The sequence below is a fragment of the Cryptomeria japonica genome, chromosome 8 (genome assembly GCF_030272615.1).
Source record: "Cryptomeria japonica chromosome 8, Sugi_1.0, whole genome shotgun sequence".
Taxonomy (NCBI): domain Eukaryota; kingdom Viridiplantae; phylum Streptophyta; class Pinopsida; order Cupressales; family Cupressaceae; genus Cryptomeria; species Cryptomeria japonica.
The window spans coordinates 673,071,524-673,215,702 of record NC_081412.1 but is presented as its reverse complement, the minus strand read 5'-3'; positions in this window follow the sequence as shown (position 1 = coordinate 673,215,702).

Here is a 144,179-nt window from a genome sequence, read left to right as displayed (position 1 = left end):
TCAATTAGTTGAAAAAGGATTTCAGTTACAATTCAAAATTGGAAAATGCAAAATCATGAACAAAACTGGTTTGGAAATTGCAACTGGAAATAAAACTAGAGGTAATATCTCTCATTTGAATAACAGTGAAAAGACATGCTTGATTGCACATATTGATGAAAGTTGGCTATGGCATAAGAGACTCTATCATGTAAACTTTGATTGCATGGTAAAAATTAGTACTACTAAGGTAGTTAGAGATTTACCTAAAATTATCAAACCTCACAATATAGTATGTAAGGAATGTCAATTTGGGAAACGAGTTAGAGTCACTTTTAAAAGTATTCCAGGAAAATCAAATAATGCTCTTGACTTAATCCATACTGATTTATGTGGTCCGGCTAGAACTAAAAGTTTGCAAGGTGATGGATATTTCAAGCTAATCATTGATGACTACTCTAGAATGTGTTGGGTTACTTTTCTCAAAGAAAAATCAGAAGCACTTGGAAAGTTCAAACTATTCAAAGCAATGGTAAAAAATGAAACTGGTAAGAAAATCTAATGTCTGAGATCAGATCAAGGAGGAGAATTTACATCTAAGGAATTTAATGCATTCTGTGAAGTGAATGGAATCAGAAGACAACTATCAACACCTTGGACACCATAGCAGAATGGAGTTGTTGAAAGGAAAAAAAAAACTATCTTGAATGCAGCAAGAAGTATGTTATCAGAAGCAAATCTACCACATGTGTATTGGAGAGAGGTAGTAAGTACAACGGTCTATACATTCAACAAAGTTCACATCAAAGGTGAAACCGATAAGACCCCTCATGAACTATGGTTTCGTATTACTCCTACTCTTAAATATTTCAAAATATTTGGAAGTAAATGCTATATTAGAAGAGATGAGTATATTGGGAAATTTGATTGTAGAAGTGATGAAGGAATATTTCTTGGTTATTCATGTAAGAGTAAGGCATATAGATGTTTTAACAAAAGATTGCAGAAAATTGTTGAGAGTACAAATGTGAAGATTAATGAACAATTCAGAGGAACTTCAAGGTATATAGATTTTGAACCGGCAATAAAAATTATGACAAATGAACCTACACTCAACCCACCGATATAGAATGAAGTTCCAGTTACACCGGTATCATCTGAAAATTCTAGTCTAACTGAGGAACAATAGAACACAAAGTCACCTTGGTATGTAAGACTGAATCACTCTGAAGATTAGATAATTGGAAACAAGTATAAAGGAGTGATGACAAGAAGAATATTGGAAAATGAAGACGTATATCTTATTTCTCAAATTGAACCATCATCAACTAATGAGACATGTGAAGATAAACACTGGATTAAAGCTATGGAAGAAGAATTAGAGCAAATTGAGAAGAATAACACTTGGACATTAGTTCCCCAACCTAAGCATAAAAATGTAATGGGAACCAAATGGGTATTCAGAAACAAACTTAATGAAGATGGTAAGGTTATTAGAAATAAAGAAAGACTAGTGTGTAAGGGATATTCTCAAAAAGAGGGAATTGATTATAATGAGACCTTTGCACCGATAGCTATAATTGAGGCAGTCAGATTATTTTTGGCTTTTGCAGCACATAAGGACTACAAAGTATATCAAATGGATATTAAATGTGCATTTCTGAATGGAGATCTTGAAGAAGAATTTTACATTGAACAACCTGATGGATTTTCTTTGACAGATAACAAAGATATGGTTTGCAGGTTAAGGAAAGCTTTGTAAGGGTTGAAGAAAGCTCCAAGAGCTTAGTATGCAAGATTGGATAAGTATCTTTTGAAGATTGGTTTTTCTAAAGTTAATGTTGATAGCAACTTATATTATAAAGTGACTAATGATGACATCTTGGTTATAGAAGTTTTTGTTGATGATATAATCTTTGGAGGAGAAGATGGAATATGTAAAGAATTTTCTATTGAAATGTAGCAAGAATTTGAAATGTCTATGATTGGAGAAATAAAATTCTTTTTAGGATTGCAGATTTCACATACTGATTAAGGTATATTCTTGAGTCAATCCAAGTACTTGAAGGAGTTATTAAATAAATTTGGGATGGACAACTCTAAACCAGTAAGCACACCTATGACTACAAATGACAAATTATCACAAAGGGATGAATCTACACTTGTTAATCTGACTAGATACAAACCTATGATAGGAGGTTTACTGTATTTGACACAAACAAGACCTGATACCATGAATGCAGTATGTATTGTTTCAAGATTTCAGAGTAATCCTAGAGAAAATCATGATTTAGTAGTAAAAAGGATTTTCCGGTACTTTCAAGGCATAACAAATCTTGGATTATGGTAACCTAGAGATGAAAACTTTGAATTATGTGCATACACAGATGCAAATTGGATAGGAGATGTGGATGATAGAAAAAGCACCACCAGTGGAGCATTTTTTCTTGGAAGCAGACTAGTTTCTTGGCTGAGTAAGAAACAAAGTTGTACATCCTTATCAACAATAGAATCAGAATATGTTGCAGCAACAACTAACTGTACATAGGTACTATGGCTTAAACAAATGTTGAAAGACATAAAAGTAAAATGCAAGGAACCTATAACTATCTATTGTGATAACACTGTAGCAATTGATATATCTAAGAATCCGGTACTACATTCTAAAACCAAACATGTTTCTATCAAACTAAATATTCTAAGGGAGAATGTGTTATCATTGTTTAAAAAATGGGTATTCTTGTCCCATAATTGGCTAAGTCTATGAAAATTCTGAGTCTGGTATGGCCTTGTTACCTCTAGACGCTTTAGGTCCAAAGAGGGTTTAGGGTTTAAGTTTTAATCACTTCAATGTCTGAGAAAAAAAACCCTTTATTTCTAATTCTACATTACTTTTTTCACTTAAAAGAAGGGTCCATTTGTCATGAGAAGTGTCTCCCCCCTTCTTATTTCTTCCTAGGCATAGAAGTGATGAAGGAATATTTCTTGGTTATTATTTTTCTAAGCTTTTCCGAAAGTTTTTAATGTTTAATCGGGTTTCCTAACCAGTGAGCAGGTTCCTTTCGGTCTAGAGGCGCGCATGATTTCGTAGCCTTAAGATGCCCGTGAGTTACCATTCGCGAAGTGGCGAAAGGCAGAAGTGGTTCCGGCATGGAAGGTTTTCACTAAAATAAAGATCAATCAAGTTCCATTTGATCGGACGACCTGCGCAGTTTTGCAAGATAAAGGTGATCGAGATTTAACCTTCGCAAAATGGCAAAAAGGAAATTAGCTTCGGCATCTAGGCAAAGACTCAGCATAAAAACCGATCAAGTTCCTTTTGATCAGATGGTGTGCGCTATTTTGCAAGCCAAAGATGCACAGGTTTTACACTCTATGAAATGGCAAAAAGAAAAATGGGTTCACGAGGCAGGAAAGACTAAAGTTAAAGGCCGATCAAGTTCCTTTTGATCAAACAGTGCACGTTATTTCGAAGCTCAAAGATGCCTGAGATTTAATCTTCGCGAAGTGATAAAGTGAAATGGCTGCCACTTGGTTTGTGTCGTGGTAGAATAGGTGGATCAGACCACGGGTGAAGAGACAAGTTGTTAGATGCACGTGGTGGATCTGAAGTGGATCCCGTGGAAGTTGTTTGATGAGTAAGCAAGTGACTCATTGGTTTATTTTGCCAGCCAGTTGCTAGGGTGGATGGTGCTGAGTCAGAGAGACCACTTCATACTGGTTAAGTTAGTTAAAGGGCAGGCATCTCAAGGAAGATCCTACGGTGGGTGTCGTTTCACATCCCGAAGATGCAAGGTAATTACCGTTTGTGAAGCAGCGAAGACTGCTAGCATTAAGCGCTTGGTGCACGGTTATTGGGGTTAACCGCCAGTCACTTGATAGAATAAAGATTGACCAAGTTCCTTTTGATCGGACGGCCCACGCGGTTTCACTAGGTGAATGTGCACGATGTTTAGCTTTCACAAAAAGGTGAAAGAGATCTGAGCCCATCGTCAAATGAAGAATAGTCAGTAAAGTAAAAACTATGCAAGTTTCACTGGATCTAATGGTTGGCGTGATTTTTCTTGAGGAAGAAGCACGAATTTTAGGCTTCGCAAAATGGTGAAACAGGAAAGTGATGGAAACACAGACATGTTATGATCCGTTGGAGTGAAATTTTTGAATTCATTCATGAATTCAATTCTGAGGTGATGGTCGAAGCATGTGGTATCAATGTCGCAATTAAGAGCCCGATTGCCGTATATACGCTCACATCAATTGAATGTAGGCATCATTTCGAAGAGTTGTTGCAAAAAAGTTGGTGCAGAGTAGAGTTCCTCAGGCCGAGAACAAGTTTTCTTGTATCTTGTTTACCAATTACTTGAAAGTTTTTATTGAATTATGGTTTTATTTTGTTAAAAGAATTGTTGTGAGTAGTAATTGAATTACTTGCATATCATTGAGATGGCACCCAGAAGAGACTTCACAGTGAAAGTTAATTACCAGGAAAGAGAAATTTGTGATGATTTCCTAGAATAGTTGTCTATGTCCACAAACGTAGCAGCTAAGGTTAAGGAATTAGTGCCCAAGGCTCCTCGCTTGAGAATAGGGGAAGGATTGTATGACAAAGGTAATTGGCTTAGAGATCCATAGATAGGGTTGTCTGGTTTGGATCTATTCAAGGTTGGATTCAGTATGAGATAGTCCCCAGCCCCAATGAACAGTATTTGGGTGTTAGATGTAGGTAAATTGGTCGTCCCTGGAGTGTTCATGGATGTGGATCTCCTAACTCATATTGTACACAACTATGACCCCATTACTAAAAGTGTTAGGGATATAAATGGATAAACCCTCATTGAAATAAATGATGATGAGTTCAAAAATGTATTTGGGCTCAGTGAGGTGTCTAATTATTTGGAGCCCATTAATTTTAAATCATTTGCTCGGGTCTACAATGCACAGAGGAATCACCTTAGAAATGGGCCTCTTAAAGAATTCTTTGTTAAAATAGGTGGATTGACTATTGTAAGACCTAATACCATGGAGCCTTTCTCTATAAATTTGTTCACTCTTAGAGAAAAAGGATTATATTGGTCACTCTGCTATATTTTTGGAGAGGATGTTGAAGTAAACATGCCAACTCATTACATGTTAATGATTTTCTCAAATTTTAAATCCTTCTTTGGCAGTTACATTTGATTATGCCCCCTATATTACTGATGCAATCCATGAAGGATTGATAGGGATAAAGAATGGTAAGGTGTATAGGCCTTTTGGATGGTATTCCCTTCTTATGCATTTGTTTCTATTCAAGGGTGGTGATTACTTTGCCAATGGAATGAACCTGGTGAAAGAAAAGGATGGGGAGAAAATGCCAGTTCAGCTATGGAGCACAGTGTTATCATGGGACAGAGAAGATTCTATCTACTTGAAGTTTGATAAGTGCTTTGCATCCAAGATCAGAATTCTCTTATGTTCAGAGAATCTAAGGGTCCCCAAAGATCTTTCGGAGTTCCTTAGGCCAAAGGAGTTTGCTAAAGGAATCAAAATTATTCACAATTGGGGTGACATGTACTTGTACCCTATTTCCAAAGTTTTCAGAGTGTATGGTTTCAGAGGCACTCCATTTTTGCTGCCATATCAAGTCCCACTAAAAGTAGGAATTGCAGAAATCCTTAGGTAGATTGGGAGTGTGCAAGAGGCAGAGCTATCTAACAGAGGAAAAGGGACCATTTTCCCTATAGTAATAATAGCACACCAGTTTGTGATTACCAAAGGAGGATGGAAGTTCTTTGAGGATTTCTTTCAACCCTACCATTTGTCCAATGTAGTGTCAAGATCTTCTGACCCTGAGCATTTCTTTAATAATATATTTAGGAAGAGGGCAGTATGCGAAGGCAAACCTCACTAATTCCAATTCCCTAAAGACCTCATTAGAAATGATTTTGATTTGGATGAGTAGGAGCTGAGGAAAGAGAAATGGGTAGCCTATAAGAAGGCTCTAGATTTTGTGCATCAATTTGACACTATCTATGACCCTTTGTCCAGTTTTCACCCTTTTGAGGAAAAGACAAAATTCTTAATTCTTTGTTTTGAAGATGTAATGCAAACATTGAAAGAAAAGAGGGAAGCAGTGATTAAAAATAACCCTAAGAAGGCAAGACTAGTTTTATCTATGTCTACATCTGCTAAAGTAATCCCTCTAGGTGATTATGTTTTACATAAGAAGTCCAAGTACAGCCTGCTAGTGCTAACAACAGGGGAGCCTTCTACTTCAAAAGGGAAGAGAAAAATACAAGATGTCATTGACATTCAAGACTCCCCAAAGAAGCAAAGGGTGGGAAAGGAAGGGCAATCTAACGAGCCCTTGTATTCCCCATCTCAATCCCCTATTCATATAGGAGATGAATAGGTAGCAGCTGAGCAATTATTACAGTTAGGAAGTCTTGGAGAGATAGCTTATACTTATGATGAAATAGAGGATGGAAAGCCTCAAGAGCCAAAAGATGTTGAGATGAACATAACCACCAATGAGTTCAAAGGCCAGGAACTGGATCTTGCCATTAAACCAGCCAGCGAGGAATTCTTAGCTGATAGCAATTTTGTCACCTCAGGAGCTTTCATGCAGTTTGTGTGGAAGTAGAATATTGATAAGTTTAATGCCACATGTGAGAAGAGGTAAGGTGAGAAGCCCCACAAGGATGCATTTGTGGTAGAGGAAGAAATAAAGCAAGAAATGGTCACTGAGTTTAAGACCATCACTTCTGAGCAAGGAAGGGAGATGGTAGCAAAGGTTGGTGTACTCATCCTCCCTGAATGGGATATAGCAGATGCCTTGGTTCTAGAGGCAGTCAGGAAAGAAACCAAGCCTATGGAAGGAGTAACCTTCAGTAAGGATAATGCTGCTTTGGTCATGTGGTCTCTAAAAAGAGATGAAAATAAAAGGAAAAAGGATACCCCAGGGTCAAGCTACCTTGGAGGTATGATAGTGAAGAGAGTGCAAAATACTAGAGTGGTGGAGGCTGCTAGCATAGTCTTAGAGACTGCAAAGTTGAATGTTGCAGTGGCAGAGAAAGAAGCAATGGAAAAGGTAGTTCTCCAAACTAAGTTAGAGACTATCCTGAAAGCTTACAATGATGCCAAAGGAGAGGTAATGAGCTGAGACACTATTATTGCTAATTTGAAAAGCCAATTGGCAGGTCAATACCATCGAGGTGAGTCCTCAAAATTGATGATTGCTTCTTCTCCTACACAGCCTCCCTCTACTAGCCCTATCATTGAATTTCCACCTTCTCCTGCACCTTCTAGTTCCCAATCAGTTGAGATCACTCCTCGGGAGTTGGAGAAGCTAAAATAGGCTCAAACCCTGTTTGCAAATAAATATGAAGAGAGAATGAGAGCCACAATTTTGAGTTTTGCTGACACTATAGGATCATCATTGGTGTATAATAATATGAGTAAAGTTTTGGATATGTGGAATGAGCTAAATGGAGACAAGGTTGTTCTAATGCCTATTTTGGATAAGTGGAAGCCTAGAGAGGAGGACGTAGAACTCATATGTATATCTTATGATGAGGTAGGGGTTGACCCCATTATCAAATCCACTTGTGATGTGACAAAGGACCTAGAAAAGTTAGCAGAAGCAATGGATAATGCAGAAAGGAAGATCAACTTGTACAAGAAAGAGTATACTGAGCAGGTGTTTGAATTATTTCCTAGAGGTTTTGCTAGTCCAGCTCAATTGAAGGACAAACAAGTGTGGCTTAATGAATTAGAAGCCATCCTATTATTAAGAATAAAAGGAATCATTAGCATAGATGATACCTCCCTATTTTTTAGAACAATTGAGGAGATAGAAAAGATTAAATCACACTATGGTTTCCTAAATACAGAGGTAAATAAAATGAGGAACTCTTGGAAGAGATTAGCCAAGACAAAAGGGAAAGTTTTTAACTTCTCCTGGCCTACTGATGACGTGTAATAGGAGTGGAAAAGAAAATATACTATGCTGGATGTAGAGGTTCAAGAGGAAGCTGCAAAATGACAACCGCAGGAAAGGGGCTATTCGAAAGTGGAAAAGATTTGATACTTCTTGTTCAAACAAGAAGTTTGTTGTAACAAACCTTTTGAAAAGGTTTGAAGCTTGTGTGCATCCATGCTATTATAAATGGATACCAGGACTAGTAAAAAATGATCGCAAGAATTTGTAATTAAACTCTGCAGAAATATATCTGGGATTTTCTAGTTTCACAGAGAATATTCTGAGTTTTGTAATCCTTTTCAAAAATTTAATATCAATATACAGACCATGAACTTTCAAGCTTAGAATTTGTGTTGTCTTCTAGTTTTCTTTTAATAATTTACTGGTTTCAACTTGGGTAATCTATGGTTATTCACTTGAACATGGATTGTAATGCAGTCTTTAATAGATGTGTTTCTTATCTTTTCTCTTCAGGAGGGAAATTAAATACGCAAGAAATATCTCTAATAGTAAGTTACTTTGTTGGAGGTTTTGAATTTGATGAACACTGTCTAGTCCAATAAGGAAAAACTCTTATATATGTCAGGCATGTATGGGTTTGATAGAAGTTGAGGTGATTAGATGTATGCAGATGTTTAATTGTGAAATCCTTGTTTAACTTAGATGAATTTGTAGCCTGGACAAGGCACTGGTATCAGTTGTAGCTATCTTTCTACATTTCTTGTAGATCAATACTGAACATGAGCATAAGCTTTATTTCATTATTTTAGTTTGTGTTAAGGTGATAGGATTCATTGGTTTTGGACTGGTTTACTGTGGATCTATTTTAAAAGTGTAAATTCATTCACAAGAGGTATACCCGCCTGAACTTTGGATAAGTTCAAAGTGTAGAAGGTTCTTAAAACCTTGTCATATGTTGCTCTAAGGTACTTTTTCCTTGATCTCTCTATTTGCAGACAGAGTTATTAATTTCTTATAGGGGATAAAAAGGGAATCAAAATTTGAGAACAACAATTGTTCACCAAATCTGGTTAACCCAACTACACCTGCAATCCTTCTATGAAATGGCCAATTTCAGTCTATGAAATACATCAGGGCTTGGACAACATAACATAGGACCCTAATTGATCCTCCTGCACTTCAGGTTCTGCTAGACCTAGGGGGGCACACCCTTTTAATGCATGAATTTAACTCATTTACTCAACATGACAACAATAATGAAGTAGATAAACCATTCCACAAGCTCACCCAATTTAGAAACACACTACAGATTGGCTAAATTTGTATAAACCATAAACGAAAATAGAGCTTAGAATGAAAACAACACAAACCCCCAAACATAAAGGCAAATAGATTTGTCTTTAATTTGAATTAATCTAAAACTATCCCCAAATCTGCAAGACTAGTGCCTTGTTCATTGGGCAATAAAGTCACACACAGAACTGTAAATGTGCATCCTAGTTAGAAATTGGTTCTCCTTAAATGATATTCCTGCATTAATACCTTATACTAATGCATTACTCAATCCATTCAAAAGATCACCAGATCCGAGACACATTCCATTATTCATGACTGATCATAGAGTTTAAAACCTTCATTGAAAGATACCCACAAGCAATCACACAACCTCCTTGAAATTGGCAAATTGCATCCTCCTTGAGGATTGAATTCATAATAATGAAATGCATATACAAAGACAATAATGTGAGAAGTTACTCATGCCTGACATAACTGAGGTCTGCAACTAGAAAACCATCTACTATCCTGCAATGTAATCTCTATACCCTGAAAAGATCCATAGAATTCTACACATTTGGGTCAAGATGTTCAGAAAATGGAAGCCATGAAAATTGGAGCCCTTCCTCATAGAATTTTGGAACCCTTACAATGAGACCAAAATTGGAATAAGAAGGAAGAGGGAAAAGATTAGGTCTGCAACCGAAACTGCCAAGTGTCTCCTTTGTTCCTAACTGCAAAAATATCTTCTTCATTCCTGTAGAAACTTCTCTCAAAATATACCATATTTGTTGAACCTAACTCCATCACTAGATTCCTCATTCCGAGAGCTTTCCGGTGATATATTTTACTTGGTATTTTGGTCAAAAATAAGCCTCTGAGTGAATTAATCACTCATGTGCCTCCAATCATTTAAATTTTTGAATTTTTAATATAGTTGAAACTATATATATAACTTGATTTTAACTTTGATTTTTGGCCTGATTATGCCCTGGCGCCCTGCGATGTGGCAACCTCTGATTGGTCGATGGGGTCCACTGGTCACCACTTGAGATGATAGATCATCTTTTTCCATGTGTCCACCCTATCATTGCCACTGGGTTGCTTGCTCATCGCCACATGTGTGCCACCTAAGTGCTACGTCAGCACCACTGGAGAGGACTCATGAGCTGCACCGCCACGTGTATGCCACCTAACCAGGACCTAGACTGCAATATGTCTTTTGCCATTTTGTAGATCTTATTCGGCATGCATCTTTCCTTCGCGAAGTCGTGCTGACCATCAGATCATCTCGAACATGCAAGGTCTTTAACCTTCATTTTCAGCCTTGTTCTTTTCGCCATTTTGTGATGGCTAACCAGTGTGCATCTTCAGCTTGTGAAATCATGCCGACTATCAATCTTCTCACTCTTTAAGCCACCTTTTGTCTACAAAATTTTGTTTGCCTCGGGATCCGTGCCTTTATGGGTCTAGCTGGTTGCCTCTCAGTCACCCTCCTCAATCACCTTGGGATCCGCATCCATGCCCATGGGGTCCACCTTGGGCACCCTTAGCACCTTGCATCAAAAGCCCTTAAGGCTCTGACACTATGAATGAGTGTGCCTTTGCTTATAAATATCAAAAATGTCTACTCCCCAACCAATGTGGGATAATGCATTTTACTTAAAACTGCAAGTTTTGAAGCAATTTCTGAGACCTTTCATGGTACCTACCACATTTCTCCTGCTAAATGCATTTGCATGAAGTTTATAATGCCTTCCACATCTCCAAAGGTTAGAGACACATGACAAGGAGGAGGGAGGCCAATGCATTCATAAAAACTTTTAACTGGCAATCACCACCACGTTGCCTGTTGCTGTGAGGATTTTTGCATTTTGCTGAAGCTTCAACGCATTGGTCAACCACCACCGCCAGCAGAGAAGGATAAGGAGAAACTTGAGGGGATTTTGAATGGCATCTTTTGTTTGATTTTACTTTGCATTTAACATGTTGTTGCCCCTTTTCCACCTCGTGACATCACATTTTCTATTTCCAGCCCCTTCAAGCACACCACATGAAGCATTAGAGATGTGGAGGTCCTCTGCAACATGTTAAATGCATTCTTACTACCCCCTTCTTCATCACATTCCATCCTGGAGGCGTTCTACAGCCTCTTCTTCATCACGTGAGGATTGGCAATTGAATTTGTTAATGGTTTCTTTGCTACACACTTTTAACCAGCAACCAACACGTGAGGATTGGCAATAGCATTTGTTAATGGTTTCTTTGCTGCACACTTTCAACCAACAAACAGTAGGAAAATGCTTTGAAAACCGGCCAATTTTCTATTTACCTAAAAAATATATTGCTTTTCTGTTTCATGGTGCACCACAGGAGGAAGAGTAGCAATCTACATCTGTCAGTTTGTATTTGTTTGAAACTCTTTTTTTTTGTAGTTGCAGTCAATATTAAAAGTTGCATTGCCGGTATCTGCTTCAATTATTTATTGACCCTAAGCTTGATATGTCTCCATCATTTCAACATCTTCTTAATACTTAAATCATATAACATATGATTTAAAATAACAATTTAAACTTTGCTTGAAAAATGCATGAAGTGGCAAGTTAGGTCGGGCCCCAACGTAGGTCCGACTAAAAAAAAATTATTTTCATGCAACTAACCTTTGAAATGCCTCACGAACCTTAAACATACCTTTGGAATTGATCGGCATCATTTTCAGATCATCAAACTGAGTTTCACAACTTTCAGGCACTTGTGCCACATTTTCGCATTTAATCGCGAAGACCTATTTTTCAAGCCGGTCAAAACACCTTTTTGGACCTCACCATCTGACAGGTGTGTACTCTGATATACAAGGATGAACTCTACCAAGTATTTTTCCAAGATGAATCCCGAGCAAAGAGATATTAATTGCCGAAAATGACCAACTAGCTTTGTCGATACTGCGGACCTGATGAAGTCAATGTTTTGGCAACACATGATGCCTTTCTCAAAAATATCAAATGACCTCTGTAGACCCTCAAATTTGAAACACAGGTACCTTGAAGTACATATTAACTCTTTGAATTATCAGTTTGATCAAAAGTCTAACTGGGTGTAAATGGTGCGCTCATGAAAATAGCCACAATCTACTGATATAGCAATGAAAGTGCGGAAGACTGAAAACGATGGCTAAATGAACCCTTTTGAAAACCGACTACATGGATTGGTAGGAGCCTAAAACTGCAAACATAGCTTTCCATTTATACCAATCATGTCTCAGAATAAACATTCTGGCATAACACTCAATGAAGCAACTTTTACACTTATGCGAAACAGGGCTCCGACTAGGCGCTGAAACAGAGACTTGTCAAAACATACAAAGTGCAAATAGTTTGAGCTTGGAAAAATGAGCAAATGGATTCATGAAGACTTGAAATTTTGCATGTTGACTCACATTTATGCATAAAATTTAATCCACTTTGAAATTCTTCATGATGATCAATAGGGAAAAAGATATAAACACTCAAAGTAGGCTACTCAATAAAATCCCTAAAATGCACTTTCGACTCACCCCTCGAAATGGGTACCTGGTAAAATGATCCAAACTGAATTATGAAAGTTGCACATCACTGCATAGGCCAAATGAAAGGTGTACAACAATTTTCCAAGCCTTACCCTTCGAAAATCAACTGGCTCCATTTTGCCCTCTCTCTAACTAGGCCATTCAAACTGACTCATTTGGAAATGCAAAGAAAAATTTGAATTGGGCCTCAACACTTGACTTAATTTTAATGAGCCCCAATAGTGGCTCTAACTAGGGATGGTTGATTGCAAGATCAACACAAGAATCAAGAATCTATGGTTAAGCTAACCACCCAAAAACGGAATACATCTCTTCTCTTCTCAAAAATAGGGCATCCTTATTCTACCCAAACAGTAGGGCACTTTATTGAAAACCACACAACTAAAAGAAAAGTGACTGTACAAGAGATACAAACATACTTACAACTGATTATAACTACTCCACTTTCCTTAACATTTACCTCTATCAAAAATTTGATTTTCATCTCTTGATATCATGATCCAAACAAAGGCACCTTCCAGTAACAACTGAGCATAATCATTATAATCAAACCTTACCATCATACTGCTGAAACAACTAGTGTATATGCCTTTTGTCTGATTTTGAACTTTATAGTCACACATTACTTCAACAAAAGTAAAATCATGAGACAAAGCACTATTGAGGCCTTCCCACAAGCTGCCATACCTTTCACCATCCCAATCAATTCTATCTTTTGGAAGGACATCATCATGTTGAACTTCAAAAGTAAAACATTCATTCTCAACACTGTAATTCTCATCAGCACATGCCTTATTACCATTTAAATTTATAGAATGAGGGGCATTACTTACTAATTGATGCAAACAAGGAAAATAAATGTTACAATCCGGATGTGATACTTCACTATGCTGATCAGGCTCCTTACTATCCTTGCTCATCAAGCTCAAAACCTCTGCATTCTCAATACCCCATTCATGGAAAAGGAGGCATACCTCTGGCTGAAGCAAATCCTCAGCTAATTTTTTCTCATTCAGACTTATATCCACCTATAAAACTTCCATTTGTGGTCTGAAGTAATCATCACACAACCCATGCCTCTTATCTTCATCATGAAACATGTCACTGCTACATGGAATGGTATCAGCATTGTGGACTGGTTCATCATTCACAACATTTGGCTGATGAATTATGTCTTCATACAAAGGGTTAGAAACCAAATGGAAAATCCCCTTATGAACATTATGACAATGAAGTGGTTGGTCCGTGTCTATGTCAACATTAAATAGAACATTACAAAAATTGCTAAAAATACCATCCGCCATATCATCATAATCATCTTCATTAGACAAAGAAGAAATTGAAACTAGGCTGGAACTATCCTCAATGTTCTATGTTTCACAACCACAAATTTTCATCCTATGACCATCATTCTGAAAATCAAGATAATCTTACTTATCTTGCCACAATTGATCTTCTTTACCAATAGAACACTCATCATCAGCCAAAGAACAAAGATGAATATGGCTGCCATTTACTTCATCTAATGAGTTTTCAACATGTTCACTAAAATTTTCTGTCATAAAACCATCTGCTAGATCAGCATGTTGTTCATAAAGTGTACAAGCATTCAGTTCACAGTCATTTTCTGAAGAATCCTCTTCACCATATTGCAGAAGGTCTTCATTAACAACTCTAAGGCTCTCCAACATTTGAACTTTCTTATCCACAACTTCAAGAGCTTGCCTAAGTTTTGCAATCTTCTAGAATTGCATTTCACTTTGTTGTTCCATATGACATTGTTTAAAAATTTGTTCATCAATGTGTGCTACATTTTCATTGCAATCATACATACCATTACAATTTTCTGAATTAACTTTGTGCATAACTTTCAAATTAGAAAGATCATCAACATGATTATAAGAAGTGAAATCTGAAAGAACTTTTACTTCATCCTCAACACAATTGACATTATCAATATTTAAGTGAGGATCAACCATTGTTTGCATGAAACAACTCTGATTTTCATTAGGAATGAAATTGTTGTGGTTGCCAGCACAAGTATGAACACCAAAACTCTGAGCATTACTTCTCAATTCACACTTAGTTGTAGCATTACAAACACTATGACAGTAGACACTGGTGGATACAAGTCTTTTAGGAATGCCATATTTCAAATTTTTCTCTATGTGCATGGCTGTCACAAATGCTTGATGCAATGTTTTTGGCTCTTTACCCTTCAACCTGTAACTCATCTTACTTCCAAAGGCATCCAAATAAATCACTAAAGATACTTTGTCCTTTAGTTTATACCCTTGTGGGATCTCAGCCAATGCTTTGGAGAATCTGACATTGAAGGCTGGCACTAATTCACCTTCCTCAACTCTGATCTCCATCAATTTCCTTAGTGCATCATTAAAGTTTATTCTCTCAGAAAATTGCTCAAGAAAAGATGCAACTAATTCTTCCCATGAGGGAATAGAATCTACTGGCAAAAAGGAAAACCAATCCCTTGCATCCTCTTTCAATGATTGAACAAGTAACTTCATACATACACCTTCTTGACAGATTTCAAATTCTCCCATCAAATCTAAAAATATTTTCAAATGTTGACATGCTAATTCAGATCTCTTCCCACAAAATACTAGCAAATACTTTCTAATTTTTGTGGGTATGGGATTTGGGTAACCCGGACTACCTTCAAAGTTCAGAGCAACATAATACTTCGTATTGAAACTTTTCCTATTACACGGTTGTGACACTTCACTAGGCATGGTCATATGTGAAAATACAAAAGGCTGAAAAACTTCAATAGTCATTTCTTCTTGCTTCTACAAATAATTATACAACCTTGCATTTAATAATAAAATACTTCAAGCACATATCCTTATTTAAATCTTTTCATAACATTGCTTGACACAAAGCTTTTCAAATTTGCATACTATGGAAGAATATATATGTTGTAACTTCAGTAAAATATATATGCAAATAAGTTTGTAAATCCTCTTTCCCTCTTTACTAGTGTTGTTCACTTAATGGGAATACTATTTTACTCATTTAGATTTTCAGGACAAATATCTTGCATTGAAACTTCTGAAAATACCTGGGTGTTTACAGCTATAAGACTTGTAGATTTGAGCATTTATTTCAACTTTTAGTACGGTCTTTTACATCAGAGTCACCACCTCTTGCATAGAGGAAATTTTGAACAGCAGAATACCATTCAATGCATATTCAAATTCTTTATTATCTTCTTCAATCTCACTACAATAAACACTCTTCCAAGCCATAAACATATAGATCTGGGAAAATCAACACCAAATCTATGTATATCTTGATACTGCACCTTTTACAAAACTCTTATGATGAAGAACTTATCTGAGCATACAACTAATTTAATCATCTACATCTTAATATGACTCATTAGATTATCTACTAATCTTGCAAAAATCTTGGAATAAAAACTTCCTACAAGTACTGGTATAGAGACTAGAGTCGCCACCCAATTATGACAATGGGGAGAATTCATAAACAACTATAAGAACATCTTACAACTCTCAACAATGTATATTTTCTCTAATTCTTCACAAGAAATTTTCTCTGATAGCAGACAATACCATTACAACCTTAGAACATAATACTAAATCCCTCAACCATAAAAGACATTTTCAACTTTGTGCATTCTCAATGGAGTGACTAACTGGATGAAATTATGCAATTTCTATTCAGGTCCCCAGCAGAGTCGCCATTTTTATTGTTCACAAAATCTGGTTAACCCAAGTACACCTGCAATCCTTCTATGAAATGGCTAATTTCAATCTATGAAACACATGAAGGCTTGGACAACATAACATAGGACCCTAATTGATCCTCCTGTACTTCAGGTTCTGCTAGACCTAGGGGGGACACCCTTTTGATGCATGAATTTAACTCATTTAATCACCATGACAACATCAATGAAGTAGATAAACCATTCCACAAGCTCACCAAATTTAGAAACACATTATAGATTGGCTAAATCTATATAAACCATAAATGAAAATAGAGCTTGGAATGAAAAGAACACACACCCCTAAACATAAAGGGAAATAGATTTGTCTTTAATTTGAATTAATCTGAAACTATCCCCAAATCCGCAAGACCAGTGCCTTGATCATTGGGCAATGGAGTCACACACACAACTATAAATGTGCATCGTAGTCAGAAATTGGTTCTCCTTAAATGATATTCCTGCATTAATACCTTATACTAATGCATTACTCAATCCATTCACAAGATCATCAGATCTAGGACACATTCCATTATTCATGACTAATCATAGAGTTTAAAACCTTCATTAATGGATACCCACAAGCAATCACACAACCTCCTTGAAATTGACAAATTGCATCCTCCTTGAGGATTGAACTCATAATAAGGAAATACATATACAAAGACAATAATGTGAGAAGTTACTTATGCCTGGCACAAGTGAGGTCTGCAACTAGAAAACCATCTACTATCCTACAATGTAATCTCTATACCCTGAAAAGATCCATAGAATTCTACACATTTGGGTCAAGATGTTCAGAAAATGGAATCCATGAAAATTGGAGCCCTTCCTCATAGAATTTTGGAACCCTTACAATGAGACCAAAATTGGAATAAGAAGGAAGAGGGAAAAGATTAGGTCTGCAACCGAAACTGCCAAGTGTCTCCTTTGTCCCTAACTGCAAAAATATCTTCTTAATTCCCATTGAATATTCTCTCAAAATATCCCATATATGTTGAAACTAATTCCATCACTGGATTCCTTATTCCAAGGGCTTTCTGACGATATATTATACTTGGTATTCTGGCTAGAAATAAGCCTCTGAGTGAATTAATCACTCATGTGCCTCCAATCATTTAAATTTTTGAATTTTAATATAGTTGAAACTATATATATAACTTGATTTTAACTTTTACTTTTGGCCTGATTATGCCCTGGCACCTTGCCACGTGGCAACCTCTAATTGGTCAATGGGGTCCACTAGGCACCACCTGGGATGATAGATCATCTTTCACCACGTGTCCACCTCATCATTGCCACTGGGTTGCTTGCTTATCACCATGTGTCTGCCACCTGTGCTCCACCTCAGCGCTACGTCAGTGCCACTGGACAGGACCCATGAGCTAGACTGCCATGTACATGCCACCTCAGCGGGACCCAAACTAAAATTTGTCTTTTACCATTTCGCAGACCTTATTCGGCATGCATCTTTCCTTTACGAAGTCACGCTGACCATCAGATCATCTCGAACATGCAAGGTCTTTAACCTTCATTTTCGGCCTTCTTCTTTTTGCCATTTCACGATGACTAACCAGTGTGCATCTTCAGTTTGGAAAATCATGCTGACCATTGATCTTCTCGAAACTTGCTCACTCTTTAAGCCACCCTTTGTCTACAAAATTTCACCTGGCTCAGGATCCGTGCCTCTATGGGTCCAGCTGGTCACCACTCAGTCACCGTGCTCGGTCACCTTGGGATCTGCATCCATGCACGTGGGGTCCACCTTGGGTGCCCTTAGCACCTTGCGTAAAAATCTCTTAAGGCTTTGACACTATGAATGAGTGTGCCTTTGCATATAAATATCAAAAATGTCTGCTCCCCAGCCAATGTGGGATAATGCGTTTTGCTTAAAACTGCAAGTTTTGAAGCAATTTTTGAGACCTTTCATACCGACCACATTTCGCCTACTAAATGCATTTGCATGAAGTTTATAATGCCTTCCACATCTCCACAGGTCAGAGACACACGACAAGGAGGAGGGAGGCCAATGCATTCAAAAAGACTTTTAACTAGCAATCACCACCATGTTGCCTGCTACTGTGAGGATTTTTGCATTCTATTGAAGCTTCAATGCCTTGGTCAACCACCACCACTAGCAGAGAAGGATAAGGAGAAATGTGAGGGGATTTTGAATGGCATATTTTGTTTGATTTTACTTTGCATTTAACATGTTGCTGCCCCTTTGCCACCTCGTGACATTGCATTTTTTGTTTCCAGCCCCTTCAAGCACACCACGTGAAGCATTAGAGATGTGGAGGTCCTCTGCAGCATGTTAAATGCATTCTTACTACCCCCTTCTTCATTACGTTCCAACTTGGAGGCCTTCTGCAGCCTCTTCTTCATCACATGAGGATTGGCAATTGCATTTGTTAATGGTTTCTTTGCTGTACACTTTCAACCAACAACCAGCACGTGAGGATTGGCAATAGCATTTCTTAATGGTTTCTTTGCTACACACTTTCAACCAGCAACCAGTAGGAAAATGCTTTGAAAATAGGCCAATTTTCTATTTACTTAAAAAATATATTGCTTTTCTATTCCATGGTGGACCACAGGAGGAAGACTGGCAATCTACATCTGTCAGTTTGCATTTGTTTGAAACTCTTTTTTTTTTGTAGTCACAGTCAATATTAAAAGTTACATTGCCGGTATTTGCTTCAATTAGTTATTGACCCTAATCTTGATATGTCTCCATCATTTCAACATCTTCTTAATACTTAAATCATATAACATATGATTTAAAATAACAATTTAAACTTTGCCTAAAAAATGCATGAAGTGGCTAGTCAGGTCGGGCCCCAAAGTGGGTCCGACTGAAAAAAAAAATTGTTTTCATGCAACTGACCTTTGAAATTCCTTGCAAACCTTAAACATACCTCTGGAATCGATTGGCATCATTTTCGGATCATCAAACTGAGTTTCGCAACTTTCAAGCACTTGCACCACATTTTCGCATTTAATCGCGAAGAGCTATTTTTCAAGCCAATCAAAACACCTTTTTGGACCTCACCATCTGACAGGTGTGTACTCTGATATACAAGGATGAACTATGCTAAGTGGTTTTCCAAGATGAATCCTGAGCAATGAGATATTAATTGCCGAAAATGACCAACTGGCTTTGTTGACACTGCGGACCTGATGAAGTCAATGTTCTGGCAACACATGATGCCTTTCTAAAAAATATAGCAATGAAAGTGCGGAAGACTGAAAACGATGGCTCAATGAACCCTTCTGAAAACTGACTAAATGGATTGGTATGAGCCTAAAACTAGAAACATAGCTTTCTATTTATACCAATCATGGCCCAAAACAAACATTCCGGCATAACACTCAGTGAAGCAACTTTTACACTTATGTGAAACAGGTCTCTGACTAGGCGCTGAAACAAGGACTTGCCAAAACATACAAAGTGCAAACAGTTCGAGCTTGGAAAATTGAGTAAATGGATTCATGAAGACTTGAAATTTTGCATGCTGACTCACATTTATGCATAAAACTCAATCCACTTTTAAATTATTCATGACGGTCAACAGGGAAAAATATATAAACACTCAAAGTAGGCTACTCAATAAAATTTGCATTTGTGCCTAAAATGCACTTTCAACTCACCCCTCGAAATGGGTACCTGGTAAAATGATCCAAACTAAATTCTGAACATTGCACATCACTGCATAGGCCAAATAAAAGGCATACAACAATTTTCCAAGCCTTACCCTTCGAAAATCATCTGGCTCCATTTTGCCCTCTCTCTAACTAGGCCATTCAAACTGACTCATTTGGAAATGCAGAGCAAAAATTTGAATTGGGCCTCAAAACTTGACTCAATTTTAATGAGTCCCAATAGAATGTTGAAGCAAAAGAAATAAAACTAGTTTATGTGAATACTAAAGAACAGATTGCAGATATTTTCACTAAACCTCTGCCTAAGGAGACTTTTGAATATCTCATAGATCAGCTTGGGGTCATACCCCCACCGGTAGAGACTTAGGAAGTTGATGTTTGTCATCAACCGATAGAATTAACAGAGAAATCTTTTACTCTGACTTTGATGAGGAAGGTACTTCTCAGGGGGAGTAGTTGGTAAACTGAATTGGTTGGTATTTTGTATCTGAAAAATGTTTTTACTTTGGCAATTGATGTTAAAGGGGGAGATATTGGGATGGAAAAACACAAGGAAACACATGTCACTCTCAGGGGGAGAGATTGTTACTTTGGGAGAGATTATTTATATCTGAATTTTTGATTTCTTATTATGATCTCTTTTGGGAAATTGTTGGTTTTTGTTGGCTTTTGGTATTTGGCATTTTGGTTTTGGCACTTTGATGGTTTTTCCATCTTGTGTTGCCATCAATGCCAAAGGGGGAGATTATTGGTATTTTTGTATGGTTTTTTCAATGATGTCAACACCTACTAAACCTTATCAACTCTGGCACTTTGGAGAATCAGCAACATTCACTGACAAACAAATGACATATGTACAGTCACTGGTATCTGGTACACCGGCAGGATATAATGATCACCAGCACTTGGAATGGTATGGAAAAAACTTGGTTATGTCAAAGACATCATTTGGACACTTTGTCTTGGAGATTTGTTTATTGGCATATTCGTATTAGCATATTTGTCATTACTGGCAAATAGGTCTAGGTTATACACCGGCAAGATTATCTTTTCCAGATCAGCATGGCACGCTATGGAGAAGATTTATTATTGTTATAAATGCATCAAGCCGATATGTTGAATTGGTATTGCATCAAATATTGTTTTAATTGTAAATTGATTTTATTGTAATATCTTTTAGAGCTAACCTACTAAAATTGGTCCTAGGTTATGATATAAATGTAAGATCTTATTTGTAAGATCGGATGGGTAATGCAAAGAAGAATTGTGTGAAGGTATATGCGAGAATAAGTAGAGCTATACATGCAGACATCATTTGAAGGTGAAGCAAGGTTTTTGTGAAAGCATATCAGAACTACACTGGTACTGAATCCAGCATATGAAGATGCTATTTTGAGCAGTACATCCTTATTGGATTTAACCATCTAATTCTAGCCAGTGTGACTCCTATTTTGTGTTTGAGCAGTTAGCTCTGAGCGCTTGACCTTTCTGCATGTGCAGACCCCATTTGTGTACACTTACTATCTACAGTAGTATCATCTGATTGTGGGTAAAGTTTCCCACCATAGTTTTTCCCCTTACAAGGTTTCTATGTACAAATATTGGTGTTATGTGTTGTGGATGACTTTGTCTTTTTGTTTCATGCATTAATCTTTATCGGTATTGCAATTAACTGATAAAACTGTCAATTGGTATAAATGACTGGTTTACCGGTATTTAGCATTAAGTTGTTTAAGTTGTTTTTGGTTTGAATTTATTTGACAACTGACTCACCCCCTGCCCCCCCCCCATCTCAGTTGTCTCTGGGACCAAACAATTGGTATTAGAGCCTAGTCCTCTTTTGTAGAAGTTTAATAGCTTGAGCAGATCCAGTGTCTACTAACTATTTTAGGAAGGACAGTCCTAAACTTGATGGAACTAACTATGGCATATGGAAGATCAGAATGGAGACACAGCTGAATTGTATTGGAAAGGACATCTGGGAAGTTACAAAGAATGGCTATACTACTCCTACTCATGGTTAGCCTAATCCACCTACCTTGGGAAAAGATGAAGAAAATGATTGCAAAGCAAGAGAAGCACTTTTGAGTGCATTAACAGATCAACAAATCATGGGATTACTAAATAGATCCACTACTAAAGCTATTTGGGATCATTTGGAAACATTGAATGAAGGAGATTCCATTGTCAAAATTGCAAAACTTGAAAGCTTCCGGGTTGGGTATGAAAATCTTAAAATGCAAGAAGATGAAAGGATTTCTGCTTTTATGGAAAGAGTTAATGAAATTGTTTTGGGTATTAAATGTTGTGGAGAAACCTTAAGTGAAGATGAAATTGTTTCAAAAGTTTTAAGAGAATTGCCACCAACATATAAAATGAAGGCTACTGTTATAAATGAGTTAAGAACAATGCCTAATACGTCAGTAACTAGGGATACATTGATTGGAAAACTCTCAGCTTTTGAAATTGAGAAATTTGGTCCTATTGCTACTATAAAGACAGATTTAGCTTTTAAGGCATCAACATCATCTACACCATCATTTGACAAATCTGATTGGAAAGCCTTTCATGCAAGAGAACTTGAAGAAAGCAGGAAAGAAAATGAAGAACTTGAAGAACTTGAAGCACTATTTGCAAGAAAAATGCCTAAAGGTCCAGTTGGAAGTAAGTATGAAGGTAAAGCACCCTTTAAATGCTTTAACTGTAATAAGATCAGTAATATGGCTTCTAGATGCCCTGATAGACATGCTAGACTAAGAGAAGAAGTTAGAAGAACATACAAGCTTAACCCTAAATATCAGAGCTACAGATTTAATAAGAATAAAGACAAATCTTGCTATCTTGTTGATGAAGGAGTGACTAATGATTCTGATGAGGATCCAACACATAATGGATGGGTTTTTATTGCTGTAATAGAAGACCAATCGGCACCTACCATTCAACCGGTAGAGCAGGCCCTAGCAGCTAAATTGAAGTAAAGGATGAATGGATCATTGATTCAGGATGATCACATCATATGATTGGAGATAAAAGTAAATTCTTGAACTTTCAAGAATATAATGGAGGCTTAGTGAGATTTGGAGATGATAAAGCTTGTCTGATCAAAGGTAAAGGTACAATATCTCTTGATGGTAAGCATAATACTGACAATGTTTACTATGTTGAAGGTTTAAAGCATAATCTTTTAAGTGTTGGTCAATTAGTTGAAAAAGGATTTCAATTACAATTCAAAAATGGAAAATGCAAAATCATGAACAAAACTGGTTTGGAAATTGCAACCGGAAATCAAACTAGAGGTAATATCTTTCATTTGAATAACAGTGAAAAGACATGCTTGATTGCACATATTGATGAAAGATGGCTATGGCATAAGAGACTCTATCATGTAAACTTTGATTGCATGGTAAAAATTAGTACTACTAAGGCAGTTAGAGATTTACCTAAAATTGTCAAACCTCATAATACAGTATGTAAGGAATGTCAATTTGGAAAACAAGTTAGAGCTACTTTTAAAAGTATTCTAGAAAAATCAAATAATGCTCTTGACTTAATCCATACTTATTTATGTGGTCCAGCTAGAACTAAAAGTTTGCAAGGTGATAGATATTTCATGCTAATCATTGATGACTACTCTAAAATGTGTTGGGTTACTTTTCTCAGAGAAAAATCAGAAGCACTTGGAAAGTTCAAACTGTTCAAAGCAATGGTAGAAAATGAAACCGGTAAAAAAATCAAATGTCTTAGATCAGATCAAGGAGGAGAATTTACATCTATGAAATTTAATGCATTCTGTGAAGTGAATGGAATCAGAAGACAGCTATCAGCACCTGAGACACCACAGAAGAATGAAGTTGTTGAAAGGAAAAATAGAACTATCTTGGATGTAGCAGGAAATATGCTATCTAAAGCAAATCTACCACGTGTATTGGAGAGAGGTAGTAAGTACACCAATCTATACATTAAACAAAGTTCACATCAAAGGTGAAACCGACAAGACCCCTCATGAACTATGGTTTGGTATTACTCCTACTCTTAAATATTTCAAAATATTTGGAAGTAAATGCTATATTAGAAGAGATGAGTATATTGCAAAATTTGATCTTAGAAGTGATGAAGGAATATTTCTTGGTTATTCATCTAAGAGTAAGGCATATAGATATTTTAGCAAAAGATTGCAGAAAATTGTTGAGAGTACAAATGTGAAGATTGATGAACAATTTAGAGGAACTTTAAGGTATATAGATTCTCAACTGGCAACAAAAATTCTAATAAATGAACCTACACTGAACCCACCGATACAAAATGAAGATCCAGTTACATCGGTATCATTTGAAAATTCCACTGTAACTGAGGAACAACAGCAAACAACGACACCTCGGTATGTAAGACTAAATCACTCTGAAGATCAGATAATTAGAAAGAAGTATAAAGGAGTTATGATAAGAGGAATATTGTAAAATGAAGAGGTATATATTATTTCTCAAATTGAACCATCATCAATTAATGAGGCATGTGAAGATAAACACTCGATTAAAGATATGGAAGAAAAATTAGAGCAAATTGAGAAGAATAACACTTGGACATTAGTTCCCCGGCGTAAAGATAAAAATATATTTGGAACCAAATGGGTATTCAGAAACAAACTTAATGAAGATGGTAAGGTTATCAGAAATAAAGAAAGACTAGTGTGTAAGGGATATTCTCAGAAAGAGGGAATTGATTATAATGAGACCTTTGCACCAGTCGCTATAATTTAGGCAGTCAGATTATTTTTGGCTTTTGCAGCACATAAGAACTACAAAGTATATCAGATGGATATTAAATGTGCATTTTTGAATGGAGATCTTGAAGAAGAATTTTACATTGAACAACCTAATGGATTTTGTTTGACAGATAACAAAGATATGGTTTACAGGTTAAGGAAAGCTTTGTATGGGTTGAAGCAAGCTCCAAGAGCTTGGTATACAAGATTGGATAAGTATCTTTTGAAGATTGGTTTTTCTAAAGGTAATGCTGACAATAACTTATATTATAAAGTGACTAATGATGACATCTTGGCTATAGAAGTTTTTGTTGATGATATAATCTTTGGAGGAGAAAATGGATTATGTAAAGACTTTTCTATTGAAATGCAACAAGAATTTGAAATGTCTATGATTGGAGAAATAAAATTCTTTTTAGGATTGTAGATTTCACAGACCAATAAAGGTATATTCTTGAGTCAATCCAAGTAGTTCAAGGAGTTATTAAAGAAATTTGGGATGGAGAGCTCTAAACTAGTAAGCATGCCTATGACTACAAATGACAAATTATCACAAAGGGATGAATCTACACCTATTAATCTGACTAGATACAAATCTATGATAGGAGGTTTATTGTATTTGACACAAACAAGACTTGATATCATGAATGCATTATGCATTGTTTCAAGATTTCAGAGTAATCCTAGAGAAAATCATGAATCAACAGTAAAAAGGATTTTCCGGTACTTGCAAGGTACAACAAATCTTGGATTATGGTATCTTAGAGATGAAAAGTTTGAATTATGTGCATACATAGATGCAAATTGGGCAAGAGATGTGCATGATTGAAAAAGCACCACCGACAGAGCATTTTTTTCTTGGAAGCAGACTAGTTTCTTGGCTGAGTAAGAAACAAACTTGTACATCCTTATCAGCAGCAGAATCAGAATATGTTGCAGAAGCAACTAACTATACAGACGTACTATGGCTTAAACAAATGTTGAAAGACATAAAGGCAAAATTCAAGGAACCTATAACTATCTATTGTGATAACACTCCAGCAAATCATATATCTAAAAATATAGTACTACATTCTAAAAGCAAACATGTTTCTATCAGATTGAATTTTCTAAGGGAGAATGTTGATGCAAAAGAAATAAAACTAGTTTATGTGAATACTAAAGAACAGATTGCAGATATTTTCACTAAACCTCTACCTAAGGAGACTTTTGAATATCTCAAAAATCAGCTTGGGGTCATACCCTCACTGGTAGAGACTTAGGAAGTTGATGTTTGTCATCAACCGACAGAATTAATAGAGAAATCTTTTACTCTAACTTTGATGAGGAAGGTACTTCTCAAGGGGAGTAGTTGGTATACTGAATTGGTTGGTATTTTGTATCTGAAAAATGTTTTTACTTTGGCAATTGATGTCAAAGGGGGAGATATTGGTATGGAAAAACACAAGGAAACACATGTCACTCTCAGAGGGAGAGATTGTTACTTTGGGAGAGATTATTTATATCTGAATTTTTGATTTCCTGTTATGATCTCTTTTGGGAGATTGTTGGCTTTTGGCATTTGGCATTTCTGTTTTGGCACTTTGATGATTTTTCCATCTTGTGTTGCCATCAATACTAAAGGGGGATATTGTTGGTATTTTGGTATGGTTTTTTCATTGATGTCAACACCTACTAAACCTTATCAACTCTAGCACTTTGGAGAATCAGCAACATTCACCGGCAAACAAATGACTTATGTACAGTCACCGGTATCTGGTACACTGGTAGGATATAATGATCACCAACACATGGAATGGCATGGAAAACACTAGGTTATGTCGAAGACATCATTTGGACACTTTGTCTTGGAGATTTGTTTATTGGTATATTCGTATTATCATATTTGTTGTTACCGACAAATAGGTCCACGTTATAGACCGACAAGATTATCTTTTCCATATTACCATGGCACACTATGGAGATGATTTATTATTGTTGTAAATGCATCAAGACGACACGTTGAATAGGTATTGCATCGGATATTATTTTAATTGTAAATTGATTTTATTGTAATATCTTTTAGAGCCGACCTACTAAAATTGGTCCTAGGTTATGATATAAATATAAGATCTTATTTGTAAGATCGGATGGGTAATGCGAAGAAGAATTGTGTGAAGGTATATGTGAGAATAAGCAGAGCTATACACAAACATCATTTGAAGGTGAAGCAAGATTTTTGTGCAAGCATATCACAACTACACTGGTACTGAATCCAACATATAAAGATGCTATTTTGAACAGTATATCGTTATTAGATTTAACCATACAATTGTAGTCAGTGTGACTCTTATTTTGTGTTTGAGCAGTGAGCTCTAGGCACTTGGCCTTTCTGCATGTGTAGACCCCATTTGTATCAACTTACTATCTGCAGTAGTATCATCTGATTGTGGGTAAGGCTTCCCACCGTGGTTTTTCCTCTTATAGGGTTTCCACGTACAAATATTGGTGTTATGTGTTGTGGATGACTTTGTCTTTTTGTTTCATGCATTAATCTTTTCCGGTATTGCAATTAACTGATAAAACTATCAACTGGTATAAATGACTGGTTTATTGGTATTCAGCATTAAGTTGGTTAAGTTGTTTTTGGTTTGAATTTATTTAACAAATGATTCACCACCCCAATCTCAGTTCTCTCTGGGACCTAAAAATTGGTATGAGAGCCTAGTCCTCTTTTGTAGAAGTTTAACAACTTGAGGAGATCCAATGTCTACTAACTATTTTAGGAAGGACTGTCCTAAACTTGACGGAACCAACTATGGCATATGGAAGATCAGAATGGAGACACATCTGGATTGTATTGGAAAGGACATCTGGGAAGTTACAAAGAATGGCTATACTGCTCCTACTCCTGGTCAGCCTAATCCACCTACCTTGGGAAATGATGAAGAAAATGATTGCAAAGCAAGAGAAGCACTTTGGAATGCATTAACAGATCAACAAATCATGGGATTATCAGATAGATCCACTGCTAAGGCTACTTGGGATCATTTGGAAACACTGAATTAAGGAGATTCCATAGTCAAAAGTGCAAAACTTGAAAGCTTCCGGGTCAGGTATGAATATTTGAAAATGGAAGAAGATGAAAGGATTTCTGCTTTTATGGAAAGAGTTAATGAAATTGTTTTGGGTATTAAATGTTGTGGAGGAGCCTTAAGTGAAGATGAAATTGTTTCAAAAGTTTTAAGAGGATTTCCACCGGCATATAAAATGAAGGTTACTGCTATAAATGAGTTACGAACAATGCCTAATACATCAGTAACTAGGGATACATTGATTGGAAAACTCTCAGCTTTTGAAATTGAGGAATTTGATCCTGTTGCTACTATAAAGACAGATTTAGCTTTTAAGGCATCAACATCATCTACACCATCATTGGAAAAATCTGATTGGAAAGCCTTTTATGCAAGAGAACTTGAAGAAAGCGGGAAAGAAAATGAAGAACTTGAAGAACTTGAAGCACTATTTGCAAGAAAAATGCTTAAAGGTCCAGTTGGAAGTAAGTATGAAGGTAAAGCACCCTTTAAATGCTTTAATTGTAATAAGATCGGTCATATGGCTTCTAGATGCCCTGATAGACATGCTAGACTAAGAGAAGAAGCTAGAAGAACATAAAAGCCTCATCCTGAAGATCAGAGATATAGATTTAAGAAGAATAAAGACAAATCTTGTTATCTTGCTGATGAAGGAGTGACTGATGATTCTGATGAGGATCCAACAGAGAATGGATGGGTTTTTGTTGCTATAACAGAAGACCAACCGACACCTACCATTCAACTGGTAGAGCAAGCCTTGGCAGCTAAAGTTGAAGCAAAGAATGAATGGATCATTGATTCAGGATGCTCACATCATATGACTGGAGATAAAAGTAAATTATTGAACTTTCAAGAATATAATGGAGGCTTAGTGAGATTTGGAGATGATAAAGCGTGTCTGATCAAAGGTAAAGGTACAATATCTCTTGATGGTAAGCATAATACTGAGAATGTTTACTATGTTGAAGATTTAAAGCATAATCTTTTAAGTGTTGGTCAATTAGTTGAGAAAGGATTTCAGTTACAATTCAAAAATGGAAAATGCAAAATCATGAACAAAACTGGTTTGGAAATTGCAACCGAAAATCAAACTAGAGGTAATATCTTTCATTTGAATAATAGCGAAAAGACATGCTTGATTGCACATATTGATGAAAGCTGGCTATGCCATAAGAGACTCTATCATGTAAACTTTGATTGCATGGTAAAAATCAGTACTACTAAGGTAGTTAGAGATTTACCTAAAATTGTCAAACCTCACAATACAGTATGTAAGGAATGTCAATTTGGAAAACAAGTTAGAGCTACTTTTAAAAGTATTCTAGAAAAATCAAATAATGCTTTTGACTTAATCCATACTTATTTATGTGGTCCAGCTAGAACTAAAAGTTTGCAAGGTGATAGATATTTCATGCTAATCATTGATGACTATTCTAGAATGTGTTGGGTTACTTTTCTCAGAGAAAAATAAGAAGCACTTGGAAAGTTCAAACTATTCAAAGCAATGGTAGAAAATGAAACTGGTAAGAAAATCAAATGTCTAAGATCATATCAAGGAGGAGAATTTACATCTAAGAAATTTAATGCATTCTGTGAAGTGAATGGAATCAGAAGGCAACTATCAGCACCTTGGACACCATAGCAGAATGGAGTTGTTGAAAGGAAAAATAGAACTATCTTGGATGCAGCAAGAAGTATGTTATCAGAAGCAAATCTACCACATGTGTATTGGAGAGAGGTAGTAAGTACAATAGTCTATACATTCAACAAAGTTCACATCAAAGGTGAAACCGATAAGACCCCTAATGAACTATGGTTTCGTATTACTCCTACTCTTAAATATTTCAGAATATTTGGAGGTAAACGCTATATTAGAAGAGATGAGTATATTGGGAAATTTGATCCTAGAAGTGATGAAGGAATATTTATTGGTTATTCATCTAAGAGTAAGGCATATCGATGTTTTAACAAAAGATTGCAGAAAATTGTTGAGAGTACAAATGCGAAGATTGATGAACAATTCAGAGGAACTTCAAGGTATATAGATTCTGAACCGGCAAGAGAAATTCTAACAAATGAACCTACACTAAAACCACCGGTATATAATGAAGGTCCAGTTACACCAGTATCATCTAAAAATTCCACTGTAATTGAGGAACAACAACAAACAAACACACCTCGATGTGTAAGACTGAATCACTCTAAAGATCAGATAATTGGAAACAAGTATAAAGGAGTTATGACAAGAGGAAGATTGGAAAATGAAGAGGTATGTCTTATTTCTCAAATTGAACCATCATCAATTAATGAGGCATGTGAAGATAAACCTGGATTAAAGCTATGGAAGAAGAATTAGAGCAAATTGAGAATAATAACACTTGGACATTAGTTTCCTAGCCTAAAGATAAAAATGTAATTGGAACCAAATGGGTATTCAGAAACAAACTTAATGAAGATGGTAAGGTTATAAGTCTTAGGATTCCCACAAATACTGAGAGGGGGGGGGTGAATCAGTATCTAACCACTTGTAATATTTTCTTGACTTAAAACATTTAAAGCATATTAATACTGTATACAGGTAAACAAGAAATAATGCAGTAAACAAAGATAACAACAACCACATGAGAAACACACCATAACACTGTAGTTTAACGAGGAAACCCATTGTGGGAAAAACCTCAGTGGGATTTGTAACCCACAATATTCACTTACTGGCCAAATCGTGAATGTTACTATTACAAGAGGGTCCTGCACATGCAAGAAGGCCAAGTTCCTAGAGCTCACTACTCAATTACAAAATGGGAAGTCTCACTGACTTACAAAGTGGATTATATAAATCCAATGTCTTGTACTTCTTCAAAATAGCATCTATTATGCCAAATCCAGTACCGGTTTATAGCTCTACTTCTTACATAAACCCTTAATCTATAATTCGCATAATAGGTTTGCCTTATTTTGTCTAATTACATTCCTCCATATTTACCTAATTGTTCTACTATGATCTTTTATATATATGAGTCATTTTACAATTTGCCAAGTCAGCTTACAATGATTTTACAATATTAAACAAAATAAATTACAAACAAAATTCCTATCAGCTTCTGTGCCGGTATGCTTGCTTTCACTGTCGGTGCCGGTGGTCTGTGTGCCGGTGTAGAATCTAACTTTGCTAGTGTTGGTGGATTGTCTTGTCGGTGTCATAGGATTGTAAGGTTGCCATCAATGAGAAAACCTTCAATCACCTACAATGTCTCATTGGAGTGTGCATTTGCCAACAATCAAAAATAAAGCAAGACTAGTGTGTAAGGGGTATTCTCAAAAAGAGGGAATTCATTATAATGAGACCTTTGCACCGGTAGCTAGAATTAAGGCAGTTAGATTATTTTTGGCTTTTGCAGCACATAAGAACTATAAAGTATATCAAATGGATATTAAATGTGCATTTCTGAATGGAGATCTTGAAGAAGAAGTTTACATTGAACAACCTGATGGATTTTGTTTGACAGATAACAAAGATATGGTTTGCAAGTTAAGGAAAGCTTTGTGTGGGTTGAAGCAAGCTCCAAGAGCTTGGTATGGAAGATTGGATAAGTATCTTTTTAAGATTGGTTTTTCTAAAGGTAATGCTGACAACAACTTATATTATAAAGTGACTAATGATGACATCTTCGTTATAGAAGTTTTTGTTGATGATATAATCTTTGGAGGAGAAGATGGGTTATGTAAAGAATTTTCTATTGAAATGCAACCAGAATTTGAAATGTCTATGATTGGAGAAATAAAATTCTCTTTAGGATTGCAGATTTCACAGACTGATAAAGGTATATTCTTGAGTCAATCCAAGTACTTGAAGGAGTTATTAAAGAAATTTGGGATGGAGAACTATAAACCGGTAAGCACACCTATGACTACAAATGACAAATTATCACAAAGGGATGAATCTACACCTGTTAATCTAACTAGATACAAAAATATGATAGGAGGTTTACTATATTTGACACAAACAAGACTTGATATCATGAATGCAGTATGTATTGTTTCAAGATTTCAGAGTAATCCTAGAGAAAATCATGAATTAGCAATAAAAAGGATTTTTTGGTACTTGCAAGGCACAACAAATATTGGATTATGGTATCCTAGAGATGAAAACTTTGAATTATGTGCATACATAGATGAAAATTGGGCAGGAGATGTGGATGATGGAAAAAGCACCACCGACAGAGCAATTTTTCTTGGAAGTAGACTAGTTTCTTGGTTGAGTAAGAAACAAAGTTGTACATCCTTATCAACAACAGAATCAAAATATGTTGCAGTAGCAACTACCTATACAAATGTACTATGGATTAAACAAATGTTGAAAGACATATCGATAAAATGCAAGGAACCTATAACTATCTATTGTGATAACAGTGCAATAATTGATATATCTAAGAATTTGGTACTACATTCTAAAACCAAACATGTTTCTATCAAACCGAATTTTCTAAGAGAGAATGTTCAAGCAAAAGAAATCAAAGATTAGCTTGGGGTCATACTCCCACCGGTAGAGACTTAGGAAGTTGATGTTTTTCATCAACCGATAGAATTAACAGAGAAATCTTTTACTTCAGCTTTGATGAAGAAGCTACTTCTCAGGGGGAGTAGTTGGTATACTGAATTGGTTGGTATTTTGTATCTGAAAAATGTTTTTACTTTGGCAATTGATGTCAAAGGGGGAGATATTGGTATGGAACAACACAAGGAACCACATGTCACTCTTAGGGGGAGAGATTGTTACTTTGGGAGAGATTATTTATATCTGAATTTTTTATTTCCTGTGATGATCTCTTTTGGGAGATTGTTGGCTTTTGGTATTTACCATTTCTGTTTTGGCACTTTGATGGTTTTTCCATCTTGTGTTGCCATCAATGCCAAATGGGGAGATTGTTGGTATTTTGGTATGGTTTTGTCATTGATGTCAACACCTACTAAACCTTATCAACTCTAGCACTTTGGAGAATCAGCAACATTCACCGACAAACAAATGACTTATGTACAGTCACCAGTATCTGGTACACCGACAAGATATAATGATCACCAGCACTTGGAATGGCTTGGAAAACACTTGGTTATGTTTAAGACATCGTTTGGACACTTTGTCTTGGAGATTTGTTTATTGGGATATTCGTATTAGCATATTTGTTGTTACCGGCAAATAGGTCCAGGTTATACACTGATAGGATTATCTTTTCCAGATCAGCATGGCATACTATGGAGATGATTTATTATTGTTGTAAATGCATCAAGCTGACATGTTGAATTGGTATTGCATCAGATATTGTTTTAATTGTTAATTGATTTTATTGTAATATCTTTTAGAGCCAACCTACTAAAATTGGTCCTAGGTTATGATATAAATGTAAGATCTTATTTGTAAGATCAAATGGGTAATGCGAAGAAGAATTGTTTGAAGGTATATGTGAGAATAAGCAGAGCTATACATGCAAACATCATTTGAAGGTGAAGCAAGGTTTTTGTGAAAGCATATCAAAACTACATCAGTACTAAATCCAGCATATGAAGTTGCTATTTTGAGAAATACATCCTTATTGGATTTAACCATCCAATTGTAGTCAGTGTGACTTCTATTTTGTGTTTGAGTAGTGAGCCCTAGGTGCTTGGCCTTTCTGCATGTGTAGACCCCATTTGTATAGACTTACTATCTACAGTAGTAGCATCTGATTGTTGGTAAGGTTTCCCATCATGGTTTTTCCCCTTACAAGGTTTCCACGTACAAATATTGGTGTTATGTGTTGTGGATGACTTTGTCTTTTTGTTTCATGCATTAATCTTTATCGGTATTGCAATTAACTGATAAAACTGTCAACCGATATAAATGACTTGTTTACCAGTATTCAACATTAAGTTGGTTAAGTTTTTTCTGGTTTGAATTTATTTGACAACTGATTCACCCCCCCCTCTTATTTGTCTCTATGACCTAACATTGTTAGGGGTCATATTGTGTCCTAAGGGGTCATATGGTGTCCTATGACTCCTTAGGATACATAGGATAACAAAGAACCCCTTAGGACACCATATAGTCTTGTTAGGTGTTGTATGGTGTCTTGAGGGGTCATATGGCATCCTCCTGCTTCTTAGGACATAATATGAGCCCTTAGGACACCATATAGTGTCGTTAGGGGTTGTATGGTGTCCTAAAGGGTCACATGGTGTCTTATGAAACCTTAGGTGTTGTTAGGGGTCATATTATGTCCTGACGGGTCATGTGGTGTAATATGATTACTTAAGACACCATATGACCCCTTAGGATATCATATGTGGTTGTTAGGGGCTGTATGGTGTCCTAAGAGGTCATGTGGTGTCCTATGACCCCTTACAACACCATATAACCCCTTAGGTGTCACTAGGGGTCGTATGGTGTCGTAAGGGGTCATATGGTGTCCTATGACCCCTTAGGACACCATATGACCCCTAAAGACACCATATGACCCCTTGGGTATTGTTAGGAGTCATATTGTGTCCTAACAGGTCATATGGTGTCCTATGACACCTTAGGAAACCATATGACCCCTTAGAACACCATACATTTTTGTTAGGGGTCTTATGGTCTCCTGAGAGGTCATGTGGTGTCCTATGACCCCTTAGGTTTTGTTAGGGGTTGTATATTCTCATAAAGGGGCCATATGGTGTCCTATGATCCATAAGGACACCATATGACCCCTAACGAGATAACATGTCCCCTTAGGTGTCGTTAGGGGTCATATTATGTTCTAAGGGGTCATATGGTACCATGTGACCCCTTAAGACACCACATGAGCCCTTAAGACACCATATGTTGTTGTTAGGAATTGTATGATATCCTAAGTGGTCATATGGTGTCCTCTGACCTCTTAGGATACCATATGATCCCTTAGGTGTTGTTAGGGGTCATATTATATCTTAAGGGGTCATATGGTGTCTCGTGACAACTTAGGATATCATATGACCTCTTAGACACCATATAGTCTCATTAGGTGTTGTAAGGTGTACTAAGGGGTCATATAGTGTCCTATGACCCCTTATGACACTATATGAGCCCTTAGGACACCATATGGTGTCTATAGGGTTGTATGATGTACTAAGGGGTCATATGGTGTCCTATGACCCCTTAAGACACCATATGACCCCTACTGACAATATATAACCCCTCAAGTGTTGTTAGGGGCCGTGTGGTGTCCTATGACCCATTAGGACAACATATGACACCTTCAGACACCATACATTATTGTTAGGGGTCTTATGGTGGCCTAAGAGATCATGTGGTGTTCTATGACTCCTTAGGACACCATATCACCCTTAGATGTCATTAGAGGTTTTATGATGTCCTAACAGGCCATATGATGTCTTATGATCTCTTAGGAAACCATATGACCCCTTAGGTGTCGTTAGGGGTTGTATGGTGTCCTAGGGGGTCATATATTGTCCAATGACCCCTTTGAACACCATATGAACCCTAACAACACCATATGAGCCTTTATGTATAGTGAGGGCTCATTTTGTGACCTATGGGGTCATATGATGTCTTGATATCCCTTAAGACATCATATGAGCCCTTAAGACACCATATGGTGTCATTAGGGGTCGTATGATGTCCTAAGGGGTCATATGGTGTACTCTAACCCCTTACAACACTATATGACTACAAATGACACCATATGACCCCTTAGGTGTTGTTAGAGGTTATATTGTGTCCTAAGGGGATATATGGTGTCTTAGGGGTTCATATGGTGTCCTATGAATCCTTATGATGCCATAGGACACGATATGACCCCTTACAACACCATATGGTCTTGTTAGGTGTCATATTGTGTCTTACAAGGTCATATGGTGTCCTATGAACCCTTAAGATATTATATGAGCCCTTAGGACACCATATGGTGTCGTTAGGAGTCACATAGTGTCCTAAGGCATCAAATGGTGTCCTATGACTCCCTAGAACACCATATGTCCGCTAACAACACCATAGGATTGATGGTATGATGAAAGAATAAGTATCTAGTCAATTACTAAGAGGGGGGTTAAATCAATAAATAGAAAAAATGATACAAACTTCACCAATCTCAAAATAAATCTCTCGAAGTAAACTTATCAATGAAATACCACTATCAAGATAAAATCTCATAAGATAAACTGGTTGACTGCTAGAAAAAATTAACAGTAAACAACTTCAAACTCATAAACATCCAAATGCTTTATCATATGTCAACAAACTTCATTTCTCAATGCTTCCGTTTATCATGACTTATCATAATAGCTAAGTAGTTAATCAAATCAACCATAAGATCATAACCACAAAAATATTTGCCACTCGACACAAATATTTTTGACATGGAAAACTAAATAGGAAAAACCATGATGAATTGAGACTCACAAGATAACTATCTCAACTCTTTTGAAGTTCGCCCTGTTAGGAGTCAAGCCTATTAAAGCTTTACAAAAATCCTGTTAAGAAATGATCCTGTTATGAACCACCCGGTTAAGGGATTGACTACAAATACCTTGTTAGAAGCAATACCCTATAAGGAGTAACCTCGATAGAGGATTTGAAAATCCAAGCTAATGGATCACCTTGTTAGAGGATTTCAATAGTCACCAAGCTTGTTAGAGCTTACCCAATTAGGGGATTTTAATTCTGCTGTAATTATTAGAAAATAGCATGAGTTTGTTGATATATCTGAATAGCACTACACTTGATTGATCAGATCCTTTTCATGCTCCTATGTGCCTTTTCTCAAACTGCAGATACATCATCCGGTTCGGCAACCACACACTCAACTGATCTTTGGCAATTCTAAAACTAAACAACTTCATCAACCTTATAAACAAATCAATTAGGTTGGTAACACAACATAAATCTAATTCTCATACAGATTACAAACGAGTTGGTTCAAGTATGACCATTGGATTACATAGCAATCTTTGCACATCAATCAAGAAAGCCTCGACCTCTCCTTGATCACCACTTCATCGATCTCAGTAACTCATCACACGCTTTGCATTATATGGAATAAACTTTCTCATTCCCTAGACCAAAAATTATTACTTCAATGCACCAAAATCACTTGAAATTGTCTTCATACAATAATCATATGTGTCATAATCAATACCACTCATTATCAGATCATTAACCAATATAAACAATTCACCAAATTTAATCAGTTAGGGTTTAACAAAAACAACAGGTAGGGTTTTACCAGTCACCGGTTCAACTCACAAACTTACATACTAGTTTACAGTTTCCTTCCCTTAGCTCTTTCCACTGATTACAAAATAATATTACAACAATATCAACAATATCATTACTGGTTAATTGATATCAATGACAACATAACATATCATTAATGCAATCTTCATGCAAATGCCAATAATAACCCCTTAGGTGTTCTTAGGGGTCATATTGTGTCCTAACGGGTCATACGGTGTCATATGACCACTTAGGACACCATATGACCCCTTAGGACATCATATGTTATCGTTAGGGGTTGTATGGTGTCCTAAGAGGTCATACGGTGTCTTACAACCCCTTAGGACACCATATGACCCCTTAAGTGTCGTAAGGGGTTGTATCGTGTCCTAAGGGGTCATATGGTGTCCTATGACACCTTAGGACACCATATGACCCTAACAACATCATATGACCCCTTAGGTATCGTTAAGGGTCATATTTTGTCCTAATAGATCATGTGGTGCCTCATGACCCCTTAGGACACCATATGACCCCTTAATTGTTGTTAGGGGTTGTATGGTGTTCTAAGGGGTCATATGGTGTCTAATGACCCTTTAGGACACAATATTATCCCTAATGACATAATATGACCCCTTAGGTGTCGTTAGGGGTCATATTGTGTCCTAACATGCCATATGGTGTTCAATAACCCCTTAGAACACCACATGTTGTCGTGAGGGCTCGTATGATGTCCTAAGAAGTCATGTGGTGTCCTATGACCCCTTAGGACACCATATGACCCTTTAGGTGTCGTTAGGGTTTGTACAATGTCCTAAGGGGTCATATGGTGTTCTATGACCATTTAAGACACCATATGACCCATTACAACACCATATAACCACTTAGGTGTCATTAGGGGTCATCTTGTGTCCTAAGGGGTCATACGGTGTCTGGTGACCCCTTAGAACACTATATGAGCCGTTAGGACACCATATGGTGTCGTTAGGGGTTGTATCATGTTTTAAAGGGTCATATGGTGTCTTCTTACCCTTTAGGATACTATATGAGCCCTTAGGACACCATATGGTGTCATTTAGGGTCATATGGTGTCCTAAGGGGTCATATGGTGTTCTATGGCCCCTTAGGACACCATATAACCCATAACAACAACATATGATCCCTTAGGTATCGTTAGAGGTCATATTGTGTCCTAAGGGGTCATATGGTGTCTTATGACCCCTTAGGACACCATATGAGCCCCTAGGACACCATATGGTGTCATTTGGGGTTGTATGGTGTCTTAAGGGGTCATAAGACACCATATGACCCCTTAGGGCATCATATGACCATATGCTGTGATTTGGGGTTGCATGGTGTCCTAAGGGGTTATATGGTGTCTGATGAACGCTTAGGACACCATATGATCCCTAATGACACAATATGACCCCTTAGGTGTTGTTAGGGTTCATATTTTGTCCTAATGGGTCATATAGTGTCCAATAACCCCTTAGGACACCACATGTTGTCATGAGGGGTTGTATGGTGTCCTAAGAGGTCATGTGGTGTCCTATGACCCCTTAGAAGACCATAGGTGGTTTTAGGGGTCATATGGTGTCTTATGACCCCTTAGGACACAATATGACTCCTAATAGTACCATATGACCTCTTAGGTGTCATTAGGGGTCATCTTGTGTCTTAAGGGGTCTTATGGTGTCTCATGACAACTTAGGATACTATATGAGCCCTTAGGACACCATATGGTGTCGTTACGGGTCGTATAGTGTCCTAAGGGGTCATATGGAGTCTTATGCCCCCTTAGGACACCATATGACCCCTTAGGTGTCATCATGGGTCATATTGTGTCTTAAGGGGTCATATGGTGTCCTATGGCCCCATAGGACACCATACGACCCCTTATGTGTCGTTAGGGGTCATATTGTGTCTTAAGGGGTCATATGGTGTCCTAAGGGGTCATCTGGTACCCTATGACCCCTTAGGATGTGATATAATCCATTAGGTGTCATTAGGGGTTTTATGGTGTCCTAAGGGGTCATATGTGGTCCTATGATCCCTTAAGACACTATATGACCCCTTAAGACATGATATGGTGTCGTTATGAGTCGTATGGTGTCCTAAGGAATCATTTGTTTTCCATTGACCACTTAGGACACCATATGATCCCTTAGGACACCATATGTTGTCATTAGGGGTCCCATAGTGTGCTAAGGCATCATATGATTCCCTATGACCCCTTACGACACCATATGACTCTTAAGGTGTTGTTAACGGCCATATTGTGTCCTGAGGTTTCATGCGGTTTCCTATAACCCCTTAGAACACCATACAATGTCGTTGGGGGTTTTAATGTGTCCTATGCAGTCATATGGTGTCCTATGACCCTTTAGGACACCATATGAGTGCTTAAGACACTATATGACCCTTTAGGTGTTGTTAGGGATCATATTGTGTCATAATGGGTCATACGACCCCTTAAGACACCATATGATTTTGTTAGGGTCATATGCTATGGTCAGGGGTCATATTATGTTTTAAGGGTTCATAGGACATCATATGACCCTCTAGGACACCATATGACCCCTCAGGTGCCATTAGGTGTCATATTGTGTCCTAAGGGGTCATATGGTGTCCAATGACCTATTCAGACACCATATGACCCTTTAAGACACCATATGGTGTCGTTATGGGTCATATTATGTCCTAAGGGGTCATATGGTGTTATATGACCCCTTAGGCCACCATATGACCCCTTAGGACAACATATTGTGTCATAAGGGGTCATATTGTGTCTTGTGACCCCTTAGGACACCATATGGTGTCGTTAGGAGTCATATTGTGTGGTAAGGGGTCATATGGTGTCCTTAGCTATCAAATGGTGTCTTAAGGAGTTGTATGGTGTCCTATGACCCCTTAGGACACCATATGACCCCTTTTAACATCCTAGTGCATGACATCACGCTTTAGGATTATATGATGTTTGTATGGTGTCTTATGGGGTCATATGCTATTCTAACACATGCATTACCCCTTATGATCCCATATGACACATAATGACACCATGTGAACCCTTAGAATGCCATATGACCACTAATGAAAAATATTAGTAATATATTTTAATATATACATTTATATATTATAGTAATAATATATAACATTTTTTATTATATATTAATATATTTTATATTAATATAATAATATTCAATATATTAATCAATTTTATATTAATATAATTTTAATATTCAATATATTGTAATTAACATATTAACATATTATATCTTAATATATTAATATTTTATTAATATATTAATATTTTATTAATATATTAATATTATAGTAATATATTAATGTATTAATATTGTATTAAAATATTAATATCATAACTTGATAAAATCGGATATTAGATTATATTGGATATTTGATATTATCCGATATTCGATTCTTTTGACATAATGGGAATGCTTTGGGATTTGGCTTGGAAATGACGAGCCTAGAAAGTCAACAAAAAAAACATGTTTTTGAGTATTCTTTGATTTTCTAGATTTTGCACTAGTGATTGACAACCTTTTTTTTAGCCAAAATTGACAAAATGAAAAGGGTTTTTAAGGATGTTCTCAAATTTCCAACAATATAAGGTTTGTCTAATTTTGACTTTAATAAATAATTGTTATTTATTTTCTAATTGAATTATGACTAAAGTCCTGATTGATAAGGTGATTGAAAAACACACATAACTTTCAAATGTTATCACACTTTTTGAATCTGAAATATGCGTCACATTCTATGCTTCATCTACTATAGAAAAAAAATTGAATTTCATAAAGTTTAGACCAAATTAAGGTGGTCAGATGTAGGAGTTTTTGAATTTCTAAAAAGTTGTACTAAAAAATTCATAATTAATTATTTACTTCATAAAAAATAATAAAAAAATGTGTCACATTCAGACATGAGTCTACTACTTATATTATAAATATTGTAAAAAATATTATTATTTGATTGTGATATGGGTGGTTAGACATACACCTACTTCTTATTTTTTTCTTGAAATTTTAGTACCACTGCATTGAAATTTAAAATTTTATTTAAATATATATATAATTTTTTCAAAAAATAATTAGTATCTAAGAAACTGCATTCAATTTTCTATAGATTTTCTTCTTATATATTTTTAAAATAATGTTCATAACTTAATCAAATTTTCATGTCAAGCTGCATACTTTTGATTTTCTGACATTTCATTGCCATTTAAGGTCCTATTTTGGCCCACCATGATCCTGCACATACCCCATAGCAAACAATGAAGACACACTATCCAAAAGTATTTTTGTCCAAATTTTTTGTGTATATTCAAAATATTTCCACTGCTATATCACAAATTGAATACACTTGAAGACATGCACAACCTAGGCTAGAAAGAGAAACCATTCAATGGGGCTCCCATGACATAGTAATACCTCAAACAAGCAAACCACTAGAGATTCTGGTAGCACTGGATCGCCAACCACAATAATCACTTCTTGGGCATACCATATTTTCTTTCCTCAAAAGACCAAAGATCAAATGAGGGATTCATATCTCAACATGAAATGGTACATGAGGGGTATCTACAGGGTACAATCTGTACTCCTTGAACCATCAATTGTAGGGATTTTTGGCCTCTAAAATAAAAAGTGTTTAGTGGGGGAACTTCAATGATTATTGGTGTTTACCCATCTGACGATGATTCATTTAAGAATGCACTCCTAATCCCCAAAGAGGATTTTCAATGCATCCAACACAAGTGTGGATAATAGGGAGAACCTTCTATGTTGATACATGTCACCAAGTTGTTGTGGCTTTCACCTAATGTATTAATTTATATAGCAGGAAGAAGAAAGTATTGCTTAGGTCATGCTCTCTCACTTTTCCTTATGGGCTATCCGTGAGTCAGGCCCTCCTACCTAAAAAGAAGATGATAACAATTTCTCTTACGCCCAAGGTCCAATGGAAGGCAAGCGGAGAGGATACTTTTCTTATTAACTCTAGGGTTATAAACATAAAATCTGCAAAGCACACCAAACACTTCAAACAAGTTATTTAACCCCAAAATGAAAAATATGTGACCCTAATTAGACTAGAAATACAAAGAGACACACCTAGATTATCCATGTAACAAAATGATTAGTAGTTTTGATAAACTACCCCCACCTGCCACTTGTTAAGTTAATTTTAGAATATTTAAATCCAAATGTGTCAAGGGGGCCTTCGAAAATACATTTTTTCCTTTTAAAGAGCTGCACCACTTTGTTAATCCAAGCAAGGCATTAAGATAAAATCAAATCTAAAATGATAACAAAAATTAGATGCAGAAACATCACAGATGTGGATTCTACAATAGGCATAGAAAGAAAAGTCACAAAAGAGATTAATTAGAAGATCCTTCAAACAGATCAAAATAGAAAACATAGACGTAAAAAGAAATGACCCAAATGCAATTTTAAAGCACATATGATAAATGAATAGCTGTAGATGCAAAAATCCAAACCCGAACCTACAAAACCAAATAAAAAATACAAATGCAAAAATATAGATCACACACATGGAATCTAGACATAGATGTAAAAATACATTTCGTGGATGCAAAATCCGAAACCTGAACAAGATGCAAAATGAAACAGATAACATAGACACTGAAAGCTATGCCGCAGATACAAAATCCAAACATAGATGCAAAAAGAAAAGTCTTAGAAATGAAATCTAAAACCTGAACCTGCAACTTGACAACATAAACTAAAGAAAACAACAAAATGATGTTAAAATGGGACAAGAGTCCCACCAAGCATGCCAAAATGTATTAGGTGAAAAATGATGATGACAAAGTATTACAAAACCACAAAGTTCTAACCACAAACAATCCTAGTTCTACAATAAAACATTCACCATACACCAATTAAGAAACCTAAGAACATACAAATTAACAAATTGAAACAATAATACCATTCACATTCCAAGTAGGTTTTGATCTCCATTGATCTTGTTTGATATATTTGTGCTCAGATTTTGTAGGTTCATAAGAGCTCAATAAAGAAAGAATTGTGGTTGTGAAGTCACTTGATTGCAAGAAGGATAATTGATCACTTAAATTGTTAGGGTTGTGAAAGAATGAGAGTTGTAGTTATAATAGAGTTATAATAGAGTTGTAGTTGTTTGTCAGTCTGAAATTAAATAAATAAACATTTATTTAATTAATAAATGAAGTGGAACCAATTAAGTTAATAAAATATTTATTTAATTCACAAAAAAGATAATTTAAATAAATAAAAAATATTTATTTAAATAAGGAAAGGCTAGAAGAGGATAAATTAATTAAATAAATAAAATATTTATCTAAGATTCTAATTAATCTAGAACAACTTTAGGTGTCTACACTAGGAAAACCCCTATCCACAACACCCTTTTTGTCCTCTTGTGTGCAGTTACAGGTACCTAGTGGAGCTAGGAAGATCAAAAAGTGACCAAGACCTAGAAGCAAAGTAGTTAGCACATTTTAATAAGAAAGTGTCTGGACTAGGGTGCTTGGGACACCATGGTCCTAGACTAGGGTATTTTGGATGCCATGTTCCTCCCAAAACTAGTCCAAGTTTAGCTAGGAGCATTCATAGCATCTCAAAGATCCATTTTCAAACCCATGTTCATAAATTTTGTTGTTTGGATAGGGATATTCCTAAAGAACCATGACTACAACAATATCAACTCAAATTTCAGGAAAAGGTGTACTTTTTTGTTTACTTTTCAGTCCTATACATATTCTACAATCTCCATTTTAATATCAGACAACATACTCAATCCAGGTTAATTGCTCATGCATGTACTTTCTCATCATTAGTTTAGCATTGAATGTATGTATTTTCAATTGAATCTTCAACTCAAATAAAAGAGATTAGAACCCAATTTTCATTCAACCCTCTTCCTAATAGAATGAAGGTTGGATCTACTAATTCACTCTCCCTTTTAATGTAATGTGTGTGAATGTTAGGTCATTTCCTAGTTTATATAACTTAACTTGAGAAACCCTAAATTTTCATCTATTACACTATCTTGTAGCCTGATATGTGGTGTTTCCCATCTATCTACTAACTCCTCTAATCTCTTCTTTTCTAGCTTCTTCTCTTCATACTTCAAAAACTTGTCTTCCAACTTGGAAGCATGTTCCTTAAAGTCCTTAAGTAGTAACTATAGATGCTTCTCACTAGATAAACTCTCATCCAAAATAAGTTCTAGAAGTCCTTCATAAAGGAATTTCACTGCATCATTGATAATTTCTAAGCCTTGTATTTTTTGCCTAATGTATCTCTTGTGTGCATTGTTAGAATCAATGGCAGTCCCAAAGACAGTGAACAGGGCGGGGGGGGGGGGGTGAATCAGTTTATAACTAGTTAACAAAATATTTAAACTTATTTAGAACTTTGCATCCCAAAATAATGTACCAGTAAATAAGAATTAATGCAACAAATAAGAATAACATAGACAACATAGAGAACACACCATAACACAAGATATTTAATAAGGAAACCCGGTGTGGGAAAAACCTCGGTAGGATTTGTGACCCACAATATTCACTCAGTGGCCAATGAATAGATATTACTTACAAAGAGGGGCCTGCACATGCAAGAAGGCTAGCAGCCTAGAACTCACTACTCAATCACAAAACAAAAGTCTCACTGACTTACAAAATGGATTTTTAAAATCCAATACAATGTACTGCTTTAGATCAACATCAACTATGCAAGGTTTAGTACCGGTTTAAGCTCAGTCTATTACAAATACCTTCATTGTCAGCTATATCACCTTATACAAAATGCATCATTATATCCACTCTCATAATCTTCTCTCTTTTCTTTTTTTCAATGACCTATAAGATCTCATACATATATATGAGTCTTTTACAATATTCCATGTCGACTTTTACAAAAGATAATTACAATATAAAACAACAAGAAAGAGTTTATTCCATGTTGGCTTTGAGTCTCAGTATGCATTATTGCCACTGCCGGTGAAGTGCCTATTGGTGAATGTATAAGTCTATTGCCAGTGCCAGTAACTATCGATGGGTTGACAGATGATTTCCAGTTGGTTACCAGTTGGTTTCCATCAATGACGACATCAACTATTCTCATAAGAGTGTAGAATGCCAACAATCTCCCCCTTTGGCATTGATGGCAACACTCATGAGAAATCCAAAACTATTCCAAAAACTGAAGTCCAAATTTTTTTACAAAAAGATATGCTCCCCCTGAGCAAATGATCTCCTCTAAGTAACCATAACTATTTTTCTCTCTACTACACCCCCTTTGACATCAATGACAAAGGTTGTCAAAAATTGTCAAATGAGTGCAAACATTTTACCTCAAAGTCTGTAACCAATTGGTTACAATCTGAAAGATATCTGCTAAAACTAAATTAAGACTTTGCATAAACCTTTTGCTGTCATTCAAGGTTGCCTCAGTCTATTGGATCATGCCGGTCAGATGATGCATGTGATCTTTTGGTGATCATTCTCCTTGAAGTAATGCCTTGGATATTTCAATTCTCTGAGATATAAGATTGTCCAACTTGGGACCAAGTTTAGTTTTGAGTTACTTGACATTAGACCTTATTCTTGTCTTTTCTTTCTCAAGTAGTTTTTCTTCAAAGCCTTCCATTTCTTGCTCAAAAAATGATATGTAGCTGGATGATCCAATTATGTTGTCAACTATGTCGTCAATTTCCTTTTGTATTTTACTGATCTCCTTGTCTATGTCCTCTATCAGAATGTGTGGTTTGTTTGTTTCTCTATACAACTCTTTGTACTAAAAAATTGTAGCGTTCAGTGTCAGTAATAATGTATTCAGGTGTTCAATGCACTTCTATATGGTGTCATCAAAGAATTTGTCCTTCTCTTTTTCAACTCTCTCCTTTATTGTATCCTCATTCACTTTGTCAACCATTATTATGTTGGAAGCAATAAATTAGGACAATGTGTCTAATTTACCTAAAGAATCCTTAATATGATCTATGTTAAATTTTGGTGCAATCAATTTAAGAATTGGTATAGTGTCATCAATTGCCTCATAGGCCAAGGCATTGAAATCTGTTATCTTTTTTACTGAATCTAGAAGTACCTATGTTACATTATTAGGCATGAATTCACTTGTTGATGTGCCAGATGTCTAACCAATTGCCTTTATTACCTTTGTACTTCCATCAGTTGTAACCATTTTTCTTGTGTTTGCATCTCAACTAGCAAGGGTTTCTTAGATTGCTTTGATGTCATAGTGATTGTCGGTTTCTCTTCCATACTATGTAGCTTTGCCTCAGTAGGTTTCTTAGTAAGTTCAACTACCGGTAACTCAGTCTTAAGTGGCCTTGTGCCAACATCTATTCATTCAGTAGGTTTCTCTGCTTCTAATGGTTGCTCTGTTTGGATTGGGATCTCAACCTTAACTATCTCTACTAGTTTCTCAGACATGTTGCCACTATCAACATTGTCTACCTTTACCTTCGTATTTCCCTTATCTACAATAATATTCACTTCCTGAGTGTTCACATTTATGGTGAATAGTATCTCAAATTCAGGATTAGTGTCATCATGTGTAACACCTTCAGTGTCAATAACCGGTGGATCATTTGTATGTACCGGTGTAGTATCCAAAGGTGGTGGTAGATTGTCAGTGATCTTGATGTTTGGAATACCACCAACTTTACCTTTTCCCTTGTCCTTATCCTTTTTATATACTTTAAATATCTTCTCCGGTCAGTTCATTTGCTCTTGTTTTTCGTTCTCCACAAAAAATATATCCTAGTTATCAATAGTTTAATTTTTAATCTCTTTTACTCTTCCTACCATTAAACTTACTTGCCGGTGACCACTAGAAAAAATAGATCAGTTAGCCTCAAAGATTAATTCATCAATTTCTTCTTTTTAATTTACAAGATGTACACCTAGAAGTTTTTCAACTTTCAGTTTCTTATCTAATTCCATCACTACAATCCTTTTTGCTTCCAATCTCGTATACAGATCATTGGGTAAGTCATCCACAACTTCAATTAAAACATTTTTGTATATGTCCAAATGTAAAATAATACTGTTTTCAATACTTTCTCTATTAGAGTCATTAAATGTGTTACAGAGTTTGTGTACATTAGCCAAGTTTCCATCATCTGTTATTTCACTCAATAAATCATTCAAAGAAAGAGTAATAGGTTGTTGTTTCTTCTTTGGAGTCAGTTTCTTTTGTGGTTCCCTTATTGCCTGTTGTTTCTTCCTCAAGGTCCTTATTCTCTTAGGTGAAGGAGAGGGTACCAGTGAAGGTTTTCTCTTCCTCCTTTCCACTCTTTTAAACTGAGTTGCCTTGTCACTGTTAGAAGATGTGCCAACCAGTGAAATGTGTGCCTCTGGTTGCAGTCCTTCAAGTTTACTAGCCGATATGCCATTGATGTTCATGACATTTTCCTTGATTTCCTATACTTTCTTGGATGCATCCCTAATATATTTTTCTCTTTTCTTTCTTTGCTTCAATACTTTTACATCACTTTCAATAGTCTCAGCACTACCAAAAACTTGTTATATTGGTTCTCTCGGTGCATCTAATAAAGCTTTTGCATAAGTCTCAAGAGTGTTAAGATCCACCTCATATCCCATTTCAGTCACCCATATAGTCCTAGGGAGTACAAATTCCATCCATGTCTCATCTTTCTTGATAACAAAACAGATTTCTTTGTCATATTTGTCCACTATACTCTGTGGTAGTATTTCTCTAGTTTTCATTTTAGCTTGGAAAGATTTAAAGTATTCAATTGTTTTGTTATCTCTAGTAGTTCCCATGCCATTAAAAGCTTCCTGTAATTGTTTCCCTACCGGTATGTCATATCTAAAGTCTTTAGGTCCTATACCAGAAATTTCCTTAGAGAAGTACAACATTAAACATACCAAAATATTTCCAAAGCGGAATGTCCATTTCTTATCTCCTTTAATCTTTTTCAAATTGTCAATGAGTTCATCTTTCAACCATTCACACACAACTATCATTGCATTGTTGTTAACCATCTCATAAGCACTGTTAATACAGAGACTAGAAACTAAATTTAGCCCGTTTGCATGTGTAGTCTTGTAACCTAGCACCATACTTACAAATCTCACATTGATGCCTTTGATACCATTCACTCATAGTGATCTATTATCAGATGTTGCTCCTGTTAGGGTCATTACTTTATTGTTAGGAATCTTCTTTGATTTATCATGTCTACTGCTAGTTAAGGGTAAACCAGTTACTTCCCTAATTGCGTGTCGGGTTATTTTACAGACATAATCCAACCATAGAAATTATCCATGTGTTCTACTTAAAACAATTCTCACTACTTCCTCTAGAAATTGAGGAATGTTTAGTATCTCCACAAAACCTAGAGTTTCTACAATCTTGTGTTCGGGATTAACCATGCCATGTTCATCACAAATTACCTTGGTAAACATTTTCATCGACTCTTCAAAACCTAGTTCTTATATATTGCAATGTATATAAATCCTAGGGTCTTCTGCAAATACTACACCTTTAGGAATTTTTAAAAATGCCCCTACAGAGTCATCTTGTTTAGAAATCTTGAGAATTATCTTAAATATGGGCCTAGGGAGTTTCATGTTTTCCACAATAGTAGGGTTCAAAATAAACTCAGGAGCAAAAGAAGAAGCCATTGAAAAATACCTTTAGCTGCCTAAAAATATTCTGAATGCTTGAAAAGATCACTTCACACCTTCGACTTGAAAACCTTTGCTCTTTTTCACTCTCTTTGCTAATTTGAATGCTTGGTGAATCAAAAATGAGGGAAATTTGATGATTTATAATGACATTTCTCTTACCAACCACATTAAATGCTTGTCGGTTAAGTGAAAAATTAACACATCTGCTGGTAAAGAAGAAATCTATCTTCTCACCATCGACCGAGGGTAATCTGCATGATTTTCAACTTGCTGCAATACCCCCAAAGGGTTACTTCTCAGTTGGATGAATAATCTCCTATCAGTGGAGGATTACTTTGTTCTACCAGTATAGAGATTGTAGATGTATAAAAATGACCATATTCCTAAATGAATATTTTATGTTCATTTTCCTATTTGATTAAATCCAATTTAATTAAATTACCCGCATTCCTCTATTTTATTAAGTAAATTACTCAATTTATTTAAATAAAATTCACTATACCATTTAATGAATAAATCATTTTATTCAATTAAATCCCCCTAGCCACTTTTAATTAAATTCAAATTTAATTAAATAGTTATCCTAAATTGAATAAATCTAATTTATTTAATTTCCCCAAATTGCAACCAAATTGAATTAAATCATTTAAATAAATTAAATCCTATTATCCCCCCATCCACTTACAAAATCCCAAACCCTTTTCTAATCCCTTCTAGAATCTTCTAATTGCTGCTAATTAACCTAACCCCTCCTCTAAAATTTGTCAGATCCCTAAGCAAAGGGAAGTCACTTCTCAAAACCTCAAAGTCTTTGATAACCATTAAAGGCTTTCAACCTTCAACCACTAAATGTCTCAAAGTCTTTGATAACCTTTGAAAGCTTCCAACCTTCAACCACTTAATCCACAAAGTCTCCAATAACCATTAATGGTTAACCCAAACCCTTCTACATGGTTAAAACATTTGTTTTGACTCAACCTCTACCCAACCCAAGGGTCTCATCAGGCCTTTATTGCTTTGACCATGATTATCTCTTAATCATTTGCACAAAGGTTTATCCTTGGATTAACTCCTAATCCAGTGGGTAATCCTAACTTAGACTTGACCCTTAGCCTCTAGATAACCATGAGGTCTTCTCAGGCATTCAATGTCTCCAACCCCTTTTTTAACCCAATCTTATGTTGACATTTGTCACCATTTCATTGGTGCAATTTGCAAACATGGATCCCCAACTTTCAAATTCAACCCTTGATTAAACCATTCAATCTTGACCATCCATTGCCCTATTTTGACTATAAATAGAGCTCCCATTCCTCCATTTTCATAGATAGAATCCTCCAAATTTGAAGTATTACACTTATGCTCAAATTCTTTCAAGCTTTCATATCATCTTTATGCTCATCATTTAGCCTCTTTTAGATCAGAATTAGACTAAATATGCATGTTTAGAGTAATTTCTTTATCATTTTAGCTCAATCATAGACTAAATATAGTATGCTAGGATAGTATTCATACTAACCTTGTCATCTTATCATCTAGTTTATTGCATTTCTAAGATCATACATAGCTTAGCATCCATTTCATACTAAAATTTATCAAAGCATCTCTCGTTCTCATATTTGCCATCCCTAAACCATTTTGCTCAGTAATCTAAGAGCAAAAACGTTGGTTTGAGGGACATTGTGAGATAGAGAACCATGGGACCCTCCTTGGGAAGATGAGTAATATTACGTTACTCCATAGCTTACACCAAGAAGTCCTGTGTATGTGTGTGGACTAGTAATTTAATCATATTTTCACATTTTAAGCTTTATCATACCACACTTTTCCCGCATACATTTTTGGCAGCCACCGTGGGGCTCGACCCCAAATATCATATCGGTTTTTGAAACTAACCTCTTTTGCAGGCATGCGGAAAAAATGAATTAGCGTGTTCAAATCACTGTTTAGCGCATCAAGTAAACAGTGTAGCACATCTAGTCCACTTTTTAGTGCGTGGGCTCTATACTCTAGCATGTGAAGACCTTTCTTTAGCGCATAACCCCACTAATGTTTTCCTGTAGGTATCAACGTGGGAGAAAAATAGAGTAGCACATCCGGTTAATAGTCTAGCGCATCCCGCTTACTATACTCTAGCGCGTGAAGACCTTTCTTTAGTGCATGACTTCCACTAATATTTTCCTGTAGGTCTCAACGCGGGAGAAAAATAGAATAGCGCATCAGAAAAATAGCTTAGTGCATTGGGGGCACATAATAGTGTGTAGGTGCTTTTTCTTAGCGCATAGACATCATTTCTTAGCGCATAGAGTTGGCAGAGCCAAAATGTTATGACAGAGTCAAATATTAGGCTTGTGGGAGGCATAATATATATGGAATATAACATTTAAGTATAAGTGACATTTCCTCTTCTCTTTTCTCTTTCTTATACTTTAAGTTATATTCCATATATATTGTCAGGATGTTTGAGAGGGGTTTCAGACCTCTAGGAGTTGTAATGCAAAATCTAGTTTTTGGAAGATCTTCCAAATTTCAGACTTAGTCAAATTTTAGGGCATTTCAAGATCAGGATTGTAAAATTTGTAACCAGGATCAAAATTTAGGCTTGTGTAAGCCCACACTAACATTTGATCACTGACTGTGTGCAGGTTCTAATATTTTTTGTGTAGGGGAAGGAGTTAGTTTAGAAGCTTCAAGTTTGTTTTTTTACTTTCTTTCAACAAAAGTTGGTTAAAAAGAACTCACTCTCCTTTTTGCAAAAGTTAAAATAAACCTCATCATTTCATTTGGATGCATAAAATGAACTTCATGCCTTCCTTTTTGGTGTTTTAAAAGAAAATTCATCTTTCTTTATTGCATGGTAAAAAGAACAATAAAGCAAACCTTTCATTCCTACAAGTTAGGAAAAACACTTCATTTTTGGAAGCTCTAAAAAGAACCAACAATCTTTACTTTGACAAAATTTTTAAAAAAAGAACCTCACCATCCTTTGGTGTTTAAAAGGATTCACTTCATTTTGCAAAGTAAAAGAACCTCATCTTCATTTTGTGCAAGGCAAAGAGGGAAAACTTTCCCCTATCGACTTTAAATTTTGTTGACCAAACATCACAATTTACTTTGTTGACCAGACTTGTTTTACAAAAGTTTTGGAAATACACACTTTGCTATAAAGGGTTAAAAAGAACATCATGCTTTTTGGAGCAACATCTCCAAATAGAAGTTAGCAAATCATTGTCTTGAAGGTTAAAAAGAACAACTTGATTGCCTTGTCTCGCAAGTGGAAGGTATATGCTCTCCCCATAACTGGGTGACCAAAAAGCCAAACCACTCTTAAGCTTTCTGTACTTCAAGCATTTACATCCTTTAGTAGGCCTGCCTTCTCAAGGGGTTGAAAAAATCTTAAAGTCATTCTTTGGCCGGTGTGAAGGGAACGGCTTAAGTGGGGAACAACTTTGACACCAAGTATTCCAACCCACTATAATCAAAAGTGACGAAAGTCCTTTTCAACGGTTACGTGCAACGATTAGCCTTCCCCAAGTATCTTTACGATACGTAAAGCCTTTATTCTAAAAGTTGGGAAGCCTCCTGAGAGAGTTTATCACTGATGGCTAAACAAGAAGCCTGATTAAGAACCTTAGCATTAGAAACTTTGAGCCGAGTCAGTAACTAGACATTTGTAACATCATAGTGCAAGGGTGGAGAAGAATCCGCCCCCAAGATTACTCAACATATATCTCCCAAGATAACTACTCAATTGTGAAGCAATTCACTTTGAGTTAATTTCTGGCAAAAGGCAAAAAAACGGGCACCCTCTAGGGGGTGACATGGCTGCTTGAGCTAACGGAGTATCGAGACTAGTGGGCTATGATGTTATTTATGACCCTTGACTAAAAAGTCTTTCTGAAGTGTATTACTTGTATCCGAACCTGTTAAAACATTGGGGATTTGAACACATCCTTGCAGAACATACACTTTTTGTTAGATTAGACAAAAATGGTTGTACTTTTTGTGCCATGCTTGCATTTATTACTTCAAAAAATCATCCATCACACTTGAAATTTCACAACAAAATTCAAAATCCGCAAAAATCAACCAAAGGGAACAAAATCAGTGCAGTTTAGCGCATAAGAGCAACATCTTAGCACGTGGAATACCTCTGTTAGCGCATCCAAACCTCTAATTAGCGCGTTGGTTCAAAACAGTAGCGTTTCCATCACAAGGCAAAACAATGCAAAGTCCTTTAGTGCATCCAAACAATATTCTAGCGCGTATAAGCAACATTTTAGCACGTAGGAACCAACAATTAGCGCATAAAGTCTAAAGGTTAGCGCGTGACAGGCCCAGTATAGCGCGTAGCTTTTTTAACAAATTTGACAACAATTTTCAACAGTCTGAAATTTAGCATGTAGCAGCAACAGCTTAGCGCGTAGGAATCAAACATTAGCGCATCCAGTCGAACAGTTAACACTTAGAAAGCCCAGGATAGCGCATAAACTTTTTCAACTGTTAGACCACAATTTTCTGAAAGTCCAAACTTTAGCACATATCTAGGGGCAGCTTAGCACGTGTGCTTATTCTTTTAGCGCATCTAGTAAATTCAGTAGCGCATGTAGGCTCTATTCTAGCACGTGATCCAAAACAGAAAAATAGAGAGCAAAATCGGAAAAAATTTTGAAATTTCAAAAACACTTTTGGAAAACTTTTTCATCAAAAATCATTTTTTATCAAACCAGAGTGACAAAACAAACCATAAACCTATTTCTTGAGCAAAATTTGTGTTAAACAAAGTTGTCAGAATCCGAAACGAATCATGCAATAGAGGATGTCTCTCCTATCATAATCTAGAAAATTTTCATCATCAGTATCAATAGAATCCTTTACCATCTTACAGATTTTTATCTCAAAACACTTGTTTAGAACTTTCAAATTGTCAAACCCAGTTTCCAGATCAGGAAACTTTTATCCATATCATTTGACACACTTTGTCGTGAAGGGACATCTAAACCTTCATTCAGATAAAGTAAGATTTGAAGTTTTTCAAACAAGAATCAACTAAATCCAAACAAATCAAAGGAAACCATTGATCACTCATGCATGACTAATCCCCTTATTCTGAGAAGAAAGAACCTCTATCGTAACATCACGTTGAAGAAACAACAACCTAGTTTTGCCAAATTCATCAAGAGAAATAAGTTTTTATACATCAATCATCAACTCTTCAAATCTCATCGGGTATTTCTTCATCACGTCAAATGTTATATCCAAAACAAATCTAGTGAATTTGACAAAGAACCCCTGAAGACAAGAGCATACTGTCAAAAGTCTGTTTTTAATCAAAAGATAAACCACGGAGGAAATATCAATCCAGCATTCTTGCCTGACAAGTGCATCACGTATAACACATCTTGACCAGAACCACCAACACCCGAGCAACACATCAATGAGGCTTTTGTCCCTTTCATCACTGAAAGTTTTTTCTAAAATGCCTGTTACTCGCTCTCAAAAGAACCAACAAAGCGAGACACGCCAAATCAAGTATGAATCGCAGATTGTCAAACCCTTTTGAAATTCCACACTCAGAAGAGCCTGAAATTACTGACGCAATTCTTTAGGAATGTCAAGAAAATCTTTCATTCCAAAAACTCATAAAAAAAATTATGGAAAATGACAAAGAAAAGTATCTGCTCATGGTTACGAGTAAAGGCATTAAACTTCCTGAAGATTTCAATGCAAATGTCTTTCAAATCGGGTCTCAACAATATACATATCATGAACAACAAAGAGAAGAAGAAGCTCGCATTCCAGAACAACACATACCAGAAATGCGTATACCTGAGCTCGAAACTCCAGAACAACACATACCGTTTACCACACCTTTTCAGTTAAGAACAAATACGAGGGAAGAATTCATCCCTCGACAAGATAATGCGCCCTTGGTTGCTCTTACTCAACAAATGCAAATATTGCAAAGACAAATACAAGATATGCAACAAGGGACAACAGTGCGGTACTCTACAAATGAAATCTGTCCTTATCCATTTGACAGAAGATTAAACATGGTACCTTTTCCTCTAAACTCAGATGTTCCCAAATTTGATAAATATGATGGGAAAAGTGATCCTCGGGATCATGTTCGCGAATTTTGCACCATGAGTCTTGAATTTTCTCATGATGACACTTATCTGATGAGGTTATTCCCAAGAAGCCTGGGAGGACAAACAATAGAATGGTTATCCAAGATTACACCACTTGTCAGATCATTTGATGAATTGGTTAACAAATTCATAACCCACTATTCCTACAACATCCAACATGCCATAACCATGCTAAATGTCTGCAATACCAAACAAAAGAACAATGAAACATTCATGATATTTCTTCAACGTTAGCGACGCATGGTATCACGATATCCTTGAGATATTCCTGAAAAGGAGAAAATGGAAATCTTCATCGATAACTTAAATGCCGAAATGAGTTACAGACTCAAACTTCAATGCATACCATCTTTCGCCAAATTAATTGAAAATGGCATTCAAGTAGAGGAAGCTTGTGTCAAAAAGGGAACACTCAAGTTCTACAAGGAAGGAACCAACTCATCAAATTACAATAATCAAAACAACGCCAACCTTGACAAATCTTGATTTTGGACTCGAAACAAAAATGAAGGCAACAATGAACTATATGATCCCAAATCTAAGCAACCAGTGCTTACATTATCCGGCAATCCTCAAAATCCGAAAAATCTTAAAAATGCTACTCCCAGTGCTAACACATATGCACCAAACAATGCTCAAGGACAACTCAACACAAACAACGCCAACGATAATCAAAGCAAAAAAATGAATCCAGGGCCTAACAACAATTCACACAACAACGTGAACAATTTCCAAAAGCGTATCTTCACACCATTGGGACAATCATTAGAATCCGCATTCCGAGAACTTTTGGCAAACAAGATTCTTTCTTTGCCTCCAATCAACAATTATGAACCCCCAATCAAACCACCTTGGTGGAATGATTCACATTATTGTGATTTCCATCGCAACAAGGGTCATAGAACAAACGAGTGCATGAGATTAAAACACATAGTACAGGACATGATTGATTGAGGTGACTTAACAGTGGATGGTCTCAAAACAAATAGTGATCATGGAGCCTTCAAAAATCCACTCCCAAATTACAACAAAGATGGCACATCAACTTCAGATGATACACACAGAGCTTGTATTAATCACATCTACAACAACACAATCAACCACATATCAGCTGAAGACCATCAAGTGAATGTCATAACCATTCGAGATCGGCATGATCATGAATCTATCAATGTAACAACCCGAACTCAGAAATATGTCTTGAAAGGCCATATTGTACCTACAACTGTCACACCAAAACTCCAATATGACTTGGTTAACCAACTACGCAAGACTCCAGCTCAGATATCTATCCTAGAATTATTAAAACTATCACCGAAGCACAAAGACATATTGGAGCAAGCACTATTGGAAACAAATGTACCTCAAAATTTGGATACAGACAGATTTCAAACCATGGTCGCCCATATGATAGAACCTCATAACCTCACCTTCTCAGAACATGATAATACTTCATTGAGTCATTTGCATAATACTCCTCTCCATATTGAAGTCATTGTTTGCAAACACTGAGTAAAAAGAGTCTTAATAGATAGAGGAGCCGGACTTAATATATGTACTTTAAAGCTTATCCATGCATTAGGCTTCTCAGAAGAATCTATTGATCCTTGCAAAAAGATTATCATAAAAGAATATGATGATGAGGAAAGGTCCTCTAAAGGAATAGTGATATTACCTATTCAAGTAGGATCAGTACAAAAGGATACTATATGTCAGGTCTTAGATATTGATCTCACCTACAATATCTTGTTAGGATGACCCTGGATACATGAAATGCAAGTAGTGCCTTCTACCTATCACCAGTGTGTCAAGTTCCCTTATGATGGACAAGAAATCTCCATATCAGCATATCATAATCCATTCCAGCATTGCAACACAATGGGGGCAGCCCAAGATAGTTTAGTTCCTCATAATAGAGAAAAGCAGTGATCCTTGACATCAGGTCTACAAACAGCAAAGCCTAACTCCTTATGGGGAGACTTCAAGCAGAAAATGCAAATCAAAGACCAGGGCATGGAGGAATATTCTCTGGAGCCTTTATGTTTGGCCAAATTGCCAACATCACCTAGATCACATGGTTTACCTACTACATCAACACAACTGGCTACTCAGCCCATCACTAAATTTGATGGTACCTTCATCCAATTGGGTACTCTAGCACATGAATCAGAAGACAAGGATGTTCTTAGCTAGTTATACAAAGATGAAGAAGAGGATAATAGAGCAGCCGCTCTAGACCTTGTTCTACCAATGCATCTGTATGAAAAAGGCTACTTAATCATGAAGCAAATGGGATATGGTGGTAAAAGACCTATTGGGAAGCACAAGGAAGGAGTCACAGAACCTATAGATCTTCCTTCACAACCTAGTAGAAATAAAGCAGGATTAGGTTTTAAACTCACATTCCTATTAAAATGACCACCACACACAACTGCAAAACCTCAATGGAAGGAAAAGAAGAAGTACAAAGAAGAATCCTGGCAGGAAGCACTCTTTGAATTAGCAGAAACAATCCGCAAGGCACGAGAGCGTCAAGATCAGAAGTTACATCAGGAAAAACTTCTAAGTCATAAGAAGGCCCTGTTTGTAGCTGTAGCCCATATTCAAACACCAATGTGTCAAGAACAAATCCTGTCATCTCCAGATACCATTATTCCTCCTCGAAGAAGCACAGTCTATGAACAAATCCAGCAAGTGGAAGATGGATCGGATACAGAATCAACACAAAATATCAAAATAGTATCCATCATCAAAGATTTGTTTTCACCATACAACATACCTGTTTGTAGCATAGATAGAATCTGGGATGATGCCTATGAGACAGATTCCAATGAATATGAATGGGGTACCTACTCCGATGCTACTACAAATATCCCAGATGATACTGATTCCATATCCATTTCTCAAGAAGAACATAATGCAGAAGATAGACCTCTTGAATTTGGACCACAAAATATCTATGACGCTAAGGAAAGTGAACAGAAACATTATGAACAAGTCTATGTGGAAGATAATACCATCGAAGACCTCGATGAAACCCTGGGCTACTCTAAAACCAAGACCCATCACGATGAAAACTCTATCCTAACACTTACGGTAGCAGAACTTGATCCACCCAATGATTCTTTACCACTTGTCTTTCCTGACCTCATCAACTAGAATGAACCTGAAACCCATGATATACCCATTTTCCCAGATGATGAATCTATTATCCATTACCTATGTACCATAAATCCAGAAACAGGCTCTACCAGTGAACAAAATAATGATGTCTATCAATCAGGGAGTGCCAAGTCTCTCAGTCGCAAAAATACCTCAAATAAAGGATCTGATGCTAACAACCAGTCAATGGCAGCTCTAGATCCCAAAAAAGTAAAAATAAAGGATGCATTTGAAGGTGAAAACCTTTTTAAGGCACCTAACGATAGGAGACTTGACACTCTTCTTGAAAATTTTCATGAACGATCACCCATATTGATTGAGCCCACTCAATCAATCAACATCGGTACCACAGAAGCAGCCAGAAACATACATCTTGCAGAATCTCTAACAGAGGAAGAAAGATCGGCATTCATCATCTTCTTTAAAGGACAACAAATTAACTTTGCTTGGTCATATGCTGATATGCCTAGAGTGGACCCACACTTAATCATGCATCACTTGTCCATCTCTACAGGAGTCAAGCTAGTCAAGCAAAAGCTACGAAAGATGAATCCACAGGTGGCACTCATGGTTAAAACTGAACTGAAGAAACTACTAGATGTCGGATTCATCCGACCCATTGACTATGCAGAATGGATTTCCAACATCGTTCTAGTATCAAAACCAGATGGTAGTATTAGAATATGCACTGACTTCAGGGACGTCAACAAAGCTTGTCCAAAAGATGATTTTCCTCTGCCCAGTATCGATATAATTGTAGATCTCACAGCAGGCCATGCAATTCTCTCACTAATGGATGGTTTCTCAGGCTATAATCAAATCAAAATAGCTCCTGAAGATCAAGACAAAACAGCATTCACCTGTCCTTGGGGAACGTACTGTTGGAATGTTATGCCTTTTGGCTTAAAGAATGCAGGAGCCACTTATCGAAGAGCAATGACAACAATATTCCATGATATGATGCACACATTTATGGTAGACTATGTGGATGATTTACTAGCTAAATCCTTCACCAGAGCTGAACATCTCGACATCCTAACGAAGATCTTTGATTGATTGCAGAAATTCCAAGTACGACTCAGCCCTAAGAAATGTGTCTTTAGGGTTACATCAGGCAAGTTACTGGGCTACATAGTCTCAGCTAAAGGTATTGAAGTTGATCCAGTAAAGGTACAAGCTATTATGGACATGCCACCACCAAAGAATATCAGTCAACTCAGACCTTTATAAGGACGACTTCAATCAATCAGACGATTCATCGCTCAACTAGCAGATAAAAGTCTGCCATTTAACCATTTGCTACACAAAAATGTACCGTTCAGATGGGAGGCCAAGTGTGCAGAAACTTTTTACCAAATTAAACAGTACCTGATGAATCCACCAGTTCTAGTACCACTAGTTGTAGGAAAGCCTCTTATACTATATATCTCAACAACAGATATATCACTAGGGGCACTTTTGGCACAAGAAGATCAACAAGGAAAGGAACAAGCTATATACTACATCAGTCGGACATTGAATGGCTATGAACTCAACTATACATTCATTGAGAAGGCTTGCCTAACAGTGGTCTTTGCATCTCAGAAGTTCTGACATTATATGCTAACACACACCATTAAGCTAGTAGCTAAAATTGATCCTCTCAAGTATCTACTCAGCAAGGCAACTCTTACAGGCCGATTGGCTAAATGGGTCATGATTCTCAGTGAATTCGACATCCACTAGACAGAAAGATGAGCCATCAAAGGACAAGCAATTGTAGATCAGCTGGCTGAAGCACCACTACCAGGAAAACAAACCATGGAGATTGAATTTCCAGACAGGGACATTCTTGGTCTTTCTCCTAAACAATGGACCCTATACTTTGATGGATCCTATACACAACATGGTTCAGGGGCCGGCATTCTATTCATCACTCCTGAAGGACACACTATGCCAAGATCATATAGGCTTATATTTCCCTGCACAAATAATGTGGCAGAATATGAAGCATTAGTTATAGGCATCAAAGTGGCTGTTGAATGGAAAATCTTAGAGTTAAAAGTCTATGGAGACTCACAACTAGTTGTTAATCAAATCAACAACAACTATACGACAAAGGATGATAAGTTACTACCCTACAAACGGATGGTGGATGACTTCAAATAGTATTTTGTGCATATTACCTTCGAACGAATACCAAGATTGAACAACAAAGCAGTCGATGCAATGGCTACTATCGCTTCACTACTATAAATTCTAGAACAACGAAGTTGTTATGAGTTCCTGGTAGAGCAACTGTTCTCCCCCACCTATGACCACTCTGAATCCCAAGTTATCTATGCCTTGACTAGTTCAGATTCTCCGTTATATGGACCAATATATGACTACCTCAAACATAATATCTTACCCATTGACCAATCCCGTAACCAAAAACGTAACTTTATCTGACAAGCTGCTCATTATACCCTTACCGCTGATACCTTATATTGTCAAGGTCTAGATGGTACTCTTCTTCGTTGTCTTGATCGTAATGATTCTGATTCTTCTTTACATGAGCTTCATGAAGGTATTTGTGGCACACATTCAAGTGGCACTACTCTTGCTAAAAATCTTCTCAGGATGGGATACTACTAGCCTACAATGGAGAAAGACTCATATCATTTCACCAAGAAATATCCTAAATGCCAGATCCATGGCAATTTGATACATGCACCCGCACAGGAACTACAACCATTTACAACATCCTAGCCCTTTTGTCAGTGGAGACTAGACCTGGTTGGCAAAATTCATCCTTCATCTTCAAATGGACACAAGTTCATCATAACTGCAACAGAATACTTTACCAAATGGATAGAAGCAATTCCCATGACCACAGTAACCGGGAAACAAATTGCCTCTTTTATCCTCAATTATCTGATCTGTAGATATGGTATTCCAAGTTCCATCATCACAAATAATGGATGACCTTTCAAAAACCAAGATGTATAGGAACTATGTGAAAAATTCAAAATCCAACATCGGTTTTCTACACCATACTACCCACAGGGCAATGGACAAGCAGAAGCATCTAACAAGACAATCTTGAAAATCCTAAAGAAAACCGTGAATGATGCAGGCAAAGATTGGCACGTACAACTCAATCCAGCACTTTGGGCATATAGGACCAGCATCCGCACACCTACAGAAGCAACACCATACTCATTTGTATATGGATCAGAGGCTATTTTACCCCTGGAAGTAGAAATTCCATCTCTCAGAGTCTCTTTGAAAGGTTTAATCCCCGATGAAGAGTATCGAGTTAACCGACTGCAAGAACTTGAACTATTAGATGAAAGATGTCAGCATGCTTATACTCATCTCAAAGCATATCAGTAGTGCATGTGCAGGAGCTATAATCATAAAGTCATCCCTCGCAACTTCAAGGTTGGTGACCTAGTTCTTAAAGAAAACCCAAGAAATCAGCAAGATCGAGAAAAGAAGGGGAAATTTGAACCTAACTGGTTGGGTCCCTATGTCATCATATCAGCCTATGGATCAGGTGCCTATCAACTTACAACTTCAGAAGGAGATGTGCTCGACGACCCAACTAACAGCATTCATCTGAAGAAGTATTATACTTAAGTAGCCTAGTGCACGAAAAAAGACAAAAACAATCAAAAAAATAAAAAATAAAAAACATCCAGAAAAAGCAAAAACAAAGTACAATAAAAACAAATGGTGAAAACCTGGTAAACAAGCGCCCTTGTGAAAGAACGGCTCCTCTATCTATTTCCATGTCATTTTATCCATCAAAACCCTATCAGCCATTGCCCGACACTTAGCATATATTCATTCAGGACATACTTAGCGTAGTCACTATCCTGGGTAATCCATTTGTATCTATCCTCTTACTGCATTCCACCATGGCTTGGAAATCACTGTACATATTCACATAAGGAGGCACACTCAGCTAGGGGCATTAACTTGTTCAAACACTTGCAAAATATTCAAGACATTCCAACTATTGCAAAACACAGAAGCATGACATCCAACAAACAAAACTACACTGCATCGCCAAATCAAAACAATAACAATTCACAAAAATATCAAGGATGGATGATTTTCTAAAGTACTAAATGTTGCATTATCGCATAAAAGTCTTGACTATTTTGCATTTTAAACTTTTTAATTATTGGAATCTTCTCCTTATCTCGTAAGATGCTTCAAAGCTAGAGATCATGGGGAACTTCCAATATTTTCTTAGTCTTCTGTCTGGGCAGTGATCACTTGTACTATGTGAATATTTGCCTCGAGATGTGATACATTATATATCACTGAAGGCCTGATTCCATTTCATGCATATAAATGATCTAATCTTGTCTGTTTATGCAATGCGCACTCAGGTCGTCCTGGTTCAATTATACCTTGACGCTTGTGCTATCTTACAAAATTAAATATCATGAAAATTTTACTCAGGTCATTATGGTTCAATTATACCATTATGCTTGTATAAATTTTCAACATATCCTAAAAAAAAATCAATGCTCAGTGATGATATCTATAAAGAAAGCAAACATATGGTTCTATCGGATGACAAATATAGAATGAGGGATGCTCCAAAAACAATTAGTTGCATCTCATTTTACAAATAGTTGTAGATCATTTTACCAGTAGTTACATATCATTTAAACATCATTACATATCATTTAAGCATGTTTGCATATCATTTTACCATCATTACATATCGTATTACATTAAGTGGCATATCAAATCATACATCTCATTTTCAAGATACATCTCACAGCATATACAAGCATACATCCTGCATCACACATTATATCATCTATGTAAACATTGCATCATCATATAGAAAGGAAGTAGTTCACATAACATGCATCCATATACACATCACATGATCAAAAATGGGGCCATCTATATATATATATATATCTCAAAAATGATCCAAATGTACAAAATGTGTCAAAACTGTGTCCAGTACAATGAATACAATGCTAAAAAAAATACAACAGAGATCATGTCTCTCAAGTATGACTATCCCTTGATGGAGATGGTCTTGCTCTAGATACACCTGCCCCTGGATCTCCAGGAGGGTCCTGTCTCAGTGGCCCCGTCACCCCTCAGCTCTCCAACCATGATCCAGTAGCTCGAGATCGGCTGGATCTCGACTGTGCAAAAATCTGCACTCGTCGATCCCTGGGTACTACCACCTCATAATGCCGCCTATAATACTCCACCTCCTGTGCTCTCAGCGCCAACTCTCTAAGGGTGTCTCTCATGGGACCACCCGCTGCTGCTCTCTGCATACTAGTCACCACCTCCTCCGCTCGTCCCCGTTGCTCTATCTTGGTATCTCTCTCAGTGGTCAATTGAGAAATCTGTTGCTGATAGGTCAAAATCTATGCCTGTAGCTGCTAAATGGTAATCTGCAAGGTCCGGATTTGGGCATCCTTCATATGTCCCGGAACTCGAACCCGTAGTGGTACCTGTGCTGGAGGAACCCCACCCACTCAGCTTGTCCTCGGTGCTGGAGGTAGGAGCACATCTGTCCTCCTCCTCTGAGTTGGTCGCATGGCCTCCTCTACACCATCCACGGCAGCTAACACCTCCCCCACTCTCCCCTCTCCACCGGCTCCGATAGCCAATCCTCCTCTCCCCCTGTCTATCCTCCCCTGTCTAACAGCTCTATCCACACCTCTCCTCCCTCTATCTCCCCGCCTCCCTTTGGCTCCCCTACCTCCTCCTCCTCCATCATCCCCATCATCTCCATCATCTCCCCCGTCTCCCTCCTCCTCCTCTGAATCAAATGTTGGCCTCATCTCCTCCGACTCAAAGATCCTGGCCACCGCTCGTGCAACAAACAAACGGGCAAACTCATCTGTCATGCCTGCATCCTGGATCTCTGGGGCATAGTCCCATATCTGCCCAGCCAACCCTGTAAACTCCTCTATCACCACCACACTATCAATGGTCGGCCCCCAATCTGCTATATCCTGCTGCCACCATGCATAAAGGCATGCTCCCTGAGGTATACCCTGCTGGCGCCTGAACTGTCTCAAAACTCGGGTCACCAGGAATCTCTCTATAACGAACGGGGTCCTCCCAATCAGGTACCTCGTCATAAATACAAAGGGCATCTCCAGCCCATCCTCTGCCCATACCTCACAGCCTGTATACGGTCGCCAGGTGACCATATCAATATCGTAAAAAACCCTCCTCCAATGCTCTAATTTGCCCAGCTTACGTTGGACAACTAGACCTCTGTATCTGTAGGCATATGCTGTACCTACGGGCCTATCCCTATCTGCTAATGGCCTCACTGTTGGAATATGCTCCCAACACCATACCTATAATAGGGTCACGCCAGCTGACAAATTGCTGTAATTGAGGTATACTACCTCATGCAGACTCTTGTATAGATGAGCCAGCATCGCTGACCCCCATGAAAATCTCCTGCCCTGTGTCACCATCTGCTCCAAAACTAGCCCCCATCCCACTGAAAATCTCTTTGACCTACGATCAGGACAAAGGAATCCCCCAATGAATCCTGCCAGTACAGATGGCAGTGGTGCATAGTCTAGATCCAAAAACTCCTACCAAGGGATCTCATACCCACAAACTGTGTCATCCTGGAAAATGCGACGCAGTGCCTTTGTGCCACCCTCCTCTGACTGCTCATAGGGTAGTAGTGCCCCTACCACAGGAATGTGCAAAATTTGGTAACAGTCCTCTGGTGTAACTGTCATCTCTCCTGTAGCAAAATGGAAGGTGTTCGTGTCACTATGCCACCTCTCTGCCAATGCTGTCAACAGCCCCCAATTCATAGTGAACCGAAGCATATCCAAGAGAGAGGTCAATCGACATCTCTTAATAATATCCAAATCCGCCTGTGACAATCGTGGTATCAATGTCCACAGTCTGGGAAATCTCTCCCTCAACTGTACCATGCCCAATCGCTCCTGTCAACAAGCAAAACAAATCCAATATCAGTTTCCACATCAAAACAAAGATATCAAAATCAAACTTACATCAACAAAATGAAACATTTTTCTCATCTCTATCAAAGTTCAAAAACCTATCATTTCATATCAAACTTGTAAAACAACTCAAGTTTTCAAAAACCATATCAAAACTTGTAAAACAACTCAAGTACCAAAATCACATAAACTTGTAAAACAACTCAAGTTTCCCACCCATATCAGCTTGTAAAACAACTCAAGTTTTCAACCCATATCGGCTTGTAATACAACTCAGGCTTTCATACACATTGAACTTGAAACAGACCATGCAAATACATCATATTCTGATCAATACAACAGATTGATATCTATACATAACTTGGAAACTCACAAATCAAAACAAGTTATACAAACACTCATATTGGATAAATTCATTAAAACACGACAGGCAAACAAAACAAATTTTCAAATCGGCCAATTCTGCAAAATTTTTCAGATGAACTAAAACAGTTATTCCATGCGCTAAAAAACACCCACGCGCTAGGCTATCTCTCCTACACGCTATTCTATCTATCTTGTGCGCTAGAATGGCTCTACGCGCTAATATTTTCTGCCCATGCACCATCTAACCTACCTTATGCACTAGAATACCTCTACACGCTAATCTATCCCCCCGATGCGCTACCCATTTGGCCCTATGTGCTAGGTTAACCCTACGCGCTACATCCCTTTTCCTATGCGAACCCCTACGCCCCCTATGCACTAAGTCACCCCTACGCGCTAACTTGCTGAGTGAACGTGCTACCCGACACTTTCCATGCGCTATTCTACCTGCACACACTAACCTAGTCATTTTATGTGCTAACCTATCTTTCGGACACAACACCTAAATTTGAACTCGATACGCTACTCTAAACATCGTATGCGCTACTATAGACCCTAGACGCGCTAAACCGAAAAACCCAACCTTTGAAATTCAAAAAATGACTAAAAACGACAAAATGAAAAGTCAAAAACGGGTCAAAAACATTGACTTACTGGTGGTCCACGCGCTACAGGTCTCCGGTACCTCCGAACGCGTTTGAATTGGTGTCTGTGATAGGGAATTGACATTTTCTCTCCAGAGCAAATTCTCTTTCTTCAAAGTCAACAAAGCACAAATGAACCTAATTTGAGCCCTTTTCCCCTTTTATAAGAGGAAAATGAAATTAGGGTTAGCCAAATGGACCTGTAATATGGTCACGGTCTCACCTATACCAAAACATTTGTAACTTATCAGGAGATGAATCAATTTGCCCACTTTTCACATGCACGAAATCATACACATCATACGAACCTCATCAAATTAAATCCAAAATTTTCTAAAATATTGATTCATCTCCCGAAGGGGCATCACCATCAAATATCGAATCTAGGGCATCACATCAAATCAAATGTGGGGCACGACTGGCAAATCATAAGAGTGACACAAAAATTGCATTTGATCAAAAATCACAAAACACATCATTTTCTTTAAAATAACATGTGCACACACGTCACTTCAAAGAGGGGCAAAATGTAGATGTATAAAAATGACCATATTCCTAAATGAATATTTTATGTTCATTTCTCTATTTGATTAAATCCAATTTAATTAAATTATCCACATTCTTCTATTTTATTAAGTAAATTACTCAATTTATTTAAATAAAATTCACTATAACCATTTAATGAATAAATCATTTTATTCAATTAAATTCCCCCTACCCACTTTTAATTAAATTCAAATTTAATTAAATAGCTATCCTAAATTGAATAAATCTAATTTATTTAATTTCCCTAAATTGCAACCAAATTGAATTAAATCATTTAAATCAATTAAATCCTATTATCCCCCCCATCCACTTCCAGAATCCCAAACCCCTTTCTAATCCCTTCTAGAATCTTCTAATCGCTTCTAATTAACCTAACCCTTCCTCTAAACTTTGTCACATCCCTAAACAAAGGGAAGTCACATCTCAAAACCTCAAAGTCTTTGATAACCATTAAAGGCTTTCAACCTTCAACCACTAAATGTCTCAAAGTCTTTGATAACCTTTGAAAGCTTCCAACCTTCAACCACTTAATCCACAAAGTCTCCAATAACCATTAATGGTTAACCCAAACCCTTTTACATGGTTAAAACATTTGTTTTGACTCAACCTCTACCCAACCCAAGGGTCTCATTAGGCCTTTATTACTTTGACCATGATTATCTCTTAATCATTTGCACAAAGGTTTATCCTTGGATTAACTCCTAATCCAGTGGGTAATCCTAACTTACACTTGACCCTTAGCCTCTAGATAACCATGAGGTCTTCTCAAGCATTCAATGTCTCCAACCCCTTTTTTTTAACCCAGTCTTATGTTGACATTTGTCACCATTTCATTGGTGCAATTTGCAAACATGGATCCCCAAATTTCAAATTCAACCCTTGATTAAACCATTCAATCCTGACCATCCATTGCCCTATTTTGACTATAAATAGAGCTCCCATTCCTCCATTTTCATATAGAATCCTCCAAATTTGAAGCATTACACTTATGATCAAATTCTTTCAAGCTTTCATATCATCTTTATGCTCATCATTTAGCCTCTTTTAGATCAGAATTAGACTAAATATGCATGTTTAGAGTAATTTCTTTATCATTTTTGCTCAATCATAGACTAAATATAGTATGCTAGGATAGTATTCATACTAACCTTGTCATCTTATCATCTAGTTTATTGCATTTCTAAGATCATACATAGCTTAGCATCCATTTCATACTAAAATTTATCAAAGCATCTCTCGTTCTCATATTTGCCATCCCTAAACCATTTTGCTCAGTAATCTGAGAGCAAAAAAGTTGGTTTGAGGGACATTGTGAGATAGAGAACCATGGGACCCTCCTTGGGAAACTAAGTAATATTATGTTACTCCATAGCTTACACCAAGAAGTCTTGTGTGTGTGTGTGGACTAGTAATTTAATCATATTTTCACATTTTAAGTTTTATCAGCCCACTTTTCCACCATACATTTCTGGCGCCCACCGTGGGGCTCAAACCCACGACCACAAGGCAAACAAAAGAAATTTTCCAATCGGCCAATTCTGCAAAATTATTCAGATGCGCTAAAACAGTTATTCAATGCACTAAAAACCTACCACGCGCTAGGCTGCTTTTCCTACGCGCTAATCTATCTATCCTATGTGCTAGACTGGCTCTACGGGCTAATCTTTTCCCCTCATGCGCCACCTAACCTACCCTATGCACTAGAATACCTCTACGCGCTAATCTATCCCCCCAACACGCTACCCGTTTGGCCCTATGCGCTAGGTTAACCCTACATGCTAAACCTCCTTTCCTATGTGAACCCCTGCGCCCCCTATGCACTAGGTCACCCCTATGCGCTAACCTGCTGAGTGAACGCGCTACCCGACACTTTCCATGCGCTATTCTACCTGCACGTGCTAACCTAGTAATTTTATGCGCTAACCTATCTTTTCGGATGCGACCCCTAAATTTGAACTCGATGCGCTACTCTAAACATCGTATGTGCTACTGTAGACCCTAGATGCGCTAAATCGAAAAACCCGACCTTTGAAATTAAAAAAATGACTAAAAATGACAAAATCAAAAATCAAAAAAGGGTCAAAAATGGTGACTTACTAGTGGACCACGCGCTACAGGTCTCCGGTACCTCCGAATGCGCTCGAATCGGTGTCTGTGATAGGGAATCGGCATTTTCTCTCCAGAGAAAATTCTCTTTCTCCAAAGTCAACAAAGCACAAATGAACCTAATTTGAGCCCTTTTCCCCTTTTATAGGAGGAAAATGAGATTAGGGTTAGCCAACTGGACCTGTAATATAGTCGCAGTCTCCCCTATACCAAAACATTTGTAACTTATCGGGAGATGAATCAATTTGCACACTTTTCACATGCACGAAATCATACACATCATACACAACTCCTCAAATTAAATCAAAAATTTTCAACTAAAATATTGATTTATCTCCCGAGGGGGCACCACCATCAAATATCAAATCTGGGGCATGACTTACAAATCACAAGAGCGACACAAAAATTGCATTTGATCAAAAATCACAAAAACACATCATTTTCTTTGAAATAACATGTGCACACACGTCACTTCAAAGAGGGGCAAAATGTAGACGTATAAAAATGACCATATTCCTAAATGAATATTTTATGTTCATTTTCCTATTTGATTAAATCCAATTTAATTAAATTACCCGCATTCCTCTATTTTATTAAGTAAATTACTCAATTTATTTAAATAAAATTCACTATATCATTTAATGAATAAATCATTTTATTCAATTAAATCCCCCTAGCCACTTTTAATTAAATTCAAATTTAATTAAATAGTTATCCTAAATTGAATAAATCTAATTTATTTAATTTCCCCAAATTGCAACCAAATTGAATTAAATCATTTAAATCAATTAAATCCTATTATCCCCCCATCCACTTGCAAAATCCCAAACCCTTTTCTAATCCCTTCTAGAATCTTCTAATCACTTCTAATTAACCTAACCCCTCCTCTAAAATTTGTCACATCCCTAAGCAAAGGGAAGTCACTTCTCAAAGCTTCAAAGTCTTTGATAACCATTAAAGGCTTTCAACCTTCAACCACTAAATGTTTCAAAGTTTTTGATAACCTTTGAAAGCTTCCAACCTTCAACCACTTAATCCACAAAGTCTCCAATAACCATTAATGGTTAACCCAAACCCTTCTACATGGTTAAAACATTTGTTTTGACTCAACCTCTACCCAACCCAAGGGTCTCATTAGGCCTTTATTGCTTTGACCATGATTATCTCTTAATCATTTGCACAAAGGTTTATCCTTGGATTAACTCTTAATCCAGTGGGTAATCCTAACTTCGACTTGACCCTTAGCCTCTAGATAACCATGAGGTCTTCTTAGGCATTCAATGTCTCCAACCCCTTTTTTAACCCAATCTTATGTTGACATTTGTCACCATTTTATTGGTGCAATTTGCAAACATGGATCCCCAACTTTCAAATTCAACCCTTGATTAAACCATTCAATCCTGACCATCCATTGCCCTATTTTGACTATAAATAGAGCTCCCATTCCTCCATTTTCATAGATAGAATCCTCCAAATTTGAAGTATTACACTTATGCTCAAATTCTTTCAAGCTTTCATATCATCTTTATGCTCATCATTTAGCCTCTTTTAGATCAGAATTAGACTAAATATGCATGTTTAAAGTAATTTCTTTATCATTTTAGCTCAATCATAGACTAAATATAGTATGCTAGGATAGTATTCATACTAACCTTGTCATCTTATCATCTAGTTTATTGCATTTCTAAGATCATACATAGCTTAGCATCCATTTCATACTAAAATTTATCAAAGCATCTCTCGTTCTCATATTTGCCATCCCTAAACCATTTTGCTCAGTAATCTGAGAGCAAAAACGTTGGTTTGAGGGACATTGTGAGATAGAGAACCATGGGACCCTCCTTGGGAAGCTGAGTAATATTATGTTACTCCATAGCTTACACCAAGAAGTCTTGTGTGTGTGTGTGGACTAGTAATTTAATCATATTTTCACATTTTAAGTTTTATCATACCACACTTTTCCCACATACAGAGATAATCTCATCAACATTGTGATCTCTCTTCCTAATCCTTTGTTTTTAAAATTCTTGCTTTACCTCATCTACGTTTTTTTTGCCTTTCAAAATGGATCCTTTATTATTTGTCAGTGAAGTCTTGCTTCCTCAAAATTTTGCAATATGTCCAATTTTGTTACAAGCATAACAAGTCACATTATTCCTCTGAATAGATTTTTCATATCCTATGCCGATTTGTGTTCTGCATTGATTAGATAAGTGTCCATATCTTCCACAAACATAACATTTCATATTCATTCTGTAGTTTTCTATATTATGACCAACTTTGTTGCATTTGGAACATTGACCGGTGGGTGCATTGATATTCTAATTGTTTCTAAATCTACACTGCTTGTCTCTATGACCATATTTGTTGCAATTGAAACATTCACCATTAAATTTATAAGCATTAGTTTGTCTTACCGGTTTGTTCTAATCTAGATTGTTTGTAGTACCGAAACATTATCCAACATCAAATCCAAGTCCATTAGTATCTCCATTAAGTTTTTGACTTTTCAGCATGTTATCAAGCTCCTCTGAACTTTTCTTGAATTTCTCTTTGTGTTGATTTGCAGTAGCCAACTCATTTTCCAAAATTCCCTTTTGTCTCATGAGCTATGCTTTATCATGTTGAATGTGAATCAATTTTGTCTTCAACATATCATTTTCATGACTAAGTCTCAGATTTTCATTTCTAGCATCATTGAGTCTCCTAGTCAGGTCTTCTTCATTTTTGTTTCTATCTTCAATGTCTTTACAAAATCTCATAGTCATATCTTGCATTTCATTCTTCATAGTACTTGTAGACACATAAAAATAATTATTTTAATTATTTTTTATTCCTCGCATAATTAATTAATTAATTATGTTAATTCAAATTCCTCTCAATATTTATAATTAATATTGTCACTATAGCATGTGATTGATTTATTTAATAAATCAATCCCTTTCTTTATTCTTCTAAAAAATCAAACCCTAACAAATCTTCCTCTTAGATAATTAATTTCAATTAATTAGTTAATCTACATGGTTCCTACAAATCATCTTCTTAATTCATCATTAACATAATAAATTCTTCTAGAAACTCCCTAAACTCACTTAACATTATTCTTCTAATTTTTTATTCCCTCCACTCATTCTCTCTCCTAGTCAAATTCTCCTACAAATATTAATCCCACCTAACATTTCCTCTAATCCCCCTCCTAATGAGTCGTTAATGGTTAATCATCATGATTAGCCACAAAGTCAACTCTTTGTCCTTTTCATCCAGCCACTAGTTTTAAATGCTCTTTTCCTAGGTGAATGTAAGATTTTCAAAATCACACATTCCTCTAGGCATCCCCTCTCCCAAGGAATTTTTAATTCCTTTTTATTCCTCTAATCCCCATGATATCCTTTTTTGGAGAATTTTTAATTCCTCCAATGCATCTTGTAGAGTGTGGAGATACAAAATGCCTTTAAGGCATATTTATTGGTCTCCACACCCTCTCTTGGAGCTTGTGTGAGGTCACAAGTAACTCTTAGCCCTTCATCTTGAATTCATCCTAGCCATTCGCTTTCCTCTCCTCTTCCTATAAAATAGGGCTCCATCCCTTCATTCTACACATCTTGAAATCCAGTAAGCTTATGCTGCCCTTTTGAGCCCAGGAAATCATCTTAGCAACTTGATCATCTCATCCTTATCATTTTTTAAATCCATTCCACTTGTGCACAACATTGGAGAGCCATCCACATCCAACATCCAAAGGAGCACATCAAGTGGAGCATTATCAAGGGGCACCTTCACTTCATCAAGCTCAATCCAAAGGAGAAGGTAAAATAGCAAGGTGAAATGGTCTTTTAATGATATTTTAGCATTCTGCATGTTTATTTCGTTATGTTTTGATCATTTGACCTTCAAATCTATTTTCCCCTCTTCAGTACTGTTTTCTTGTCTCAACTTGTTTGCAAGTTCTCTAAGAGTTTCTTTTCATCATCCTCATTATGCATCTACATATGAAGTTCTTTTCTTTTGTTCTTTGCAATAACCAGGTTATTTTGTAGTGCCAAAATGAATTCTTGAGAAGTTTTAAGTTCATCCTCCAATCTGATGTTCTTCACCTTTTCTGTATCATAGTCTACAAGAGCTCCTTCCAATTATTTCCTTAAGTTCTCCATCTATAACGGTGTCAGAATCCTCCTCAAGCTGTTAGACTTTTGAAAGTAGAGGACCAAGCTCTGATACCAATTGTTAGAATCAATGACAATACCAAAGACACTTTGAGGGGAGGGGGGGGTGAATCAGTGTCTAACCGGTTAAAAAAATATTTAAACTTATTTAGAACTTTGTATCCCAAAATAGTGTATCGGTAAATAAGAATTAATGCAACAAATAAGAATAACAAAGTCAACATAGAGAACACACCATAACAAGATATTTAATGAGGAAACCTAGTGTGGGAAAAACCTTAGTGGGATTTGTGACCCACAATATTCACTCACTAGCCAATGAATAAATATTACTTACAATGAGGGGCCTACACATGCAAGAAGGCTAGCATCCCAGAGCTCACTGCTCAATCACAAAACAAAAGTCTCACTGACTTACAAAATGGATTTTCAAAATCCAATATAATGTACTGCTTCAGATCAACATCAAATATGCCTGGTTCAGTACCGGTTTAAGCTCAGTCTATTACAAATACCTTCGTTATCAACTATATCACCTTATACAAAATGTATCATTATATCCACTCTCATAATCTTCTCTCTTTTCTATTTTTCAATGACCTATAAGATCTCATACATATATATGAGTCTTTTACAATATGCCATGTCGGCTTTTACAAAAGATAATTACAATATAAAAAAATAAGCAAGATTTTATTCCATGTCGGCTTTGAGTCTCGGTATGCATTATTGTTGTTTCCGGTGAAGTGCCTGTTGGTGAATGTAGAAGTCTATTTCCAATGCTAGTAACTACCTGTGGGTTGACAGATGATTTCAAGTTGGTTGCTAGTTGGTTGCCATCAATGACAACATGAACTATTCTCATAAGACTGCAAAATGCCAACATGCATAATGGTGAAATATATTACCCAAGTGAAGTATGTTTATGGGAGACCACCAATTAAGGTCCATCTTACCTTGAGATATAGGTACCTAGAGTACCTCAGATGTGATTACTATTTCAAACTACATCTATAGGCTCAAAAAATCTAAAACTTAATTGTTGTAAGGTCTGAACAATTCTCCACTAGGTTCCATAGCCTTCTCTTCCTTTGTCACCATATCCTTTTCTTGTTCTTTCTCTAGACAGTTCTCCTTCTCTAGAATATTCTCTACAACTATCTCCACACCCTTTTCTACCTCCATTAGATTGTGTGAACTTGTTTTTGAACCTGCATTATCATCATTCTACTCATCAATCTTCTTCTTTGAATCATCTTTAGCATTACCACCACTAGGAGCACCAAATTTAGTGACCACCAGTCTAGTACTATTATTTGTCTTCTTTAGAGGATAAGACACACTCTTCTTCAACTCTTTCACAACTTTTTTTCTACCTCTTAGATCTATCTAACTACCCTCTGATAGTCATCTGAATCCTCATCCATGAGGATGTTGACTCTCTATTTAGTTTTGAGCATTGCATTAAGAGTTTGAATGATATTTGTCCCATCGTCCTAAGATAAGGGATGGTGTACCATATCCAAGGCATGAATCTAGATGTTGAAAATGTTCCTTACTACTTCCTTCTTTTCTCTGTCAAGACCTCTAACAATTCCACTGACAATTTATCTACAATATCAATAACATTCATGTTGAATATGATCAAATACCATAAAATAATACGATCAATTATTACTTTGTCTACAAAAGGAGAATCTTTATACAAACTTGTAGACACCTCCAAAGAATCATGCTAATAAATTGTATTCTCCAAGCTCTTAAGATAAAGAAGCTAGTATTTAGGATCAACCAAAGTGATAGTAGGCTTCTTCCTTCTCTTTATTATCTTCTTTTCTTTCTTCTTCTCTACAACTATTACCTTATTCTTCTTAGCTACTTGTTTTATATCGAGGAGACCAATGTTCTTTTTCTTTAAATAAGAGGAACATCATCCTTATAAATTTACCTTCTATCTTCTTGGACCCATTTCTTATTACAAACTTCTCCTAGTCTTTTTCCTCATCTATACTATTACTACCCAATTCCTTAACTATGGTCTATGGACTAGATTTCTCTCTTATTACCTTCCACATATGCCTTTAACTCTTCTTTTAAATTGTTACAAATTTCACAAGATCTCCAAAGGATCTAATATGTACTAAAGGAGAGTTATATGTAGACCTAGTTATCCTAATAGCTTGCTTCACAAAAGATTCAACCATAGTGGGTAGGTTAATCTTCTTGTAGAGGTTATCCATTATCTTTGTATGAGTCTTTTGATAATTTTTTAGGATCATTTTGATTAGTGTTTCAGCTATAGTCCCATATCTTTCTACACTTAGATCTATTCACAACTACAATAAGGTCTCTATATTATTTTCCACATACTCCTTTGATATTTTATAAGGTAGCTCTAGAAGCCAAGTAATCCTTTTCTCAACATCATTAGTATAACAATGGTCCCTATTGACCAAAAAGGTAATCTCATTCTTATACTTCCTCACCAATCTGGAAGGAATCCTCTCTCTTTCTTGCGTCTTGTCCTAAAAATTCCTAAACCACACCCAATATAGGATTTTCTATGCTTCTGTCTTTATTTAAACTCTTAATTTTCTATTTAATTTGAATCCCAATATTATAAAACTTGTCTCATACCTTACTTATTATACCCATAATCTCATTCATAAACATAAATTCCAAACATACGATCAGGGAACCATACTTAAATAAATACTTTGAGTTCTTCATCTTCTCTAGGTTATCTAGTAGCTATAGTCTCAAAAGCTCACATATATAAAAATTATCACCTTAAACTAAAATCCAATAGTTATTATAGATTGCAGTAATAGTGGAAAAATCCTCCTAGCTTTTAAAGTATATCCTATACACCACACTTGTAGTCACATACTAGACACCCAAATCAATTATTTCCTCCATAGTCACAACCCTCTTATATCAAACATTGAACTAGTTAGTTTAGTGGTTGCCTCATTCTTCACCATCTTCAACACAGGGATAATGTTGAAGGAGTACTATCTTGTCAAATCCCTAATGGAATCCTTCCTAATATTGTTTGGCCAATCCAAATGCATCACATCATCATGAACGTGATATAAAATATTCTTATCCATGCATACTCACAGCTGAAATCAGGAAAACCCTTCCTATCTTGTCAAATCCCTAATGGAATCCTTCATGGAGAGCTAATGTACTGAGAGGGGAGGGGTGAATCAGTACTTCAAATCCTTTCTTAAACAATATCTTCACTATTATGCATAAACCAAAAACTGTTGTAACATAACATATAGGTAAAACAAATAAATAACAATCATACATGATTCACTCCATAACACATATATTTTGGTTACATAGAAACTCTTGGTTAGAGAGAAAAACTGTGGTGGGGATGGCACCCACAACTTCACTACTGCAATAATAAAGAGTGCTCGATTAGAGCTACATGTTCAGCTATTTCTAATAGCTTACCTTGTTAGGAGTATCAAGATCATTAGATCTACCTTGCTAAAGGATTTTACAACACTTATTTTAAATGCTGCACCTGGTTAAAGGCTTTACAATTTATAGACTTTGTTAGAGTCTTTTACCCTGTTAAAGGTTTCACTTACAACTTCAAAATATTACAATAAAATCTTTAAAAATATCTGCAACTTTACATCTGGAATGTTATAGCAGATTCTTTGTGCTCAAAATGAGATTACCTTGCTTATAGCATACCTCGATAACCCATGAAGTAACTTGGTAAACCCTTTTGTTTACTCTGTTCTTTGACTGTTCTCTGAAATCCTTCTCGGTGACCTCTGTGTCTCTGTAATAGTCATAACACTCAATGCTTTCTTATGTATCACACATGTCTTGCTTCACAGACCTCTATATCTCTCTCTATCTGTCACATTTTTATCCTTAATCCATGGTGTATAAATAGATCTCTTATGTTGGTGACCTGGTTCATTGCATCCATCTTACAAACATGATTTATCGAATGAATAACCATACGAAATATTTCATTGGTTAGATGACCTCAAAATCATACACAATCCTTAAGTACAATTTCCAATGTGATAATGGTTCTTTTGCTCCTCGATCTTGTAGCACATTTCCACGTGTGTGTCTAGGTTCAATGAATCTGGTAAAACATTTCACTCGGTGTATATCAACTCGGTGTATCATTATTGCTACTCGGTAGACATGGAATGTTACTCAGTAGATAGCTCGGTGAATACTGGGCTCTGTGACTACTTTCTTCTTTAACCGACTATTCTATGCATACCGACTGAATGTTTCAGTAGTAGTAACCGACTAGAGTATATAGAATGACTTTGGATATAAAACTAATGGCAACTATAATAAGTAGTAACAATCTCCCCTTTTGACATTAATTGAGATGTTTGACAAAACTACTTTCAAAGTCATAACTCAAAAATCTATATACTTACAAAATTTGACTAAACAGATAGTATATACATTAGTCAATGAAATAGTATATTTAGATATACTCCCCTTATCAATATATTGTACAAAACTCTGATTTTGCATGCTCAATGATCAATGTTCTATGTTAACTGCTCAATTCACTGCTCTGTTCTCTATTCCCTATCAAAACTGACTCTGCATTTGAATACTCTATTCTGCTTGATATATACTCCCCCTGTATACTACATTTCCCTGTATACTTTGATGCTATACTCACTCCCCCTTTTTTACAAACATCAAAACTTAGTTACCATTTGGTGGTGGCAACTGGTCAAAAATGGATTTGTACTTTGTCTTTGCATCAGTAAGGGCAGCAGAGAGGGCATCCTTAACACTGTCCATAAGTGAATTCTGAGCTGTAATGCCAGCTAACAGTGAGATTAGTCCATCTAAGGTGCTTCCCTCTTTTTGAGTGGATAGGAATGTAGCTTTGTTGAGCTGCTCTTGGATGGATGAAAGATGAGGAAGGAATAATGTTTTAAGTGTCCTTATGTCCATCCTTATCTTGTGTTCTTCATTCCTTAGTTCCAATTTTTGAGCCATGAGTTGTTGTAACTTGGTATAAAAATTCTGAATGGAATGTGGCTCAATGGTCAACTTATTAGAGAGATCAGTGATATCTTTCTCAATTACTTCTGTTTTATTTTTTATGTCCTTAATGAATAGAGAAAATGTACAGAGTTTCTGAAATAAATAAAGAATGTGCTTGAGTTGAGGGGTCAACTCAGTAATAAATTTGACAAGTTTAACTTTGCCAATGACAATAGCTTTCTGTACCTCTTCAATCATTTTAGCAGTGAGCTCCTTGTCTTTTAACTTGCTCAAATATTTGGATGCATCTACTCTAGATGTCACTATCTGGGTTAGGAGTTCATCTAGTTGAATGTGGATGGCTGCATCTTTGGTTACTGTAGCTTCAGGTAGCATATCGGTTAAGAGTGCTTTCACCTTCTGAAGTTCTTTATTTTTCTTTTGAATATCCATTTGCTTCTCCTGTTTGGCTTTGACTTTGCATAGTTCATTGAATTCAATGAGTGCTTGCCCTTTGAATTTGGAAATATCAACATTGGGCAACACTATTGGTTTTGACAAATCTAATTTGAAACTATGCTTTTTCATCTTCTTTTCTTTACCTTTCATCGGTTGAACTAGAACAATGGCTTGTGAGGCTTGTTGACCCTCAGTAGGTTGCTCAGTAGAGGCAACACTTTGGTTGATTCCTTTAGCCTCTGATGTATCCTTTGTTGTGTCCTTCAGTGCTTCAGTGCTTGGGGTCTCATATGTAACATTTTCAGTGCTAGAAGGAGCTTGTGAAGACTGTTCCTGGGTGGCTTGAGAAGCAGTTTCTCCTTCTGTAGATTTGTGACCTTCTATCCCTTGTTCAGTATCCTAAGGTGCCTCAGTTGAAGTAGACTAAGTGACCAGAGGATAGGGCTGAACTTGCTCCAAAACTGACTCACTAGATACCAGTTTGGCATATGCATTGCCTTCGATCATTTCCTGTTCAGGTGCCTTGGTGCCCATGATATCCTCATCTACTTGTATAGTGTCAATAGGGTCTTGCTTGGTGATATTAGGATCTTTCTCAGTGACATCAACTATTTCAACTTTAGTTTGTTCACCAGCATTCTTGATGTGAAAGATTTCCTACCATTTTTCCTTGGTCTCATTCTCTACATCCAAGTAAAGGCCATTCATCAATTTCAAGGCTCTTTGCTTGACTAGGAATTTTGTGTGGAAGTTTTTTAGATGTTCGGTGATCTCATCTACCAACATGTCTGGGAAAATATGTACCAAACTTCTTTCTCTCATCTGTTTCTCTAAGTCCATGGCATACTTCCACCTGTTGTCAATATGCAAATATAATTCATTTGGAAGTGACTTAGATAATTCTAATGGGGCCAATCGGAATTTCAATAGTGTGCAGATGACAGCTTCTTCTATTTGTCTCTTTTCATCATCATATCTGGATTCATATTTAACATATCTGAATGCTCCAATTAAACCATATTGCTTTAGATTAGCACAAAAGTTTTCAACACTATGTACATTTACCTTTTTGCTCTTGACAATCTGAAATTTACTTGCATCTTCAGATTTGGTGTCACTAGACTCTTTAGCCAAAATGAGTCTCCGAGTAGATTTCTTGTAAGTTTTTGTTACCTTAGGTGTGGCAACACTCTTTGTTTTCTTACTCAGTGATGCTGCAGATGCTCTTGTGTTAGGTCACTTTACTGGAGGAGTCGGTGATACTTGGGATGTATCCTGTTTCTTTCTTTTCAACACTTTTCCCTTAGGCAATTCGGTGCTCACTGTTATAGCTACCTCTTGGGCTTTAGATTCCTCTTCGGTGATTACTATAGTGCCCTTGATAGGTTTGGAGGAAGAACCTTCTCCAAATTTCTCCGTTAATGTCTTAATCATCTTTGTTTCCTTCCTTGTAACCTTGGGTACTACAATGCTCATTTTTACTTTTTCCTTCACTTCTTCATATGTTCTATACCTCAGCTCAGTAGCATGCCTTGGTAATGTCAGAAAAGCATCTATCTACTATTGTGTGATATCAAAATCAATTTCGTAACCCATAGGTGGCAAATATTGAGTTCTCAGTTCCACAACATTAACATAGAAATAATCAGTGTCCACTTCAAAACATATGTCATCCCTGTATTTCTCCACTAGCTTGGGTGGAATTCAGTACCTGTTATGCATCCTTTCTTGAAACTTGCTAAAGTAATCATCCATAATATCATTAAAATTATCATGTAGCTTCTTGATGAAGTGATTGATTTGATGGGTGATTTGTTGGTGTAGCTCCCAAACAACTTTACCGACTGATGGAAAGAACTTCTCAAAATAGAAAAACATGCATATTAACAGTGATCCAAACTTTAGTGTATTAGCCGAATTGTTCTTCTTTGGATTCCTTATGGTATTGAGATTCTCAAATAGGTTTTTCAACAATACCTCACATAAATCAATTTTCATGCCTTTCTTTACAATTTTATATGCTAAGTCTACTGCTGCATAGGGTACACTGTTTTCCCTTGCTGATTGGAAGAAACAATAACCTATTACTCTAATGGAAAACTTTAGCTCTGCATCTGTGACATTGTTCAGTTTTAGTCCCCTGTAATCAGATTCTACTCTGGTTAAACTGATCAGTTCCTTCTGTGATATCATTTTCTAAGCTCAGGCATGATCATAAATAGGGTAACTGATGATCAAATGAATGATTTCCTTGGTGATCTTAAACAGTTGCTCTTCTAGCCACATGAAGTCATCATGATCTCTACTTAGAATAAACTTGACCCATTGGGGTTTGAATACATGGGGATAGGTTAGGGCTTTAGTTAATCCCTTTATTTTGATGTGTTCATATTTGCTATCCATTTTACCATCAGTGCACAATTCATCATATGTGTCTTTGATTTCAACATGACCTAGTTCTTCAACTCAACACTTAGTGAAGAATCTCACATCCTCAACTAATAAAAATCTATTCGGAATGAGTGAAAATGCAGTTTTGTCATCTAGTTCAGATGTAATTTTGGGAGTTAAAGATTATTTCAGTGAGGGCTTTTCGATGTTCTCAACAACAACGAGATTCTGGATCTTAGGTCCCATGGCAGATTTTAGATAAATACTTAACAAAAGATCCTTAGGTTTTGAAGACTTTCAAATGATAGACACTTCCTACTTAGCAAATAATAATAACTTGATATGATTGGTAAACTATCTTGATAATGTGTTGTGATTGATGTAAATACCTTTGAATTTGCTCGGGAGGTGGTTTGATCGCCTTTGAATCGGTTTGCTCTGCTTTCTAAAAACTTGGTGAGTGAAAAATGATAGCGCGATATCTTTAAGTACACAATATACCTTATTGGACTTTGTGCAGTTAGGTCAAAAGACATTAAATGCACTTGGTTCCCTAAAACCAATTTTTGCTTTTACCGAGTAGCAAGACTTCCTGCATTTACCAACTAGATAGACTTCCTATTTTTACCGACTTGACTATTGCTCAAAAAGACTTGATAAAACCTCAAATTTTCTAATGCATCTTTAATTATGCAGATTTTGTATTAAATACAAGAGGAAATAGGAACTGTTGAGATTTGACCTTTGAAAGAATGTAGTCCCTTCATACCTTTACTGATTAATTTGGAATAGGTGCACCTAACTTGGTAGGTAAGGTGTTTTCATCATTTGACACAATTTCCTTCTTTTTCCAAATCATCTATAATTTGCCTTTTATTTCTTCAATATCTCCTCTAGGTTGATCTCTTCAATCTCTAGCCAAGTGTCCAACTTTGTGACAATGAAAATATGCCATACTAGGATTTCTCCATGATCTTTGGTTGTTCATTCCAAACCTTATAAAGTAGTTGGCACTTATATGTCCATATCTTCCACAACATTCACACCATATCCTTGTATCGTAATCCCATGGTACTGTAGAATATTGTTGGTAAGGATCTGTGTGAGTTTGATAACCTCTAGCATTTGCTCGGTGTGCAGACCACATATAGTTCTTTTTCTTAAACCAACACTTCTCGGTACTATGTCCATATCTATTGCAGTTTTTACAAAACCCTTTGAATTTTGCCTTCTGATAATTGTTAACAAACTTTGTCCTACATTGGTTAGGTGTGTGACCATATTTCTTGCAATTGTAACAATAACCATTATACTTAGTGACATTCAATTGCTTACCTTTTATGATTTGGCACAAGTTAGCAGTATGACCTTGATTTCCATAGTAGTTGCAAATAGGCTTCTTTGCTTTGATATTCTTCTTATTTTCAGCTTGCTTTGATGATTCTCCTCTCTTAGTTGTATGAATTCCCTTCTCGGTAGAGTCTTTTCCTTTATAACCAAGTCCTGCATCTTTGTTGGGTCTTCTTGTATTCAGTTGTTCATCCAACATCTTTGATGCTTCATAACTCCTTTTTAGTGTTTCCTTGGATTTCTTTTCTGTTTCAAGTTCATTGGTCAACCTTGATACTTCAAGTTTCAATGCTTGATTCTCATCATCTTTCAAATTTTCTTCATGATGTGCACAGCCCAATTGATCTGACAGATTACTTTGAATTCTAGTCAACCTTGTGATTTCTTCATTCTTTTCAGATATTGATTCTTCAAGCAGTTATTTTTCTCTTTCTAGATCTCTTATTTTATCCTCGGTTGTCCTCAATGCATCAAGATTTTCAGTCATCTGTGTGCTGAAATGTTCATGCCCTCTTTTCATTGCTTTAAGCTAATTAGTCATTTCTTTTTTCTTTTCTTTTAGTTGTACAATCATCTCTTCAGTCTCTTCAAATATACTATTCTCAGATGATGTTTCAATTTGTTCCACTAGCTCTTGAGAGTCCTGTAAATCATCAGATAATCTTCTTCTCACTTTCAATGATTTTTGCATTTGTCTTTGCATGTCTACAATCACTTGATTAGCATGATCCAACTCTTCTTATAGATACACAATTCTCCAAGATTGTTTATAGCCTTCCATTGATAAGATCTTTCTCTTTAGGTTGTTAAACCCTTCTCCAAGATTCAAGCTCTGATACCAATTGTTAGTCCCAATATCGAAAGCTAATGTATTGAGAGGGGAGGGGTGAATCAGTACTTCAAATCCTTTCTTAAACAACATCTTCACTATTATGCATAAACCAAAAACTGCTGTAACATAACATAAAGCTAAAACAAATAAATAACAATCATACATGATTCACTCCATAGCACATATATTTTGGTTACGCAGAAACTCTTGGTTAGAAAGAAAAATTGTGGTGGGGATGTCACCCACAACTTCACTACTGCAATAATAAAGAGTGCTTAGTTAGAGCTACATGTTCAACTATTTCTGATAGCTTACCTTGTTTGGAGTACCAAGATCATTAGATCTACCTTGCTAAAGGATTTTATAACACTTATTCTAAATGTTTCACTTGGTTAAAGGCTTTACAATTTATAGACTTTGTTAGAATCTTTTACCGTATTAAAGGTTTCACTTGCAACTTCAAAATATTACAATAAATTCTTTACAAATATCTGCAACTTTACATCTAGAATGTTATAGCAGATTCTATGTGCTCAAAATGAGATTACCTTGCTTATAGCATACCTTGGTAACCCATGAAGTAACTTGGTAAACCCTTCTGTTTACTCTGTTCTTTGACTGTTCTCTGAAATCCTTCTCAGTGACCTCTGTGTCTCTATAACAATCATAACACTCAGTGCTTTCTTATGTATCACACATGTCTTGCTTCACACACCTCTATATCTCTCTCTATCTGTCACATTTTTATCCTTAATCCATGCTATATAAATAGATATCTTATGTCAGTGACCTGGTTCATTGCATCGCTTACAAACATGATTTATCGAATGAATAACCATACAAAATATTTCATTGGTTAGATGACCTCAACATCATACACAATCCTTAAGTACAATTTCCAATGTGATAAGGGTTCTTTTGCTCCTTGATCTTGTAACACGTTTCCACATGTGTGTCTAGGTTCAATGAATCTGGTAAAACATTTCACTCGGTGTATATCAACTCAGTGTATCATTATTGCTGCTCAGTAAACATGGAATGTTACTCGGTAGACAGCTCAGTTAATATTGGGCTCTGTGACTACTTTGTTCTTTAACCGACAATTCTGTGCATACTGACTAAATGTTTCGGTAGTAGTAACCGACTAGAGTATATAGAATGACTTTGGATATAAAACTAATGGAAACTATAATAAGTAGTAACACCAAATACATCACATCAATATGAATGTGATATAAAATATTCTTATCCATGCATACTCATAGTTGAAATCAAGAAAACCCTTCTATATGTTCATACCCATTCCATAATGTGCTTATACTATTGTTTAAATATCATCAAGTGATCTTCTACTAGTGATATTCACAAATCATTAAAATTTACATAACTAACCTCTATTAAGGGCACATGGATGTAAGCATTAACATCCTCTATATACACTACATCTATCAACACCTTCAATAAAGAATCTTCTATATCTTTATCCATTGCATAAATGGATAGGATTTGAAATGAATTTGTAGCTTTAGAGACATGTTGATAACAATTGGCTTAGCCATCTTGGTCAAACAAACTAAACAACACAAACTCTAAAAAATACTTCTATCGCACAGTCAGTAGGGTTTGCACCAGAAATATTTTTAGCGCACTATAGCTCTAAAATTTACAAGATCACAAGTGATCAAAATGAAAAAAATAAGCTATATATGGATTACTTTCATCTACTTTAGTTTTTTTTATCCTTAAATGCATTTTATTACAATACTAAAAAAGTTGATATTTTATTTTGCCAAAAATGTCACACACCTCTATGGATTACTACAAACATCCATAATGCTCTGAAAATCACTAGAAGGTACTGACCCATCCATAGCCTTTCCTTCAATATTCTCATCATATTTCTTAAATCGTGTCTTCTACATCTCATTTTCTTCATTTACATTAATCTTCTTTATTGGACTAGATGACACATCTCATTCTTTCCTCTGGTGAACCTAGAGATATGTCCTAATGTATTCCAGTTATAACAAGTTATAACTTGTTGTAGACCATATTTATTCTTTCTAACATTAGAATTTCACTGAATATCCTTGTTCCCAATTATTTTGCATGTATACCAATATCTATTGAGAGACTTAACATTTCAACCATGGTTTGTATTCACATATCCATTCCTTACCATTTTATTTCTACAATCATTTTCCTTATGTCCAAACTTATTGAAATTTTAGCATTGATCCATAAATGGTTGAGATCTGATTTGACTTCTACATTCACTCATTCTCCAAGTTTATTGCATGAAAATAGTTACCATTAAATGATGATGAGTACCTAGTTTAATCAGGAGGAGGCTTCATAAAATTCTTCTTGTTTCAAACTAGATTGAAACCTTTGTCAAAACTAATTATACCTTTGTCCAGGATGGTTTCTACTTGCTTAACATCTCATTAAGCATATTGTTGCAGAATATGATCTTCAGGTTCTTATCACTTTGTTCTTTTGCCTATTTAGATGGAAAACATGTTCTTTTGCCTTCTTGAGATTTTTCTTGATAATCATCGAGATCTTATAGAGCTAGCCTTAATTATCATCAGGATATACAACTACTTTAATATCCCAATCATGTAATTGTAAAGAATCCAAATCTTTAGATTCAAACATTATGTTCAAATACCAGATATACCTTAATTGTTAGAATATTTCTTCAATAATTTTACTCTAATACAAATTATTGAACACTTTTGGATCCTAAGAGGAGCAGGAGGTGAACATATCTTAAAATTAACTAACTTTAAGCATTCATTACAATTACAACATGTTACAAAGAAAAGAACTAAAATACAAAAGAGAAATCACACATGAACACCAAGATTTAATGTGGAAACCCCAATTAGAGAAAAAATACAGAGATAAATATCCCACAATATGGAAAGAGGTTACAAAATTTTAGGCTCAAGGCAAAGGAAAATCACTACTCTTGAATTGGGCTTCCAAGACTAAGGTGCACAACCTTATGGAAATATACAATGCAATTGGAACCATTGAAGATTACTTATTCATTGCAAGATACAAAATATCTAAATATAATAAATCAAAATAATTGATCTATGGAGAAACACATCATCTAATATTTTGAATACAATCCATTGTTGTTACAAATTTGAAACAAACTTCACCATTGCTTAACTACATTTGTGAAGCTTCACAGATACAAGATACACCATACACAACTTTGAATCTCACTCATACAACATGTATAATCCTCCAAATATATTTCATCATTATATACCATTTGTAACCAAGAAATATCAATTACATCAACCTAATTAGAAGTGACATGTAGGATATAAATAGTCATCCCAAAAACAATCTGCAATGCAATAAAGAAAGGAAAAATGGAACATGTGAAGAATTACAACACCTTCCTATCCATCCCTGATTAATTCTTACAACTCTTCATGCTACCACATAGACCATAACTACATAGGTCGGCTCCAAAGGATGGAACAATTTAAAACACACCAACCAAACTCACTCAATACATGATGTGGACAACCAAAGCTCTTGCAGATGCATAACATAACATTAGCTAACATCAACATAGACAAATAATTGAGATGAAAACCCAAAATAATTAAAGGCAAATGAAAGCAATGCATTCTTGCAAACTGTCATATTGTCACTTGCAAACTAATTCTTAGACCATGACATATTAATTTGTAGATCAAATGAGAACATACAAACTAGGATATTATTACCCCATTATTTATTTTGAACAAAATAATGTGTATTTAATTTTGTTTCCCTCATTTGGTTTGATCCATCTTTAATAATGTACCTTTTGTTCCTTTATGTTTCACCTTTTCTGCTCCAATGAACCCATTAGTTGAACTTGCAGATAGTTTAAAGGTTCAAGGTTCAACTGGTGCCTTTGTGTGAGTCACGGCTTTGTTATGTTGTTAAGAGAGCGAACGTGAATGTGTTAAGTCGGTCTTGAACTTTAACTTTAAACCATTTCTAAATAGGTTCAAGGTTCAAGGTTCAAAGTCTTCCTTTATGTTTGTTAAGGGTCTTCGCTCATTCCCAGTGTTGTTGAGCCACAAGTTGAGAGTTCTTTTGTTTTCTCTGGATTGAAATTGAACCATTGAACTCCTTGCAAGGTGGGTCAAAGTTCAAAGGTTCATTCCAAGTTTGGCCTTGAGGACATTAATAACACTAAAGGTGGCGTGGAAAAAGGAATATTCTTGGTATCTTATGATTTAAAATTCTAAATTTAAAAATAAATCATGAAAATGTAAACCATTTGTGTAGAATTGATGTGTAATTAATAAATTTTTTAGGTTCTAATCATATCATTGGTTATCTCACACTTTTGAATGAATCATTATGAGGTGTGTGTAGATGTTACTCAGTTTTTCTGCTTCTTAACATGTGAATTCTCAAATTGTGAAAGTTGTAGCTGTTATTGTTGAAGGAGCGAAAGATGTCAAAGGTAATTTCAACTTCATACTTCTGAGGATTTCATAGATTTCATGGTGGTAACAGGTGATTTTTGATAATTTGCCTCTACTTTGTTACTAGCTCAGAAGGTCGGTCAGTGTAGGAAATTTTTTTGTTTTGGAATATAATTCTGTCCTGTTTAGGAACTATTTAATAAATGCAAAAGCACCCATTATGAGGTCAAATCTTCCAAAGCTTGGTCAGACATCATGCCTAGTTAGTATACTTCTAGAGTTGGGTGACATGTCTTTGGCCCAAGCTGACTTAGGAGATTTCTTTGAAAAAGCTAAAAACCCTAGGGCAGATTCAATGATGGAAAGAATAGTTAGAAGTGGCCTGATTGAAGCTATTTTTTTCCCAAGTGCCACTCCTTGTCTAGATTTAGTAATAGCATGTATGAACAGATATGGTGCTAATAGAAGGTGCATTAGGACCAACATTGGTGAACTGTTAGTGGAAATTAACAAAGAAATAATGATGGCTGTAATGGGAATCCCTCATAAAGAGTCATACGAAGACTGGTTAATTGGAACCTCATATACATTTTTCTCTGAGAAGAAAAACACACACAAAAATGTCATTGCAAGGAATTGGCTTCTAAAGGTTCAGAAAGGGGGCTCTCGGTTACCCAAGCCTCTTACTAGAGAACATTTCATCATGGAGGTGCAAGATATTGTAATTTTGCTACACAGACTCAAAGGGAATTCACACTCTTTCTATTGGGAGGATTGGATGTACTTCCATATTCAGGTGTTGTTACCTGGTGAGAAATACCTTGTCTGGGCGTAGGTTATTGTCAAAAGACTCCATAAGGGTTTGAGAAACTTTGTTGGAATGTCTAGTTTTTACATGTCCTCATATTTATTTTATATATTGCCTTGTACCAGAGAATGGTCAAGGTTGCATAATGAGCTTTGGGAGGATGACATGAAGGTCTATAATTATTACCCTTACTTGGAACAATAGAGACATGCAGAAAACTTCACAAGGTGGAATGATGTCTTTGTAGGAAGGTTTGCCTTTGAATTACAGGGAGACATAAATAAAATAATATCAGCCGAGGCCATGGAGCTGGTTAGTATATATGGAAGCTACTTTATCCAGTTTCCTAGGTTTACTTACATTAGAGTGGGGGGATCTGAAGGTGAACCATTCAAATTGCCTAGGTATGCCTTTGACAATTATCTTCTTATTGAGGTTTGTAGACAATTAGCTCACATTGACAAAAGGTTAGGGACAAAGGGAAAATTCGGGGTTGTCTTCTCAATTGAACCTAGTTACTATAGTTGTAAATCTATATCTAATGCCTTGAACCTAGAATTAGAGTTCAAGAAAATGAATTTGTAGCCCTACATTGCCAAACAAAAATTTGATAGTAGGAGATATGTTGTAGAACATCTAAATGTTGATGACCATTTCTCCCATGAACCTCAATTAGAAGATTACTAGGAAAATTGTTGTGATGAGTTTGAAGTAAGGAGGAGATTGTGGTCAAGATTTACACTGCAATAGGTGGTTAAAAAGAGGTTGTCCATTAATGTGTCTAGAGTACAAGAAGAGGAAGGGGAAGATGTATTAGATCCTGATTATAATGAAAGGGTCTAAGGGAAACCTATTCCTAAAATTGACTAGGATAGAAGAGAAGAAGAAAATATTCAAGCCATATCCTTCAATGTCATAAGAAGAACGGAGAAGTGGTTAAGAGACCAAAAATTTAGAAAGGAGTCGATTGTCACTCCTCATGAATTAACAGTTGGTCCACTGGCTACAACACAAATTCCCACTTCTTCCTCTAACAAAATTGTTGATGTTGCAGGTGATACAAGGTCTATTATTGGAGAGGTTCAAACTAGAAGATCAAAGAAGTCCCCACTGAGTTCTTCAACAGTTTAAGTTATTCTCTCAAGGAGCAAAAAGAAGAACAAAGAACCAGTGATGAATCAAATTGTTGTGGACTTGGATTCAGGCAAAGAAACCCAGGTGATCATGGATCAAAAAGTGTTAAGTAACCCTTCAGGGCAAGATATGGATGCATGGAAAAAACTTGAAGAAGATCCAAAACTGATGAGAACTATGACTGTTGTCAACCTACCAGTTGAGAAAACACCACCACCAAAAGAAACTTCCAATACATCTCATTGGCTTGGAGCTTCAATTGGAAAGAAATGCAGTATTGTCCCTATTATAATTCCCATGGAGGATATGGTAAGCAAGTGCCTTGGGAAAATATCTAAACCCAAGAAGCTCAAGACATAGGCAATGATGGTAGTCGATGATGAAATAGGTCATTGGGTAGCAGAATTATCTAAGCCCATATAAGATAGAGATCCATAAAAAGCCACTGAGAATGATTTTATGGTTGAGAAGATCAACCTAGGAGTTTCTTCAAGGGTTGTAGATGCCAAAAATTTAGAATCCTCTACAAAGAGAATGATATGCAAGACTTGGAAAGATGAGAAGGATAAAGGGGAGTTAAAACAAGTTGTTACCCAGATGGTAGAGTATATTAACGCAATACATGACCTGAGTCCTCAACCCCTAACACATATGACATTGTCCTTTGATCCCAAATCACCAGTGAATCAAAAAATGTTAGATAAAGTTATGAGAAGCTGCATGAGAGTTGAAGTATTTGATGAGTGGTTTGATTCTATAGTGCAATAGGGCACATACTATATTTCTAGCCTGATCAAGGTATATGATAATGCCATAACTGTGAGTAAAGAGCTGGAACTGGAAGCTACTGCATGGGAAAAAGAAAGAACTAAATGGGTAGCAGTCTTGGTGCAGATGAATGATGTGGAGAAATTTGGCGTAATGAAATTCCTAACTAAGAAGCCAATGGAAAACCTGGATGACAACGTGTTGTATGTTTCAAGGAAGAATGTCAAATGGAGAAATTCTATCACTAAACAGGGTCATGAAGAATATGTCAATCTATGAAAAGGATTAAAACAAGTTATTGATACGATGCAGAAAGATATGAAATGCATTGACATTCAAATCTTGAAGGAGGATGGACATACGATTGAACCAATGATGGATATGGTCAAAACCTTTAAAGAAAGGGTGTAGCTTATAAAAGAGATGAAGTCTCTAACTACAAATGACTTTTCCAAAATGGCAAGGATAGAATCCATGTTAGTAGTCTACTTTTGATCACTTGGAAGTGCATAAAATGAAATTTATGTAGGTGACCATGGACAAAGAAGTTTGGAAACAACACATCCTACACATTGGACTTCCTCACTATCAGGTTATCCCAAATTCTCAACAACACATTTGGAGTGGCAAAATGTGTGTTCTGCCATGACAAAACATGACAAATCAATAGTATCTTCTTCCACGATGGAGTCTTGATCAACTTATGGATGAGCTATCATCCTGTCTAGGGTTGTTGTAAATTTAAGTTTTATCTAGTTCAAAGCAAACAATTTCTTTTTAACTCTAGGTTAGAGTTTAAGAGTTAAGGGTTATTTTCAAACAAACTATTGGCCTGGAGGCTATAAATGTAATTAAGAAAGCTTTGTTTAAGGTCCAAAAAAACTTTGATTTAAAGGAACAAACTAAATTTTCTTTGAATTTTAGTGTAGACATTTCTGGTACATGAATGGAATGATATTTTGATTCGATCTTCAAATCTCTGTTGGGATGTATACTTATGTGCAGAATATTTTATTTCATTACCAGATCTTTATAAGTCTATGAATTTAGTGATCTTTTTTTATTCTTAAAGTGCTACATTGTTGTTTAAATGATTCTAATCCCCCTTGTCCTATGAGGTATGAGCGAGTATCAATCAACATTTATGCTACATTGAGTATTCTTAGTGGAATAAGTTTTTATACTGAATGGATATGTGTAGGAGTAAAGTCTGTGAGCTTTACATTTATTGACAATCATCTTGTAGCATTCTTTTATGTTGACAAATGAATGTGAAAGCCTTTCTTTCTTTTTGGTGAAAGCTGTGTTTCTTTCTAAGTTATTTGCATAAAAATTCATTGAATATTTTATGAGGAGTTGCACTCTTATGCAGAGGGTAAAACAAAACTTGGTTCACCCAACTATTGGTTCATTTTATTTTTCATGAAGGGTACACATGAGTCATCATTTTAAAATATATAAATATTAAAGGAAAGGCAAATCTATTAACCAACAGATATCAAGTGCCACACTTCTATGTACTTTATACTCGATAGATTAGGAACTATCTTGTGAGACAATATATGTCTCAAATGAGAATTTACGTAGTTTGAGTATCCAGATGATGCCCATATAGGTTGTTTCCATGTCTGATCTTCATTTTTATGTAGCAAGTAATTCATCGATCATTCTTCATCAACTTTAGTACTTGGATTTGCCACACTTTGACATTCTTGGTGTAAGATTGGCTCCATTTCTTCCTAATGGGGAGGATTGTTGTTCAGCATCTTAGAGCATCATTGTAGACAATTCTACATTAAGAGGGGCTTCATTGTCTCTCTTCTTCTCTCTTATGGAGGAATTTTTTCTCAAATGAAGTTTTCTTCTCCTCATTCTTCATTGATAGCGTTGTGTGTTTTCTTCTCTCTTTTGGGGGGAGTTATTTCCAACTAGTTTTTTTTCTCTCTTTCACCATTTATGAGAGATTGTATTGTATTAACATGGGTGCCTATAATAGCCTAGTAGCTAGGACCCATCTTGCATCGTTAGTTTGAGTATACATTCCCTTAAGTTGCACTTTGGGGGGGTATGTTGGAAATTTGGAGGAATTGATTATGTGTTGCATCGATGTTTGTTATTGATGTCAACACTAGATGTTTTAATGTCTACCAGCTTCCAGTAGAGTGGATGGATTATGATGTTAATCTAGAGACTCTTCTCTGGTATGCTCTGCTTTGTGGAATTGGTTTGGATTGGTCATTCATGTGTTCCTGATGCATATCACATTGAATTGGTTCAGGACTTGATGATCTAGAAGCTATTATTTATTCTAGTAAGCATTTTGGTTAACGGTAAGGGTTCTATCGACAGTGCTTTGTTGAAGATATTTTTATGCACTTGATAAATGGTGATGGTGCAGATTTTAGATGGTTCATGGGATGCTATTGATTATCTTTTTCATGTTCTAGCTGATTGGTGGTGTTGGATTTGGTTTATGGTGACCTATTTTAGATCTAGTCTTATTCTCCTAGCTTATGGACTAGTTTGTGTAACATGTTGGTTGATGCTCCCGATGAGTTACTAGTTGGATTTATTGATTTGATTCATGTTGTTTCGGTCTTAGGCTGACTTGGATTTCGAGTTTATGTAATAAATTTATTATATCATCTTTTAGGTTGCTGACCCAATTGTTTAGGTCCCGGGTTGGTATATATATGTTGTAAGATCTCTTTCTAGATCATGGTTATGAATGGTAATGGGATTATCTGTGTGTGAATAAGGTTGTAATCATATGCAAAGGTTTTGGTTGATCATTGGTGATTGAATTGGGTTTGTGAAAGAGGTTTTAGACCTCTTGTGTTGAGCTTAACTAGAACTGTATTCAAGCACAGAAGATGCTACTTTTGCAGTTCACTCATCTTTCTGTATTGTAGTCAGTGAGGCTCCTTTTATGATGAGAAGTACGCTCTAGGTTGTTGGCCTTCCTACATGTACATGCCCATCTTATTGTATTCACATACTTACTGCAGAAGTATTATCTGACTGTGGGTAGGCTTCCCACTATGTTTTTTCCCTTTATCAGGTTTTCCACATACAAATCTTGGTGTTATGTATTGTGGATGGATGGTAATTTTTATTTTATTTATGTTTATGCTTAATTTCTATATCTACTAATTTGGCATTTGGTTTATACATTCTGGTAAAAGGTTTTGTGTGCTTAAATTTTCATAATCTATTGACAACTGATTCACCCCCCTATCTCAGTTGTCCACCAATTATTCTAACAATTGGTATCAGAGCATGGCCCTCTTTGTAGAAGCTTAACCAATTGAGGAAGATCCTATGGCATCTAATAGTTCATCTGTAATTGTTTTTCTAAGAGAAACTCCTAAGCTTGATTTGACAAATTACAGAGTATGGAAGATTCTAATGGAGACTCATTTGAGATGTATTGGGAAAGAGATTTGGGATATAACTAAGAAATGATATACTCCTTATGATCTGGCATCTGGAAATCTTAATCTGGAAAACTTGGATAAGAACATTGAAAATGATTGTAGAGCTAGAGAAGCCCTCTTGAGTACACTTTCTGATCAACAAATAATGGGATTAACTGACAAATCATCTGCAAAGGCTATATGAGATAAGTTGGAGACTTTGAATGAAGGTGACCATACAATTAAAATTTCTAAACTTGATGGTTACCGAGTGAGTTATGAGAACCTGAGAAATGGAGGAAGATGAAAGGATTACTACTTTTATGGAAAGAGAATGAAATTATTATGGGAATTCAGTGTTGTGGTGGATCTCTAAGTGAAGATGAGATTGTTTATAAAGTATTAATAACTTTGCCCCTGACTTATAAGATGAAGGCTACTACAATTAATGACTTAAGAACAATGTCTAACACATTTGTTAATAGGGATACCTTGTTTGGAAAGTTATCTACCTTTGATCTTGAAAAAATTGGTCCTCAAGGAGTTGCAAAGACTGAATATGATTTTCATGCATCTACATCATCAACCGATAAGAGCGATTGGAAATATTTATATGTGAAGGAACTGGAGGAAGTGAGGAAAGAAGATGAAGAGTTTGAGAAACTTGAAGCCTTATTTTCTATAAGAGTACCTAAAGGTCTAGCAAGGAGTAAGTATGAAGGAAAATTTGTTGGCAATTAACACTCAATTGGTTGGTTTCACTATGTTGTCATTAATGGCAACATGGCAATTTATTCAGGCTTCATATTTTGGGTTAGTTGTGTACCGAAAGACACTTCACTGACACTGACACTGGTAGGTTGAATGGAATTATCTGGTTACTGGCAATGCAAATCGACATGGTTTAGAATCAGGTTATCGGTATTGGAGGTTGAGATCTTTTGGATTTGACATCTGCAATTGTCTTTGATATTCATGTATTTATGTTATCTATCTGACATGTATATTGACATTGTAATTATATTTGTTAGCTAACATAAGGCATGATGAATTGTAAAGGGTATATAGGTCAGTTGGTTAGATCATTTTGTAATATAATAGGATTTGATATGTAATGGTATGGATGCGAATATGGATGGATAGGTAATGCAAAATATATCAGAGAGATCATGTATGTCAGGATATTTATGTAAGGGTTATTCCAGTAAAGGGTTTAGGGTTTAGACCGAAATAGACAAAGCTTAACTGGAACTATATTCAGGCATAGAAGATGCTATTTTTGTAGTTCAATCATTTCTCCATATTGTAGTCTAGATTTGTATGTAGTTAGTGAGGCTCCTTTTGTGATTGAGCAGTGTGCTCTAGGCTATAAGCCTTCCTACAACTGCAAATCCCTATATTTTGTAATATCTTCATATGGCCAGTGGATAGATATTGTGGGTCACAAATCCCACCGTGGTTTTTTCTCTTTGAGGTTTTTCATGTATAATTTTGTCTTTGAGGTTAATTTATGTGATTGGCTTATTAGTTTCCTTACTTCTTTCAATTTTGTATTTATCGATATATCGGTTGGTGTATGCACATTTTAATAAGGCTAAAATTGACCATTCTGGTAGAACACTGATTCACCCCCTCTCTTGGTGTTCTTGGATTCCAACAAAATCAACTTTTAAATGTTTTTCTTGTAATAATATAGGTCATTTTGCATCTAGATGTCCTAAGAGGAATTCAAGATTTGAGGAGAAAGATAAAGCATCTTTTAGGCCTAACCATGATTATTAGAACAAGCATAAGTACACAAAAAAAAGACAAATCATGCTACTATGTGGATGAGGAAGGTGTGACCAATTCTGATGATGAACTAGCACAAGATTCAGCTAGTGGATCTGACAATGGAAAGTAATGGGTATACTTAGTTATCAAGGAAGATGCTTCGACACATGAAGAGAAGGATATTGATACTAAAGTTGAAGACAAGGATGAATGGGTGATAGATAGTGGATGTTCACATCATATGATTGGAGATAAAAGGAAGTTTCTATCTTTGCAAGAATTTGATAGTGGTCTGGTTAGATTTGTAGATGACAAAGCATGCATGATGAGAAGAAGAGGAACTATATCATTGGATGGTAAGAATAACACTAATAATGTTTATTATGTTCAAGGTTTAAGGAATAATATATTGAGTGTAGGACAATTGGTGGATAAGGGATTTTAATTATAGTTGAAAGACAAAAAAATGCAAAATAATTAATAGATCTGGATTGGAGATTACAACCAACACTCAGACTAAAGATACCATATTTCATTTGAGATCTAGTGAGGAGACATGATTGATTGCACAAATTGATGAGAGTTGGCTATGACATATGAGGTTATGTCATGTAAATTTTGATTGCATTGTAAAGACCAGTTCAATTAATGTTATTGGAGATATACCTAAGATTGTGAAGCCCTATAATCTAGTATGTAAGGAATGTCAAATGGGAAATCAAGTCAGAACTTATTTTAAGAGTATACTAGACAAATCTAATGATATTCTTGATCTTATTCATACCGATTTGTGTGGTCCTGCTAGAATAAATTTTTTTAAGGAGATAGATATTTCATGCTAATCATTGATGACAATTCTAGAATGATGTGGGTTACTTTTCTAAGGGAGAAATTTGAAGCATTTGAAAAGTTTAAAACATTTAAAGATAAAGTTGAGACAGAGACAAGATTGAAGATTAAATTCTTAAGGTTGGATTGGGGTGGTGAATTCACATATGGTGAATTAACAACTATTGTGAGAACAATGGGATAAGAAGAAAATTGTCTGCACTCTAGACACTTTAGTAGAATGGTTTTGTGGAAAGAAAGATCAAAACTATCTTGGATGCAGCTAGAACTATGATGATGGAAGCTAATTTGTCTCATATCTATTGGAGAGAAGCTGTGAGCATGGCAGTATATACATTCAACATAGTTCATATCAAAGGAGACACTAGTAAGACACCTTATGAGTTATGGTTTGATCATACACTTATAGTTAAGTATTTCAGAATATTTGGTAGTAAATGCTATATCAAAAGAGATGATTCCATTGGAGATTTTGATCCTAGATGTGATGAAGGGATATTTCTTGGTTATCCTAATAAAATAAAATCATATAGATGTTATAACAAAAGATTGCAGATAATTCTGAAGAGTGCTAATGTCAAAGTGGATGAGCAGTACAAAGGTCAAATCAGAACTTATTAGAAAGAACTGGAAGTGGAGATGATCATAACTGAACCGGTAGCACCTGTACCAGAATAGATTGTTGAACCAATTACCCTGGCAATATTAGAAAATTCAACCATAACTGAAGATCAGAGCATGGAAATGGAATGTCAAAAGACTCCTAGGTATGTAAGGTTAAATCATTCAGAAGATCAGATCATTGGAGACAAGAGAAAATGGGTAATGATAAGAAGAAGATTGGCAGCTGATAAGGTATGTTTAATTTCTTAAGTTGAACTGACATCAGTTATTGAAGCATATAAAGATGAATATTGGATGAAATCTATGGAAGAGGAATTAGATCAGATAGAAAAGAATAACACATGGAATTTAGTTCCCCAACCTAAAAATAAGAATGTTATTGTGACTAAATGGGTCTTAAGAAATAAATTGAATGAGGATGGACAACTTTTGAGCAATAAGGCTAGATTGGTATGTAAAGGATATTCTCAAAAGGAAGGAATTGATTATGATGAGACTTTTTCTCCGATAGCTAGGATTGAAGCTGTGAGATTATTTCTTGCTTATGTTGCACATAAGAATTACAAGGTTTATCAAATGGATGTCAAGTGTGCATTCTTGAACGAAGATCTTGAAGAGGAAGTTTATATTGAGTAGCCTAATGGATTTTCACTTCCAGGTGACAAAAACATGGTTTGCGGGTTAAACAAAGCTTTATATAGATTGAAACAAGCCCCTAGAGCTTGGTATGCTAGATTGGACAAATATATTTTGAATCGTGGTTTCATTAAAGGTAATACTAATAGTAATTTGTATTATAAGATCACTGATGATGACTTGTTGAGGTCTTTGTTGATGATATCATTTTTGGAGGCGAGTATAAGTTATGTATGGAATTCTATAATAATATGAAGAATGAATTTGAGATGTCTATGATTGGGGAAATGAAAATTTTCCTTAGGTTTGCAGATTACTCAGATTGATAAAGGTATTTTCATCTATCAAACTAAGTATGCTAGAGAGTTATTAAAGAAATTTGGTATGGAAAATTCAAAACCAGTTAGTACTCCTATGTTTACAACTAAGAAATTGACAAAGAAAGATGTATTAGGTACGGTAAATCCTACAAGGTATAAATATATGATTGGAGGTTTGTTATATTTGACTCAGACTAGAACGGATATAATGAATGTAGTTTGTATTGTATCAAGATATCAAAGTGGCACTAGAGAGAATCATGAGAGTGTGGTGAAAAGGATTTTTAGGTATTTACAAGGAACCACTGAATATGGTTTATGGTATCCTAAAAATGATGACTTTACACTATGTCTATATACAAATGCAGATTAGGCTGGAGATGTTGATGACTAGAAGAACACTGTTAATTCTATGAGGATCCAGTTAATACTGAGAGGGGGGGTGAATCGGCATTAACACCAATTTGAAAATTTAAACTCAAATCAAACTTACAACAAATCCAACTTCATTTACCACATATGCCAATTTATTAAACAATATCGGTAACCACTGATAAATCTCTAATAAATTGCTATAACCGGTGTATTAAAAAATAATGAATAAGCTAAAGATAATCAATAATATCATGTGAAAATATTTCCACACATGAACACCATATTTTTGACTTAGAAACCCAAATAGGGAAAATAACCATGGTGGGATTTAGTACCCACAAGAATTTTTATTCTTTTGAAGTACGCCCTATTAGAAGCTTACAATATGCCCTATTAGGAGAAAACCCTGTTAGGAGTCACCCAGTTAAGGGATCTGGATGTGTAGCCCTGCTAGGAGCTTAATGACCTGTTAGGTTCAACCTAATGAGAGGATTTACCACTCTTTTTAAGAGCTAACCTATTAGGGGATTTATAAGATTAAGGACTATTAGGACCTACTCGGTTAAGGGATTTAATCTACTGCAACTGTTGGGAAACAATAGTGAAAAAGTGATTTGTTACTTGCACTTTTCAACTTGCTAAATCAGATCCAGTTATGCTCCACTATCTGCAACTCTCAGGAAGATCACTCTTCTCTGGTACGGCTTCATGCTCTTCTCTAAGACTATCGACACAATGAACATCAATTGTATCAATATAAATAATACTTTCCACTAGGTTGGCCACTAAACCCTAAATTTATTTAATTGATTCATGTTGTTTTGGTCTTAGGCCAACCTGGATTGCGCGTTTATGTAATAAATTTATTGTATCATCTTTTAGGTGGCTGACCTAATTGTTTAGGTCCCAGGTTGGTATATATATGGTGTAAGATCTCTTTCTAGATCATGGTTACAGATGGTAATGGGATTATCTGTGTGCGATTAAGGTTATAATCATATGTAGTGGTTTTGGTTGATCATAGGTGATCGAGCTAGGTTTGTGAAAGAGGTTTTAGACCTCCAGTGTTAAGCTTAACTGGAACTGTATTCAAGAATAGAAGATGCTACTTTTGTAGTGCACTCATCTTTCTGGATTGTAGTCTATATTTCTTTGTATTTAGTGAGGCTCCTTTTGTCATGACCAGTGTGCTCTAGGCCATTGGCCTTCCTACATGTGCAGGCCCCTCTTATTGTATTCACATACTTACCGCAGAAGTATTATCTGACTGTGGGTAGGCTTCTCACCATGGTTTTTCCCTTTACCATGTTTTCCACGTACAAATCTTGGTGTTATGTGTTGTGGATGGATGGTAACTATTCTTTGATTTATGTTTGTGCTTAATTGCTATGTTTTCTAATTCGATATTTGGTTTATTCATTTTGATAAAAGTTTTTGTGTGATTAAGGTTTCATAATTTATTGACAACTGATTCACCCCCCCTTCTTAGTTGTCCACTAGTTATTCTAACATGGTGTTGGTGTAATTAATTCATTTCATTTATCTTTAATATATAATTACACTTTACTTAAGCTTACATAGGGAATTGCATAGGACTAGTTGGAGCATTTTCACTCTAGATGGAATTGTCCTTTCCTAGGATGCATAGTTACTTGTGTTGGGTGGTTGAGTTATAACTAATTCCTACCTACCCTCACATCTCTTTCAACTACATGTATTTATTGATGCTCTACAAAAAGATAGATTTATGTGACTACATTTATTATGTGCTCTCTTTCCCTATTGCCTTACCATTGTAAGTAGGCTTATGTGTTGGAAATTGACACTCATTCGGTGACTTCTGATAGTTGCTTATTGGTCTAGGGTTTTCATTGATGGAAACTCTTCTTGGAGATTTGATCTGATGGTCATGATTCCTCCTATCCAAAAGCAAGAGTTAACTGGTTAAATAGGACTATCTTGGTGTTTTTTTGGTCCGGAAAGATTTCTGATGATTGTGGTGTTTTTGGTGATTGATTTTGTGATCTTGGTGAATGGGAAGATCTTTAGGAGGCATGTGATTACACTCTTTTGGTCTGGTGCTATATTTTGAGTAAAGATTGAAGCCAACTTGGACCTACATGTTACACTTCTTGAAGTTGACTTGAAGGAGATTATTTTTGTTAAGACTGGATATATAAGATCAAATCAGTGATTGGTTTTCGGTTTAATACTATTATGGCGATCCATTTTGGTGCAATTGAGCACAGTTTCACATGCACATTTGGTTTGCAGATAATTTGGTAGTTGATTGAGACAAAATTAGAGTATTTGCAGAGCGAGCATAGTTAGAGATCTTGTGCTTAACCGAAACTCATTAATACATTATCAGATGTTATTTCAGAGTTTATTTCATTGTATTTTCTCATTGTAAGCAAATTGAAAGTCAGTGAGACTTCCCTGAAGTTTGTAGCCTTCCAAGTCATTGTAATTGAGAAGGGAGCTCTAGGCAGTAAGCCTGAATGCAAGTGCATTCCTGATCTTGTTGTACACCCTATCTTTGACATTTCTATCAAAGGGGGGAGATAAGGTGAAAAATGTACAGGTTGATTGTGTATGGAGTGTATAGTTACATGATGCAGATTTTTGAATTGTTGATCTAAGGGGAACCTTAATGTTTTTTCATTTGGTGTACAAGTTTCACAGGTTTCAACACTTAATCATTTTTCATGAGTGTTTCCATCAATGCAAAAGCGAGAGATTTTTGGAAATTGACACTCATCCGGTGACTTCTGGTAGTTGCTTATTGGTCTAGGATTATCATTGATAGAAACTCTTCTTGGATATTTGATCTAGCAGTCATGATTCCTCCTATCCAAAAGGAGGAGTTAACCAGTTAAACAGGACTATCTCAGTGATGTTTTGGTTAGAAAAGAGTTTTGATGACTGTGGTGTTTTTGGTGATTGATTTTGTGATCTTGGTGAATGAGAAGATCTTTAGGAGGTGTTTGATTACACTCTTTTGGTCTGGAGCTATATTTTGATTAAAGATTAAAGCTAATATGGAGCTACACATTACACTTCTTGAAGCCGAATTGAAGGAGATTATTTTTGTTAAAATTGGATATATAAGATCAAATTGGTGGTTGGTTTTTGGTGTAATACTATTGTGGTGATCTGTTTTGATGTGATTGAGCACAATTTCACATGCGAATTTGGTTTACAGATAATCTGATATCCGACTAAGATAGAAACAAAGTATTTGCAGAGCGAGCATAGTAAGAAATCTTGTATTTAATCGAAATATCTTGTAACTAACTATATTTATAAGGATATTGTTTCTAAAAAAATAATTTCATTGATTGGGATTACTTGAAAAGAAGAATATGTACAAAGGAATATTACAATTTGGTAATAAAAAATTATAATATTATAATTTTGTAATAAAATATTATAATATTCCAATTTTGTAATTAAAGAGGGCTATCTTTTAGTTCCCTCTTAACTCATTCATGCATTATCAGATACTATTTCAGAGTTCATTTCATTGTATTTTCTCATTGTAATCAAATTGTAAGTCAGTGAGGCTTCCCTAAAGGTTGTAGCCTTCTGGGTCATTGTAATTGAGCAATGAGCTCTAGGCAGTGATCTTGAATGCAAGTGCATTCCCTATTTATGTACTCCTAGCCATAGTATATGAATATTATGGGTACTACCCCCACCGTGGTTTTTCCCTTTCCATTTTTCCATGTAAAAAATTTTGGTGTTGTGGATTTGTGGTTTATTTGGTGCTTGTTTGTGTTCTTTTTTGTTATGCATTACTAACCGGTGGATAAAGAATAAGTTTGTGGATTTGATTTCTGATAGATCACTGATTCAGCCCCCCTTTTAGTGATCTCTGATTCTAACATTATGTACATGGTATGTAGATCCAACTAGTTGCATCTTGATGAGAATATAGATTGTTCTTGTCACATATTATTTCTCTTGTTCTTGTGCTTTACATTACCACTAGATATTTCATGGCTAACTTCATAGCCCAATTGTTACAAATATCCCTCACACAATTAGGGAATTGAATTGCTAAAATAAGAGCTCCCAAATTAAAAAGTAAAATCATTATCCGTCAATTAAAAAGATTCATTACCCCTAAGAATTAGAAATCAATACAACACACCTTAAAAATATACTAACATCAAAAAAGACACAAAGGAATAAGTAGAGTCTGTGACACCATTATCCCTACCAAATTTACTAGCATCAATCTCCTACCAATTCACAAATGTCTACATCACAACTATATCAATTAAAACCATCTCTGCTATCATAATGAAAATAAAATCCAATAACCATTTGATGAAAATAGGCCACATATTGAAATCAAAATTTGTGTTATTTTAACCATTCACTCATTGAAATTTGGACATACCAAAACTTCTACTTGAAGTATAACTTATGTTGTTCTGATTGATTAAAAAATAGGTTTTAAGGACCCAAAACCATTACATCATAGATAGAAAAAGAGCAGCAAGAGGAATTAAAGACCGCATACAAAATGACTGGCCAAAAGACCAACGAATAGAAAAAACAACAAAACAACAAAACACAACAAAGAAATCGAGGAGACACTACATAGAAATTTTCTTTAGCAGGTCCTCTACCTTTATCACCAGCTCATCATAGGTAGCCCTGATAGCTTTTATCTCTTCTAGATCCTTGTTCATTTTCTTTTCCTTCCTCTTACCTCTGGTGCGGGTTCTAGGACCTTGAGCTTCCCCTGTTCCTTCAGCGTCCAGGTCAATTTCATAGATTTCCTTGTCATCATCAAGCTTACTGATGAGGGTATGAGTATTATTAGCTGAGATTTTCAGAATACTAAGACTCTGCTTCGTGATGTTCTTAAGGCCCTCTTCAATTTTTTCCACTTTGGTGACTGTATCCGAGAGTGTTTTTTCACTAGTTTCCGCAAGGCTTTTTCTGTCTAGCATCTCCTTTTCAATCTTCTCAAACTTGGGGTTAAAAGCATCTTTGATGTCTTCCACTTTAGCAATAGTGTTTTTTAGATCCTCGATATAGTCAGCCATTATATTCCCCTCTCCAATATTAATGGTCTCCAGAATCAAGACTCTATTGCATTGTTTTTTACAGTCATCCATAGCTTTCTTGTAACCATCAATGAGCCATTCCATAGTTTTCATAAACCCATTCAAGGCCTCGGGAGGAGGGCCAGAGGAGGGAGTCACTTTTCCAGGGGTTACTTGTTCATCTTTAGGGATATGGAGGGTGGAAATAGTATCGGCAGCCTTGAGAGTCTCTTCCATTGTCTCCTTTTCCAGGCTATGCTTGGCTTCCAGGGTCCTAGCTTGCTTGTCAGCTTCTGGTTCCTTGCCAGTCTCCTCTTTTTTCTTATTCTTTTTTCGAGTCTGGGCTTGGTTTTTACTTTTCTTCTTTAGGAACCCCTTAGGGTTCTTCTTCTCCTTAGAATAATTTGAATCCTCTTCTTCCGAAGAGATGCTAATCAAGGGTTTTCTCTAAAGTTTTTTTCCCTTAGAAGATGAGGGTCTTGATTTCCTCTTCTTACTACTCTCATACTCTGAGTCATTAGAGCTATTCTCATTATCAGATGAGGAATCATTGTCAGATTCCTCCTCCTCTAAAAAAGTAGAATCAGACATATCTTCCTCAGAGTCCACAGAGGGCTGCATTTGGTTAATTTGATTGGCCTTTAAATGGTCATAAATGAGGACCATAAGACCTTGGTGCATTGCGGTATCACCCAGAGGATTCTCTTTGTAGGCTTTTAGGGAAGCATTCATTGAGAAAAGCAAGAAATAAGTAAAATTCACCTTATCATTATGCCTAAAATGGTTTAATAGAACAAAATGATACCCATAGACTTTTCTAAACCTACCATCTAGAGTTATATACCACATTCAAACAAAGAGAATTTATCGCCAGGGTTTGTCAAAAGCCCTAGGTGGGTAATAGGTTTTACTCAACTTTACTAGTCTTTTTTTCTCTTTCTCAGTAACTAGGTACCTTTCAATGGCTTCCCTACTAACCTTCCTGTCTCTATAGAATTTACAACCTTCCCTATTGAGACCCATAGCTTTAGCAATTAAATCTTCATTAATTTCGACCATTTGGTCACCCATTTTTAGCATGCCCTTCTTCCAGTTTTTGCAGAAGAGGCTAGTTACCCTTCCATCACAGTCATGGAGTCTCTCTATGAAGTTTGAAAGACCACCCTTCTACAAAATACCCCACACCTCTTCCTTCTATTTCCACTCCTTGCAACTACTTGGCTCATAACATCTCCTATTTCCACCCATGATGTAGCTTCTCACATCCAAATTTTGAAACTTGTAGAGCTGGTAAAACAAAGATCTTTTCAGAGCTAAAAATAAAACCCAGAAAGCATGTGAGTTGTTGGCCTTAATGATTTGATTGATTATAAAATAGGTATTGATGGCATCAATGTTATTATGAGTGAATTTCTCATTATAGAAATAACTTGAAGTTCTTACATCAGTAATTTTCATTATTACGATATCAATCAAGAGTCTTTGGGGTACTTCGATAGCGTTCATCACTTATGATTTGTCTAACATATTCGGGGAGTCCACTCTCACCCATACACGTGGTAATTGTCTCATTCTTAACCACCACATTGGCAGCCCAATCAGCTGAACAGTTGGCCTTCCGATAGATATGGGATATATGACATTTTTTAAAGGTTCTAATGATGTCAATAGCAGAGATGATTATGTTATGAATTGACCATGAGGGTTTTGAAGTCCCATTGAGGCACTTTATTATATTATTTGAGTCCCCTTCTATCCATAGATAGGGGCAATTCCATTTTCTAGCTAGGATTATGCCTTGAAGAGCTGCCATAGCTTCCGCTTTATGATTGGTTTGGGTTCCAATTGGGGCAGCAATCATCTCTTTGCAGATACCTCTATGATCTCTAAGAATAGCTCCACAGTCTGAAGGACTTGGGTTTCCTTTGGCTGCACCATCAAAATTGATTTTGAGCTAGCCTTGGGGAGGGGTTTGCCATTTAGCTTCAAGCCTTTTATTGTATCTGAGATTAAGACCATCAGTGATCTTCATATTCCAAGTCCTTAAGATATTTGACTCCAGGGGGTTATTTGAGTAACAAGGACCCTCCATGATTCCCATATTTTCCTGGATAGCCCATTGAATTTTCTAGAAAACAGTATCCTAATTTAGGGAAACATCCTTGAAGATTTGGTTGTTTCTTTCTTTCCAAAGACCCCACAAAATGTGAGGAAGAGAGAGCTGCCACATACATCTCAGAAAAGAGTCAGTCCATTGAATTTGTTAGGAGGAGAACAAATCTCTGATGTTACTAGGAAACACCCAAGCTAAACTAAAACTCTTGAGGAAACTTTCCCAAACAGTGGCTGAGAAGGAATAGTGGAGGGCAAGGTGGTCCACAGACTCTTCCTCCTGGAAGCACAACACACACATATTTGGAAGGGAAAAACCTCTTCCTTTTAGGTTGTCAACAGTAAGGATCTTATTTTGGAGAATATTCCAGAAGAAAAAATTGATTTTGGGAGTGAGACCTTTAATCCAAGCTTTAGACCAGAAAGGATTTATAAGAGGGGGGGGGGATAGGGCACAATACATCAAAGACATAGTTAAAATACCTTTGAGATCATGTTTCCAAATCAAGAATTCCTCTTCATTATTCAACCATATAGCAGACAAATGGGTCTTGAGCTTAGAAAGGCTAGGGTGGATGCTATCAATGTTCTGCCAATTGTTCCCTTCCCAGTAATCTCCCACTAAGGAGAGAAAAGAGCCAATACAGGAAGGGGCATAGGATGCCCATTCATGGGAATCCATTAGGGGTTTATCAAAAAGCCAGGGATCCTCCCAGAATCTAACTTTTCTGCCATTTCCAAGTTTCCATATCACTCCTTTAGCAATCACATCTTTACATTTAGAAACATGGTTCCAAATATGGGATCCATTTATGCTAAAATCCGAATTAAGAAAAGAAGAGAGAGAAGAAGATAGAAGAGAATACTTACTTCTCCAAATTTTACACCATTCAAAATTAGAATGAATCCATCTCCAAGCTTGTTTGGATAAGAGAGCTTCATTTAAAGTATGAATCCTCCTGAGACCCAGAACACCTTTGCTTTTCGGCCTACAGACCTAATCCCAAACCACCAAGGACATTCTTTGCTTTTCCTCCACCCCAAACCATAGGAATCTTCTTTGAATTTTCTTAATTGCTTTAGCATACTTGACTGGAATTCTGAAGAGACTAAGAGCATAAATAGGAATACTTTGAAGAGTAGCCTTAAGGAGAAGGAGCTTATCAGCTTGACTTAAGAGGGCCCCTTTCCAACCTACAAATTTTTTGTGAAATTTGTCAACTAGAGAACTCTAGAAGGAATCAGGAGGGGCAATCCCCATGGGGAGTCCAAGGTAGGTAGCAGGAAGGTCAGTAATCTTACACTCCAAAATTCTGTTGATCCTGTGTTGTCTTCTCTCTAGAGTATTAATGAAAAAGACATCACTTTTGGCCCAGTTAATAAGCTGCCCCATAGCAGAGGCAAATTCACACAGAGTACTCTTCAGTACTTTAGCTTCTGAGATACTTGATTCCCCCATAATAATTGTGTCATCAACAAACTATTGGTGGGAACAAATAAGGTCAGCAGAAGAAGGTTGGAGGCCCTTAAAGGACCCTTGCTGCACCAAATTATCCATGGTCCAACCAAAGCATTCTGCCAAAATAATAAAAAGGATGGGGAAGATAGGATCTCCTTGCCTAAGACCTCTCGAGGCTTGGAAAAAAGTTGAAGGAGAACCATTGACAAGAATAGAAAAAGATGCAGAGGTAGTAAGTTAAGAGAAAAGATCCACAACTCTAGGGGCAAACCCAAAAGAAGTGAGAACTTTCTGAAGAAGAGACCAGTCAACCCTGTCATAGGCTTTAGAGAGGTCAAGCTTAAGGATGAGGCCCTGCTTCTTAGCTCTAACAAGAGAGTGAATGTTCTCATGAACTGTAATAATGGAATCAAGAATTTGTCTTCTAGGAACAAACCCATTTAGCTGGTGTTTAATTAAGGTAGGAAGGATAGACAAAACTCTAGTAGTCAGGACCTTTGAAATAATCTTGTAAAAGGAGTTGCAGAGGCTAATAGGTCTGAATTTGTCCAAAGAGTCAGCACCTTGAATTTGGGGATGAGAGCAATAAAAGTACCATTGATTTCTTTCAAGAGTTTTATAGCCCCAAAGAATTCCTTAACCCCATTGGCAACATCAGTACCAATAATATCCCAAAAATCTTGAAAAAAGAACATTGGGAAACCGTCAGGTCCAGGTGCTTTATTACCATCAAAGGAGAAAACAACATTTTTAATTTCAAAGATAGTGGGAATGGAAGAGAGGAAGGCATTATTTTGAGCATCAATGAGACAATGAATGTTCCGAAGAAAAGAGGATTGGGCTTCAGCATCCAGACTGTGATCCCTCTTTAGGAGGTCCGAGAAATACCTCTTAGCTTCATTCCTTATTTCATCCTCCTTGACCAGCTCCCCACTGTCCACAACTAGCTTGTTCATTCTATTGACTGCTTTATGCTTGATAGTTGACATATGGAAGAATCTTGTATTCTTGTCCCCTTCCTTGAGCCAAATGCATCTCGATCTCTGCTTCCAAAACATTTCCTCTTTGGTAATAATGTCATGGTATTTCTTAAGGATCTCGTTTTCATCAGCAATAGACACAGTACTGAAACCATCCTTCTGGATCTGGTCTTGTATTTCTTTAAGGTTTACCTGAATTTTACTCTTAGCCTCAAATATATTCCCAAAACTGGTTTTATTCTAGAGTCAAATGTTGTCCTTCACACTTTTGAGTTTTTTAACAACTTTGAACATAGCTGTTCCCTCAACTTGGATACTCCACCATTTCTGAATATTTCTTTTAATGTCGGGGTGAAGGGTCCACATTTTTTCAAATCTAAAGGGACAGTTTCTCTTTCTATTGATCAATTCAGCATTGAAGGTGATTGGAAAACGATCGGATCCAACCCAAATATGGGCAGACAAAGAACATAAGTACTGACTATACCAATCATCAGAAATGAGAGTTCTGTCAAGACACACTTGGATAAGGTCATTACCATTTTGCTTGTTAGTCCAAGTATAATTGCAACCCTGTATCTCCAAGTCATTAAGAGCTTGGGAGTTAATAAAATCCATGAGGGCCATCCTACTTTCCAGCTAAGGAGGATTGCCTCCAAATTTTTCCTCCTCTTTCAAAGGTGTATTAAAGTCTCCCATAACCATCCAACTGAGATTTTTGAAGTTGTCCCTAGCCTGACTGATCTTCTTCCAAAAAGAGTTCCTAGCCTTTAAGGTATTAGGAGCATAAATATTTGTGAGAACCCATGAAGAACCATCTTTTAGGTGCTCAAATTTGATACAAGAAAAATTACTTTCCTGAATAATGACTTGACCTTTAACAGTGTTAAGATTCCAAATAGTAGCAATGCCTCCAGAAGCACCCTCAGAATTGCCCCCACTAACATTACCATTTTTGAAGAACTTCAAAGATTCAACTTTTTCTCTACTCATTTTGGTTTCTTGAATAAGAAAAATTTCAGGATTGCTATCTCTTATCATATTCCTAATAATATCATGTTTATGGGGATTATTTAATCCCCTTATGTTCCAAGAAATTATCTTCATAGCTACTTACCAATTCCTAGCTCCTTGAAAGTTTTTTGAGTTCCATCTGCTATGTTCTTGCTGGCCTCCTTGTCTCTAACTTTGTGGTTAGAGGGCCATCCTAGGGAAGAGGAAATGTATCCCACATCAACTTGAGCTATTCTGCTGGATTTCCTTATTAGAGATGTTGAGGGAGTTGCTTCTTTCTTGTTCCTGTATTTTGGTTGCTTCCATTCCGTTTCTATCACAGGAGCCACTTTCGGGTTGATGAGGATTTTGTAAATTTCTTCTTCATTACCCCATTTAGGAGTTCTGGAGTCAGTTGAAACATTGTTCACTATTCTTGAGTTCTGATCCGAATTTGAAAGATTCATACCCAAAATTGCACATTTTTGGGCTTCTTGAATTTCAAAACTTGGTATGGCTAGAGAAAAGTCAGTCCTTTCAACTTGGGGATCAAGGATCTCTCCTTCCTGAGGTTGGTAATCTCTTTCTTCCACTGCCTTGCTTTCATATGTGTCATCAACCACTTCAACTATCTCATTTGGAGGATCATTTTGATCTTTCATTTCCTTTTTTTGGGCTGTTCTTATGGGACTGGCTATGGTTGTTTCATATCTCTTTGCTTCCTGTATTGTGGGACTAAAGATAGAGTTTGAGGCTTCCTTCTATTCCCCCAAAGGAAGAAAATGATTGGAGTTTTCTTCCTTATTTTCTATATTTTTGACTTGCCATACCCGTTTCTCTGGCAACTTTTGACTTTCAATCTGAGGCTGCTTGGGTTCCACCTTTTGCTTGTTTGGGCAGGATTTTGCCCAATGACCTACTTTTTTACAGTGGAAGCACACAAAAGGAATAGTTTCATATTCGATATGTTGTTTCCAGGTTCCTAGTTTTGAAACTAGGTCTATCTGTTCTGGCATATTTGCCTCAGGGGCTACTCCAACATAGAACCTTGCATGAGTTAATCTTCTTTTTGAAGCAGTGACTGGGTCTATAGAGAGCAGCTCGCCAAAAGAACTTTCTATTCCAGAGAAGATACTTTCTGCCCAATATTCAAGAGGCAATCCTGGAAGCTTTATCAAAACTAGAACTTGGGCTAGGAGAGAATCATTCATGTTTAGTTTTGGATGTCATTTTCTAAGAACCAGAGTTGTCTTTCCTACCATCTAGGGGCTCCCGCACAAGATCTTAACCTTATCTTCTTCACATGAAAAGGAAAAAGATAGAAGACCTTTGGGTAGTGCCGAAACTTCAACATTTCCTTTAAGGGCCCATTTTCGTTTGACAAAGGCCCTGACAACTTCAATATTAGGGCACAAACCCATAAATTTCCCTACCAAGGAGTTCAACATACTATTGATATTATGGTCCAGAACCTGGTCAGGGATGGAGATAGAAAACTTACCACCAGAAGGGTCAAAAATATTCTTAACAGGAGGAAGGGAGGATCTACCATTTGGTCTAGTTCCAAAAAGGGAAGACCATTTCATTTTCTCCCTCCCGCTTTGCACAGAGTCGTGGAATGGGCCCCCCATTGGACCCTTCCCCTAGATACCTAGATGAATCCGCTATCACCTCAAGCAGAGTACCATCAAACTGTGAGTCAGCAACAGTGACTGGGAGGTCTAGGGGCTTGTCCTTATCACCAATAGGACCAGCGTCATTGATCTGGCTGATCTCACCATTGGAACCAGGGTTCCCACCTTGCCGAGGATTTGAAATTTGGGCTCTCGCTCCCTTTCCCGCTCCCGCTTCTGCCATTGATAAGGTCGATGAGTTGTTTTGTAGTAGTGTTAGTATAACTTATGTTGTTGATCTGTGTACATCTAATGATAAAAAATATTATAATATTATATGTGTGTATGTGTACTTATACATACATACATACTGTAATGGGTAAAAAAGGGTGATGAAGAAATCAAGAGGAAAGCTTTGCTCTCTTCAAGAGGAGTGAAAGTTTCTCAAAAGATTTTCCTCAACCTCTCATACTCATTACATTTAAAATAGGGGGAGAATTCACTAGATCCAATCTCAATAGAAATATATTGATTGCTAAGTGATTGGCAATGAATTTAGAAGATGATATTAACCCCTCTTTTAGAATGGGAATTATGCAATTTAAGACTAAGTGTAAAAGTGACAAATAATTGATTATAACTTGAGATAGAAATGTGGGATGAAGTTGTGCACCTGGAATTAATAGTAAAAGGCCAAGACGAAGCCCTCCTGCAAATTTGGGTGAAATGTTTTGGGACCATGTTGAAAGTGTACTCAGTCCTCTGAAAAATCTGCATGTCGAAAAGGGTTTTCCCGCCTCTGAAAATGAAGTCCAAATATTGAAATAAAGTTGTGCACCTGCAACCTACACACATAAAAAAGGGGAAATTTTATTGGGATTGGGCGTTTGCCTTCAGGTCAAACCCCAGTTTTGGAATTAACCAAATGATGAAAAGTAATTGCAAGTAAATAGAAGTAAATGACTGAAATTGAATTCACCTCTAGAGAGGATGCAATTGAAATGTTGATAGAGTTTATTGAAAGGATATGTAGAATTGGATGTCAAAAGAGATCTCCACTTCAATCGTCAAATCCTTGACTTGAAAGAAACAACTAGCCTTGAAAGGAGACTTGAGATGCTCAATGGATGGTTGGATACTTGAATTCTGAATGCTTAAATTCTTGAATGACAATAATGCTTGTTCACCTCATTTTTTCTTATGCAAGTAGGAGGAAAAAATACATCTTATATATCCATCAATTAGGGTTATTGGACTGATTTTTCGTCTTAGCCTGACATACGGAAACTTTTACCACTTCAAAATTGCAAAGCCCAATGCAAAGTTTGAATGGAGGGGACCCAAAATAGGCCAAGGATAAGGGTGCCATGGCTCTATCCTAGGAGGAAAAGGACACCATGCCCCTATCCTTCCCTAGTTTAGGATAGAGAGAAGGAAAAGGCAATGCAAGGTGTGAGGAAATGTAGGCTTCGGGTAGTGTGAGCATGTCTCGAGTCTCCAAGTAGGCTTAGGGATTCATTTCGCTAATGTGAAGACCCAAATATGGTTGAAAATTACAAGGTCACAATTTTATGATGCTACATTTAGCCCCCACTTTGGAAGGAGTATAAGAGTACACCAATACTACTAGTAAAGTAAAAGGAAACAAGATTGAAAGACTTTCACCGCATCAAGGAGGCAAGGTATAGCAAGCCCCCAGTGGACTAAGGATCTTACGACTTTGATTGAAAAATTAAAAGGGAAGATCAAGAGGGAATAACCATGACTGCAAGTAGCAAGGTTTCCCTCACTATGAGTCATGAAACTTGCAAGGATACCAAAAATTACAAAGCAAAGCCAAGTTCACTACGTAATTTTAAGTATCAAGAAGGAAAATATGAGTGGAGTGTATGTCCCTACATTAAAGTGATAATGTGCACCTTATTGGGAGCGATTGATTTAAGGTAGGATACACCTAAGAGAGAAAGAGAGAGAGCACTTTATCACAAGGATTTAGCCCACAATAGAGGAATAAACCCAAGGATAATGAACACAAAACACAAATCATGAGGTAGTTTCACTTTTCTCGAGGTCAGTATGTTGTATGATAACTCATGTATATCATATGTATATGTGCATAGAATAGTCACCATTCCCCAAAGAAAGGAAACTACCTTGGAAGAAAGGGAACACAAGTGTCTTTTGAGTCAACATGAAAGAGACCAAAAGAGATCTTAATTCTTTGCATCATCCTCAATTAGATATTACTAGGGAACATAGAATAACATGTATACACATAGAAGAATGATGACAAAAGAGCAATAAAAGAGAGAGAGGTAGAGGATCTATGATGCTAATGTAGCTGGTCTAGCATGACATCCACCTCCCGATCTTGCTGATCACTATTTCCAGAAGGTGGGAAACTCGCCAAAGGAGTGACATCAAGCACAACAGATGGATCTATCACAAGATCCAAATAAGGACTATGGTCATGTGTTAAGTCACTTTGTTCAATTCTAGGAGCTAGGATTAAGGCTTTTAAATCTGTAGATAAATTTTTGTCCATCTCAACATATTCATAGTCACTATAAGAAGCATTAGGAGTTTTATTTCCACCATGAATAGCATTGTCACCTATTTCTTCACAATATTTATAGAAAGAGGAGCGCGAACATGAATAGGAGTAAGACCATCACATGTTTTTTGCAACTTATGACTTGGAGATTTAGGTTCAACATCTTTCTTAGGAGAAAACGAAATCATGTCAACTGTTGGAGTTTTGGGAGATTGAATGTTTTGAGGCACAACTTCATGAGCTTTAGCACAATGCTTTCCTTGGCATTCTCTTGCATAACAATTCTGTCAAGTCTTAGTGGAAGACTGAGAAGGAGGAATATTTTCATCTCTAGTAGTTGGAGGTTTGGGTTGAGGTCTTTTAGGTTGAACAAGAGGAGAGGTAGGTCTCTTCTCTCTATAAGAGAAAGGAGGTGGAACTACACCATATAAAGGAGGAATGTTTGGTGTAGGAAGGAGACCAGGTCCAACATGAGGAAGGGGTATAGGTCTAACCTTAGGAGGAATATTGTGTTGCAATGGTTATCATTGATGTCAAACTTGTAGTTTCAAAGAGTTCTTGGTTCAAGATGTCTCTGGTGCAAAGTTATCTTTTGTATTGGTGTTATAGTTATTTTGATTGGTTGTTCTGGAAGTATTCAGTTTCAAAAAGTGTTGTTGATATTGTTTGATATTGTTATCTTCTTTAGATATGTTTTTGGCATGAAGGATGTGTTAGCTTTTTGGTCTAGAAATATCTTTGTGTTCTCTAGATGTTGTGGTATATTTCTTACACAGTTGTGATATTCTATGTTAGTCCTAGTTTTTTCAATAGTGGAAGCTTTTTCTTACTATCTGTATGCATTATTTTTCAACAAATCAATACATAAATTATTTAGTTGATACATTTTGAAGAGAATCAATCTGTGCAGTTCTATTTCTATCATATGTTGCTAGTAAACCTAAATTCCATAGGATGATGAATATAGTGCATCTTTTATGTATTCAAATACATGTAAATTAGGATGCAACTGGGCCATGTAGCATATGTTTGAGAAAAGTAACTCCCGACAATAGCAACAAAAACTAGCGTAAGACACTTGAGGTGGGGCTTCCCCCTAAAAAAGTATATCATCTAATTAACAATAATTTTGTTTATCGATAATATTTGATTATTTTCAATTGTTTTTTTCACTTTTAATTATAAAGTCTTGATTAATTAAAAGCGGGATAGACCTGTACCATTATAATTTTTTACAAAGCTGCATAGTAGTGCCACCTAAGGTGCATGAGAGGGGTTCACCTAACAAAAAAAATAGACCTAGCAAAAACAAGACAAACAAAAAGCCACTAACTAAACCAGAAACAAAGCCCGCAACACAGACCATAATAAATCCAACAAAAACTAGCCAACCACCAAAGTCACAAAGAGATGGCCTATTGAGTAGAGGCATTGCCTTCCTACCAATGCTTATATAAATTAAAGACTTTATCAAAAAAGGAAATTTTCTTGTTTGAATATTTAACAGAGCTAGGGGTACCAGAATCTGGGGTGTCCTTGATCTTGGAAGCAAGGGGCTCCATTGATGCAAAAGGGGACAACACATGACACTTCCATTTGGCTCTCTTCTGATCAATCTCATCCTATATGGCTTTGAGGGAAGCAGAGTTTTTCAACACCATTTCTGGACTACATTTATCTATTTCCTTGATCTTTCCCAACACAAGCTTCTATTTCTCTTTCACTCTTGAACTATCTTGTTCTCTTTTGGCCGTGTCACCTTCTCATATAGCTCATTCAATCTCCCCTCTATTTTCTATCAATTCTCCAACTTCCCAACCATGTCACTTGCTACTTCCCAAACCCATTCATGTTTGAAGTCCATGACCCACTTATACACCCTTGCTCGAGCACCTCAGCAAACACTTCCACTCTATTTATTTTTCTGATTGCCACATCAAATTACAAGAGGATCCATCTAATAATCATTTTCAACCTCTCCACATTTTCCTCCATTTTAATATTTGTAGTCGCAGCCTCAATTGGTGGCTTCTAAGGGTAAGAGGTCTCCTAATTCTAGGGAAAATGGGCCACTTTCTCAAAGGTGATGTGAGACCACTCAGATTAAGAACCAGATGAGGGATCATATTCCTCAACCTCCTCCTCTTCACTAGACTCCACCACCTCCACTTTTTTTGGTGGTGGGGCAGAAGAAGGATTTTCTTCGCCTCTCTGCTAGGGTTAAAATGGGTGGGTATGAGTTTGGGCTCAAAGAAGAAGCCAATAGTCGAGGATGTTTTAGTCATAGAGGCCCCAAATATTCCAATTCCCAAATTTGGCTTTGGTAGGGGAATAGTGGGGTTAGAAGGGGACTGACATGAAGGGATTAAAGCAAGATGAAAACTTTAAAGCCTAAGGATTAAACCCTTATAAAGAGGTAGGTATTTCTTGGACCTAAATTTAGCAAAAGATTGGGAAATATATGAGTAGACCCAATAAGAAAATTTTATGTGAATACCATACCTCAAGTGATTTAACATGGAGAAGATCTACATCTGAAATTTTGTAACAACAATCGAAGGTGAAGAATTTCATTAAAAGAAGGGTTGCATCCTTCCATTTGCCAAGGAGCTCTTCTCTATTGTAACCACTTTGCAATTTGGAGAAATGTTTTCCCTCCTTAAAGAATCTCTTGAATTCTTCCTTTTATGAGCCCTTCGACTTCTTGGGAAAAGTAATGTGGTCCTGTAGGAGCCTAGTAATGGTCACAATTAACTTCAACAAGACTTTAATGGTTGTCTTGACAATCTACAACTCACCATTTTGCCAAGCCTCCATGAAGCACTTTGAAAGCCCTAAGTTGAAACCATGTATGTCTTCTATATAACTATCTAAATTCTCCTTGATCACTTTCTGCCAAAGCTTTGTCTTGCACCTGAATTCATCACAGGTATTGAGTTCAATGTGGATTAAGTCTCAACAATATCTACCATTTTTAGCTTCATAGCAGAAACCAAGTAGGAAAAATCAAAACCAATAATTTGGGTACCATAGAACTTATGAGGAGAAGTGTGACTTCTTTTCAAATAGGACATTTGTTGAGCTAGAAAAAAGTGAATTACCATAAGGGTGGTTAGAATGTAAAATATAATTTTAAAATTATATCCCATCATTAAATTTTATATCCTTGTAGATCCTTTTCCAAACCAAATCCAAAGATCATGAGGATTCATCCAAATTTTTAAATTCTCAAAAAATGGACTTAAGGATGCTGACCTTTCCGCAACCTTATTACCTTCTCTCCTCATGTGGTTTGGGCCAATGTTGCTAAAACCACAAATCAAGAATCTACATTTTTCCACCAAACCTTACAATTTCCAATCTTGGGTATCTTCAATTTCAAGGAAAATGATAGTGTTTCTTGAGTCACCCTCGATAATAATTATATCCTACCTTTTCTCATTAATGATAGTTAGTCCATAATATATGGTGTTCATCTCTACAAAGCTTTAGGTTTGAATTCCCAAATTGCCATCTAAGCTAGCACAACATTGTCTCTGTGGTCATAAACAACACCATCCCCTCCCATCCAACTTGGGTTTCCTTGGGATGAGTTGTCAAAGTTTAGTTGAGCCAACTAGAATTGGGGGATGGAGGGATGCCATTTTATTGAAGTTTTGAATCTAATAGGCGGGCTTGTGAATCCAGCGACACTTTCAATTAAGTCCCAAGATTTGACAATTTTTTAATCCAAATTGGAGGGTGGTAGAGTGTGTATCTTTAATGAAGTTGCATAGATTTTCCTTGACATTGGAGATAATGGTACTGACAAGCTCCTCCCAACAACACTTCTTGTCCATGAAAACTTTCTTATTCCTTTCTTTCCACAAGAACCATATCGACTTGAAGAATCTTGACACCAAATCTCTTTAGTAAGGGGGTGATTTAAGGGGGGCACCCAATGAAAACACAATCCACCAACTCTTTAAGTCAAATCTAGTTACTATGAAAGATATTGACAATCCTTTGTTTGATAATCCAAGAGAAAATATAGTGAAACATGATGTGATTAATGATTTCTAAGTACTCACACAAAACACATCTATAATTAACAATTGGGAAGCCATGTTTTTTAAGATTATCAATACTGAGGATTCAACCATGACATGGATTCCACCAAAATAAACACACTTTGGGGATCATACTAATTTTCCATAGGATGGAATAGTTAAATTTGAAAGGGGGGCCGGAGGAAAAGCTAGTTTAAAACTTGATCCACCATTTTCCATTCTAAAAAAGTCACCCAAGCTAGTCTATCACCATTTTCCATTCTTAGAAAAATAGCATTATTGATAATATTTAGGATCTCTAAAGCCATAGTTCTCTACAAAGAGTTGAAGTCAGTCATATCCAAATTCCAGTGGGGTGGAGAAGATCTAGGAATCCAATAATCACACACTAGGACACCAAATCTAGCCATCAAAATATCCTTGATAATAGAGTAGATTGGATGAAACTCCAATGGGACAGAAGAAGCCCAAGGGTCCCTCTAGAATCTCACTCTTCTACCATTACCAATTTTCCACAAGACACCTTGCAAAACTATATCATTAGATTTAATAAATTGTTCTAGATATGTAATCCATTTAGAAGACTCAAAGAAGATAAAAAAGAGTAATTGTCCCTTCTGTAAAATTACTTGGGATTCATGATAGAAGACTAGTCACTCACTTTAGAAAACAACCTCTACGTAACTTTAGTCATGAGGGTAGTATTCAAGGAGTGAGATTCATGAATACTAAGGTTAGTAGAGCTCTTATTAAGACACGCCTTTTCCAAATCAAAGAGAGACATTCTATTCTTTTGTTCAACTCTTGACCATAAGAATCTTCTTTGGATTTGGTCCAGTTTCTTAGTCCAAGACATTAGTATGTGGAATAGAGAGATATAAACAATAGAGCTTTGAAGGGAAGCCTTTAGGAGCTGAATCTTGCTCACATTATTGAGAAGAGCACCTTTTTATTCTACCAATTTTCTTTTAATTCTTTTAAGAAGGCCAAACTAGACCAAGTTTGGTGCCTTCCTAGTAGTTGAAAGGAGACCTAGGTAAGACAATGGAAGGAAACTAGTTTGACAATTCAAAATTTTGGTAATGCGGAGTTGAATTTCATTTGGTACACTCATGAAAAAGAAGAAACTTTTATCTAGATTGACTTTTTTCCTTGAAGCTCTAACATAGTTAGAGAGTAAAGAAAACCATCCTCTAGCTTCCACCACCAAAGCTTCCCCAAGTAAAATATTATCATCAACAAATAGTTGGTGAGAAATGACAAGGGAATCAGAGGAGGGATTAATACCTTTGACATTACCTTATTGAATTAGCTTGTGAATATTGTGATAGAGAACATTTGCCCTCAAAATGAACATATAGGGAGAAAGTAGACTACCCTGCCTAAGGCCACTTGATAACGACAAAAAAATACCTTGTTGCAAGAATAACATCCTAACCCATAATAGCCATGTATTCCTAAACTAAGAGTGGGGGGAAGCCATCAGGACCAAGAGATTGAAAGGACCAAGGAAAAAATATCCTTGTTCACATCTTCATCAAAAGCTCTCCTTTCTAGAAAACATAGGTCCTCCTGATTAATAATGGTGGGAATACCCTAAACTAATATTTCTAAATTTTTAAAGATAATTGGGTCTTGGATCGATTGGGGATTGACTAAGGAGTTGAAATGTGAGGTCACTTCCCAATTAATGTCCTCAAAATTGGAGAGAAGAAAATCATTAGTATTATATAATGCCTAAACTCTATTCCTCTTCATATGTCACCTTATCAATTCATGAAAAAATTTAGAGTTATTATCACCCTCCTTGATCCATTGCACCCTTAACCTTTGTTTCCAACATAATTTTTCTTTAACAACCAGGTTGTGAAGATCCATAAGAATGAATTTATCTTTGTCCAATTTATCTAGGGAGGCATTAAGATCCTCAATCTCTATTTAAAACTAATTTACCTAGACCTTCAAGTCTATGCTTTACTCAAAAATGTTTCCAAATGACACCTTACTCCAAGAACACAAATTGTTTTTGAGAAGAATCATCTTATGAGAAAATTTAAACATAGTAGTGTACCTTGGGCTCGAATGTTCCACCATTGGGTCACAAAATTTTTAAAGCGAATAAAGTGTGACCACATGATCTCAAAGAATAAATGGAACCTAATATTAGAACCATTCGAGTCCCACCACAAAATAATTAGGTAGTGATCAGAGCTAAATCAGATTAAAGAGGAAAGATGACAGATCCTTGAAATATCCAATGAAGAAGAGATCACACACATATCCAACCTCACCTGAATGAGATTATTTGCAAAGAGAAGATTATACCAAGTATAATTTCTACCTTCATGATAAAGATCGTTAAAGCTCACCCTTGTTAGAAACTCAAGAAAGTTTTACATGTTGTTCAAAAAGTTTAGGACTCCCCCAAATTCCCCTCAGGGGAACACCAGAGAATTGAAGTCACCCATCAAAATCCAATGAGAATCAAGGAAGGAGTACCCATGGGAGATAAGAGATTCCTAAAGGGATCTTCTAACAACTACATTATTTGGGGGCATAAACATTAGTAAGATTCCGCTTTACTTGAGTCAACTTATTCACAAAATTGATAGACCGAAAACATTTATCTTGGAAAAAGAAGGGCCCCTCAAGAAAATGGGGTTTCCATTAAACTACAAAACCATTGATGTTGCATCCGCATCAAAAGTACAACCAATAGAGAATTTCTAAAGAAAATATAGACCTTGAAAAAAGCATCCAAGCTTATTTTAGTTTATTGAAGAAGTAAAATACCTAGTTTTAAATCCTTCATCAAGTTCTTCACCAATATTTATTTATGGGAACCATTAAGCTCCCTAAAATTCCAGGAAAGGATCTTCATTTACAAGAAAGCTAGGATAAATACTGCTCCAAAGTACATAGAAATCCTTTAGTAGCATCATGGTCTTCTTTTGACTACTGAATTTCCTTGGTAGACTTGCTACCAACCTTTAAATCTATCCCAACATCAGTCATTTTTTTGTCCTTCATCTGAGGACCACAAACACCCACACACCCAAAATAAGAAAAGGGCCTTTTAGTGGGAATTCAAGGGACTCTAGAGGGGGGTCCTATTAGGATTTAGGTAGATTCCAAGAAAAAATAAATTAACAATTATATGTAGATACAAACAAAAAGGATGAAGAAAAATGCACAACACAGATAACACAGAGATTTAATGTGGTTCACCCAAGATGGGCTACACCCATAGAACATAGTCATCCAATATTTTCTTATTATCTCGTAAATCAGTACAATACCATTACAATAACCTTTTACATTCTAGGTGCTTATAACAAGTAATTTTTAGGACAACACTCAAAGTCAGTTATTTTAGGGTTTTTTTTTTTCAATATCAATCTTTTCCAACAAAAATGGAAGGAAAAATTTCCTCAAGGTTTGGTGAGGATATATAACAAGTGTATAATACTTGCATGACCAGTCACCACATATCAACAATCTCCCACTTGGAGACTGATCAGGCTCCACACAAAACAATCTCCCACTTAGAGACTAGTCCTATATGACACTGTTGAACTTGCAGTTCCCACTAGATATAACTCTTAGAATCGGTTATTCCTTAATCCCATGATGTTCAATTAATAATGTTGATAGAAACTAAGGAGGAAATCAATTTCTCTCATGGGACTACCTTCGTGAACATATCTATAGGATTGTCACTTGTGTGAATCTTCTCAAGCCGCAACTAGCGATCCTCCAAAACACACAGTATGAAGTGGTACATGAGATGAATGTGTTTTGTCCTTGAATGAAGAGAAAAATTATTTGCAAGATGAATGAAACTCTGGCTATCAATATACAATGTGCTACCCTCCTACATCTAGCTCAATTCCTCTAGAAAACATTATGATTGAATCATCTCCTTGCTAGCTTCAGTAGAAGCTACATACTCAACTTTAGTGGTTTAAACCACAACAACCTTTTGCAGTCTAGAAATCCAACTAACAATAGTTCCCCCTATAGTAAAAACATACCCTATAGTACTCATCCTTGTATCGATATCACCTATCAGATCGGAGTCAACATATCCTCATAGAGTAGCATTTGATCCTTTGAAACATAATGCCTTGCTAGTAGTACCTCTCAAATACCTGAGAATCCATTTGACAACATTCCAACATTCCATTCTTGGATTGCTCATAAACCTGATCACAACTCCCACTGCATGTGCAATATATGGTTGTGGTCATATCATAGCATACATCAGACCGCCAACAACTGATGAATACATGATGTCAGACATTTTATTTACCTCTTCTGGTGTCTTTGGACACATCTCCTTAGTCTATTTGAAATAACTAGCCAAATATGTACCAACTACTTTTGCATTCTGCATGTTAAACCTTTTCAACACCTTTATATACTCATTTTGGGAAAAAGTTAATTTTTTATTTTCCTATCCTATGAAATCATCATACCAAGGATTTGCTTAGCTGCACTAAAACCCTTCATAGAAAATAACTTTGCTAAATTTTTTTTAAGTTCATTTATATGCTACATGTTAGACCCAGCTGTTGAGCACTATTTTTAAGAAAATAAAAAAAAAAAAATAATAATATATGTTTCCATAAGCATGAAGACTAATGGATATTTCGGCCAGTAAACTGTATCGAGCACTGCAGGAGAAGTTTCATCGAAAGAGCGTTTTCATCGACACAGGGCATATAAAGCATTAAGCAAAGGTATTTCGGCAAAAAGTTACCTTCGATGAACGCAAGAAACCGCTCATCGATACTCCAGGTTTCATCGAAAAGGTAAAAGAAAAAAGCGAAAAGGCAAAAGGTGATTTCGAAGGAATGTTGTTACCGAAGAAACTTAAGATACATTCATCAAAATACAAGTTTCATCGATGAACGTAATGTCGAACAAAAGAAAAGCTTTTTCATCGATAAAAAAGGATATCGATGAAAAGGGGATATCGATGAACACTCATAAGCCTTCACCAAAGAAAGAAACTCATCGAAAGTATGGCATCGATGAAACTCACGAGCAACTTGTCGAAAAAGGGGACTATTGATGAAAAAGTGATTTCGATGAGTCTTAAAAGTGGCTTCTCGACGTGAGCTTTTCACCGAAACAGTTGTATCGAAGAGAATAAGCTTTCGATGGAAGATTCAAACACTCGGCCAAGGGTTTCATCGATAACTTGAAACGCGCGCACTTTGAGCAAACTGTACTTCCCGCGAAGGAGTTAAAGGCTCAGTTGAAAAGTGTCACATCTGCAATTAAGTTTAAAACACTTGAGTAGCCATTACAGATGCAGAAACATTAACTGTACACAAGTTGCCCATTCAATTGCAGTTGAACTGAGTGAATTTTCGTAAGAATCAGATCGATGCTAAGAAATTGGAAGCTATGAAGAACTTGCAGAGATTTGCAAACGATAACCAGAAGAGTTGAGCATTCTACCAAGTAAGTGTTGTCTCTCTTATTTACTGTAACTATGGAACCTTCGTCTTCTTCTTCTAAAAAGAGTAGGAAAGGAAAAGAGTTAAACCCTGAAGAGAAGCCCAAGAGACAGAAGAAAGAAGGGAGAGCTTTGACTCAGGACTTATTAGACCAGTGTCCATCGTCTAGTGTAAGGTCCAAAAAGATTAAAAGTGAAGAGGAAGGATTAGAGGACAAATTTGAAAATCTAGGAGACATTTGGACTAAGATAAGAGGGCATGAGTTATTTTTGTTTGGATACAAAAGAAGGGATGCACCCGAACCCATTAGTAATCTATGGAAGAGGAACTTAGGCAAATTAGTAGTTCCAAATGTGTTTGTAGACGTAGAATTAATGAAAGCTAAGGTAAATTGCTACAACCTGAGAACTAAAACCATATGTGATTACAGAGGGAATACATTAGTAGTAATCAACAAGCAGACTATTGATATGGTTTTTGATCTAGACTGGGAAGTCGAGGAAAGCATTGATATGAAGAAGCTTTCACAGGAATTCTTTAGTTTGGAAAATGTCTACAGGACTTGGAGGCTACCTGTTCACAGGCCAAAAGTGGGTGGGTCATTTGTTCAGTTTGGCAAAAATGACAAGGTGCCATTTGATGTCAACCACTTCCATCCATATTTCAAATATACGTATTATACTGCAGCCCAAGTACTAGGCATAGAGGCTCATCCACTCATGGATATCGGGATTATGGTTCTGTGTGCTGATATTCAATCAAAAGACCCTAGGTCATTTGATTTTGCTACTTATGTTGCGGATGCCTTGAATCATGGGCTGGAAAAATTGAAAGGAGACCTTGTGAATGTTCACTTTTCATTATACTCCATGCTAATGCATATTCTTCTTTATTGTGGACAAGAAATTAACTTCTGGCCAGATGAGTTCAGCATCAGGTCTTATGATAAGAATGGTCTGAAGAAGCCGGTTCAGTTGTGGGTATCAGCATGGGACCAGAGGTTTATGAGCAACCAATATTGGCATTTTCAAGAATACTTTGTGAAACCTCTCAGTGCAGCTTTTGGACAACACAGGGATTATACTTTGTCCCCTGAAATTAAGAGGTTCCTCAGGCCAAAGGATTTCTCTCCAGAGTCACAGATTGAACATAATTGGGGTGATTGGTATTGCCATGATAATCACACAGAGATAAGGGTATTTGGATATGAAGGGCAACCGCACATGCTTCCAATTACGGTGCCAGACAGAGTGGCTAGCTTGGAGATTATAAGGCAATTGTCTATTGCCAGTGCTAAACATTTAACTGATTTTGGTAAACAATCTATTGTTCCAGGTTTATTAGTTTTCTCTGATTTCATTGTCAAAAGTTCAAAGAGTTATCATTTATTACAGAATAAATTAAATTACTATGGCATGACTCTGGGTGAGCCTAGGGAGAATTTTGATCCCGAAGGATATATAAGAGCTGCCAGAGCCTCACAGAAACTCAAAGCTGGTATACATATGGCCAAAATGCCAGACGACCTAATTAAGAACCTTGAGCGAGAGGAGGCCAAAGCTTTAAAAGGAAAGAGTGAGTTAGTCTGGGAGGCTTACAAATGGAAAAGGGCAAGGGGAATGATAGATGGAGACCTAATTGGAAATCTCCAAGACCCTCTGGAGGTAGCTAAAAGGCTGCTTCAACATGAAGCTGAAATTATGCACAGAGTTCCTTCACAATTCCTTCGCTTCATTAATACTGAGAAGGACAGTCAGCCCCTAGTATCCCACCTGATTCTCCTAGAGAGGATTATCCTCCTGGTTACGAAACAGAAATGAACATGGACACAGGAGAAATCAACATCAAGGATGTTGTTGACATAAGAATGACTGAGCATGAGGACTTCGTTGCTGATGATGGATTCACCTCCTCTAGGGAATTCCTTTCATTTCTATATCAATACAAAGGGGCTCATGTCAAATGAAGCATGGCTGGAAAACCAAAGGAGGAACAGATGAAGAGATTACAAGATGAAATTGATGTCCTCATGAAAGACATGACTCCTGAAAAAGGGAGGAAATTATTAAAAGAGGCCGGTGTGATCATCTTCTCTGGTTGGGATATCAACTCAGCACTCTTATTTGATGGCTTTTTGAAAAAACCAGATTTGAATCAGCAGGTATTGCCCCAAGAGGTAGATAAACTGTTCCTAGGCTCTGGATATGATCCAGACAAAAAGGCTCTCCTACAGTGGGCACTATATCCAAAAGGGAAAAGGCCAATCATTGTGGATATAGAAGAAACCTTTGGGCATCTCATGGTTCATCAGGTTGGAAAGACTGATCCTAGGGTCACTGCAAAGCTCAACCTGGATGTTGCAAGATTGAACTTGGACCAGACAGAGTTTTTGGTCAGAGAGAACATTACATACAAGGGATTATATGAAAAATCCAAGGAGGAAAATTAGAAGCTGCAAGCAAAGGTATTGCAATTAGAAACGGGGACTCCTATCAGCGAATACACCTCATACCCCGCAGGACGCAGCTTGGATGACGTCTCTGATGCCCTGTACTGGAAATATCAGGCAGAGAAGGCCAATAAACACGCAGATAATATCCAGCAAAAGATGGACAAATTGGTCAATGGCATCATAGGACATCGGTTTAACACCATGCTCTTACAGGTCGAACCATATTGGATAGTTTACAATGGAACAATAAAAGTGCTAACAGAGCATGAACGGTTAAGAGCACGATTGCAAGGGGTGCTAAGAAATAACGATACCATGACGCCAGAAGAAAAGGCTGAGGGTAACGCGTATATGGATAATCATGTCAAACTTGAGGATATGCTGAGAAGAGATTTAAAAGAATTAGATGATGAAAAACCCGTTGGAATGCCTTCCGTCTACAAGGAAGGAGAGGTAATAACCTTGGAGGATTTGCGAAAGGAACTTGTCAGCGTCAAGGATTGGGCCTTGTCAGAAATTGATCGGAGTAAGGATATGGCCCCTACCATCAACCAGATGATATTCAAGTACCTGACGCTAGGGGATGAATTAAAAAAGCAAACACCTCGAATCAGAACATTCAAAGATGATGATTACATTCATCATTTGGGGCTTTTGAATCTCTTTTTGCTTAAGTTTAGAAACACTCAAGTTAACGACTAATATTTTGAAAAGTCGTGTCTCTTCGTGAAAAAACTTTCGTCCTCATATATATATGAGAATGATTTTTGTAATGAAAAGGGAGGATATTAGATAGGATTAGGAGCGAAATAGTAACAGCCTGTAAGTCTTCTATGTACAAACTATAATGGAATACAAATCTTGATCTACTGTTTCCTTGCATATGTGTTGTGGATTATTTCATTTTCTTTTGGTAATCGTCTGTGATATTGTCTGATAAAGATAAGGTTATTCATGTTCTTAAGATCAGATCTATGCTTTATGTTATAATGTTGCAACAAAAGTTCTGCTTGCGGATTGTAATCGTTCCTTGCAAAGCTTAATTGACTGGTCCCTTAAGGGTAGGGTTAAATTCACTCAATCAGCACATAATATAAGCATTCATTTGGTTTTAAAAGAAATAGTAACTGACAGGTTCATAAGGGATGAATTAAAAAACTGTCTCACAGATTCGCACTATAAGTCCTGAAGAAAATTGTGATGACTCTGTAACCCAAACAGTGAAGAAGGCACTGGCTAAAATCTCAAGTTATACTCATCATTTCTTTCATAATTAGTTATTTTAACAGCTATAGAGGTAATTAAGAAACACAAAACAAACAATTATCATAACAACAATCATGAACTCGTCTGCTATATCTCCATTCAAGGAACTCATGCCATTTCAAGAACAGGAGATATCAGATTAGGATAACATATCTGCTATAAAAAGCACTATTTATTGGAGACATTCAGTGAATAGGTATACCCACCTAGGTCCTGCAGAGCCTAAAGTGAGAGAGTAAGAAACCAAACAGGTTCACTCTACATGTTGGCCGAGTCAATTGGAAGGTTTGACCATAGGGACTGGCATTTCCTTAGAACCTATCCAATCTGTTGATTTGAGACCCAACAAATTGGCGACCCTGCTGGGGAAGAATTATAAAAACTCTGCTGTGGGAAAGAACTCAGAAGAAAAAATAACACATATCCTGTAGGAAAGAGGTGGCGACTCTGAAATAAGAATTTCAATGCACGGGACAAGATCGGTCGTGAAAGGACAATCTTTATCCCAATTAGATTTCCTTCAACGAAAGAACAAAAATAAAGAACCCATGAATGATTCCATGAGAGAAAGATACAACCAGTATAAACATGAAAGTAGCCAACATTCGCCCTTAAAAGAACAAGATAGAACAACAACTTCAAGCCCGGTGAATGAAGATTTGGTTGCGGCATATAAAGCTCAAAAGGGGCGATGCCAAATTCCCCCTAGTTTTGAAAATCATGAAGCACGGTCCAGACAATACACACCACCTCCATCAGGATCAGGTATGGCAGATCCTGCAGATAGATTTACAGATTTAACCAGACAAATGATGGAGGCAGCTGCTGAGATGAGAGATTCAGGAAGGACTCAGGAATGTTTGGAGCTGTGTGCCAAATTGGGTATAAATGTTGGTGAGGATGACTTTAATAAAGATGTAAACAACTACAAGAAAACATATGCTCAGGGAGTGGGTAAAACAAAAGGTAATGATTTCAAAGCTTATGAGAATCCTCTGTTTGGTAACAAGAGGGATGATCATGTGCAATCAGGTGCACCACCAGTCCAGCAAAACTCACATACAGGCTTCATCCCTCATAATCAGTATCCACCCCCTGGTCAGTTTCAGTATCAACACCAGAATCAATACCCTCCTCCTTATCAAAACCAAATGCCCTTGTATGGTAATATGAACCAGAACTTTGTGAATCCTCATGGAGGGCATGGACTAATAAATATGGAACAAATGAGGTAGTTTGATTTTTCAGGAATGATGGTGTATCCATATCCCATCCCAAATGAAATCAGGACAGCAATACCAAAGTTCAAAGGAAGTAATGCAGTTTCAGGTGAGGCTCATTGCAAAGCCTTTGATGCAGTAATTGAGAATTTCGGTTTGCCATATGAGGATGTGAAGATCAGGTTGTTTATGCAGTCATTAATAGAAGATGCGAGAGATTGGTTTAGAATGTTGCCTGATGCATCCATTAGAAATCTTGCAGAATTCAAAGAATTGTTCCTGGAGCAGTATGGAGACCATAATAGTCCTGAGTTTGCTTTGCATGAAATCATCAGCATTAAGAAAGAGCAAAATGAATCAGTAATTGACTTTAACAAAAGATTCAATAGGGTTCTGAACAAAATCCCTAATAGGATGAAACCAGTACCTGAAGTGAGCATTCTGTACTATATCAATTCTTATGACAGCAAAACAAACTATGAGTTGAGAACCAGAAACCCAAGAGATCTCCGAGATGTTATGAAAGATGCCATTGTTATAGAGAACAATAGAAAGGCTGCTGGTAAGGTTGGAAAAAGAGAGGATGCAAGATTGTACAATCCTAAAGCACCCAAGGCCAATAGGGATGAAGATAAGCTTGACAAAGTTTTAAATGCCCTGAAGGATTTGTCCGTAAGAGTAAACAAAACTGAGAAACAGCAATACTACCATCCTGAGAGACCTAGACTACATGACATGCCTTATAACACTACATGGAAGGATGGAAAACCAGTAGAAAGGAACCACAGAGACAATCAACAAATTCCAGATCCTTTAAAAAGAACAATGAATTATACTCAAGATGATGACATGTGGTGCTATGCTTGCAATATGCCACACGCTTCTTCTTTGTGCGCAGTAGCAAGAGGGTTGCAAGAGGAAGAGGATAGCTATGAAGATCATGTGGACGATTCAACTGTTAATATGATATCATTTAGTCAGGAAGGAAGGTCAGATTCTATAAATATTGATCAATGCTCTGTCTTGCCAGTGACCACCAGCAAAAATGAAAGTGTTAAGCTCAGAATCCCTACTGAGGAGGAAAAAAGAAGAATTACAACTTGTGCCGTTGCACAAGCAAAAAGGACTTATGATTTAAGGAATAGGGTAGTGAATCCAGAGCAAGGTAAACCTACTAGTCTTTTTATGAAAGAAACTAATGAGACACTCAAGCAAATAAACAAAGGAGCTATGATTAAGGAGGTTGTACCAAAGAATAATAAGAAGGGTCTTGATGTTCAAAAGAAAGAAACGGTAAAAATTCTTTCATCACAGCAATCTACCTTGTTTGATATCTCAGCTGCACTAATGCAATTAAAAGTCTCTGTCCCATTGATGGAAATCATGAGGTTTCCTGAATATAGGGAAAAAACTTTGGAGATGATTTCAGGTGTCCAAGAAGGAAAGGTTAATGAACAGAAACAAGAAGTCCCAACAGGTGACAGTAATGAACAAATGGCTCCAGTTATATACTTAGGGTCCACTATAACCAAAAACCCAACACAAGTAGACCCATTTTACCTCACTTTGGTGATAAACAACAAAAGGGTAAAGAATTGTATGATTGATTCAGGAGCAGCCATAAATGTCATGCCTGTTGGGGTGATGAAAGAATTAGGATTGGAAGTTGATACTACCTTTGGGAAGTGCTATGCCATGGACAATAGATCAGTCCCAGTGGTTGGTATCATGAAGGATGTAGAATTCAGATTAGCAGCCTGTCCAGAAGCATCATATAAAATAGATATCACGGTGGTAGATGTTCCACCAAACTATGGAATGTTGTTGTCTAGACAGTGGTCAAATATGATTGGTGGATATGTGCAGCTGGATTTGTCTTATGCTACGATTCCAATAAATGGACAGGAAATAAAAATTGACAGGGAACCTCGGTCCACATATATCATAGAAGACATGGAAGAAACAGTGAACCAAGTATGTTTTTTACAAACTGATATGGACAACTTCCAGGTACAGTTGACAAAACCTAAATTTAAAGAGTGGATCTCCATTGAGTCATGTCTAACTGAAAAGGATGGTCAGATATGGAAAATGTTCTTTGATGGGTCTTGTAGCAAAGAAGGGAGTGGGGCTGGAATCCTTTTTATTTCACCTACAGGAGAAACTTACAAATATTCTTTCAAGTTGTTATTTGAATGTACAAACAACATTGCTGAATATGAAGCCCTACTCACTGGTCTTAACATAGCAGTCAAACATGGAATCAAATTGCTAAGTGTCTTTGGTGATTCAGAATTAATAGTCTCACAAGTAAAGGAGAGATATGCCTCGAAGCACTTAAGACTGAAACAATACAGGAATGCTGTATGGGATACCATGGAGCTTTTTGATGCTTTTCAGATAACCTGGATAGATAGATCAAAGAACATCATGGCAGATTTTCTAGCAAATATTGCACTGAAAGGTAATGATATAACGTTAACTGGGATATCTGAAGTGGAGATGAAAGTGAGACCATCTGTTCCTAACAACTTGTATAATTGGCAAGTGTTTCAAGATGATGCAGATCTGCTGAACTTCTTACAGTGTGCTGATCATTATCAGGCTCAAGCTATAAATTTTAATGACTTTGTGGAACAAACTAAAGGTAAGGAGACCTTATTTGGACATGAAATTATACAACTGAAGTCAAATAAATTACCAAGAGGCCTGGTAGCATTAGAGAGAACTTTTAATGCTCAAGATGTGATTGAAACCAAAGGGTCAGCTGTTAAAGAAAGTGATGTTGAACAAATCAATCTAGGAAATGAAGAAGCCCCCAAGAATGTTTTTATTGGGAAAAAATTGACTCCTACTATGAGGCAACAACTGATAATTTTGTTAAAAAGATATAAACATGTGTTTGCATGGTCTTATGAGGATCTCAAAGCTTACAGGGAAGATCTCTTTCAACATGAGATACCACTTAAACCAGAAGCAAAACCATTCAGACAAAAGCAGAGACCTATTAATCCCACATTGCTACCAAAAATGAGGGAAGAAATTATAAAGATGAAAGACGCAGGAATAATTGAGCCATGCAGATACTCCACATGGGTTTCTAACTTGGTACCAGTCAGGAAGAAAAATGGGGATATTAGATTATGTGTAGACTTTAGGAATTTAAACATATCGTCTCTAAAGGATAACTATCCATTGCCAAATATGGATAATATGCTACAGAAGGTAACAGGGTGTGAGTTGCTGTCCATGATGGATGGATTTTCAGGTTACAATTAGGTGAAAGTTAGAGAAACTGAAAAATATAAGACAGCCTTCACAACTCCATGGGGCACTTATGTCTATGCACGAATGCCATTTGGATTGACCAATGCTGGAGCTACTTTTCAAAGGGCAATGGATGTGGCTTTTGTAGAATTGATTGATATAATCATGGTAGTATACCAAGATGATCTGACTGCGTACTCGAAGAAAGCTGATGATCACTGTGAACACCTTGAGAAGATATTTAAAAGAGCCTTAGAATATGGAATTTCCTTGAATCCCAAGAAATGTCACTTTGGTGTTGAAGAGGGAAAACTACTTGGACACATAGTATCCAAGGAGGGGGTGAGAATTGACCCTGAAAGAGTAGAAGCTATTAATGAGGTTCCCATCCCCCGAACTATCAAAGCCATTCAGTCATTTTTGGGACAAATTAATTTTGTGAGAAGGTTCATTTTGAATTTCGCAGACATAGTGAAACCTATAGTAAGGATGTTGAAGAAAGAGGCAAAAATTGACTGGACTGAAGAAGCAATTGATTCCTTTGTGGCTATCAAAAGAGCAATTTCTGAGGCACTAGTACTAATTTCCCCAGATTTTGGCAAACCATTTATAATATTTTCATTTGCCTCTTGTCACACTATAGCAGCAGTATTGTTACAGAAAAATTCAGAGGGATATGAGCAACCCGTTGCATACTTTAGCAAATCTTTAAGCCCTTCAGAAGTAAAGTATGAAATAAATGAAAAGCAGGCCTATGCTCTAGTCAAAGCAGTAAAACAATTCAGGCCATACTTAGTAGGGGCCGAAGTTATTGCTTATGTCCCCAATGCAGCAGTAAAAGATATCTTCAGACAAACTGAGGTCACGGGCAAAAGATGCAAATGGATCAATCAGATACAAGAATTTAACATTGAGTTGAAAATTTCACAGGTTATCAAAGGACAAGGGCTGGCCAAACTCATGACAGGAACTGAAATTGAAGAGTCTGATGTGAATCAGGTTGGATGGGAAGAAGCTAATTTCAGTATTGAGAAAACAGCATGGTACACTGATATCATGTATTACCTTAAGCACTTAAAATGTCCAGATGCTATGACCGATAGTCAGAAAAGAGCTTTGAAGTTAAAATCAGCAAAGTATGTGATTATCAATGGGGACTTATATTGGAAAAATAGAGATGGGATATTGTTATTATGTCTAGACAACTACCAGGCAGACAAAGTTCTTCATGAAATGCATGATGGGGTTTGTGGTGGCCATTTCTCAGCTAAGACTACAGCACATAAAATATTGAGAGCCGGATATTATTGGCCATGTGTCTTCAATGATTCCTATAGATATGTCAGAAAATGCGAAGCTTGTCAAAAGTTCTCAAGCAAAACAAAGTATCAAGGATCACTCCCGTTGAGACCAATGTTGACTGAGGAACCATTCCAACAGTGGGGAATAGACTTTATAGGGGAAATATCAGAAAAATCCAGTGGAGGACATAGATGGATATTGGTTGCTACAGATTATTTTACCAAATGGGTGGAGGCAGTACCTACCAAACAGGCCACTAGCAAGGTGGTGATAAAATTCTTAATGGAGAACATTATTACTAGATTTGGTGTTCCTGCAAGAATCATCTCAGATAATGGCATGTCTTTTAGATCAAAGGAATTCAACAATTTTTGTGATGAATATGGCATTAAGATATCACATTCCTCTCCTTACCACCCCCAGGGGAATGGGCAAGCTGAATCAAGCAACAAAAATATCCTGAAGATCATTAAAAAGATGCTGGGGCAGAACAAAAAAGCATGGGACTCAAAGTTGAATCTTGCATTATGGGCAGACAGGATAACTGTGAAAAAATCCACAGGAAAGTCTCCATTTGAATTGGTTTATGGCAAAAGGGCCAGACTACCTTTGGATAATCTTCTACCTGTACATAGATTTATGATTCAAGAAGAAATAGATGTTGAAGATCCATTACAAGAAAGAATAATGCAGCTAGTAGAACTTGATGAAGTCAGGATAGAAGCTCAGAGGCAAAATATCAGGATTCAAAATCAAATGAAGAGGTTGTATGACAAGAGGACATCTAACAAAAAATTTTGTGTAGGAGACTGGGTTTTAATGTGGAATGCCAAGAGTCAAGACAAAGGCAAGCATGGTAAATTTGAAGCCTTATGGATCGGCCCATATGTGATCATAGACAAAGGGGGGGAGGATTCTTATTTGCTTCAAAACACGACAAGGGAGGTCCAAGAATTGCCAGTACATGGGCAGTTCTTAAAGAACTTCTTCTCCTGAAGCACTCTGCATCACCTGTCCAGTAGGGTAGGATCCATTTCCATTGTAAATACCATCATATCTGTGCAAACCAGAGATTCTGGATTCTTGAAGGCATAGTTCAAAATGCCTTCATCCTCAGTCAGAGCCGCTGTTGAGCACTATTTTTAAGAAAATAAAAAAATAATAATAATAATATATGTTTCCATAAGCATGAAGACTAATGGATATTTCGGCCAGTAAACTGTATCGAGCACTGCAGGAGAAGTTTCATCGAAAGAGCCTTTTCATCAACACAGGGCATATAAAGCATTAAGCAAAGGTATTTCGGCAAAAAGTTACCTTCGATGAACACAAGAAACCGCTCATCGATACTCCAGGTTTCATCGAAAAGGTAAAAGCAAAAAGCGAAAAGGCAAAAGGTGATTTCGAAGGAATGTTGTTACCGAAGAAACTTAAGATACATTCATCGAAATACAAGTTTCATCGATGAACGTAATGTCGAACAAAAGAAAAGCTTTTTCATCGATAAAAAAGGATATCGATGAAAAGGGGATATCGATGAACACTCATAAGCCTTCACTGAAGAAAGAAACTCATCGAAAGTATGGCATCGATGAAACTCACGAGCAACTTGTCGAAAAAGGGGACTATCGATGAAAAAGTGATTTCGATGAGTCTTAAAAGCGGCTTCTCGACGTGAGCTTTTCACCGAAACAGTTGTATTGAAGAGAATAAGCTTTCGATGGAAGATTCAAACACTCGGCCAAGGGTTTCATCGATAACTTGAAACGCGCGCACTTTGAGCAAACTGTACTTCCCGCGAAGGAGTTAAAGGCTCAGTTGAAAAGTGTCACATCTGCAATTAAGTTTAAAACACTTGAGTAGCCGTTACAGATGCAGAAACATTAACTGTACACAAGTTGCCCATTCAATTGCAGTTGAACTGAGTGAATTTTCGTAAGAATCAGATCGATGCTAAGAAATTGGAAGCTATGAAGAACTTGCAGAGATTTGCAAACGATAACCAGAAGAGTTGAGCATTCTACCAAGTAAGTGTTGTCTCTCTTATTTACTGTAACTATGGAACCTTCGTCTTCTTCTTCTAAAAAGAGTAGGAAAGGAAAAGAGTTAAACCCTGAAGAGAAGCCCAAGAGACAGAAGAAAGAAGGGAGAGCTTTGACTCAGGACTTATTAGACCAGTGTCCATCGTCTAGTGTAAGGTCCAAAAAGATTAAAAGTGAAGAGGAAGGATTAGAGGACAAATTTGAAAATCTAGGAGACATTTGGACTGAGATAAGAGGGCATGAGTTATTTTTGTTTGGATACAAAAGAAGGGATGCACCCGAACCCATTAGTAATCTATGGAAGAGGAACTTAGGCAAATTAGTAGTTCCAAATGTGTTTGTAGACATAGAATTAATGAAAGCTCTGGTAAATTGCTACAACTCGAGAACTAAAACCATATGTGATTACAGAGGGAATACATTAGTAGTAATCAACAAGCAGACTATTGATATGGTTTTTGATCTAGACTGGGAAGTCGAGGAGAGCATCGATATGAAGAAGCTTTCACAGGAATTCTTTAGTTTGGAAAATGTCTACAGGACTTGGAGGCTACCTGTTCACAGGCCAAAAGTGGGTGGGTCATTTGTTCAGTTTGGAAAAAATGACAAGGTGCCATTTGATGTCAACCACTTCCATCCATATTTCAAATATACGTATTATACTGCAGCCCAAGTACTAGGCATAGAGGCTCATCCACTCATGGATATTGGGATTATGGTTCTATGTGCTGATATTCAATCAAAAGACCCTAGGTCATTTGATTTTGCTACTTATGTTGCGGATGCCTTGAATCATGGGCTAGAAAAATTGAAAGGAGACCTTGTGAATGTTCACTTTTCATTATACTCCATGCTAATGCATATTCTTCTTTATTGTGGACAAGAAATTACCTTCTGGCCAGATGAGTTCAGCATCAGGTCTTATGATAAGAATGGTCTGAAGAAGCCGGTTCAGTTGTGGGTATCAGCATGGGACCAGAGGTTTATGAACAACCAATATTGGCATTTTCAAGAATACTTTGTGAAACCTCTCAGTGCAGCGTTTGGACAACACAGGGATTATACTTTGTCCCCTGAAATTAAGAGGTTCCTCAGGCCAAAGGATTTCTCTCCAGAGTCACAGATTGAACATAATTGGGGTGATTGGTATTGCCATGATAATCACACAGAGATAAGGGTATTTGGATATGAAGGGCAACCGCACATGCTTCCAATTACGGTGCCAGACAGAGTGGCTAGCTTGGAGATTATAAGGCAATTGTCTATTGCCAGTGCTAAACATTTAACTGATTTTGGTAAACAATCTATTGTTCCAGGTTTATTAGTTTTCTCTGATTTCATTGTCAAAAGTTCAAAGAGTTATCATTTATTACAGAATAAATTAAATTACTATGGCATGACTCTGGGTGAGCCTAGGGAGAATTTTGATCCCGAAGGATATATAAGAGCTGCCAGAGCCTCACAGAAACTCAAAGCTGGGATACATATGGCCAAAATGCCAGACGACCTAATTAAGAACCTTGAGCGAGAGGAGGCCAAAGCTTTAAAAGGAAAGAGTGAGTTAGTCTGGGAGGCTTACAAATGGAAAAGGGCAAGGGGAATGATAGATGGAGACCTAATTGGAAATCTCCAAGACCCTCTAGAGGTAGCTAAAAGGCTGCTTCAACATGAAGCTGAAATTATGCACAGAGTTCCTTCACAATTCCTTCGCTTCATTAATACTGAGAAGGATAGTCAACCCCTAGCTCACATGTCACCGAGATCAACCGCCAGTAGTATCCCACCTGATTCTCCTAGAGAGGATTATCCTCCTGGTTTTGAAATAGAAATGAACATGGACACAGGAGAAATCAACATCAAGGATGTTGTTGACATAAGAATGACTGAGCATGAGGACTTCATTGCTGATGATGGATTCGCCTCCTCTAGGGAATTCCTTTCATTTCTATATCAATACAAAGGGGCTCATGTCAAACGAAGCATGGCTGGAAAACCAGAGGAGGAACAGATGAAGAGATTACAAGATGAAATTGATGTCCTCATGAAAGACATGACTCCTGAAAAAGGGAGGAAATTATTAAAAGAGGCCGGTGTGATCATCTTCTCTGGTTGGGATATCAACTCAGCACTCTTATTTGATGGTTTTTTGAAAAAACAAGATTTGAATCATCTGGTATTGCCCCAGGAGGTAGATAAACTGTTCCTAGGCTCTGGATATGATCCAGACAAAAAGGCTCTCCTACAGTGGGCACTATATCCAAAAGGGAAAAGGCCAATCATTGTGGATATAGAAGAAACCTTTGGGCATCTCATGGTTCATCAGGTTGGAAGGACTGATCCTAGGGTCACTGCAAAGCTCAACCTGGATGTTGCAAGATTGAACTTGGACCAGACAGAGTTTTTGGTCAGAGAGAACATTACATACAAGGGATTATATGAAAAATCCAAGGAGGAAAATCAGAAGCTGCAAGCAAAGGTATTGCAATTAGAAACGGGGACTCCTATCAGCGAATACACCTCATAACCCGCAGGACGCAGCTTGGATGACGTCTTTGATGCCCTGTACTGGAAATATCAGGCAGAGAAGGCCAATAAACGCGCAGATAATATCCAGCAAAAGATGGACAAATTGGTCAACGACATCATAGGACATCGGTTTAACACCATGCTCTTACAGGTCGAACCATATTGGATAGTTTACAATGGAACAATAAAAGCGCTAACAGAGCTTGAACGGTTAAGAGCACGATTGCAAGGGGTGCTAAGCAATAACGATACCATGACGCCAGAAGAAAAGGCTGAGGGTAACGCGTATATGGATAATCATGTCAAACTTGAGGATATGCTGAGAAGAGATTTAAAAGAATTAGATGATGAAAAACCCGTTGGAATGCCTTCCGTCTACAAGGAAGGAGAGGTAATAACCTTGGAGGATTTGCGAAAGGAACTTGTCAGCGTCAAGGATTGGGCCTTGTCAGAAATTGATCGGAGTAAGGATATGGCCCCTACCGTCAACCAGATGATATTCAAGTACCTTACGCTAGGGGATGAATTAAAAAAGCAAACGCCTCGAATCAGAACATTCAAAGACGATGATTACATTCATCATTTGGGGTTTTTGAATCTCTTTTTGCTTAAGTTTAGAAACACTCAAGTTAACGACTAATATTTTGAAAAGTCGTGTCTCTTCGTGAAAAAACTTTCGTCCTCATATATATATGAGAATGATTTTTGTAATGAAAAGGGAGGATATTAGATAGGATTAGGAGTGAAACAGTAACAGCCTATAAGTCTTCTGTGTACAAACTATAATGGAATACAAATCTTGATCTACTGTTTCCTTGCATATGTGTTGTGGATTATTTCATTTTCTTTTGGCAATCGTCTGTGATATTGTCTGATAAAGATAAGGTTATTCATGTTCTTAAGATCAGATCTATGCTTTATGTTATAATGTTGCAAGAAAAGTTCTGCTTGCGGATTGTAATCGTTCCTTGCAAAGCTTAATTGACTGGTCCCTTAAGGGTAGGGTTAAATTCACTCAATCAGCACATAATATAAGCATTCATTTGGTTTTAAAAGAAATAGTAACTGACAAGTTCATAAGGGATGAATTAAAAAACTGTCTCACAGATTCGCACTATAAGTCCTGAAGAAAATTGTGATGACTCTGTAACCCAAACAGTGAAGAAGGCACTGGCTAAAATCTCAGGTTATACTCATCATTTCTTTCATAATTAGTTATTTTAACAGCTATAGAGGTAATTAAGAAACACAAAACAAACAATTATCATAACAACAATCTTGAACTCATCTGCTATATCTCCATTCAAGGAACTCATGCCATTTCAAGATCAGGAGATATCAGATTAGGATAACATATCTGCTATAAAAAGCACTGTTTATTGGAGACATTCAGTGAATAGGTATACCCGCCTAGGTCCTGCAGAGCCTAAAGTGAGAGAGTAAGCAACCAAACAGGTTCACTCTACATGTTGGCCGAGTCAATTGGAAGGTTTGACCATAGGGACTGGCATTTCCTTAGAACCTATCCAATCTGTTGATTTGAGACCCAACACCAGCAACAACCATGCCATCAACATAAAGTAACATAATAATATAACTATCACTATCTAATCTCTTAGAATAAACACAATGATTAGAATAATATCTATGGTAACCTTGTTCAGACATGAAACTATCAAATTTAAAATACCATTATCGGGGTGCTTACTTTAGGCCATTAAAACTCTTCCTCAACCTACACACTAACTCCTCCTTACCTTTGACCTCATATCCCTATGGTTTTTGCATGTAGATTTCCTCCTCCAAATCCCCATGGAGAAACACTATTTTAACATCTAGCTTTCACAAGACTTAGAACAATTCTAATTGAAGTCACTTTTACAATTGGAGAAAATATTTCATCAAAATCTATACCCTTTTTCTATGATAAATCTTCAACCATGATTTCAGCCTTATATCTTAAATTTTGTCCTCCATCCTCCTCCTTTAGCCTGTAAACCCATTTATTAGGCAAGGCTCTTTTTCCTACAAGTAATAGAACTAAGTCCCAAGTCTGATTCTTCATCAAGGAATCCATTTCTTCTTTCATGCCTAGCTCCCACTGTTGTTTGGAATCCACTTGCATTGCTTCTTCATATCCTTCCGGTTCACTAGAATCAGTTAATAAAATAGATTACAAAGAAGGAGAGAATCTTTCAGAAGGTCTACTTAACCTCATAGAACATCTAATACTTACAAGAGTTTGTGAGATATTTTTTTGTTGCTAAGCATCAGGTACCAATGGTATTTTATTTTCAAGAATCTCATCCAGCACCACATATTCCCTTTTGACCTATTCATGCTTCTTTTCATGCATCTGTTCTTTATGCATGACATTCTCATTGAATATAACATCTCTAATTATAATTATTTTCTAATTTAAAAATCCCATAATTGATAACCAAAGTCATCCATTCCATATCCAATGAAGGTGCATATTTTAGATTTATCATCAAGGTTGGTTCTATTTTCCTTATCAACATGGTAGAAAGCTTCACAAATAAAGGTTTTTAGAAAAGAATAGTTTACCTTTTGCTAGTCCATGCCTCCTCTAGAATGCCACCATCCAAAGGATTTTGAGATCCTTTATTTATCAAATAAAGAATAGTATGTATAGCGTCTACCTAAAATTAGTGGTAGTCCAACATGCAATCTCATGCTCCTTGCACACTCCATGATGGTCATATTCATTCTCTTCCACACACCATTTTCTTGTGGGTTTCCTACAACAATATTCTGCCTTCGGATTCCAATGACAGAATAGTAATATTCAAATTATTTGTTTCAATACTCACCTCCATTATCAGATTTGATATTTCAACTTTTTTCTTGTCACATTCTCAACCAAAGCTTTCCATTTCATAAAAGTTTCAGAAAACATCTGATTTCTATTCTAACAAATATACCCCTGTTTTTCTAGTTATATCGTCTATAAAAATAACATAATAAAAAGAGCCACCAAGAGATGATACCTGAGTCGGTTCCCATATATCTGAATCACAAGCTCTAATTTATCTCTCTTCTTCTCTTTTGCAACCTTGAGAAATATGACTCTTTTCTATTTACCATAAGCACAATTTTCATAGAATTCTAAATCAATTTGGGTCAATCCTGGCAACAAATTTTTAGAGTGAAGGGTTTTCATCCCTTTCTCACTCATGTGCCCAAATCTATGGTGCCACAATTTTGAATCTATCCTTACAACATCTATTGTTGTTGTCCCTGCAACACATTTTTCTATAGCAGCTAAGGCAGAATAAGTATTATTGGTACATAAATACAATGTGCCTACCTTTGCACCTTTAGCTACTACTAATGCACCTTTAGTGACATGCCTTACCTCCTACAACAAGTCATTTCCATTCTATAACTTGATCTTTATCTTGCATTTTCCAACAATCTGATAGGGCTCATCATCACCCAAACACACTTGTCCAAAATCACTTTGAACATAATATATAAAATATTTTCTATGGGGTGTAGCATGAAATGAAACCCCTGAATCTATTGCCCAAGAATCATTAAGATTATCTAAACACAGAATCAAGGCATCTTATAAAGTATCACTTGCAACATTAACTTCCTAATTGTCATCTTTATTTCCATATCCTTGTTTGTTTTTTCGATACCAACAATCTTTCTATAAATGTCTTGGCTTTTTGTAATACCAATAATCCTTTCTTCATATGGATTGAGAGCATCCTTTCTTTGACTTCCCTCATGACTTCTCACGCTCAGAGCCTTTTCCTCTTTCCTTTGATCTTCCCCTACTCTCTACATTCAAAACACTACCCGATGATGTTGAAGTCTCAGATGTTCTTTTCCGTTGCATTTCCTCACTTTGGAAAACACCCACAACATCATCAACTTTCAAAGTGTTTATCTAGAGACACGGTTACTTACTGCCATAACCAAGCTATTCTTTCTTTCTGGAAAGTTACATAGAATTAAGAGAGCCCTAACCTCTTCATCAAAGTTAAACTTTACAAAAGTCAATTGGCTAGTAACTGTATTAAATTCATTTAAATGACCTGCTATAGATTCTCCCTCACTCATTTTTATGTTAAATAAATGCTTCATAAGAAATACATTATTCAAAGTTGAGGGTTTCACATACAGTTTAGCTAGTGTCGACATCAAATCTGCAAATGTTGTTGCTTTTGATATATTGCATGCCATAGATGGTGTAAGGCACAACCAAATGGTTCCCAGTGCCTTTTTGTCCAGAATATCCCAATCTTCATTTGGTATAGCTGTTAGTTTCTTTGTCTTTCCTTTCAATGCTCACCACAAATCATTTTCATATAAGTAATCCTCCATCTACAGTTTCCATAATTGATAATTCAGTTCGTTGAACTTCTCGACCTTGAATTTGGTATCTTCCATTGCTCCCACTCAAATTTGAGAGTCCCTACCAATTTACAAAAATAAATGGCTCTGATACTAATTGTTACGGATTAGGTAGATCTAGAGAAAATAAAAATTAATAATTATATACAGATATAGACATAAAAGATGAAGGAAAATGCATAATATAGATAACACAGAGATTTAACGTGGTTCACCCAAGATGGGCTCCATGCACTGAACACAACCATCCAATCTTTTGTTATTATCCAATAAATTAATACAATACCATTACAATGCCCTTTTACATTCCATCCGCTTATAACAATCAATTTTTAGGGCAACACTCAAAGTCAGTTATTTTAGGGTTTTTTCAATGTCAGTTTTTTTCATTAAAAATGATAATTTTGTTTTCCTTAGGGTTGCGCCCCCAAACCCTGACGAGGATACATAATGAGTGTATAGTAATTACTTGGCCAATTGCCACATATAAACAATTATTAATGCATAGCATCTTAGGGCTAACCCATGTGATGAAAAGGGTGGCAGAAATAAGGGGTGAAACCCCAGGCGCTAGACCCATACCATCATGAATTAGGGAAGAGGACATAGAGATAAAAGGAACCATGACCAAACCTTAAGTGTGAGGGGCCTCAATAGACATTAAGGGAGATCCTAGCCCCAAGGCAGTATTTTCTTTAAGAGGAATAGGGAACATTACTTCTTCAGAGACATCAAGAGTAGAGTGGTCATCCCCTGAAGTATAGGGAGCCTTCACTCCAGCCAACTCCTTAGGGGATGAACTAGAGCCCATAGTTGAGTCTGGAGCCAAAGCATTTATGGGGACATTCATAGAGGAACCCATCAAATAATTTGAAGTTTGCATCAGTGGTCACAAAACCCTGAGATTTCTCATCTGTCCCTTTAGAAGAAGAATTTAGAAGAAGATTTGGAAGTTCCAACATGGCACTTATTAGATAGGTGACCTACTAAGGAGCAAACGTGACATAAAAGAGTGGAATTTTCATATTTCAGAGGCTGAGACCAGGGTCCAAGATGAGACTTGATGTCAATGGACACAAGTAACATAGTGCTTGGAGTAATACCCACTCAAAAATGTGCATAGACCATCTTGGAATGTTACTTTGTTATGGTGTTAAGTGAGATGAATTGTCTAAATGAATTAGCTAGCTTAGTAATGATCTCCTCATCTTATATCTCCAAAGCCAGACCAATGAGGTGAACCCAAGTTTGAATAGCACCCACCAAGTGTGACTCCAATTTAAACCTAGACTACCACATACAAAGAAGTTTATGTTTGCAAAAAATCTATGGCCCAGAAGACAGGATGATGACACTATCCTCCTTGAGTGAGAACGAGAAGCAAAATGTAACTTTACGTGGCAAAGAAACCAAAACATTTCCTTTGATTGCCCATCTAACCGAAATCCACTTGCAAATTGTTGGTCTCTTATCTTTGTTATTGTCCTTGATGTGGACTTGTGATGGTTGAGATGACAAGTTGGATGTTTGACTTCTTGATTAATGTGTATCTCCTTATGTAGTGGTTACTTGCTCACGGGGATACTTCATTAAATGCATATCCTATTCCACTTGGTAGATGGAGTCCATGAGAGTTACTTGATTAAATGCATATCCTTTGGCACGTGGGCAACTTTTACTTTAGGCACTTGATATTATTCGGATTTCAAATATCATTGTTGTTTTTTTGGGGGCTTGTATATCATGTTGTTTAGCTTTCTTTTGAAAGCATTTCCTCGAACCCTAGCCGCCATGTATGTTTTTGAAGGCTCTACCAGATAACTATTTTTCAGATGTTGCAGTTATTTTTTGGTTTATCACCAAGTCGTGAATGTGATATCGTCGAGCAGAAATGGTTATTGTCATCATGCATAGAAGGTGTACTTCAAGCAAAAGATGCAATCAGGATTTTCAGTTTCTTTTTTACTTTTTGTCGGCATAGTCCGGTATTCTTTCAACCATATATAAAAAAGGATTTAGTTTAATGGAAAATGATATATAGAAGGGTTTTCTTGATAGCCGGTTGAAAAAGTAGTTTGCATGCCAGTTCTTCAGTTATGAGCATTTCATTTTTACAAAGGAAGTTATTTTTACTGGTTTATGTTAAAAAGAGGATGAATATATATTTGGTATAATATGAAAGAAGTGGGTGTGAAAAAAGAAAAAAATCAGGAGTCGCTACTTAGCTGCTCTGTTTTAAGTGTCTTGAGCATCGAATGTTGAAAACAGAGTAAGAAGTTTTCTTTTGAAAAGAAATTATAAGGGAGTGTTTTTTGTCATTCTGCTATATTATGTTAAATTAGTTTTGGTTGACATAATATGTACTCAAATAAGTTTTCATAGACCATTCCTATGATTTGGTATGAATCATGATTTTGGAACTGCAAATACAATGTAGTTGTAGGGTCAGTGTTGAGAGAAAATTTTTCCTAGGTTCTTAAGTTGTAAGATGTTGAGTTCAGACTCCATCAAAACACTTCACTATTGAATTTGTTCTCAAACTATTGTTGACATTTTAAAGTGTTGAGCAGAGACTCCACCACTGTGATAAGTTGGATTTGTTAGATGAAATAAAGTTGACAGGTTACAAGTGGTTTTTATATCCCATGAGGGTTTTCCACTCATGAAATTTGTGTCTTGTAAAATGTTTTGAAAATCTTGTCCTTTTTCATATTTATTCATTAGGTCAAGCTCTGATATTTATGTCATTCATTATATGCAAATTTTTGTTTGTAAATGTGCAGCATCACTTGCATGTGAAGTTTTTTTAGTTCATCTGATAGTTGCAGTAAAAGATGTATCTCATAGAAGCATATGTAGGTTGTTTAGTCAATATATCCTAATATTTCTTCTTAGATCTTGTAAGGGTTGAGTATCTTTAATCAATAGTTCTTGTTTCTGATTTAAAGCAAGTTGTATTGGTGTAAAAAGGTCTATCAAGTTTTTCATAAGTTTTTATTGTTGAATTTTATTACACTTTGATTCACCCCCCCTCCCTCTCAGAGTGAAACCACTTCCAACAAGTGGTATCAGAGCTTAGGGTCCTGCATTTCTTAAATCTTCCTAGAATTGATCCTGGTCTTGGAAGTTTTTTCTGTTATGTCTCAAGAGGGGTCATCTGTTACTAGAGCTCCATTGTTTGATGGAATTGATTTTGTATTCTATAAAATCAGAATG